This window comes from Felis catus, chromosome A2 (assembly GCF_018350175.1).
Source record: "Felis catus isolate Fca126 chromosome A2, F.catus_Fca126_mat1.0, whole genome shotgun sequence".
NCBI classification, from domain to species: Eukaryota; Metazoa; Chordata; class Mammalia; order Carnivora; family Felidae; genus Felis; species Felis catus.
In genome coordinates this window covers 16,828,905-16,969,999 of record NC_058369.1, presented here as the reverse complement: position 1 = coordinate 16,969,999, position 141,095 = coordinate 16,828,905, and the positions used below count along the sequence as shown (strand labels likewise).

Genomic DNA, 141,095 nt, shown 5'->3' with positions numbered 1-141,095 from the left:
GGCATGGTCTCACTGAGATCCTCGTGTGGCCTCCTGATTTAGTTGCTCCTTAGTCTTTATGTATCTCTCTTTTTTTTTTTTCAAAACATTTTGATTTATTTTTGAGAGAGAGAGAGAGACAGAGCATGAGCAGGGGAGGGGCAGAGAGAGAGGGAGACACAGAATCCAAAGCAGGCTCCAGGCTCCGAGCTGTCAGCACAGAGCCCGAAGGCGGGGCTCAAACCCATAAGCTGTGAGATCATGACCTGAGCGGAAGTCAGATGCTCAACCAACTGAGCCACCCAGGCGCCCCCCAGTCCTTGTGTATCTTGAGGTTTTTGGGCTCTGGACCCATTGACATGTTGCCCTGGAAGTAGATGCTTCCTAAAGAGCATAGGAAAACTGTGGGGCCACTGCAGTTTACATATGAAAATGGATTAGAAGAAGAAAACAGCCAAATGAAAAAAAAGACTCATTTATCAGGTGATTCTCCGTGAGCCCCTACTGAGCCAGGCCAGAATAGAGGGTACACCTTTGGCACTCTTAGTTGTGATCGTTTACAGCTTTGAAAGTTGTTTTCTTTTCCAGATGATATTATTGTCAGGATTGAAAGAGCAAGAGAATCTATAGATAAAATATTAGAACTAATTATGTTCATTAAGGTAGCTAGAGTTTCTTTGTGTTCCACTTATAATTTCTTGGATATAAGACCAGTTTTTTAAAAAGTGAGTTGTTAAAAAAAAAGTTGTATTTCTGTACAAACAGAAAAGTATTACTTTTTAAAAACCACAGTTTATTTACAATAGAACAAAACAAGGGACCTATTGATACACATAACTGAAGAAGTACATTTCAGGATCAATGAAATAGGTATAATTATTATATATGAAAAAAAGTGCAGCTTAGAATCAAATTGGGGATGTCTGGTTGCAACGCCTCTTGGGTCTATAGACCCAATAAAGTCAGAGCTTTATTTTCTAGAGGTACAAAGTATATGAGACTGATTATACATAGAGACTTTATTAAAAATCTGTTTATTTTGCTTTCTAGCTAATTGTAAAGTCTGCTTTGTGGCACTGATCCAGTCCTTCAGTCACTACAATATCGTGGGACAGAAGTTGGTAAATATTGTAGACCTCTGTGGTGCAGAGTATGTGGGTCATGCAGGTGTGAGTGGGACCAAGGCTGGGCTCCCCTGGTTGGGTTGTAGAGAACTTAGCAAGGGAGGGACTGAGGAAATCATGGAGTTCTGAAACCCTTATCTGGAAAGCTAAGGCAGCATCTCTACCTGTTTTACTCATTTAGAATTTATAGAACCAAATCAGTTGTTAATTAATCAAACCTAGCTCTACTGACTCTGGACCAGTTAAGATTTTCTCCTTCTCACTGTGGGCTTTAATCTTAGTTCTGCTGGGTTGGAGACCCACAGCTTGGTCTACCACCAAGTTGAGTGCCTCCTACTGTTTCTCCCTAAGTCTATGGCTTAGTACTCAAAGGTGGAGAGAGGTGCTTTTGTGACCTGCTCCTTACCTCATCTCGGCCTGCCTTTCATGTAGGCAGGCAAGAATAAGATGGCCAAGAGTCTGGCGAACCTTCTGGCCTAGTCTAGGCCATCACCTGTGACCTGTGACCAGGTGGGCTTACTAGTTTTTGTTTGTTAGTTTTGGTTTTATTTATTTATTATTATTTAAAAATTAAAAAAAAATTTTTTTAATGTTTATTTTTGAGAGAGACAGAGACAGAATGCAAGTGGGTTGGGGCAGAAAGAGAGGGAGACACAGAATCTGAAGCAGGCTCCAGGCTCTGAGCTGTCAGCACAGAGCCTGACGCAGGGCTCGAACTCACAAGCTGTGAGATCATGACCTGAGCCGAAGTTGGATGCTCAACTGACTGAGCCACCCAGGCACCCCTATTATTATGAAAAAAAAATTTTTTTTATTTAATTAATTTATATTTGAGAGAGAGAGAGAGAGAGAGCATGGGGAGGGGGGGTCAGAGAGAGAGGGACAGAGAGAGAATCCCAAGCAGGCTCTGCACGTCAGCACAGAGCCCAATGTAGGGCTTGAACCCACAGACTGTGAGATCATGACCTGAGCTGAAACCAACAGTTGGACGCTTAACTGACTGAGCCACCCAGGTGCCCCTTGTTTTGTTTTTAATAGGCTAGCCTCAGAGAGGGAAAGAACCAGACCACCCATTAGCAGTGACTACTGAAATGCCAGTCTTCCTATTGGGCCATTACACTGCCTGATGTCACTCTGATGGGGAGAAACAAATGAGAGAATGGGAGGAGGGTAGACTCTTTCCCATCCTTTGCAGAGAAGGAAGACCTCCTGTGGTAGAGGTCAGAGCATGAGCTCAGGGAGAGCAGTCATGTCAAGAACACATGTGCATTCCAGGTCTGTGAAGCATGTCTCTATGGCCCTAGCATCAGTGTCTCTGGGTGAGAAAGCTGTGTATTCTCATGTCCAGATTGGCTACTTCTTCTGTTGCCTTTGAATCATCAGCACAGCAAGAATGACAGACATGGTACCGGGCACGTGAAGTCCATGAATGTGAGCCTCCATACTCTTGGCGTATTATTGAACTGCCATTAGTAGAATTGTCATGAGCAAGAGCAAAGGTGAACAGGAGTCTTTCTCTCTGCCAGGGGTGGCTGTGGAGCTCATGGTGCTGCATAGCGGAGGACACTGGGGTATAAATGAGCAATTGAGACCTGGTCTAGGGGCATGAGGAATCTAAAGAGTTCCACGTGACCTATTTCTGCACAGAGAGAGCAGTGAGTTGCAGATTTAGATTGTGTCTGTCCTTGGGTGTTTGTTGAAATGCAGATTCTTGGGCCTTGCCTGCAAAGCTTCTGATTCTGGAGGTTTGGAATGGTGCTCAGGGATCTGCATTTTAACTGGGTGTTTCCTAAGAAAAAGATTCTTAATTGGGTAGTTTATAAAGAGCCATATTAAGAAGTTCTGGTCTAGAGGTGCCTGGTGGCTCAGTCGGTTAAGTGTCAGAGTCTTGGTTTCATCTCAGGTCATGATCTCATGATGTGTGAGGTTGAGCCCCACACCAGGCCTGCGCTGACAGCGTGGAGCCTGCTTGGGATTCTCTCTCTCTCCATCTCTTTCTGCCCCTCCCCTGTTCGTGCTCTCTCTCAAAATAAATAAGTAAACTTTAAAAATTTTCTAGAAAATAAGTTTTAAAAAAGCTCTGGTCTAGAAGAGGGCTAGACAGAGTGTAGCCACTGCCATTTGTTTATGAATCGTGTGCGGCTGCTCTTCCTCCACAGAGTATTGCAGCGTAGATTGTCTCGCCCTTTGCTAAAAAAGTTTGCTGAGCTCTGAACTAGTGCATCAAGAGCTCGTATTGTCCTAACTCTCATGGGAGTGCTTCCTCAGAGGTAGAGGGAAGAGAAGGAGAACTTGCTGGTAATGCAGTCTTCCTGTATTCTAGGCAGCCTGGCAACTCCAGTCTCTGAGGTTATTTGAAAGCCTCAGAGCAACTCTGAGGTCCTGTGCCACTGATGCGTAAACAAGAGGGTTTGTGAAACTCAAAGCCAAAATCTGTCCCTGTCTCCTTCACCAGCATTTTTCAGACCTTGGTCATTCTCCCACCATTTTATTGTCATTATTATTGTTTCTAAATATACTTAATTTTATAAATATGTGCATTTGTAATACTACTGCAAATTAGAACCAAGTATTGAGTAATCACAAAAATGAGCATATAAACAAAAATGTCAGTTTTTTAAAAAGTGATAAATGTAGAGGCTCACCTCAAAACCGTGGGGATCGTGGGTTGGGACCACGCAGTGGAAAGAAGGCGTGGGCCCCATACAAAGGTGTACAGGTACACATTTGCAGGGCTTAGAATGTGTCCTGTACCTTTTTGTGAGCTGGAATCCAGCCTCTGTGAGGGGTTCCTCTGCAAGGCACAGTAATTCACTCTCCTCTGTGTTGTGTTTAGGGTGTCAGCCTGACTGTGGCGCGGGAGTGCGGGCAGCTTGTGTTCCTAGAAGGTCTTAAGTCTTCGGTGGATGTTTTCTTCCGGGCTCAGGCTGAGCCACACCCCTTGCAGTTCCTCAGGTCAGTCAGCCTGCAGCCCAGCCCAGAAGTGCATGCCTGGTAGGTGGACCCAGACCAGCTTTGCTGGGTGATTCCTCCCGTGCATGGGTGGGGGGACAGAGCTGGCTTTCAGAGGTAGCCATTTCCCTGGTGTTACAGCATTATTGGAAAGCTCTTGGCTCTTACCATGGGCTAGAGGGTATATGGCTGACCCCAAAGCTACAGAAAGCATTATTTGCTGGGAGTATGACAGAACGGTATGTTTTTCTAACCTTGCTCAGAGCCCTAGCACACACCTTTATTCTGTTTTGGGGTTGATACAGGGATTGGCACACTATGGACCATGGCTAGCTACCTGTTTCTGTAAATAAAGTTTTATTGGAATATCTGCATTCATTTGTTTGCATATTGTCCCTGGCTGTTCTCTCCCATAGCACAGTTGAGTAGTTGAGACAGAGATCATTTGACCCACAAGCCTGAAATATTACTGTTGGCCTTTTAAGAAAAGTCTGGTGACCCCGGTTTGCTATTCTGAGATTGGTTTTCCTGCTTTTTGTCTTTTATGAGTGTCAGCCACAAACATAGCTCTGTGCAGACTCCCCACCTGTTCTTCCTTCACCACAGAGGAGTCCGTATGGGAACTCTCCCTGCTGCCCCCTCTATCAGATGCCACCTTTTGCAGTGGCTGGAAGGCAGTGTGGAGTCAGAAGGCCCTGTGCCCTGACCCTGTGTGTGTGATCTCTCACATAGCTTTTAGCATCTCTGAACCTGGGTGCCTTCGTCTGAATGATGGGCCTGGTGACACCTGACCCCAGGTTGTGGGAAGTTGTTGTCCTTGCTGTTAGTGGGCCGCAGACCTGGAGCGTGAGCAGGTGCTTGGGCCCTGTGCTCTGCTGCTTTTTGAGCCTCTCTTGCTGGGAAGTGACTGCCAAGGTAGTCATTGGAGAGATGGAGGTAGCTGGGCCAGGTTCTTTAGAAATAGGTGGAATCCGGTAGGTACACAAACTGCCCTTAGACCTTGGTTCTCACCACCAGGTCACCTGAATGGCTGTTTAGCTTTTTGCACCCATTATGACCTCCTGGGAAGATATCTTCTGCCTGCCCAATCCCAATTAATCTTCTAATACCTTAAGCTCTTGGGTTGAGGGGCTGGCTGTATGGTGTCTCTCAAGGACCCAGGAGGCTGTTTATTTTTGTGTACCCCAGTTTCTAGCACAGTGCTTTGTACCTACTAGGCCTCAAGGAATATTTGAAGTACAGCTTGCTTGTGTATGCACACATGCCTTTTCTTTCCAACCAGATCATGAACCCCTTAGTGCCAAGGACTATGATCCAGTTCTCTGCCTCCCCCAGCCCTTTCCTGTGGTGCTGCTTGGTCCCAGATAAACATTTGTAGACAGAGTGAACTCTCTGGTGACTCTCGCTTGATGTTCCAGGGAGGCCAATGCTGAGAACCTGCAGCCACTGTACGAGTTTGTGCGGGAGGCTCTGAAGCCCGTGGATGATGGAGAGGCTGCGTGGAGGTGCCCAGTGCTGCTGGTGGACGACCTCAGTGTGCTGCTGAGCCTGGGCATGGGTGCGGTGGCTGTATTGGACTTCATCCACTACTGCAGGGCCACCGTGTGCTGGGAACGAAAGGTACCGACCCGCCTGCTCTCCGTGCTCCTGCCTGTGATTCCCATAGGCCCAGACAGGCCCATACCTCCCTTGCTTGCAGTGATCTTTTTTGTTTATTTGGGGGTTTGGCTTTACGCTGGTAGGCCCAGAAATCTTTTGGTCTGCCATCCTTCCCTCCCCTACTTGCCACTGCTAAAAAAATAAAGCCCTCAAAATTAAAAGATTGACCAGTACTGTCTCAAATGGGACCAGTCGTGTGTGGTACCACAGCAGTCCCAACTCTGCCACCCATTGCCTGTGTCCTGGGACAAGTCATTATCGCTCTGGGTGTGTTTTGAAGATCAGTTGAGATATAAACTGCATTAAAAATTGTGAGATGCAGTACAAGTACAGGATGTAACTTTTACTGTCAAATTATGAGGCAAAAATGGGGATTTTACCATAATAGTTAAATAATGATAGTAGACCCACCTATAAAATAGGAATGGCTGTGGTGCCCACCTCGCAGGAACCAAGCTGCAAGAGTTAAGTGACATGAAGCTTACAACACTCCCATGCAGCATCTGGCCCCCCGTGGCAGCTCTTCAGCGTGCGATGGTGCCCCTGGGAGGGACCTGCGGCCCTTAGCACGGTGTGGTCAGGCCAAGGGTGCTGGGCGATTGGGATGAGCCAATGGAGTCAACCAGGGTGCATATACCCAGCACTGCACGCCGAGCACCTCCCAGGTGCAAGAGCTTACCTGGCAGCTGTGTTTAGGGGAGCTCCTGGGACTGTGTGGCTACAGGCACGGGGTGGGAACCAGGTGATGGGGAAAGAATGGGAGGAGGAGAGAGTGGAAGGGGCGTGGAGGGCACGGCTCGGTGACAGTGAAGCGGCCACAGCTCCTGCAGCTTAGCCTGCTCTACTAAGTGCAAGTGCCCACTACCTCCCTCGTTTGGTTAAAAAAACCTCTTTTAGCTGAAAAAGCGAAACTTGGGAATAGTTTAAAAAAGAAAAAATAGGGCGCCTGGGTGGTTCAGTTGGTTGGGCGGCCGACTTCGGCTCGGGTCATGATCTCACAGTTCTTGGGTTTGAGCCCCGCATCAGGCGCTGTGCTGACAGCTCAGAGCCTGGAGCCTGCTTCAGATTCTGTGTCTCCCTGTCTCTCTGCCCCTCTCCTGCTTGCACTCTGTCTCTCTCTGTCTCTCTAAAGTGAATAAAAATGTTAAAAAGATTTTTTTAAAAATAAGTAAGTAGCATAAAGAGTACTTTAATAAAAAGTAATGATCTCTTTCCTAACGTGTATTCTGGAGAGTGTGTTCAATTATGAACATGTTTTATGTGTATGTGTTTCTGCATTTTTCTTCACATTACTGGTAGCCTGCCTTTTTTCTCATTTCATAATGCATGGTGTCTTTTGATGTCCATTGCCCAAAACCAAAATAGACAGATCTGCTTCATCCTTTTTAACTGGACGGTATCCCTTTGAAAGGACTTACTCTTCAAGGTATCCCCTTCAGTGGGTCAGCCTTCCCCTCTGGTTCTGGTTGGGTAACTCCTACTTGCTCTTCTGACTCGGCTCAGGTGTGCACACCACGTCACCCTCCCCTCCGGGCCAGACATGATGCCTCTTCCCTGGGCTCCCCTAGCCCCCCTTGCTCCCCTTTCTCCTGGCTTTGTGTCCTGTGTTGTTAGTATCTTTCTGTCTCCAGGGTCCATACCGGTCCCCTCTTATCCCCACTGTGGTGTCTGACACGTGCTGTGCACTCAGGATCTGCTGACTAGATGAATTGGTGCCTCGCAGAAAGGTGGCACTTTTTGCTAACATTGAGGACCACAGACTGAGCTGAGCTTGGTTTAAGAGGGATTGAGCTGGTAGTATAGGTTGGATGTGCTGGTGAGACTGTCCAGCAGGTGATTGGAATTAGGACCCTAGAGCGCAACAAGGGTCCTTCCATGGAGGGGGTGGTTGCAGCGGCAGCCAGAGGCTGCTCTGGGCGAGGACATGCAGGGGAGTGGAGGCACTGAAAGCCCGGTACTCCCTGGTGACCCTGCCCAGAGGAACGGTTTTCATCTTCCATCTCTGTTGCAGGGAAACATAGTAGCCCTGGTGCACGACAGTGGAGACACCGAGGACGAGGAGAACAACATCCTTTTGAACGGCCTTAGCCACCAGAGCCACCTGATCCTGCGGGCTGAGGGGCTGGCCACTGGCTTCTGCAGGGACGTGCATGGGCAGGTGCGCAGGGGCTCGCTAGGCCTGAGCCTAGACTGTGTGTGGGATAGTGTCAGGCCCTGGGGGTTGTCTGGTTGGGGTGTTTCTTCGGACGGACGGAAAACCTCAGAAGTTGTGAGAACCCAAATTAGAGTCTGTTCCAGATGGTGCTAGCCTCATGTACCTGTTCAGGTGTTCCATGGTGGTCCTGTTTGTGACCAAAGTGCAGCTCCTAAAAAGGAGACCAGATTGCCTTCTGGAACAGAATGCAGGGGCCCTGCTATCAAATAGCAGAATGCCTCTGCAGGACCACAGCAGGCTTTGTATACTCAGGTCAGTGCTGCTGCTTTTATTTTTTAATTTTATTTTAATTTATTTTTTTTAAGTTTGTTTATATTGAGAGAGAGTGTCTATGCAGGTGAGGGGCAGAGAGAGAGAGGGAGAGAGAGCAAATTCCCAAGTAGGCTCCTCACTGTCAGCATGGAGCCCAATGTGGGGCTCAAAATCACGAGCCACGAATCATGACCTGAGCCGAAGTCAGACACTTAACCAACTGAGCCACCCAGGCACCCCAGTGCTGCTCCTTTTAAAATACAAATGTGGTTGGGGCGCCTGAGTGGCGCAGTCGGTTAAGTGTCCGACTTCAGCCAGGTCACGATCTCGCGGTCCGTGAGTTCGAGCCCCGTGTCAGGCTCTGGGCTGATGGCTCGGAGCCTGGAGGCTGTTTCCGATTCTGTGTCTCCCTCTCTCTCTGCCCCTCCCCCGTTCATGCTCTGTCTCTCTCTGTCCCAAAAATAAATAAAAAGCATTGAAAAAAAAATACAAATGTGGAGGCACCTGGGTGGCTCAGTCAGTTAAACTTCCGACATCAGTTCAGGTCATGATCTCTCAGTTCGTGAGTTCGAGCCCCGTGTCAGGCTCTGTGCTGACAGCTCAGAGCCTCCAGCCTGCTTCAGATTCTGCCCCTCCCCTGCTCACACTCTGTCTTTCTCTAAAAAATAAATAAACATTAAAAATTTTAAAAAGTAATAATAATAAATAAAATACAAATGTGGGGGGACCATGCCCATGGCTGGGGTTGTTGCTGCCCCACTCTTGCCTCTGACCGAAATATTTGAGAACTCAGGCAGAAGCTGAGAGCCCTGCCTTAGAGGAAGGTCAGGTTCTACCCCTCCCAAGGGGCTACCATGCTTCTGTGCCTTCTGGAACTTTTTTTTTTTTTAATGTGTATTTATTTCGAGAGAGAGAAAAGTGCAAGTAGGGGAGGGGCAGAGACAGAGGGAGAGAGAGAATCCCAAATAGGCTCTGTGCTATCAGTGCAGACCCCAGTGTGGGGCTGGATCCCAAGAACTGCAAGATCATAACCTGAGCCGAAACCCAGAGTTATACGCTTAACTGAATGAGCCACCCATGTGCCCCTGGAACTTCTCTTTTGGAATCATCCCCCAAAGCTGTCATGGCTTCCAGGTTAACTTGATGTTGACCACTCTTGGCACATTAGAGGTGGGTGGGAGTTTTGGCCCAGAGTCATTCAGGGGTAGCTATAGAAAATAAAACAAAGGAGCAAGCTCAGAAATGCTGTGTTGGTCGTGTTCATGTGCATGGCATGAGGAGAGGGTCCTGCCAGGAAGCTTGTGTCCTGGCTCTAAGGCCAGTCCCCCTGAGCATTCTAGCGTGTCTGGCATTGAGATATCATCAGAATAAGAATAAATGTCTAGCCTTCCTGAGCCTCTGAATTGGATGTACTGATTTTAATGAGTCGATTTTCCCAATTATTGTAGCCAACAGATATAAAACCATGCCTAGGGAAAAGAGCAAAAGAGAACACATAAAAATACTTTAAGGGTTTGTATCTGGGGGGCTTTTTTTCTTTTTCTTTCTATTTCACACTTTCTGTAGTGAGCAAATATCACTACTGTAATGAAGGGGAAACCTTTAGTTTTAGTTAGCTGGTCATAAGCTTTGTTTTAGAAGCCAGCCCCTGGCTGCATGGCACATGACTGTGATCTCAACTTAGGGGCCTTAGTTGCAGGTTACAGAGGAGGCAGGTAAGGTTCATAATGGAGCAGGTAACTTGGGGGCTGCTTCTCTCTCATCCTGCTTCTTGTCACTGTAGCTGAGGATCCTCTGGAGGACGCCATCACAGCCCACAACCCAGCGGGATCAGAGCCTCACTTACCAGTACAAGATACAGGACAAGAGCGTGTCCTTTTTTGCCAAAGGAATGTCTCCTGCTGTTCTGTGACCTGATGGAGGGGCAAATGTAGCTACCTTGGACTGTTTTCAGATGTGAAAGATGAAACAACGTGTGGGAATGGATCTGCACACCTTTGAAGTGGTATTTCAGCCTGGATTGCCACCACTGTGACCCGATGCCGTGGAATGGCTCTGTGACAGTATGCCTTTGTTGCCCGGGGCCCTATTCCAGAAACACATAAGGAATTGCAACCCGGCCTCTGCTGAGAGAGATGCCACATATTGAAACCAGGTGAAAGTCATCCCAGGAGCCTTTCATTAAATACACTTTAGCCTCAACTGCCCATTTTTGGCTTTTGAGCCTTTCAGAGCCAGAGAAGGTATAACTGTGCCAGCCAGGGGACAGTCCTGGGTGGCAGGCATACGAGGTGACAACTTGGGTAATTATGGCTGTGGTAAGGTGTGTCCTACATCATGACTTCCTCACGATGGATTGTCTCATTTAATTTTCACCTTCATCCAGCAAAGGTATTTTTCCTTCAGTCCAGTAAGAAAACCGGCTTAATGAGGTTTGGAAACACGCTCACGGTTGTAGAGCAGGCTGTAGATAGTGGAGCCTAACTCTGAAGTCCACACTTGCTGACTGACCCTCAAGGAAACCAGGGGCAGGCTCCCTAGCCGGTTCACAGCCTCCTGGTTGTGTGGTCCCTGTCCCAGGTGTCATGAAACTGCGGCCTTGGTCACATGAGGCTTCATGGCCTTGGTGACAGGGGTAAGGAGTGTTCTTGCCACCAGGTGGGATAGGGCCTTGGCAAGTTGCTGCCTCCCTTACCTGTAAAGACTGAAGAGGTGAGCACTTGACCCAGCGTCCCATAGATGCCAACTTACCACACTCTGCCCGTTGGTCAAGATCACCTCAGTAGACACTGGGGTGTTCCCTTAAACTGGGTACATTTTGTTGTACCACAATGAATTATTTTTAAAATTAAAAGTAAATAAAATGAAAAAAATAACATTGCAGGGACTAAGGAAATTTCATACCTGTTGTTTAATTGTAACTTTTTCACATTTTGTAGTCTTCATAAGAGGAAACAATTTATGACTCCTCCCCTCAAATCATAAAAAAAAAAAACTTAAAAAACTAAAAAAAACAGGAACGCCTGGGTGGCTCAGTCAGTTAAGCCAAGTCAGTTAAGCTGCGACTGCAGCTCGGTCATAATCTCATGGTTTGGGAGTTCAAGCCCTGCAACAAGGCTCCTTGCTGACAGTGCAGTGCCTGCTTGGGATTCTCTCTTTCCCTCTCTCTCTCTGCTCCTTCCCCACTTGCACTTTCTCTCTCTCTCTCTCTCTCTCTCTCTCAAAATAAATAAATAAACAAACAAACAAAAAATAAAGCAGGGAAGGGGCCTAGGAAAGTGAGGGATAATGAAATTTTAGTTTTTTCCTTGTAGAGGAATTTCTGAATTAAAGCCTGGATTGGCCCTCACGTGGTATCAAGATTGTTCTTTGGAATGATGGAGCCAGTTAACAGTGACCTCTACGTTTTCCTCCACCAATGTTGGATTTAACGTAATTTTTACTAACTTAATAGTTGTGTAAAGTTTGTAAAAATGAATATCTCTTTAATGGCTAGGATATAATTTTCTTTGTATTTTCCCATGTGTTGAGAATGTATTCCTCACTTTTAATGACTTATCAATTAGAATATGGTGTCAACTTTGTTTTCTCAGTTCTTTGTAATATTTTGGAAAGGATTTTATCATTGTGTTCATGTATATTTTTTTCTATATTTGGGTTTTTTTTTTTAATTTTTTTTTTAACGTTTATTTATTTTTGAGACAGAGAGAGACAGAGCATGAACGGGGGAGGGGCAGAGAGAGAGGGAGGCACAGAATTGGAAGCAGGCTCCAGGCTCCGAGCCATCAGCCCAGAGCCCGATGTGGGGCTTGAACTCGCGGACCGCAAGATCGTGACCTGAGCTGAAGTCGGACACTTAACCGACTGAGCCACCCAGGCGCCCCAATATATTTGGGTTTTTAAAAATACTTTATCTTGGGGCACCTGGGTGGCTCAGTTGGCTAAGCATCCGACTTCTGCTCAGGTCATGATCTCTCGGTTTGTGAGTTTGAGCTCCGCATCAGGCTCTGTGCTGACAGCTGAGAGTCTGGAGCCTGCTTCGGATTCTTTGTCTCCCTCTCTCTGCCCCTCTTCTATTCTCTCTCTCTTTCTCTCTCTCTGTCTCTGTCTCTCTCTCTCTCTCCCATTTCAAAAATAAACGTTAAAAAAAAGTTTTGGGGCGCCTGAGTGGCTCAGTCGGTTAGGCGTCCGACTTCAGCTCAGGTCATGATCTCACGGTTCGTGAGTTTGGGCTCTGGGCTGACAGCTCGGAGCCTGGAGCCCACTTCGGATTCTGTGTCTCCCTCTGTCTGCCCCTCCACTGCTTGCACTCTGTCTCTTGCATTGTCTCAAAAATAAATAAACATTAAAAAAATTTAAAAAGTTTTGTTTTCTATGCAGATATGCATTAATTCATGAAGTATTTGTGGAGTTCCTGTTTTATATGAGGGACTCGAGATAAAGACGGTCCTCAAGTCACCTGCTGTGCTGTGATGGGGGCTAGGGAACAGGCATTGAAATAAATAACGTGCAGCTGTGGAAAAGATGATGCGGGCCACAGAAGCAACTCAAGTAGTGAGTGGGGACAGATTGGTGGTCACAGGAAGGAGTAATTATTTCCCATCACGTTTTTGTTTTTGTTTTGTTGTTAAGGGAGCAGAAAACTGGGGAAGAATTTATGGAGGCAGTACTATTTGAACAAGACGTTGGAATGTTCCTATTTTGTCACTGATGTTACCTTTGTTCTTCAGGATTCAGGAATATATTTTTCTTCCTGAATGGAATGAAGGTGCTGTTCTTTGTTGTTGTTTCTGGTTTAAAATAATTTAAGAAAATTAACTTCTTTAGAATTTGCTACAGTACTGGAATTTGTCTACCTGCTGATAACTAAATAGCCCGACAGTATTTATAGTATTTACTGAAAAGTAGTGATCCTCTCTATGTAGTTTGGCTTTATTTATACGTAAAGTTCTTAAAACTGAGCTTTTCTGAAATTTATCCTTTTTTAATTTTTTTATTTAAAAATTTTTTAATGTTTATTTATTTTTGAGAGAGAGAGAGAGTGAGTTGGGGAGGGGCAACGATAGAGGGAGACACAGAATCCGAAGCAGGTTCCAGTCTCTGAGCCCAGCGTGGGGCTCAAACCCATGAACCGTGAGATCGTGACCCAAGAGAAATTCTGATGCTTAACTGACTGAGCCACCCAGGCACGCCCCGAAATTTATCTTGTTTTTTAATGTTTGCTTATTTTTGAGAGAGAGTGCATGTGCATGCACAGGCACGCACGTGAAGGGGGGGAGGGGCAAAGAGGATCTGAAGTATAGAGCCTGATGTGGGGCTCATATTCACGGACTGTGAAATCATGACCTGAGCCAAGTTGGCGCTTAACCAACTGAGCCACCCAGATGCCCCTGAAATTTGTCTTTAATTGATACTGAAAGTTTAGTATATGTCTGCTCTCAAGAGCCTTTATTAAAAGGATATCGTGCCCTCTTGTTTATCCAGATGAATTTTACCAGCACTTCATTCAAGCTCTAGACAGTATTCTTCAGTGACTTTTTCTCTTGTTTTTAAAATTGTCGTCGTGTAATTTTATTTTAAAAAAATAGTGAGGAAATTAATACCCTCTTATTAATTTTTTTTTTATTACTCGACAAGAAATGATCCCATTTTGTGGATATTTCTTTGGTGTCTTTGACATAGGGATGTAGTTGACTTCTTAACATTTATAACTTATCCTACAGTTTTTCTCAACTATTCTAATAATTTTCTGATTGAGATTCCCGAATTTTTTGATGTTTTTTTCTTGTTCTCCTTTTTTCAGATATTAACATCTGCAAATAATGCCACCCTTGCTTATTTTTTCTTTAAATAGGGAAAAAATTTTTTGTTGAAGTTGACATACAATATTAGTTTCAGGTGTACAACATAGTGATTTGACAGTTACATACATAATGAAATACCAGGATACAAGTATTGGTAATTAGCGTCTGTCACCATGCAAAGTTATTAATTATATTATTGACTATATTCCCTATGCCATACTTTGCATCCCTGTGACTTATTTATTTTATAACTGGAAGTTTGTATCTCTTAATCTTCTTCATCTGTTTGGCCCATTCTCCTACCCCCGTCCCGTCTGACAACCATCAGTTCTGTGTATTTATAAATCTTTGGTGCTGTTGTTTTTAAGTTCCACATATAAGTGAAATCATATGGTATTTGTCTTTCTCTGCCTGACTTATTTCACTTAGTGTAATACCCTTTGTCCATCGTGTTGTCACCAATGGCAACAGTTCATTCTTTTTTATAGCTGAGTAATCCATTGTGTGTGTGAGAGAGAAGGAAAGTGAGAGAGTGTAAGACATCTTTATCCATCTGTCAGTGGACACTTGAGTTGCTTTTAGATCTTGGCTGTTGTAAATAATGCTGCTGTAAACATAGGGGTGCCTTACCTTTTTGAATTAGTGTTTTTCTTTTCTTTGGGTGAGTACTCACATATAGAATTACAGGGTCATATAGAATTTCTATTTTTAATTTTTTGAGGCATCTCCATACTGTTTTCTACAGTGGCTGCACCAATTTATATTCCCACCTACAGTGCATGGGGTTTCCTTTTTCTCCACATCCTCTCCAGCACTGGTTTTTTCTTGTGTTTTTGATTCTAGTCATTCTGACCAGCGTGAACTGATAGCTCATTGTAGTTTTGATTTGCATTTCCCTGATGATTAATGATGTTGGGCATCTTTTCATGTGTCTATTGGCCATGTGGATATCTTCTTTGAAAAATGCCTATTCGGGCACCTGGGTGGCTCAATCAGTTAAGCATCCAGCTCTTGACTTTGGCTCAGGTCACGATCTCACAGTTAGTGGGTTCAAGCCCCATGTCAGGCTCTGCACTGAGAGTGTGGAGCCTGCTTGGGATTCTCTCTCCCCATCCCCCCACTCGTGTGTGCGCGCTCTCTCTCTCTCTCTCTCTCAAAATAAATACACTTAGAAAAAAATACTTGTTCATGTCTTCTGCCCATTTTTTAATTGGACCTTTTTTTTTTGGTACAGAATTATATGAATTTTTTATGTATTTTATTTTTTTAAATTATTTTTTTAAGTTTTTTAAAGTTTTTATTTATTTTTGAGAGAGAGTGAGGGCACATGCACAAGTGGGGAGAGGCCGAGAGAGAGGGGGACAGAGGATCTGAGCAGGCTCTGTGTGCACAGAGAGCCCGATGTGGGACTTGAACTCTTGAACCATGAGATCATGACCTGAACCAAAAGCAGATGCTTAACTGACTGAGTTACCCAGGTGCCCCAATTTGATTTTTTTTTAAGTGGGCTTCATGCCCAGCTTGGAGCCCAACACTGGACTTGAACTCCTGACCCTGAGATTAAGACCTGAGCTGAGAGCAAGAGTCAGATACTTGGCTGACTGAGCCACCCAGACGCTCCTTTTTATGTATTTTAGATATTAACCCCTTATCATATATATCATTTGCAAATCTCTTCTCCCATTCAATCAGTTGCTTTTTAATTTTGTTAATGGCTTTCTTTGCTGTGCAAAAGTTTTTTTTAGTTCAACGTTGCTCCAATATTTGGGAAATTTGTTAAGAGTGGTGTGAGGTGGGGCACCTCAGTGGTTCAGTCAGTTAAGTGTCTGACTCTTGATCTCAGCTCAGATCACGATCTCATGGTTTGTGAGTTCAAGCCCCTTGTCAGGCTCTGCACTGTTTAGCACAGAGATCTCTATCTGTGTCCCCCAAAGCTTGGGATTCTGTCTCTCCCTCTCTCTGCCCCTCCCCCACTCGAGCTCACTCAGTCAGTTAAGTGTCCGACTGTTGGTTTGGGCTCAGGTCATGATCTCACCATCCTGAGATGAAGCCCTGCATCAGGCTCAGAGGGGAGCTTGGAGCCTGCTTGGGATTCTGTCTCTCTCCCTCTCTCTGCCCTTCCCCCATTTGTGGTCTCTCTCTGTCTCTTTCTCTCAAAATAAATAAATAAACTTAAAAAACAAGTTTGTCATTATCATTGGCACTATCATGGCCTTTGTTGTGACCACTACCATATTGCCTATAAGGTTCTGCTTGAAGGTATGCACAAAGACAACTTCTCTAGTGCAGGGAATTAACATCTTATATTCCTGGCTTCTGATAACATGGCAGGAACTTGCTAGGTAATGAAGGCACTGAATGAGTATCAACACAACTTGGAGATTTTAAATATTTTTAATGACTGTATCATGGTTACAGATACCATGAATGTATCAGAAATAGAATGGCTACTGTTTATTGGAGTCTTGGTATTTTACATGGGTTCACATTGATTCAATGTTTTTGCAGGCCACAGAGGTTGGTATTTTTGTTATTCTTGGTTGCGTCTTAGAACTGGACTTGTGAGTCAAGGTTTCCTGAGGTTAATTTTCCCAGCCATAGAACAGTCACTGCTGCTCCGTGTAAGGACCAGGATTCAAATCCAAGGAGTCTGGGGCACCTGGGTGGCTCAGATGGTTAAGCATCTGACTTTGGCTCAGGTCATGATCTCATGGTTCATGGGTTTGAGTCCTGCATCGGACTCTGTGCTGACAGCTCAGAGCCTGGAGCCTGCTTTGGATTCTGTGTCTCCCTCTCTCTTCTGCCCCTCCCCCACTTGCGCTCTTTCTCTCAAAAATAAATAAACATTAAAAAAATAATAATAACAAATCCAAGGAGTCTGGTCCTGAAACAGTCTTTTCCATTTTATCATGCTGCCGGCTGCTATCACTAATGCTTAATTCATGGTGGGCATGGTCGTGAGTGCAAATGATTGCAGAGACAGACCTGTGTCGTTATAAAACACCCTTCTCTGTGTCCATGACAGGTGGAGGTAGCTAGACAGAGGGCTGAGAACCCAGAGCCCTGGGTCTTAGCCTGTGGCCACCTGGTCAGTTACCAGAGTGACCGTAGGCAAACCTCCTCCCTCCTCTCTTTAGATGTTTTCTTCATTTGTAAAATAGACCAAGCCGCTATTTTTAAGATTGTCATAAGGATTGGCCCAGTGTGGAAGCTCAGGTATGGGGGACTGTTATCACTTCTTGATGATCTCTCTGCTCCACTGAGTTTTTAAAGCTTTTGGATTTATCATTCCCGTGGGGAGCAATCTGAAGTAAAGTTGAGCTTTGAGCTTTGGCTAGTTAGGGCTAAATGAAGATGTTTCGCCTGAATGTGTCATGGGATGCCGGGGTGGCTCAGTTGGTTAAGCGTCTGACTTCAGGTCATGATCTCGTAGTTCGTGGGTTCGAGCCCCACATTAGGGTCTCTGCTGTCAGTGCAGAACCTGCTTTGGCTCCTCTGTCTCCCTCTCTCCTGCTCTCAAAAATAAATAAACATTAAAAAAGAAAAAAGCTGAAGTTGTATCTGCAACTTACCTGGAAATGCGTAACAAATTGAATGGATTGTTGGGTGGATAAAGGAAGAGAAGTTGTATTTCGTGTGTGTGTGTGTGTGTGTGTGTGTGTGTGTGTGTGTGTGTGTTTGATAGGTATAAGATACTAAGCAAAACATTAACAGCTCTAGGGTATATAGTTGTTAACTGTGTGGTCCTTTCAACTTTTCTCTGTTTTCATAATAAAATGTTGGAGGAGCCCAAAAATCATGACCACTGCATTCCACTCCTAGGGAGCAGCTTCACCAGGAGCCCAAGAACCTCAGCTCCCAGCCATGAAGGACTCTCGGCAGTGGGTGCTGCAAGGTACATAGACGCTTAGCTAAGTGCTCGTCCGTTTTGGAGGCTCTTGTTTTTGGAGGCAGTGTCCAGACCTTGCTGAGAGTCAGTCCCCTGCAGACACAGGTTTGGTGGAGTGTTTGGGTGGGGAGGGGTTGGTGAAGAAGGGTGGGGGGGTGACAGCACTTCCCAAAAGACAGTCTCAGTCTCTATAATGGGGGTTGTGAAAAGGCAGGCTCCTCCCCCTCTCTGGAGTGGACTCTGATCCAGTGTGCCTAGGATAGGGCTCAGGAAGACAGATTTAACTTTAAATATTCCCCAGGTGATTCTGCTGTAAGGCAAGTTTGGAACCACATTCTTTGTAGAAACTTGGCAGTAAAAGGAAAGGATTGGGACTGAGTCATGCAGGGTCACAGTAGCTTCACCAAGAAAACTAAAAATAAACTGGATAGACTTTATTTTTGCCAAAAGGAATGAGACAGTGGAGAGAGAGAAGGAACAGCTGAAGGATAAGTGGGATCCCTCTTGCTCAAGGTTTCTGAGGGGCCAGAGGATGGCATTTCAAGGGCCAGATGTGTAGAGAGTGATGTGAGAATGGATGAGGGATGTAGGTAAGGCTCTCCACGCTGCTGCCCATTGTGGCCTCTAATTTATTTGTTTTTAAATTGCTTTTTATCATTTATTTTTGAGAGCATGAGGGGGGAGGGGCAGAGAGAGAGAGAGGGACAGATGATCTGAAGCCAGCTCTGCAGTGATAGCAGTGAGCCCATGTGGGGCTTGTATTCACGAAGTGTGAGATCATGCCCTGAGCCAAAGTCAGGTGCTCAACCAACTGAGCTACCCAGGTGCCCTCCTCTCTCTCTAATTTAAAAACAAGCAAGACGTGTGTTTCCCTATCCCTTTCCCCCTGGTCTCGGCCACTCATGGAAACAGTACCAGTAAGGGACCTTCACGTTATAAAAAAAAAACACATAAAAATAAAACCAAAAACAAATTCTTCATAGAATAAAAATTCCCATCTAAAGCCAGAAACTAATCCTGAATACAGGGCAAAATCTTTAAGGTCACTTTGGGCCTAGGCCACTTGTCCTCACTATTGTTTAATTTCCCTGTGACAATAGTGTGGTGGGGCAGGGAGGGAGGCAAGCCTTAGGCGGCCTTGGAGAGGCGGTCCAGAGTCCAGTGGAAATGAATGGGCGTGAGAGAGGAGTATGACTCTTTGAAGAAGGCTTAGGAGGGGCTGGGGGCTGGAGTCCCATCTTGCATTGTCCCATCCGCTCCTGAGGGCTGGATCAGGATCCGCCCCGGGGTGGGTGCGGCTGAGCTGAGCGTGCCTAGGGCAGCAGGGTGGGGGCGGGGCCGACCCCTGGCACTCGAGGGCGAAGGGGGTGCGATCCAGGTCCCTGCGCGTGGGCCCCGGGCAGTCGCAGCACGCAGCATCCCGGGATGGTCAGCGCTGGGCTGTGTCCCCAGCGCGGGCGAAGGCCCCTCCTGTTCCGCTTGTGTGAGACCCAGTAAGGAGCCCTACGTAAGGGCTTTCGGGACGCTCAGATGAATGCTCAGCTCAGCACCCGGCACATAGTAAAAAACTCAGTAGACGCAGATGTGCGGTTCCAACAAAGACACATAGTATGTGTAAAATGAATGGTTAAATGCCCCTCGGCGGATAGAAAAGCCCAGCACCCTAAACCCGCCCGCCACTCAATCATATCTGCCCACCACACATCAGCAGCACCCAGAGCCTTCCTTCTCTGTGGATGACTTTTCACAGAAATGAGATCGTACTGTACAGCTCATTTTGAACCATCTTTCAAGAACAGGTTTCAACATCAGTAAATATTCATAAAACTTATCCTTTAAAAAGGCTGTAGGGAAATCTGTTTTATGGACAGAAGTTATTCCAGCCATATGTATTTGTTGTGCATCTGCATGGTTGTTTTTAATTTATCGCTGTTTCAAACGGGGCCATAGGCATCTCGTGCACGTTCTTGATAAATTCTCTGGAAGGTGCTGTCTGTCAAAAGCCCTGGTGCAGTCCTCAGGGCCCTGCCCCATCTTCACGCCCCGCCCCGCTCCGCCCCGCCCAGCCCAGGACCGCCACTTCTCCCTCCCTCTGTGTGTTGTGGCGGGCGTCCGCCAGGGGGCAAGCGGGAGCCGCGGGCGGGGCTCGACTACGCATGTGCGCGCCTCTGGAGCACGTGCGGAGGGCGGTGAGGGCGGGAGGGGAAAGGTAGGAGGTGAGAGGTGAAGGGGCGGAGAGCTGCGCGGGCGCCCGGCGGCCGGCATAGAGAGGGCGGGCACCACGCACCGGACCACGGGCCGGGAGCGCGCACGCCGCGCCCCGCCCCCGCCGCCGCCGCCGCCACCGCCGCCTGGGAGCTGCTGCCGCCACAGGTACCGCCGCGCGTGTCCCCACGGCGCCTGTCCACGGGCTCGGGCTCGGGCCTCCGGCCGCGCGGTCCCGGGAAGTCGGGGGTGGGGACCGCCGGGGGCACTGGCGCGCGGGCGTGGGCGCTGTCCAGCAGCCGTGCGGGCCGGGAGACCGCAGCCCGGAGAGGGGGGCCGGGCCGCCGCGTCCCCACCCCCACCCGGGCCGCGCCCCCGCCCGCGCGCCCGTGCCCCCACCCAGCCCCTGGTCCCGCGTGACCACTGCCGGGGGAGGGGGTCTCGCCGTTGCGGCCGGCCCCTGGCCCGCGGTCCCGGGAAGCCGCCGCTTCTAGAACCTGCTTTGGGGCTGTCTGGGTTTTCTAGAGTGCGGGGGAGAGCATGCTGTCCACTCCTGTCTCTTTTGGGCTCTCTGGTTTTGAGGCAACACGTAGCTTCTTTGCTGGGTTTTGCTTGGCTTCTAGTTTTATGTTTTGCCGAAGCCCAAACTTTGCTCAATCACGTTGCCTGTGTTTACCGTGTTGCTTCGTGTTTATTATTACCTTAGTATATCGTACAGGATTATAATGTCACGGTTGCAGGGAGCCTGGACCGTTTGAATCGCAGAAAGTTGTACAGGTGGAAATGCTGTTGGCCGGAGGGGGCGGCGGGTCCCTGTGGGGGTTCTGGGAGGAGTTCTCCTCGGTCTGGCTTCTGGCTGTCCCACCTCTTGTGGTGACAATCAGACCTGCGTGATTACACTCTTTGGGGATTTTGTGATAATATTTGTGAAAAAGACCTACGAAAGGTTTACTTAATGATGTTAGATTTGTGTTTCTTTTATCCGACCAGACCTTTTGCGGAGTTTGGTTATATGGTGGCTTATTGGTGTGCTGCTGTCTCGGGATATCGTGCTAAGATTGAAGGCTAGGGTCAAGGATGTCTGGTTAGTGCCGAACACACCCTAGTGTTCCTGAATGCTGCTTAAATGATGAACTATTTCTTTTCCTTTTTTTACAGTGCCACATTTTAAGATAAAAATTTTTTGGAGTATGGTTGACTTGCAATGTTACATTATTTTCAGATGTACAACAGTGATTGAACTTCCTATGTTTTGCTCACCACAAGAGTAGTTGCCATCTGATCTGTATATTGTTTTTGAACATTTATTCATTTTCGAGACAGTGAGAGAGAGAGAGAGAGAGAGAGAGAGAGAGAGAGAGAGAGAACGTGGGGGGGGGGAGGGGGAGAGGGAGGGAGACACAGAATCTAAAACAGGCTCCAGGCTCTGAGCTGTCAGCACAGAGCCCAACGTAGGGCTCGAACTCACCAACTGCCAGATCATGACCTGAGCTGAAGTCAGATGCTTAACTGCCACCCAGGTGCCCCTGACCTGTATATTTCTAAGTGAATGTTAATATAGTTTTGGTTTTAAGGTGTTTTTACACATTTGGAGCATTCGCACTAAGCACATGATGTAAAAAACAAAATATAAATGTATCTTAATATTCTTTTGGTCATAGATTGAAAGCATTACTTCTCATTTATTATGAACTAATTGGGTGTTTGAGAGCTCTTTTTCTCTGTCTCTCTCTGTCTCTCTCTTTTTTTGCTGTTGTGCAAAAGCAGCATGTCTCCTGAGGTCCCCATGTGCTTTATAATCATTGGTATCCCCCCCCCCCCCCCCACCGTCCCAGCAATCTAGACTAGTTTACGGTTGTGGGGTGGATAAAAAGTCTACTCCTAGCGGGCAGAAAGAATATGAGTTGCCTGGGGTCATTATGAGTTGCCTGAGCAAGTAAACTGTCCAGTTGGGAAGCAAACCATGCCTGTGGGGTTCAGTACTCGTGCATTTATTAATGTTTGACGGCAGACTTTAGAGATGCTTACTCTCTTAGTATCTAGCCATGCACATGGATGTGTCTTAAGGACCGTGGAATGACACTTAGGTTTCTGTGATGTTTGTTTAACCTCACCATTGGTAGTCATTTGCTGTCGCCAGGGTTAGTTATATTGGCTCTGACGGGTACTTTGTATACGGTTTATGTCATCACTTCCATTTGAGCAGATGAGAAGGTTGCCTCTCGTAGAGAAAGTGGATTTCCAGGGTCACCCAGCTTGTAAGTGGTGGATCAGGCCTTCAGATCTGCCAGACCCTGCTACTTGAGCTACTTCCACTGTAACTTAACTTGCTCCCTTCCTGAGTTGGCTGATGAAACAAAGTCCAGGTGACGTGTTTTTTTCCCCCCCTGCCTGAAGTAGTAATTTTGAGTGAAATATTTATTGAACATGTGTACTGTCTAGATACTGTGTTAGGTGCTCTAATAATAGCTTATCTCACTTAATCATCGTAGTAACCGGGGGAGATGATACTGTTATCACCCCCTTTAATGATGAGTTTTACAGATGTTATCTGCCTGGCCCCGGGTCACCTGCTGAGTTAGAGGCAGAGCCCAGGCTCTGCAAACCTAGGCTTGCTTGACGACAGTCTGTACTTTTATGTTCTTCTTGCGCCTGCTGGCTTCACAGTCTCCTCCGTTGCCTGTTGGCAGGTGAGAGGTAGCAGAAGAAGGTGATGGGGTGAAGGGTAGAAGCCAGCATCACAGACCCAAGTGTCAGATGTGGAACTCAGCAGGAAGTAGACTGCAGTTCGGTCCTGCATTTGACAGCTTCCTCTTGAGTGGTCAGGGGCACTGCCAGAGAACGCTTGCAGGGTTGCTGGCCCATACATGAGTTTTGCAGTGGAGTCCAAAGATGGGGAGTGCATGCATCAAAGGTGCACATAGGTCTCAGGAAAAAAAAAATCAAAACTGACTTTCGTGTTTATTTTAGCTTTACTTAATTTTTATTAGGTTATTTTATGATGTACACTATATAGTAGTATATACATATAACATGTACTAATATATATATATTGGGATGTTTACTCAAATTCTTGTTGGGGTTTCATAATCAAAAACATTTGGAAACCTCTGATTTGATATTTAGCATTTGTATCAAATATGTAAGGTGTTGTGCTAATCATTTGTTCCTGAGTTGGAAGTTTAATGAAGTTCAGTGTGATTCCACATAAAGAGGGAGAATGGTATTTCATATTAATAACCAATTATAAATTATTTTAAAAGTTGCAGTTACAATTTTGTGAAAGAGGATATGGTTATTTTAATGGTCTTTGTCTCAAATATAGCAGCAGTTTTAAGTTTGAAGCTATAGTAACTGAGATAGCCCTTTAGAAATTAAAATTTTGTTGAATCTCTTCTATTTTAAACCTGTTAATGTCAGAAGTGAGACACTAAAACAATCAGTTAACGTAAATGTGGCAGTTGTAATAGTCGTAGCTGTTAAGCAACTTCAGAGTATTTGCAAATTTTAGATGATAGTTAGATATATTGAAATTCCAGATACGTTGATTCCTTACCACTTTTTACAAACTAGATTTGATTTTCTTCAGGTCACTCCTCTGCAGTGATTGGTGCATTATATTAAAACAAGAAATTCCAGAATTCTAATTTAAAAAATATATGTAAGTTACTTCCATCTTATTTCACAGTTGAATAGATTAGTGCATGTTTAGGAGTTCAGTTTAAAATAACAGAAAGGGGTTTGAGCAAAAACTGTATTTCTTTGGCTAGACAAGCTTTTTATTTATTTATTTTTAATCCAGGTGGGACATGATTCATACCAGCAGTTCTTACTTTAGTGTGAATCAGAGTCACCTGGAGGGCTGGTTTTAACCTCACTTCACTACAGTCCCTGACTCTGTAGTTTAGAGTTAGGCCTTGGAATTTGAATTTCAAACAAGTTACCAGGTGCTGCTGCTGGTCTAGGGAACTATACTTTGAGAGCTATGGCTCCATACAGTGCACCTAAAACCAGAGCATGATGCCAGTATTTACGTGTTTCACATTGAATCCCATCAGCGTTAGTCGTATACTATAGTTTTGCCAAGTACATAACTGGCTCTTGTTCTTAGCCAGTTTTCTCATTATTTTTAGATGATGTCATAATTCTCAATTCTCAGTTGAGACTTTCATTCTCATTATATTGCTATTTTTATTTTTTACTGCAATCCTATATTTCTAAATTTGTTGCAGGGTTAGAGATGTTTAAAAAATACAAGTTGTCTGTTGAAGAACAGTTAATAGGCAGGTGTGCATGTGCACAGGGTTTTTTTTTTCTATAATTCCAGTGGCAGGCTTTATTCTTGCTCATTTTCTTGTTCTCGCGTGTTCTTTCTCTATAATGAGATCATACTGTCTTGTATCCATTTTTTGTTATTGCGTAAACATGATTTTATGTAAAACACCATTCTACAGCATTTATTTAAAAAAAAATTTTTTTTAACGTTTTATTTTTGAGACAGGGAGAGACAGAGCATGAACAGGGGAGGGTCAGAGAGAGGGAGACACAGAATCCGAAACAGGCTCCAGGCTCTGAGCTGTCAGCACAGAGCCTGACGCGGGGCTCAAACTCACGGACCGTGAGATCATGACCTGAGCCAAAGTCGGCCGCTCAACCGACTGAGCCACCCAGGCGCCCCTATTCTACAGCATTTAAAACATTTTTTTAATGTTTATTTTTGAGAGAGAGTGCGTGCATGAGCAGGGGAGGGGCAGAGAGCAAGGGAGACACACAATCCGAAGCAGGCTCCAGGCTCCGAGCTGTCAGCACAGAGCCCAACGTGGGGCTCCAACTATAGAGTGCGAGATCATGACCTGAGCTTAGGTCACACACTTAACTGACTGAGCCACCCAGGGACCCACATTTTTGTTTTTTTAAACTTAAAATTTCATTTATTTTTATGTTTCCCAGTAACTTTCAACTTTGAGCAGCTTGCTGTGTTTGGCTGTGGGTTGGGATTGCACCTTTCAGAAGACTGCACTATCACTCAAAGTCTCCAATCATGGTCCTCTTCAACAATCTTTAGTAGCTCCCTGCTCTCATGATCTTCCCCAAAATGATGTACCCAACTCTTCTCTCTACCAGCTCATGTAGATGCCGCCTCATCTCCATGGGGTGATTAGGTGCTTTCTTTCAGTCCTGACCTCTGGTTGGATGTGGACGTTCATTCTGATTTGTCATCCCTTCACCAGTAACTGTTGGAAACATCAAGACCTGCCTTTAGCAAACAACAGAGAATGTTGCATCTCATATTCCTGTCAGGGAGGATAATCTTGAATTTTTCACTTCCCAAATGCCATCCCAAGCACAACTGTGAGAAAACATTCGTGAGACTGTGCTGGAAGGTGTTTCAATGCACATGTTCTGGGCAGTGTTTTGTCTTTGAGTGAAGCCAGATCATTAGGAGGCAACATAATTTTGGCCCCTCCTCCAATTGTTTTTTAGTAAACTGACTTTGCATGGTCCCAGCAGCTTGCATGGAGATCTGTGTGAGAAGTCCCTAAGAAAATCTCTGAGGCCTACTGGAATTTCCTTGAGGTTTAATGCTTGGAATGACTGTGCCTCTTCGAAGCCACTGTTTTGATTTTGTCTAAAGTATAGTGTGAACTAAGTCAGTAATGGTTCCCTCTTTGCATTGGCTATTTGGGAGTTCAGAGTCTGATTTGTACTCAGAGTTCTATGGTTTGTATTTTCTATATTAAGGTTACTTTTGGCTTATGATGTTCTTTTTAATGTCTAGTTATTTTGCTCTTTTAGATTATACCATAACATATATAACACATTTGGGGCACCTGGGTGGCTCAATCAGTTGAGTGTCCACATTTGGCTCAGGTCGTGATCTCACAGTTTGTGAGTTCTAGCCCCGCGTCGGGCTCTGTGCTGACGGCTGGGAGCCTGGAGCCTGCTTCGGATTCTGTGTCTCTCTCTCTCTCCCTGCCTTTCCCTTGCTCATGCTCTGTCTCTGTCTGTCTCTTGAAAATAAACGTTAAAAAAAAGTCTCCCTGCATAAAAAAAAAAAAATATATATATATATATACATATATATATAGACACAGATACATGTACATATATATAAAACACATTTCATCCCTATTCTAAACATTACTGTAACTATATTGTAACCAAATCTCTGTTCCCCTCCTATTTCCTTTCCTTCTAATACACTTAATCCCTCCTAGCCCTGTCTTCCTCCCCCCCACCCCCTCCTGTGTGCTCCTTCTTTTTTTGTTGTTTAATTTTTTTTATTGTGGTAAATATATATAAAACTTGTCATCTTAATCATTTTAAGTGTACAGTTCAGTGGTTTAAATAAATTCATAATGTGGGGCGCCTGGGTGGCGCAGTCGGTTAAGCGTCCGACTTCAGCCAGGTCACGATCTCGCAGTCCGTGAGTTCGAGCCCCGCGTCAGGCTCTGGGCTGATGGCTCAGAGCCTGGAGCCTGTTTCCGATTCTGTGTCTCCCTCTCTCTCTGCCCCTCCCTCGTTCATGATCTCTCTCTGTCCCAAAAATAAATAAACGTTGAAAAAAAAATTAAAAAAAATAAATAAATTCATAATGTGCAACCATTAATACCGTTCATCTCCCATTTCTCTTTATCTTGGAAAACCAAGACTCTATACCATTGAACAGCTTCCCATTCCCTTCTTCCCTAGGCCCCTGGCAACCACCATTCTACTTTCTGATTTTGTCTACTCTAAGTACATCATATAAATGGAATCATACAGTATTTGTCTTTTTGTGACTGGCCTATTTCATTTATCATGATGTCCTCGTGATTCATCCATGTTGTAGCATGTGTTAAAATGGAATTTATATATCACATTTTATTTACCCATATATCCAGTGATGGATATTTGGGTTGTTTGTACCTTTTGTATATTGTGAATAATGCTGTTATGGATATGGGTGTACAAATATTCAAGTTCCTGTTTTCTGTTTTGGGTATATACATAAATGGAATTGCTGGATCATATAGTAATTCTTTGATTAATTTTTTAAGGAACCATCATACAGTTTTCCACAGTGGCTGTACCATTTTACATTATCACTAGTGATGAACAAGGTTTCCAGTTTCTCCACATCCTTGCCAGCACTTGTTATTTTCTGGGGTTTTGTTTTGTTTTGATGGTAGTGGATGTGAGATGATATCTCATTGTAGTCTTGATTTGCATTTCCCTAATGGTTAGTGATGTTGAGCATCTTTTTATGTGCTTATTAGCCATTGGTGTATCTTCTGTAGAGAAATGTTTATTCAAGTCCTTTGCCCAGTTTTACATCAGATTGTTTGTTTTTTTGTTGTTTTAGGAGTTCTCTGTGTACGCTGGATAGTAATCCCTTACCAGGTACTTGATTTGTAAATATTTTCTCCCATTCTTTGTGCTGCCTTTTCACTCTGTTGCTGGTGTATTTTGGTGCACACAATTTTAACATTGTTAAGAAGTCCAATCTGTTTTTTTTCTTTTGCCTGTGTCCTTAGTGTCATATCCAAGAAATCATTGCCAAGTCCAATGTTGTGAAGCTTTTGCCATTTTTTTTTTGAGTTATCTTACACCCAACATGGGGCTTGAACTCATGACTCTAAGGTTAACTGAGCCAGCCAGGTGCCCCTTGCCCTAGGTTTTCTTATAAGAATTTTATAAGGATGCCTGGGTGGCTCAGTTGGTTGAGTGTCCAACTCTTGATTTTGGCTCAGGTCATGATCTCATGGTTGTGGGATTGTGTGCGTGGGTTTCTCTCTCTCTCTCTCTCTCTCTCTCTCTCTCTAAATAATAAATAAAGCATAAAGAAAAGAATTTTATAGTTTTAGGCCTTAAGCTTAAGTCTTTTAACCTTTTTTTTTTTAAGTTTATTTTTTTTAGTAATCTCTACCCAATGTGGAGCTCAAACTCCCAACCCCCAGATCAAGAGTTGCATGCTCTTCCAACTAAGCCAGCCAGTTGGAAGGTCTTTGAACCTTGCGTATTCATTCTTGCTAAATTTTGTAAGGGGATAAATTCTAAAAAGGTTTCGCACATTACAAAGACTTCCTTGTTTATTAATGTTTATTATGGTAAAATTCAAATATATACAAAAGCAGAGAGCAGTGAGCTTTTGTGTGCCTATTTTCAGTTATATCTGTTATTGACTAATTAACTCAGGGCATTCTTGCTTCATCTGTATCTTTCACTCTTCCTCTTTTTATATTTTCATTTTTTCTTTCTAAATTGTTTTATTTTTAACTTTTTAATTTTAATTTTTTTTACATTTAAAAAAATGTTTATTTTTTTTTTACTTTGAGAGAGAGCATACATGCGTGCAAGCAAGGGAGCAGAGAGAGAATCCCAAGCCGGCTCCACACTCAGCACGGAACCCAACATGGGGCTTGATCTCATAACCATGAGATCATGACCTGAGTCAAAAATCAAGAGTTGGATGCTTAACCAACTGAACCACCCAGGCACCCCCTTTCTAAATTATTTGATGAGTTTTTTTTATTGTGATAAAATATACATAACATAAAATTTATCATTTTAACCATTACATTTTTTTTAATGTTTATTTTTGAGAGAGAGAGACAGACTGTGAACAGGGAAGGGGCAGAGAGAGAGAGGGAGAGACAGAATCCGAAGCAAGCTCCAGGCTCTGAGCTGTCACCACAGAGCCTGACATGGGGCTTGAACTCGTGAACCACGAGATCGTGACCTGAGCCAAAGTTGGACACTTAACAGACTGAGCCACCCAGGCACCCCTAACCATTTTTTTTTGTTTAATACATGGAATGCTTCATAAATTTGTGTGTCATCCTTGCACAAGGGCTATGCTGATCTTCTCTGTCATTCCAGTATTACCATATGTTACTGCTGAGGCACGATTTTAACTATTTTTAAGTGTACCTTTCAGTGGCACCAGATATATTTACAGTATTGTACAACCATCACCACTGTCCATTTCCAGAACTTTTTCATCATTCCAAACACAAACTCTGTACTCATTAAACAACTTCCCTTTCTTCCCTCCTCCTACCCCTGGCAACCACTATTCTCCTTTCTGTTTCTATGAATTTGCCTATTCTAAGTTCCTCGTATAAGTGGAATCATACTGTGTTTGTCCTTTTGTATGTGGCTTATTTCACTTAACATAGTGAACATTGTTCATGTTGTATCATGTGTCAGAATTTCATTTTCTTTTCATTCCTTTTGTAATATTTTCCAAATATTCACTTGTATGTATATCCACATTTTATTTATCTCTTTATCTGTCGGCAGACATTTGGGCTGTTTCTCCCTTTGCCTATTGTGAATAATGCTACTATAAACGTGACTGTACAGATATCTGTTCAAATCCCTACTTTCAGTTCTTTGGATATATACCCAGGGGAGGAATTGCTGGAACATATGGTAATTCTGTATTTAACTTTTTGAGGAACTGCTAGGTTGTTTTCCACAGTGGCTGCCCCGTTTTACTTTGTACCAGTAACTTACAAGGGTTCCCAGTTGCTCCACATCCTTGGCAACGTTACTTTCCATTTTTATTTGTTTTTATTTATTATTTTTAAAGATGTTTAAATGTTGACTTATTTTTGAGAGAGAGAGAGAGAGAGAGAGAGAGAGACAGAGGGAGAGGGCATGCGTGCAGAGCAGGGGCAGATAGACAGGGGGAGAAAGAATCCCAAGCAAGCTCTGCACTGTCAGCACAGAGCCTGACATGGGACTTGAACCCATGAACCACCAGATCATGACCTGAGCCGAGATCAGGAGTCGGACATTTAACTGACTGAGCCACCCAGGTGCCCCTGTTTTTATTTTTTAATAATAGCTATGCTTGTGGATGTGAAGTGATATCTCATTATGGTTTTTGTTTTTAATTTTTTTTTTCTCATTTTTTGGAGACAGAGACAGAGTGCGAGTGGGGGAGGGGCAGAGAGAGGAAGACACAGAATCTGAAGTAGGCTCCAGGCTCCGAGCTAGCAACACAGAGCCCGACGCGGGGCTTGAACCCACGAACTGCGAGATCATGACCTGAGCTGAAGTCGGACACTTAAGTGACTGAGCCACTCAGGCACCCCACTGTCATTATGGTTTTAATGTCATTATGGTTTGCATTCCCTAATGATTAGTGGTGTTGGGCATCTTTTCATGTGCCTCTTGGCCATTAGTATATCTTCTCTAGAGAAATGTCTATTCAAGTCCTTTTCCCATTTTTTTAAAAAAAATTTTTTTTTTCAACGTTTATTTATTTTGGGGACAGAGAGAGACAGAGCATGAACGGGGGAGGGGCAGAGAGAGAGGGAGACACAGAATCGGAAACAGGCTCCAGGCTCTGAGCCATCAGCCCAGAGCCCGACGCGGGGCTCGAACTCACGGACCGCGAGATCGTGACCTGGCTGAAGTCGGACGCTTAACCGACTGCGCCACCCAGGCGCCCCCCTTTTCCCATTTTTGAATAGGCTTTTTTGGTTTTTTGTTGCCAAGTCATAAAAGTTTTTTTATGTGTTCTAGATATTAAGTCCCTATCAGGTATGATTACTTTTTCCCACTCTGTGGGTTGTCTTTTCACTCAATAGCTTCCTTTGATGCACAAAAATTCAGTTTTTGAGGTCCAATTTTTTTTTCTGCCTGTGCTTTTGGTGTCATATTCAAGAAATTCTTGTCAAATCCAGTATTCTGAAGCTTTTACTCTACTTTCTTTTAAGAGTTTTATAGTTTTAGCTCTTTGTTTAGGTCTTTGATGAATTTTGAATTTTTATATGTGATGTAATGGTCCCATCTAACTATTTTGCATAGTGGCTGTCCAGTTTTCCCAGCACCAGTTTTTGAAAATGGCTGTGTCAAGGAGAAGAGCTCCAGGTGAACTTCATCTCAAGCTCTCTCTCACAGTGCTTTTGCAGATTTATGTTGGGAATGAAACCATTTTCTGTGTAGCGTTTATATTAAAAGCTTTTGTGACAGTAATGAAAAAGAGTCTCTTCACACTCTCACTTTAGGGTAAGCTATCAAGAACCGTGGTGCCCTCCATCAGGCCACACTTCTGTCAGGAAACCAGGCAAGGGGCCTCTGTCCTGTGTGGATATGGCTGTGCTTGCCCACGGTTAGCTGGGAGCAGGCGGCTGGTCCTCGCCATGCTCCTGCCAGCACCTGCTGGGACTGAGACCGAGGGCACCCTCCCCCTCAGCCAGAAGTCTTATGAAATGACTGGGCTGTCCCATTGGGTTCCTGGGTTGCTTCTAGGTTTAAAACAAATTCTTTGCCCACATTCTTAGCAGGGGTCAGTTCAGTCCCTTTGTTAGTCCTTCCTGACCAGGTCAGAAGGGAATAAGAATGTGGTAGCTGGCACTGTGGAAGAAAATCTGTAATATATTTGTTGTTGTCCAGTTGTGAAGAGAGTCGGCGTCATGTACGTGGTTACTTGTGATGACCATCACAACCAGTTAATATAATTTGGTCTTCCCTTCAATCTGGGTATTGCTGTGCCATCCTAACAGTTACTCTAAATGTGGCAGTAATCATCCTCTTGAATATATATTTTCAGGCTTCAAGTTCTCTGAAATCAGCTTTCATTCATGAAGTGAAACTCCTCTCTCTGTTCATTTACTTTTAACTTGGTCTGCTGAGAATTCTCTGGATTGTTTGGCTAATTTTGATGCTTTCAGAAGCAGAATTTCCTGTCCTTATCATTGGGCTGCCTTGCAAAACAACTTTCCGAAAAATCTTCTTTCCCCCAAGGATGAATTGTTTGCACCAGTGGACTAGTTTAGCACAGTGAACAGACTTGCAGTGACTTTCCGCTCGGCACCAAATGAGATGCTGGGTACTCTAGGGAACACAAAGGCGATTCAGCTGTGACCTTCTTCCCAAAGGGACCATAATCAATCAGAGGAGGCTCAGAGAGTCAGAACGAACACAGGCATGGGGGAAATACACAGTGACAGAAATTCAGGGAAGACTGCTGCTTCCACAGGGAAGCATTGTTCATTATTTTTAATTTTAGCTTTTCAGTGCAGTAATACATTCACATGGCACAAAATTCAAAAGGAACAACAGAGTATACACAGGGAAGTTTCCCTTCCATCTTGCACTGGCCACCGCATCCTCTCCCTAGAGGCAGCCAGTGTTACCAGTTCTCCAGTATCTGTGCAGGGGTGTTCTTTGCATAATACAGGCAGATACACAGAGAGCTCTTTGCTTTTACATGAAAGTAGCCCACTATATCCCTTGCTTTTTTCTCTCTCTGTTTGTGATAGTTCATTATCGATACATAAGAACTTTCTCATTGTCTTTCACAACTGGATAATTTTCCATTGTCAGGATATACCTTTATTTAGCCAGAGCTCTGTTGATGGACATATAAGGTGTTGTCAATTTTGCAAGTGCAGAAACACTTCTGTAGGCATCATTTGATGCATGTCCAAGTGCATCTGTCTGGTCACTTAGCAGAGGCAGGATTGCTGGGTTGATGAGTATGTGCTTTTGCAATTTTGATAGCTCTTTGCAGATAAACCTCCATAGAGGCTGTGTCCAGTATGCTTCCGGCACTGTGATAGCACACAGTTTGATCTTTGCCAGTTTGATAGGTGAAAAAATTATTCCTCTGTATATTTTTTCTTCCAAGCTTAGTTCAACCTATAGAAAAGTTAAGAGTAGTAGAGTGAACACTCCTATCAGGTGTAGTTTTAATTTGTATCTCTCCTGTTGCTATAAGGTTGAAGGACTGTTTTCCATTTTCTTTTCTGTGAATAAGTTGTTCATATCCTTTGCCCATATTTCTATTGGGCTTTGGTGTATTATTTTTTAAAATTTATTTATTTATTTATTTATTTAGAGAGAGAGAGAGAGAGAGAGAGAGAACATGAGTGGGGGAAGGGCAGAGAGAGAGGGAGAGAGAATCCCGAGCAGGCTTCATACTGTCAGTGTGGAGCCTGATGTGGGGCTTGAACTCACAAACCGTGAGATGGTGACCTGAGCCAAAACTGAGTCAGACACTTAACTGACTGAACCACCCAGGCACCCTGGGCTTTGGTGTTTTTAAAATTGATTTTGTAAAAATTTTTTGTATATGAAGGAACGTAGCACCTTGCTAATGATGTAACTTGCAGTTATATTTTTCCAGCTTGTTATTTATCTTTTTATTTAGAATGATTTTGTCGTGAAAAAAATTTTAATTTAAATTCACGTTAGTTAACATACAGTGTAGTCTTGGCTTCAGGAGTAGAACCCAGCAATTCGTCTCTTACATATGACATCTAGTGCTCATCCTGAAAAGTGCCCTTCTTAATGCCCATCACCCATTTAACCCATCCCACAACCCACCTCTCCTCCAGCAACTCTCTTCTCTGTATTGAAGAGTCTTTTATGGTTTGCCGCCTCCTCTATTTTGATCTTATTTTTTTTCTTCCCTTCCCCTATGTTATCTGTCGAGTTTCTCAAATTCCACATATGAGTGAAATCATATGATATCTGTCTTTCTCTGACTGACTTATTTCACATGGCATGAATACCCTCTAGTTCTTAATTAGGTCATACTCATTGAACTTTTAAGGCTTCTTGGTTCTCTATCATACCTAGAAAGATCTTCCCTACTAGAAGAGTATGAAAAATTATCCTGTGGTTCCTTAAAGTACTTTTAGAATTTCATTATTTACCTTTAAATCTCTTATCCATTTGGAATTTATTTTGGTGAAAAGTGTGGGTCCAACTTAATTTTTTCCCAAATGGCCACCCATTTGTTGCAATGCCTTGTATTAAACAGGTCATCTTTCTTGCACTTGTTCAAATATCCTTTACTATATGTGATATACTTTGCCACATGTCATATACATTTGGGTGTATTTCTGGACTTTCAATTCTGTACGTCAATTTGTGTATTTATGTTTCAGTACACGTTTTAATTATTCTAGCTTTAGAGCATGTTTTGATATTTGGCAAAGTGAATTCTCATTCATTACCTTTAATTTTCAGAATTTTCTTGGCTGTGTTTTACTTATATGAACTTTAAGGTAGATTTGCCTGTTTCAAAAAAATCCTTTTTGTTTTTATTGGTACTGTGTTACATTTTTAGGTTAATGTAGGAAGAATGACATTTAGGTGATGAGTCTTTCCCACTGAGAAGATTGTATGCCTTTCTCTTTGCTCAAGCCTTCTTCTGTGTCCCTCAGAGTTTGAGAGATTTCTTGGCATTTCTTGTTAAGTTTATTCTCAGGTCTTTTTCTTTGTTTTTGGTGGTATTGAAGCATTTTATCTTCTACCTTCTTGTTGATGGTGTATGTGAAGGCATTATTTTCTATATATTAATTTTCACCACCTTACCTGATTACAAAACTATAAAGGTTTTTAGTTGATTCTCTAGGTATATAATAATATCATCTGCAAATAATGGTCATTTTACTTTTTCTTTTACATTTACATTCCTGTGTTTTCTTTCAATCACCTAATTGTGACAGCTCGTACCTCTACAACAGTAGTAAAAGGGATAGGCTTGTTTGGCCTTTGACTTTGATGGAAATTATTCTAATGTGTTCTCATTGGACTTGATTTTAGCTTTGGGGTTGAAAAGGATATAAATATGTAGCTGAAGTTTGTATCTTTGTGTGTGTGTGTGTGTGTGTGTGTGTGTGTGTGTGTACAATGTAAATGACAGGATTTCTTTCTTATGGCTGGATAATATTCCATTGTATATATGTACCACATCATCTTTATCCACTTCTCTGTTCACATTTAGGTTGTTTCCATATCTTGACTCTTGTGAATACTGTTGTACTGAACATGGAGATGCAGATAGCTCTTTAAGATAATGATTTTGTTTCCTTTGGATATACCCAGAAGTAGGATTGCTAGATTATAAGATTGTTGTTGTTGTTGTTGTTTTTTAATTTTTGTGGAACTTTCATACTGTTTTGCTTAATGACTATACCAGTTTACATTTCCACCAACAGTGTACAAGGATTCCCTTTTCTCCACATCTTTCCCAACATGTTATCTATTGTCTTTTTAAATAAAAGCCATCCTAACAGGTGTGAGGTTATAACTTGTGGTTTTGATTTGCATTTCCCTGATGATTAGGGATGTTGAGCACCTGTCCATGTACCTGTTGGCCATTTGTATGTTTTTTTAAAATCTGTTAGCAAATTATTAGAGCTACAGTTACTAATAGTTTTGTCTTTTAACTTAAAACAATTTTTTTAATGTTTATTTTTGAGAGAGAGACAGAGTGCAGATGGGGGAGGGGCAGAAAGAGAGGGAGACAGAATCTGAAGCAGGCTGTCAGCACAGAGCCTGACACGAGGCTCGAACTCAAGAGCTGTGAGATCATGACCTGAGCTGAAGTTGGAAGACTAACCGACCGAGCCACCCAGGCGCCCCTTAACTTTTATATTAGAGTTAAGTGATTAGCAAACCACCATATTCTGAATTTGATGGTATACTTGCCTTTACCCAGGGTATGTTTTCCTTTTCCTGGTTAGTATCCTTTCATATTGGCTGAAGAACTGCTTTGAGCATTGCTTGTAAGTGAGGTCTAATGGTGATGAATTCTCTGAACTTTTGTTTATCCATGAAAATCTTTATCTCTCCTTCATTGCTTTTTTTTTTTTTAATTTTTAAATTTTTATTTACTTTTGTGATAGAGACAGAGTGAGAGTTGGGGAGGGGCAGAGAGAGGGAGGCACAGAATCTGAAGCAGGCTCCAGCCTCTGAGCTGTCAGCACAGAACTGGATGTAGGACTCGAATTCACGGACAGTGAGATCCGTGACGTGAGCTGAAGTCAGACACTTAACCGACTGAGCCACCCAGGTACCCCTTTCCTTCATTTCTGAAAGACACCTTTGTTGGATATTCTTGGTTGGCAGTTTTTCCTTACGATACTTTGTGGTTTTTTGTTTGTTTGTCCTAAATCTTTATCTGAATCACCCAGTACTCATCACAAGTGCACTTCTTAATCCCCATTACTTATTTCACTCTTCTCCTCATCCCTCCTCTCTATAGTTAAGAGTCTGTTTCTTTGTTTGTCTCTTTTTCCCTTTTGCTAGTTTGTTTTGTTTCTTAAATTCCACATATGAGTGAAATCATATGGTTCTCTGACTTATTTCACTTAGCATTATACTCTCTGGCTCTGTCCATGTTATTGCAAATGGTAAGATTTCATTCTTTTTTTTTTTTTAATGGCTGAATATTCCATTGTGTATATATACCACATCTTTATGTGTTCATCTCTCGATGGGCACTTAGCTACTTCCATATCTTGGCTATTCTAAATAATGCTGCTGTAAACATAGGGGTGCACATATCTCTTTGAATTCGTGTTTTTGTATTTGTTGAGTAAATACACAGTAGCGCAATTGCTGGATTGTAGGGTAGTTCTATTTTTAATTTTTTGAGGAACCTCCATACTCTTTTCCACAGTGGCTGCACCAGCTTGCATTCCCACCAACACTGCAAGAGGGTTTCTTTTTCTCCATATCCTTGCCAAAATCTGTTGTTTCTTGTGTTTTTGATTTTAGCCATTCTGACAGGTGTGAGATGATACCTCATTGTAGTTTTGATTTGCATTTCCCTGATAAGTGACAATGAGCATTTTTTTTATGTTGGCCTGTTGGTCTGTTGGCCATCTGAATGTCGTCTTTGGAGAAGTGTCGCTTCATGTCTTCTGCCCATTTTTAAATTGGGTTAGTTTTTTGGGTGTTGGGTTTTATAAGTTCTTAATATATTTTGGATACTAACCCTTTAGCAGATAGGTCATTTGCAAATGTCTTCTCCCATCCTGTAGGTTGCCTTTTAGTTTTGTTGATTGTTTCCTTTGCTATGCAGAAGCTTTTTATTTTGATGTTGTTCCAATAGTTTAGTTTTGCTTTTGCTTCCCTTGCCCCAGGGGACATATCTTAAAAAAAAAAAAAAAAAAAGCTGCTAAAGCTGATATCAGTTTAATTACTGCCTGTGGTCTTTTGTAGGATTAAAAAAAAATTAATGTTCATTTATTTTTGAGACAGCATGAGTGGGAGAGGGGCAGAAAGAGAGGGAGGCACAGAATCTGAAGCAGGCTCCAGGCTCTGAGCTGTCAGCCCAGAGCCTGATGTGGGACTGGAACTCACAGACTGCAAGATCATGACCTGAGCCAAAGTCAGATGCTTAACCAACTGAGCCACCCAGGCACCCCTCTTTTGTATGATTTTTATGGTTTCAGACCTCACATGTAGGTTTTTAATCCATTTTGAATTTATTTTTGTGTGTGGTGGAAGAAAATGGTCCAGTTTCATTCTTCCACATGTTGCTATCCAGTTTTCCCAACACCATTTGTTGAAGAGACTTTTTTCCCATTGCATATTCTTTCCTGCTTTGTCAAAGATTAATTGACAATATACTTACGGGTTTATTTCTAGATTTTTTATTTTGTTCCATTGATCTATGTGCTTGTTTTTGTGCCAGTACTTTGTGATTACTACAGCTTTGTAATGTAACTTTAAGTCTGGAATTATGATGCCTCCAGCTTTGCTTTTCTTTTTCAAGATTGCTTTGGCTATTCAGGGTCTTTTGTGGTTCCATACAAATTTTAGGATTGTTTGTTCCAGTTTTGTGAAAATTTCTGTTGGTATTTTGATAGAGAGTACATTAAATGTGTAGATTGCTTTGGGTAGTATAGACATTTTAACAATATTTGTTCTTCCAGTCTATGAGCATGGAATTTTTTTTTCATTTCTTTGTGTCATTTTTGATTTCCTTCATCGGTGGTTACAGTTTTCAGAGTGATAGGTTTTTCACCTCTTTGATTAGGTTTATTCCTAGGTATCTTCTTATTTGGGGTGCAGTTGTAAATGGGATTATTTTTTAAATTTAATTTATTTTTTAAACTACATCCAAATTAGTTAGCATATAGTGCAACAATGATTTCAGGAGTAGATTTCTTAATGCCCCTTACCCATTTAGCCCATCCCCCCTCCCACAACCCCTCCAGTAACCCTCTGTTTGTTCTCCATATTTAAGAGTCTCTTATGTTTTTGTCCCCCTCCCTGTTATTATATTATTTTTTGCTTCCCTTCCCTTATGTTTATCTGTTTTGTATCTTAAAGTCCTCATGAGTGAAGTCATATGATATTTGTCTTTCTCTGATTCACTTAGCATAATACCCTCTAGTTCCACCCACATAGTTGTAAATGCCAAGATTTCATTCTTTTTGATTGCTAAGCAATACTCCATTGTATATATATACCACATCTTCTTTATGCACTTATCCATCAGTGGGCATTTGGGCTCTTTCCATACTTTGGCTATTGTTGATAGTGCTGCTATAAACATGGGGGTGCATGTGCCCCTTTGAAATAGCACACTTGTATCCCTTGTATAAATGCCTAGTAGTGCAATTGCTGGGTCATAGGGTAGTTCTATTTTTAGTTTTTTGAGGAGCCTCCATACTGTTTTCTAGGGTGGCTGCACCAGTTTGCATTCCCACCAGCAGTGCAAAAGAGATCCTTTCTCTCCACATCCTTGCCAACATCTGTTGTTGCCTGAGTTGTTAATGTTAGCCATTCTGACAGGTGTGAGGCGGTATCTCATTGTGCTTTTGATTTGTATTTCCCTGATGATGAGTGATGTGGAGCATTTTTTCATGTGTCAGTTGGCCATCTGGATGTCTTCTTTGGAGAAGTGTCTATTCATGTCTTTTGCCCATTTCTTCATTCTGTTTTTTGGGTGTTGAGTTGGTAAGTTCTTTATAGATTTTGGATACTAACCCTTTATCTGATATGTCCTTTGCAAATATCTTCTCCCATTCTGTCGGTTGCCTTTTAGTTTTGCTGATTGTTTCCTAAGCTGTGCAGAAGCTTTTTATTTTGATGAGGTCCCAATAGTTCATTTTTGCTTTTGTTTCCCTTGCCTCTGGAGACGTGTTGAATAAGAAGTTGCTGTGGCCAAGGTCAAAGAGGTTTTTGCCTGCTTTCTCCTCGAGGATTTTGATGGCTTCCTGTCTTACATTTAGGTCTTTCATCCATTTTGAGTTTATTTTTCTCATGGTGTAAGAAAGTGGTCCAAGTTCATTTTTCTGCATGTCACTGTCGAGTTTTCCCAGCACCATTTGCTGAAGAGACTGTCTTTATTCCATTGGATATGCTTTCCTGCTTTGTCAGAGATTAGTTGGCCATATATTTGTGGGTCCATCTCTGGGTTCTCTAGTCTGTTCCATTGATCTGAGTGTCTGGTTGTGTGCCAGTGCCATACTGTCTTGATGATTATAGCTTTGTAATACAGTTTGAAGTCTGATAAATGGGATTTTCTTAATTTCTTTTTCTGCTACTTCATTACTGATGTATAGAAATGCAACGGATTTCTGTATATTGAATTTGTATTCTGCAGCTCTACTGAATTCATTTATGAGTTCTAGCAGTTCTGGGGTGGAGTCTTTTGGGTTTTCTACATATAGTATCATGTTATCTGCAACTAGTAAAAGTTTGACTTCTTCCTTGCTGATTTGGATGCTTTTTATTTCTTTTTGCTGTCTGATTGCTGTGACTAGGAATTTCAGTACTATGTTTAATAAAAATAGTGAGAGTGGACATCCTTGTGTTGTTCCTGACCTTAGGGGAAAGGCTGTCAGTTTTTCCCCATTGAGAATGATATTAGCTGTGAGTTTTTCACACATAGCCTCATAAAAACAACATGTTTTTATGTTGAGGTATGTTCCCTCTAAACCTACTTTGTTGAGGGATTTTATCTTGAATGGATGTTGTACCTTGTCAGATGCTTTTCCTGCATCGATTGAAGTGATCATATGGTTCTTATTTCTTTCTGTTATTGATGTGATATATTACATTGATTGATTTGGGAATATTGGACCACCCTTGCAACTCAGGAATAAATTCCACTTGATCGTGGTGAATGATTTTTTTTCTTTTAAGTTTGTTTATTTATTTTGAGAGAGAGTGCGAGTTGGGAAGGAGCAGAGAGAGGTAGGGAGAGAGAATCCCAAGTAGACTCCATGCTGCCAGTGCAGAGCCTGGTGTGGGGTTTGGACTCATGAAACCACAAGATCGTGACCTGAGCCGAAATCAAGAGTTGGACACTTAACCAACTGAGCCACCCAGATGCCCTTGAATGATTTTTTAAATGTATTTTTGGATTTGGTTTGCTATTATTTTGTTGAGGATTTTTGCATCAGTGTTCGTCAGGGATATTGGCCTGTAGTTCTACTTTTTTTTTGTGGTGTCTTTATCTGGTTTTGATATCAGGGTAATGCTGGCCTCGTGGAATAAGTTTGCAAGTTTTTCTTCCCTCTTCTGTTTTTTGGAATAGTTTGAGAAGAATAGGTATTAACTCTTCTTTCAGTGTTTGGTAGAATTCACCTGTGAGGCAATCTGGGCCTCGATTTTTTTTTTTTTTTATGAATTTTTGGATTACTATTCAATTTCTTTGCTGGTAATTAGTTCAAATATTCTTTTTCTTCCCGTTTCAGTTTTGGTAGGTTCTATGTTTCTAATAATTTACCCATTTTTTCTAGCTTGTCTGATTTGTTGTTATGTAATTTTTCATAATATTCTCTTTTCTGTGGTATTGGTTATTCTCCTGTCTCATTTGTGATTTTATGTATTTGGGTCCTTTTTTCCCCCTTGATAAGTCTGGCTAGAAGTTTATCAGTTTTATTGATTTTTTTTTTCACCCCCTAGAGAACCAGTTCCTGGTTTCATTGATCTATTGTTTTTTAAATTTCTGTATCCTTTATTCCTCTTTTTTTTAATTAAAAAAGTTTTTTTTAATGTTTGTTTATTTTTGAGAGAGAAACAGAGTGTGAGCGGGGAAGGGGCAGAAAGAGAGGGCGACACAGAATCCGAAGCAGGCTATAAGCTCTGAGCTGTAACACAGAGCCCAATGCAGGGCTCAAACTCATGAACTGCAAGATCATGACCTGAGCTAAAGTTGGCCACTTAACCAACTAAGCCATCCAGGCACCCCTGTATCATTTATTTCTGCTCTAATCTTTATAATTTCCTTTCTTCTGCTGGTTTTAGGTTTTGTTGTTCTTTTTCTAGCTCCATTAGCTGTAAAGTTAGGTTATTTATTTGAGATTTTTCTTGCTTCCTGAGGTAGACCTGTATTACTGTAAACTTCCCTCTTACAACAGCTCTTGATACATCCCAAAGGTTTTGAACCATTGTGTTTTCATTTTCATTTGTTTCCATGTACTTTTAATCTTTACTTTTTTATTTTTTGAGAGTGAGAGCATGGGCAGGGGAGCGGCAGAGAGGGGGGACAGAGGATCTTAAAGTAGGCTCTGTACTGACAACAGTGAGCCTGACATGGGACTCAAACTCACCAACTGTGAGATCATGACCTGAGCCAAAGTTGGACCCTCAGCGGAGCCACCCAGGTGCCTCTCCATGTACTTTATAATTTCTTCTTTTGTTTTCTGGTTGACTCATTGATTTTTTTTAAAGATTTTTTTAATTTTTAGATAATCTCTATATTGAACATGGGGCTCAAACTTACAACCCAGAGATCAAGAGTCGCATGCTCCATTGGCTGAGCCAGCCAGGCACCCCTCATTCATTGTTTAGTTGCATTTTTTTTTTTTTTAAAGTAGACTTCATGCCCAGCATGGAGTCCAGTGGGGGGCATGAACTCATGATCCTGAATTTAAGACCTGAACTGAGATCAAGTGTCGGTTGCTTAACTGACTGAGCCACCCAGGCACCCCTAGTTGCATGTTATTTAAACTCTATATATTTGTGGTCTTTCCAGATTTTTTCTTGTGGTTGACTTCTTGTTTCATAGTGTTGTGATCAGAAAAGATGCATGGTATAACTTCCGTATTTTTGAATCTGTTGAGGCTTGTTTTGTGGCCTAATATGTGATCTTCTCTGGAGAATGTTCCATATGCACTTGAAAAGAATGTGTAGTCTGCTGCTTTAGGATGGAATGTTCTGAATAGATATGTTAGATCTACCTGGCCCAGTGTGTCATTCAAAGCCATTGTTTGCTTGTTGATTTTTTGTTTAGATGATCTGTCCATTATGTAAGAGGGGTGCTAAAGTCTCCTACTATTACTATATTATTATTGGTTTGTTCTTTTATGTTTGTTAACTGTTTCACGTATTTGGATGTTGCCATGTTGGGTGTATAAGTATTTATAATTGTTATATTTTCTTGTTGGATTTTCCTCTTTATCGTTATGTAGTTCTCTTGTCTCTTGTTACAGTCTTTGTTTTTATGTCTATTTTGTCTGAAGTAAGTATTGCTACTCCGGCTTTCTTTTGACAGCCGTTGCGTGACAGATGTTTCTCCATCTCCTCACTTTCCAGTCTGCAGGTGTCTTTAGGTCTAAAATGAGTCTCTTTTAGGCAGCATATAGATGGGTCTTTTTTTTTTTTTAATCTGTTCTGTCACCATGTCTTTTTAGTAGAGTGTTTAGTCCATTTGCATTTAAAGTAATTATTGATAGACACATATTTTTGCCATTTTATTACTTGTTTTGTGGTTGTTTGTGAAGATTTTCCCCGATCCTTTCTGTCTTTCATGGGGATCTTCTTTATGCTGGTTTTCTTTAGTGCTATATTTGGATTTCTTTCTTTATATTCTTTACATATTTATTAGTGGTTTTTGATTTGTGGTTACCATTAAGTTTCTATTAATATATTCTGCATGTAGCAGCTTATATTAAGTTGATGGTTGTTTAAATTTGAGTCCATTCTTTACTTTTCCCCATGTCTTAGGTGTAAGATGTCATATTTTACATCATTTTGTGTTCCTTGACTGATTTTTTCCAGAAATACTATTTATTTTTTAAAGTTTATTTATTTTAAGAGAGAGAACATGCACACAAACGGGAGGGGCAGAGAGGGAGAGAGAAGCCCAAGCAGGCTCTGCACTGTCAACATGAAGCCTGACGCAGGCCTTGAACTCACAAACTGCAAGATCAAGAGCTGAAACCAAGAGTTGAATGCTTAACTGACTGAGCTACCCAGACATGCTCAGCAATATTTATTTACAAATTTCTTTCATGTTTATTTTTGAGAGTGAGAGAGAGAGAGTGAGAGTGAGTGGGGGAGGAGCAGAGAGAGAAGGAGACACAGAATCTGAAGCAGGCTCCAGTTCTGAGCTGTCAGCGCAGAGCCCAATGTGGGGCTTGAACCCATGAACTGCAAGGTCATGACTTGAGCCAAAGTCAGAAGCACAACTGACTGAGCCACCCAGGTGCCCCTGGAAATATTTATTTATTTATTTATTAAAAAAATTTTTTTATATGTTTTTATTTATTTTTCAGACAGAGAGAGACAGAGCATGAGCAGGGGAGGGGCAGAGAGAGAGGGCGACACAGAATCCGAAGCAGGCTCCAGGCTCTGGGCTGTCAGCACAGACCCTGACGCAGGGCTCAAACTCACAGACTGTGAGATCATGACCTGAGCTGAGATCAGATGCTTAACCAACTGAGCCACCCAGGCACCCCTGGAAATACTTATTTTTAATGCTTTTGTGTTTCCTATCTTCATACTGTCGTTTTTCATCTTTCCTTTCACTCAGAAAAGTCCCCTTTAAGTAGGTTCCACTCTGGGCATGGAGCCCAACATGGAGCTTGAACTCACAACCCTGAGATCAAGACCTGAGCTAGGATCAAGAGTCAGAACTCAACCAACTGAGCCATCCAGGTGCCTCCTCCAAAAGTCCCCCTTAGTATTTCTTGCAGGGCTGGTTAATGGTCATGAACTCCTTTAGTTTTTGTTTGTCTGGGAAATTCTTTCTCTCTCATATTCTGAATGATAGCCTTGCTGGACAGAGTATTCTTGGCTGAGGGTTTTTACCAATTAGCACTTTGAATATTGATTCATGCCACTCCTTTCTGGCTTAGAAAGTTTCTGCTGAAAAATTCACTGATAGCCTTATGGTATTTCCTTTGTATGTAACTGTCTTCTTTTGTATTGTTGCTTTTAATACTTCTTTTTTTAATTTTTTTTTTTTAACGTTTATTTATTTTTGAGACAGGAAGAGACAGAGCATGAACGGGGGAGGGTCAGAGAGAGAGGGAGACACAGAATCTGAAACAGGCTCCAGGCTCTGAGCTGTCAGCACAGAGCCTGACGCAGGGCTCAAACTCACGGACCACAAGATCATGACCTGAGCCGGAGTCGGATGCTTAACCGACTGAACCACCCGGACACCCCAGCTTTTAATACTTTTTTATTTACCACTATATTTTGCCATTTTAATTACAATTAAATTTTAATAAATTTAAATACAAATTAAATGTCTTGGGGTGGATCTGCTTTTCTGATTTTGTTGGGGGTTCTGTGCTTCCTGGATCTGGATGTTTGTTTCCTTGCCCAGTTTAGGGAAGTTTTCAGCTATTATTTCTTCATATAGATTCTTTGCCCCTTTCTCTTTCTTCTTCTTGTGGTACTTCTATAATACTGTTATGTTTGAGGGAGTCACAGTTCCCTAAGTCTATTCTCATTTTGCATAATTCTTTTCTCTTTTGTTCAGCTTGATTACTTTCCATTGCTCTGTCTTCTAGGTCATGAATTCATTTCTCTGCTTCTTCCAGCCTGCTGTTCATTCTATCAGGTGTGTTTCTCATTTTGCTTATTGAGCCTTTTAATCTTTGCTGTGTTATTCCTTATCTCTATGTTAATGGTTTCACTGATGTCCTCCATTTTTTTCAAGTCCAGTGAGTATCTTTATGATTATTACTGTAGATTACTGTAGGGTTGTTTTTTTTGTTTTTTGTTTTTTTTTGTTTTGTTTTTTTTTACTGTAGGTGTTTTTTTTTTTTAATATTTTTAAAAGATGTTTTTGTTTATTTTTGAGAGAAGAAGAGAGAGAATGCAAGTGGGGAAGGGGCAGAGAAGAGAGGCAGAGACAGAATCTGAAGCAGGCTCCAGGCTCTGAGTTGTCAGTACAGAGCCTAATGTAGGGCTCAAACCCATAAACTGCAAGATCATGACCTGAGCTGAAGTTAGATGCTTAACCAACTGTGCCACCCAGGTGCACCCCCTGCCATTATTTTTTTAAATAAGCTTTTTATCCCTTTCTCCTTCTGTTTTCCTTCTAGGATACCAACAGGGCTCAGATAGTTTCTCTTGATGGTGTCTTATAATTCACATGGGCTTTCTTTTCTCTCTCTCTCTCTCTCTCTCTCTCTCTCTCTCTCTCTCTCTCTCTCTGCTCTACTCTGACTGGATAATTTCAAGTGACCTATAAATTCACAGATTCTTTCTTCTGCTTTGATCACATCTGCTGATGGTATTCTTTACTGCATGTTTCATTTCATTCATTGCATTCTTCACTTCCAGGATTTCTGTTTGGATCTTTTTTTTATAATTTCTGTCTCTCTGTTAAGCTTCTGGTTTTGTCTGTGCATTGTTTCCTGATTTCACTGAATTGTCTTTCTGTGTTTCCCTGTAGCTTACTAAGCTGAATTCTTTATTAGGCAGATTGCAAATCTCTATTTCTTTGGGGTCAGTTACTGGGAAACTGTTCTTGGGTGTCTTGTGTTGCTGTCTTCGCATTTGAAGAAGCAGTCACCTTCTCCAGTCTTTACTGACTGGCCTTGGGAGAGAAATACTTTCTTCTGTCAGTCTGCTGGGGATTCTGAGGCTTTCCCAGTGCATGATATTCCAAATGCTTTTTAAATGGTTGTCAAGTTCTAGAATCAACCTATACAAAATGTACTAGAGATTTTTGTAACAGTTTAAGAAGTAAATATAAACGTTTACAACATATGAAGAGATAAGCATCACAATAGCTAAAAGCAGAAATATGTTCCAGTAAGGGCACCTGGGTGGCTCAGTCAGTTAAGTGTCTGACTTTGGCTCAGGTCATGATCTCATGGTTCATGGGTTTGAGCCCCGTGTCAAGCTCTGTGCTGACAACTCAGAACCTAGAGCCTACTTTGGATTCTGTCTCCCTGCCCCACCCCACCCCCACCTCCCCGCTTGCACTCTGTTTCTCTCAAAAATAAATAAACATTAAAAATATATGTGTGTTCCAGTACTATTTGTATAAATGTATATGTACTAGTTTTGTAACTGAAAAGCAATCACTGTTGGGGCACCTGGGTGGCTCGGTCGGTTAGGTGTCCGACTTTGGCTCAGGTCATGATCTCACAGTTTGTGAATTCAAACCCCGCATCGAGCTCTGTGCTGACATCTCAGAGCCTGGAGCCTGCTTCAGATTCTGTGTCTCATTCTCTCTCTGCCCCTCCCCTGTTCGTGTGTGCGCTCTCTCTCTTTCTCTCTCTCTCTCTCAAAAATCAATAAACGTTACAAAAAGAAAATAAAAAAAAAAAAAAGAAAAGCAGTCACAATTGTGGCTGGTAATGGGGAACTTTTGGGTAATACTCCTTGATGTGAGTGGCATTTAGGTTAAATGACTGTGTTTACTTTCATGGAGCTGTATGCTTATAATTTGTATACTTTTCTGTAATATTTATGCTAAATTTAAAAAGTTTAAGATCAAAAGGCAGTACTCATCATAAAAAATGTAAAAGTACAGAAAGTTGACTTAAAATGTCTCTTCACATACTCATATCACATGAAGACCAGCAACCAGTACTAACATTTTCTTCCATTCTTCTGATGTGTATTTTTTGCCTATAACCTTTATTTCATTATTTCAGATTGTAAAAAGATTCTGTGAGATTGTAAAAAGATTCATGTAAAAAGAATACATGCCCTGTATAGAAAACTTGTTAAACACAGTAAGACACTACATACTTCTCACAATGGAATATGATTGACAGAAAGATGCCAACAAGTATAGTGTAACCATTAAGTTTCTTTAATGGCAAAGAATATAGGAATTTATGAAGATATTTACATTAAAAAATGAAAGGGTTCAGGGGTGCCTGGGTAGCTCAGTCAGTTAAGGGTCTGACTCTTGATCTCAGCTCAGGTCTTGATCTTAGGGTAGTGCGTTCAAGCCCTATGTTGGGCTCTACGCTGGGTGTAGAGCCTACTTAAAAAAAAAAAAAAAAAAAAAAGGTTTCTGATTCTGGTCAAGATGTAATAAGCACATTCTATCCTTTCTCTCTGATTGAATACAATTAAAATCTCTGGACAGATTGCATGCATCAGTTGAGTATCCTGGAAGATAATGGTAGCAGGTGGTTTGGGGAAGGAAACTTTTTGTTTTTTGTTTCTAAAGAATACCTTTCAGTCTTGGGGCACTTGAGTGGCTCAGTTGGTTAAGCATCTGACTTAAGCTCAGGTTCAGGTTGTGATCTCACCATTTATGGGTTTGAGCCCCGCATCCGGCTCTCTGCTGTCAGTGCAGAGCCTGCTTGGGATCCTCTGTCCTCCTCTCTCTATGCCCCTCTCCCGTGTGCACGCTCTCTCCCTCTGTCAAAAAATAAATAAACACTTAGCATACCTTCCAGCCTGGACTCAAAGGTAGAGGAAAATCTGGAACTGGGTGCATACAGAATAAGGTCCAAGAGAATCCCTCTCTTTCTAGTCTCAAGAGCAGGAAAGGGGATTCCTATGGGTCAGAGAGTAGAGATGGATGAAGATCTTGTTGGTTGTTGTTGTTCACATGCCCCCCTCCCCCATTTTCTCCTGCCCTGGCCCCCATGAAAGTCTATAGCAGTGGAGGCAGCAGTGACATTGGCAGCCAGATGGGAAAGGAGTCCATTTATTTTTAGGGATTATGGTCCCAAGAGCATGGTGACATTCACTGGTTTTGTTTTCTCTATCCTCTCACCACTTTACCCTAGGGGCAATCACAGTAGTGGGAGGTACTCAGCAGAGAAGCTAAAGCCTTTCCTTTTTAGCCAGAAGACCAGGAAAGGGGCCCCTGAGAGCTGAAAAGTGTTAGGAAGATTGCAGAGAGGAAGGAACTCAACAAAGCGAACCCATAGTATTGTGTATGAACTCCTGGGCTCTCCTTTGAAATAGCATGCATGCATCTGACCCCTGAACAGCATACCAAGAGCTTTGAGGATTCAGCGGTGAAGTGTGCTGGCCACTGCATGGTATACCTGGGACAGATCACAGTAGTATCACAGGGGCTGTGAAAACTAAACTGACATCACAACATAGCCCACAAAAGATGGATAGGAACTTGTGGGTTGGACCTAATCAATGTAGTTACTGTTCAAACAAACAAAAATCCACTGTTTTCCATTGCACCTAAACAAGATCCAGAGTAACATAGCATAATATCCAGAAATTCAAAATTGTCCCGTATATGAAGAGTTGGGAAAATCTTACTGTCTCCTAAGGGGAAGGGACAGTCAACAGATGGTAACTATGACATGTTATAGATGTGGGGATTATCAAAGAATTTAAGGCAAAAATTATAATTAAAATATAATTAAAACTTCAAGAAGTAGGGGTGAACACCCTGGAAACAAATGGGAAATTAGACATTTAAATTTATTTATTTATTTTTATTTTTTTTATTTTTTTATTTTTTATTTTTTTCAACGTTTATTTTTGGGACAGAGAGAGACAGAGCATGAACGGGGGAGGGGCAGAGAGAGAGGGAGACACAGAATCGGAAACAGGCTCCAGGCTCTGAGCCATCAGCCCAGAGCCCGACGCGGGGCTGGAACTCACGGACCGCGAGATCGTGACCTGGCTGAAGTCGGACGCTTAACCGACTGCGCCACCCAGGCGCCCCTAGACATTTAAATTTAAAATTGTAAGGGCGCCTGGGTGGCTCAGTTGGTTAAGCGTCTGACTTCAGCTCAGGTCATGATCTCGCAGTCCATGGGTTTGAGCCCCGCGTCGGGCTCTGTGCTGACGGCTCAGAGCCTGGAGCCTGTTTCAGATTCTTTGTCTCCCTCTTTCTCTGATCCTCCCCTGTTCATGCTCGCTCGCTCTCTCTGTCTCAAAAATAAATAAACGTTAAAAAAAAATTAAAAATAAAATTGTAAAATTTATAACTAAAACTAAATTAAATATTCCTTAAAGGGACTCAGTAACAGGGTGGAGAGAAAAGAAGAGTGAGTTAACTTGAAGATAGAACAGTGAAAATTATCTGGTCTGACCCGATAGGAATTATTAAACTGAAGAGAAGTGAACAGAGCTTCAGGGAATTATGGGACGATAACAAAAGGTTTAGCTTTTCATGTTATTGAAGTCCCAAAAGGAGAGGAGATGGAGTAGTACAGAAAACTGTTTGAAGAAATTATGGAAAGGAAGAAATAAATGCAACCCTATTTGCAGATGACATGATAATCCACGTAGAAAATCCCAAGGAATCTACAAAAAGGACTCTCGATCAAACAGTTTTGAATGGGAGGAATCAGAATACCCATTTCAAAACTTTTTTATAGTTTCGGTAATCATGAGTAGTATTGGTAGAGGGATAGACACATAGATCACTGGACCTAGGAAACCTAGAAATACACCCACACAAGTACAGCCAACTGCTTTTTGAATGTTTGTGACTCCCCCAAATTTACATTTTAAAATCCTAACCCCGGTGTGATGATACTAGGAAGGTGGGGGACTTTGGGAGGTGATTAGGTTATACGGTGAAGCCCTCAAGAATGGAATCAGTGCTGGGGCGCCTGGGTGGCTCTGTCGGGTAAGCATCTGACTTCAACTCAGGTCATGATCTCGCGGTTTGTGGTTTCGAGCTCTGCGTCCAACTCTGTGCTGACAGCTTAGAGCCTGGAGCCTGCTTCGGATTTTGTGTCTCCCTCTCTCTCTGCCTCCCTCCTGCTCCCACTCTATCTCCCTCTCAAAAATAAATAAATAAACGTTTAAAATTAAAAAAAAAAAAAAAAAGGGATCAGTGTCCTCATAAAAGAGACCCCAGAGAGCTCTTACCTCTTACTCTCTGTCATGTAGGGACACAGAAGATAGCCATCTGTGAACCAGGAAGTGGGCCTTCCCCAGAAATGTAGTCTGCTAGTGCCTTGATCTTCGATTTCCCAGCCTCTGGAGCTGTGAGAAATAAATATATATATGTTGTTTAAGCCACCCAGTGCATGATATTTTTGTTGTAGTAGTTCGAACAGACTAAAATGTGTCAGGACAGTTCAGTGGAGGAAGGGTAGTCTTTTCAACAGTTGCTGTGGGAACAATTGGATATCTATGGGGTGGTCGGGAGAGAACAACCTAGGCCTAAGCTTCACAGCATATAAAAAAAGTAACTCAAATGGATCATAGATTTAAATGTAAAACTATAAAAAATGCTAGAAGAAAACATCAGAGAAAATTTTCAGAAGCACAGCAGGGTAAAGAATTCTTATACATGGCAAATAAAGCATGATCCATAAAAGAAGAAAAATGGATAAATTAGACTTCATCTAAATTAGAAACTTTGGCTATGTCAAAAAGTTTGTAGAAAGAATAAAAAAGGAGACAAGCTACAGAGTGGGAGAAAATATTTCCAAAGAGCATATCAGACAAAGACTCCTATTGAAAGAATATAAGGAAACCTCAATAACAACTCCTAAAAACCCAGTTATCAAAGAAGAAAGCATAAGAGAAATGAGAAAATAGTTTGAGGTGAATGAAAACAAAATCACAAATATGAAAACTTACAGGATGCAGCTAAAGTAGTTTTTGGAGGGAAATTTATAGCTGTCAATGCTTATATTAAGAAAAGAGGAAGAGGGGCACCTGGGTGGCTTAGTTGGTGGCTCAGGTCATGATCTCACAGTTCATGAGTTCGAGCCCCACATTAGGCTTTGCACTGACAGCTCAGAGCCTGGAGCCTGCTTCAGATTCTGTGTCTCCCCCTCTCTCTCTGTCCCTCCTCCATCTGCGCTCTCTCACCCTCAAAAGCAAATAAGAAGAGGAAGATATCAAGTCAATAACCTCAACTATTAAGGAGGTAACTATTCTTCAACTTTAAGAAACTAGAACTAGAAGAGTGAAATAAACCCAAGGCAAACAGAAGGAAGAAAATTATGAAACTAGAGTGGAAACAAATGAATAGAGAATAGGAAAACAACAGAGTAAGTAAAACCAAAAGTTGATTCTTTTAAAAGATCAACAAACTTGGCAAGCCTTTAGCTAGAATTACCAAGCAAATAAGATTCAGATTACTAGAATTATTAATGAAAGTGGGGACAATACCACCCACCTTCCAGAAATAAAAATGATTGCAAGGATATACTGTGAATAGTAAATACTATGCCAGTAAATTAGTTAGAATGGGCAGATCCTGAAACAAACTAAGAAAACTGACTTAAAGAAGAAATAGATGGGAATGCAAGCTGGTGCAGCCACTCTGGAAAACAGTATGGAGGTTCCTCAAAAAACTAAAAATAGAACTACCCTACAACCCAGCAATTGCACTACTAGGCATTTATCCAAGGGATACAGGTATGCTGTTTCCAAGGGACACACACACCCCCATGTTTATAGCAGCACTATCAACAATAGCCAAAGTATGGAAAGAGCCCAAATGTCCATCAATGGATACAGAAGATGTGGTGTATTACTCGGCAATCAAAAAGAATGAAATCTTGCCATTTGCAACTATGTGGATGGAACTGGAGGGTATTATGCTAAGTGAAATTAGTCAGAGAAAGACAAAAATCATATGACTTTACTCATATGAGGACTTTAAGAGACAAAACAAATGAACATAAGGGAAGGGAAACAAAAATAATATAAAAACAGGGAGGGGGACAAAACAGAAAAGATTCATGGAGAACAAAGGGTTATGGGAGGGGTTGTGGGAGGGGAGATGGGCTAAATGGGTAAGGGGCACTAAGGAATCGACTCCTGAAATCATTGTTGCAATATATGCTAATTTGGATGTAAATTTAAAAAAATAAAAAATAAAATGAAATCACAAAAAAAAGAAGAAATAGAAAATCTGAATAGCAGGAAACAAGGAAAGAGTTTGAGTTAATAATTTTAAAATGTCCCACTAAAAACAAAACAAAAAACTTGCCACTAATAAAAGCCCAGTATCTGATGGCTTTACTAGTGAATTCTGCCAGATGTTTAAAGATTTATCATGAACTCTTCCAAAAAATAAGAAGGGAGCACTTCCAAATCATCCTGTGAGGCCAGCATTACCCTAATACCAAATGCTGGACAAAGATGTCATAAAAAAAGAAAACTGCAGGGCAGTATCCCTCATGAATACAGATACAGTAGCCCTCAACAAAATATTAGCAAACCTGGTCTACTAACATTTAGAAGTAATGCAAAGTTGGTTCAAAATATGAAGAAAACTCAGTCTTTATAAACCTTATTAGGATAAATAAACACAAGATTATCTCAAAAGACACAAAAAACAATACCCTTTAATGATTTTTTTAAAAATGTCTCGAACTAGGAATAGAGGCCTGATAAAGGCATTTATGAAAAACTTCCATGTAATGTCATATTTAATGGTGAAAGACTGAATGTTCTCTTCCTGAGCTCAGGAATAAGATGAGGATTCATTCTCACCAGTGCAATTCAACATTGTACTAGAAGGTCTAGCCAAGACAGTTTTAGAAGAAAAACACATAAAAAACATCGAAATTAGAAAAGAAATTAAACTAACTGTATTTGCAAATGACATGATCTTGCATATATAACATCCTGAGGCATATACACACAGACACGTGGCACACATGTGTGTTCAGTGTCACTGGTCATTAGGAAAGGATAACTTAGGACCCAATTAGCTATCAGTACACACCTGTTGGCACAGCTAAAAAAAAAATAGTGGAAATACTGAATGATGGTGGATGAAAAGAAATCGTTTCATATGTTGCTGGGGGGAATGTAAAGTGGTACAGGCACCCTGGGAAATATTTTGGCAGTTTCTTAGAAAATGTAAACATAACCATAGTACCCTAGGTGTTTCACTTCTAGGCGTTTATTCCAGAGAAATGGGATAGTCCGTAAACCTTTGTGGTAAGAACAAGTGTGACAGTTCCAGTGTAGCCAAAGATTGGGGGAGATGGTGAGTATTTTCAACAAACAGTCCTGGAAAGCTGTGGGACAGAGCCTGTAACCTGTGTAGTTTTTTACATCTTTTTTCTCTATTCCTCCACCTTCCTTTGGCACATTTATTTTTCTTGGTCGATTCTTTTTTTTTTTTTAATCTTTTTTTAACATTTTTTTATTTTTGAGAGAGGAGTGGGAGAGGGGCAGGGAGAGGGAGACAAAGAATCCGAAGCAGATTCCAGGCTCTGAGCTGTCAGCACAGAACCCGACGCAGGGCTTGAACCCACGAACTGCAAGATCATGACCTGAGCCACTGTCAGGAGCTTAACTGACTGAGCCACCCAGGTGTCCTTTTCTTGGTTGATTCTTAATGTGTGAGTTGGTTGAAGAGAATTTTAAATGTTGAGTGGTGAATATAGGCGCAAAAAGACCATCATCTTAAAAAAAATTGTGTCTTACGTTAACATATCGTGTATGTGTGGATTTTTCTGAAACTTTCACATGTATTTTCATAATTTGGCACTGGTTCAGAACTGTGGGCACCTCAAGCGAGCTCACAGCAAAGTGGGATGCGCCTGCCTCCCCAGTCTGTCCTCATGGACTCATTCCATTCCTAGTGCCCTTTATTTTCTGAGCCAGAGTGACTGACTTGATCTATGCTTGTTCCTCTGTAAAATTCCTGAGGGCTGTTCTGACTGGTTCTAGGAGTTTTTTCCTTCGTGTGCACAGCTCTGTAATTTAGGTGTCTAATAACAAACTCCTTTGTTTTTGCTTATAGTGGGGTCTCCCACAAAGGCAGGCAGCAGGGTTGTTTACATTTTTATGTAATGTGGTCCACTCAGGCCTCCTGGCCTCCATCCTTTGTGCATGTTGTGTCTCTCTCTTTAAATTCAAGGAGAGCCATACGTTTTGATCTGAAGAAACCTATGAGTATGGGGCAATGTAAGAAAAACAGGTTTTTGGATCAGGTTGGGTAAATTTTGCTTTGGAGTAGCTTTGCATTAAAACGTGTACAGTGGAGTAGAGATGAATAATGTCTCCTCTTGGTAGGTTCAGGTAGGTTGGCTGTGTCATGAACTAGAATTTTTTTTTTTTTTGCTTTGTTTTCCAGGTGCTGTGAAAATTAACTATTAGTATAACTACTAAAGGTCAGTGGGAGGTGAAATTAACTAAGATCATATCAGAAAGAGTTGCATTTGCTGCAAACCGGAAGTGAATTGGATAGTTTTTTCTCTTGTCTATAGTTCCGCTTGTAAGAGCTGGACTGCAGGGGTGCGACCTGACCCCTCCTGTATTGCCGATGTGCGTGCAGAGGAGGCCAAGAAGGAGATTGGAATTACAAAATCAGAATTCCCTGGAGGGCTTGGTTTTGCGACACTTCAGGGAAGTGACGAGAGATTTGTCAGAGGACAGAGGTTGGAAAAGCTAGTTTATGGCCTTCGGTCTTCAGGGATCCTCTTGATAGTGTCTCTCCACAGGTGTGCGTCTCATCAAGGTTTGTTTCCCCACCCCCACCCCAGGGGCAGGATGGAAGGCCGGTGGCGCAGGAGCAGTAACAAATGCTTCCCAGAATCCTTGTTTATGCTGGGTGGTGAGCACTGTTGTGGGTCGCCTGCTGTGGGTGCACTGCTAGAGACTTCTTTGACCTGTCACGCTCCAGGTGAGCCTTGTGAATTGTTGAGCTATTGTGAACACCTCTGCTACTTGGGCCAGCAGCTGCTACCTGCTGGCTCCTCTACCCATTTCCTATTGAATTGACCCACAGAGGATTCTTTGTATTTCCTTAGAGGGTTGCTGGACTGGAAAATTGCATATGCACTGAAGGCTTGTGTTTCCAGGAAGGTGGAAAGATTGGCAGCCATTTGTCTTCTTGTGAATTGGCTGTCGTGTGACTCCTTTTGCTTCTCGTTTCTGGTCTTGACACTGCTGAAGAGTCGCCTCTTTGGCCTAGGTTTCCATCAGTGAGCCTGATCAAGGCAAGACACAAGTCCCAGCAGGTTCCCTGTAGCACAGACCAAAGAAAACAGCAACGGGGAACAGGAGAAGTAGGTTTATTCTAGGGTAACATTGGAGAGCTCAGTCAGGAAGGGAATTCTAGATCCCTGGCTTCTGCTGGAGTTTTCTGTTCTGCATTTACTGGTTTAAGGTTTTCTGGTTGGAAGCAACAGAACTTAATTTTGACTCGTACAAGCAGAAAGGATTTATTGGAAGGATACGGGATGGCTCACAGACTGGAAAGAAAAGCTGTGGAGCCTCATCTTCAGAAAGTGCTGGTGTCAGAGGAGCCGTGATCTTAGGAGCGGGAACCTCTTGGGGTTGAATAAGCACCACCACATCCAGTTCCTGCTGCTGTCTGTTCAGAAGTCAAAGTCCAGGGACAACGGCCCAGCCGGCCTGGTGTGGGTCAGGGAGTGGCACCTTGACTGCCAGTCTGTCCAGGCCCAAGCCTGTGGAGGGAGGTGGTTCCCTTGTGCCAGAAAGAGGACAGCTGCTGGGCAGGCAGCACCAGGATCGTGTCCCGGGAACAAGTGCCCCACCAAGAGCCACAGCTTCCACCTAATGATGCAGCCACAGTGAATTTGTTTTCTATCAGGAGCCTGGGTTTTTTGGTGTTTTTATGTTAAAGGCTGACTCCACTGAACATTCTTTTTTTTTTTTTTTTTTGAGAGAGCGAGTGCACAAGCGGGGAGGGGTAGAGAGAGAGGGAGAAAGGGAGAAAGAGAATCCCAAGCAGGCTCTGCACATTCAGCGCAGAGCCTGATGCGGGGCTCAAACAAACCATGAGATCATGACCTGAGGCAAAACCAAGAGTGGGACGCTTAACTGACTGAGCCACCAAGGTGCCCCTCCACTGAACATTCTTTACCAGTGGAACGCTGTGCAAGAATATGTTTTCTGAGGGGTCACCTCTGCGTGAAGTGTTCCCCCAAGGATTTCTGTCGATCTGCCTGTGCCTAGAGAAAGGTGGGGAGGGTGTCCAGAACACCCCTCTGTCAGAGGGCAGCTGAAGGTGATATCTGTTACTCAGCTGTGCTTTCTTGTGCCACCTGTGAGAACAATGCCCTGTCTGGGAAGTGGTCTTTTTTTTTTTTTTTTTTTTTTTTTTTTCAAGAGAGAGGGGGCACACGTGTGTGTGCGCATGTGAACAGGGGAGGGGTAGAGGGAGAGAGAATCCCAAATGGGCTCTACTCTTAACTCGGGGGCTTGATCCCACAACCCTGGGATCATGACCTTAGCCGAAATCAAGAGTCGGACACTCAACTTGACTGAGCCACCCACCCAGGAGCCCCTGGGGAGTGGTCTTTTAGAAATTCCTTCTACGGAAGAGGGTTGAGAGTTTGTCATCAGAACTAGAGGGGCAGTCTTTTGGCCTCTTTAGTTAGACTGATTTAGAAACTGCCCACAGTCACTAAGAGCTGACCAGGGGTGTGTGTGTGTGTGTGTGTGTGTGTGTGTGTGTGTGTGTGTGTGTGTGTGTGCGCTCACGCGCACGTGTGTGTTGGGATTGATGTCTCCAGATTTTGCATGTGGGCATCCTGAAACATGTCTCCACCCACGTCACAGCTGCCTCCCCCAGCAGCCCTAGTGTGCAGAACCAGTACTAGCTGTTAATGTTGACTTTTCTCCCTTGCCAGGTATCTGCACATGGTGTCCATTGTCAGCGCTGTCCAGCGTGCACCAGGCTGATCCATGGTCACTTTCCGGGATGGCAGCAAGGTGACTTCAGCTGAGGATGACCCTGACTGAAAGGCTGCGTGAGAAGATATCTCAGGCCTTCTACAACCATGGGCTGCTCTGTGCATCCTACCCCATCCCTATCATCCTCTTCACGGGGCTCTGCATCTTAGCCTGCTGGTATGTTTCTGAGTTGTCCTGGATATGTTGGGCCAGTGTGTTGGGACAGTAGGTTTCCTAATTCTGACTGCTCGGTAGCCCTTGGACTGTGTATACTTTTTATACACTGACCGGCGGCTGGTTGAAGCTGCTGGGTGGAGAGCTCTAGTCCTGGGGTATTTAGCCACTAGACTGAAACAGACCATTCTGGCCCTGACGTAGGGATTCTCCAGATTTGTTCAAAATTATTTCAGAATAATGTTTAAATGCTTTTAAGAAACCACAAGATGATTGAAAGGCATGATTTTTTAATTTTCCTTCTCAACAGTGACAGTTTCATTTTGGTACATTTTGGTACCTGGTTGAGAGCGGGAGCAGTTGAGTGTGTTGCAAAACCAAGTCCATTTGAACAATTTCTTGGACACCCTCGTTCAGGCTCACCCAGAGACTTGGTTCTGTGCTCTCCAGTCATTTTCTTGTGGCCACGAGGAGCCTCTTTCTGATCTCTTGCTGATTCTCAGGGCCAGCTGTGGTCACCAAGGACTGTTGTGGTAGCTGCCTTCCATCCACATCTGTCTTTCTATCACAGGGCCTCACAGAAGCTGAAGGCTGTGGCTTATAAAAGGATAGGCTCGGTGTAAGAAGATACCTGATGGCCTTTTTGGCTCCAAAACACTGACACCCATGAAAAGAGCCAACTGTATGATCCTTGCCTCTGGAAAGAATTCTGGTTTCCATATTCATTGTACATCTGACATTTATTAGATGTAGTCATTGCTGTGCTGGAAGGAGGGTGGCTCAGGACTGAGCTCACTGTTCAGTTTGTTAATGATCCCAAGCTCTTTTCTAATTAGGACTAAGAAAGATGAGCATCTTTCATTGAGAATTTCCTGCTGGGTGCTTCATAATAATAACCTTGGGAAGCGGTCCAGTTATATTTCCATTTAACCAAAGTGAGGTCGAGGATTGAAGACTTGCATGGTGTGCACAGTTAATAAGCAGGGACGCTGGGATTTAAATCTAGGCCTAGGGATTCTGGTGCCAGCACTATGGCACTCTGTCACCCTGACTGTCCTCGCTGTGGATGTGTATTTATACTGACGTTTAAATTTTGTTACATTGTGTTGTACAGGATACTTATGGCTACATCCTATAGGAGATAAATTAGTAGAACGTAGCTCTTGTTTTTTCCTCTAGGTTAGTTATTTCTTTCAGAATCTCTTTCAAGATCATACTTTTCAAAAATCGTCTCTCTCCTTCAAAATCATACTTTCCCAGGCTTGGCCTGTGTGATAAGTCCATGGCTCTTAAACCTGAGCTAGCAACAGAGTCACCTGGACGGCATGCTAAACACAGATTGCTGAGCACCACCCTAGAGTTTCCATTCATCAGGTCTGGGATGAGCCCAAGAATTTACATCTCTAACAAGTTCCCAGGCCTGGGGACCGTGTGCTGAGAACCACTAGACTGTGTCTTTCTTGAAAATTTCTCTGAAGTTCTATCACCTTTCAGTGAAAAGAGTTTTCTCTCTTATTCTGATTCTTGGAGCAGCAGTGTGTGGGGACACTCATGGTTATTATCACTGATGTTGCCTTCTGTTGAGGGTGGTAGAACTTAGCTTCCCCTCCACTAAGTTCTCAGCTCCTCGATGGCCTCTTTACACATGCCTCAGCACATGGGAACATGGTAAGAAATACTTGATGGATGAGTACATTGGATTAAACTTGTCTGCTCGGTGAGCAGTTTGTGTTGAGGAGGTGGTAGTTGTGATTCCCCTTCCACAAACACACCTCTGGCTACGGGAAACGGAAAGTATGTTTCCTCTTTGCTGTTCATCTTCTGGGTATTGGGTGTAGCCAGCTGAGACCAGGCAGCTTCCTGGACAGGGAATGTAGGATATGTGTAGCAGCTGCTTGGGTGCAGTTGGGCCTTATCTTTGAATGAATAATTTGATATTACACAAATGTTTCAGAACAGACAGTCCTTGGATTTATGATATGAGGGCCTCTGGTATGAAAACCTTAGGAGACAGCTGACATGTCAAGTTTGGAGAACTCCCTCTTGACTCGTGGTGAATTAGAATAGGATGGAAGTTGGGGAAGAGGCAGATGTGATGAAAACAATATTTAACAACCAGTACAGCCCAGATGCAGCCAAGCCTGCCTTATATTTCACAGGTGCTTCTGGCTGAACATCAGTCTAGAGGAAGAGGTGGGTGGTGAGGCTCAGGGTAGGACTAGGCTGATGGGAAGGAAAGGAAGACTGATCTTCATTGACCTCCGGCTTTGTAGGTCCTTTGATGCTTTTCCTTTCACACACACACTGTTCCATTTGGTGCCTGACATCCTTGGAGGGGGTGGTTGTGTCCTAGATTTTTTTTTAAGGGTGATTAAACTAGTATGGAGAGCTGGTAAGTGGTAAATATTATGACTGGCAGGTCCCTGTGGAAAGCCCTGTACTTTCTCTACTTCACCCAGGTGATAGGAACGTTTTGAAGAATACTATTTGGTGCTGATAGCTTTCATTGCAAGATGTTTGCTCTCTGAACAAGAAGCCTGAGAGAGATGGTCTCAGTTGCAGTGGGCCAGGATTAGGGCCTGGCAGGATCTGCCTAGACAGAGAACAGTCTTTTTGAGGCAGTAGCCCTATATAACAGAAGTTGGGGAGAGAGCACAAAGTTGGGTTTTCTCAATAAAGATGCCTTAAAAAAACAAAAGATGGCCATAATAAATGCCAAGCACTATGCCAGACCAGTGATGCACACATCATTCCTCTCAGAAGTACACAGTTGTGGGTCCAAGACATTGGATATTGTGCCCAGCAGATGTGACCTGGCCTTGGGGCAAAGGGAGACAATGTCAGGGAGGCTTCTTTGGAGGAGAGCCTCTGAGCTGAACCCTGCGGGAAGAGTAAGTGGTGTCTTCGTCTTCATCATTTAAGGTCATCAGTCAGCTCGTTCAGCAAATGGGCAGGGAAGGGAGTATCCTGGCAAGCTCCAAGAACCTGCTACCTCCTCTGGTCCCGCCCTCTGACGGCACCACAGTTTCCTCATGTCTTTGCAGTCCAAAGTTTTTCTTTGAAGAGAAAAATCAGCCTTGTACTCTCCCATTCTTAGTGCTGTGTACTTACTTTCTCAAACCAACATCTTTGTCGAGTTATCTCAAAAGAGTTTTTTAACAACTTTTCTTAAAATCTGATTGGCTTAGGAAACATTTTCCAAGGCTAGATGAAGTCTGTTAGCCTCCAAAAATGATAAAGTTTGTATCAGAGAATCCACGGGTTGTGGGTCTTTTGGGGCAGGAGATGAGATGTTGTGGACTCAGGGCACAAGCCTCCGTGTCCTCTTCTGACCCGGGAACCTTCCCTCTGCAGAGCAGCTTCCTGCTTCTGTTCAGAGCCTCGGGTTGCCTGCAGAAAACAGAGTGTGAGTAATAGCATTTAGTAGTTTCATTAGATACCTAGATTCTGTTTAGTTGTTCATCTTGTATTGTTCCTGGAATGAGACCCTTGTGCAGCTTGAACTCAAAGGGCCCCTGCACTTGATGTCCTTGTTCAGATCTGTCAGCCACCTGAGCTGTAGACCCCATTCTTCAGCACTGGACCACCCTGGGAACAGTGAATGCTTTTTCCTCCAGGAAAATCTGATGAAACTTGCAGCACGTAGACCCTGGCAAGAGGTGTCTTCACATTTCCTAGAGGTTAGGCCATCAGGACCTGAGGGTGTGGCCCAGCAGCAGCCCAGCAAGGCAGAGGGCGCCGTTGCTCCCATTGCGCCCTGGGATGTGGTGGGTGCACTGTTGGGTGAAGAGAGAGTGCTCGAGCGCCAGGCTAGCGGACTGCCTGTGTGCAGAACAGAGGTCAACGTGAGGGTCATTGGGTCACTTGTTGATCCTACAGCCTGCTGCTCATGGCTAGAGATGGTGATTTTCATTTGGAGAGCAAGTTAAATCATAGTGAGGCCATTCTAAACCTCATGAAGAACGGTAATCTTGCAAACTATGTGGGTATTCCAGAGCAGGCTTGGCCCCTTTCCTCGTCCATTTTCTCTGGCAGAATGCAGTACCTTTGAGCTGAGGCTGCACATCTCCGTTGCATGGTCTCTGTCCACCTCTCCCCCCATCTCCCCACATCTCAAGTTTCCCCAGATCACCATGAGTCCTTGGGAAGTGTGCATACAGGGGCCTGTATTAAAGGTTCCTTCTTTCTACGCCCATGTGGTCACCGTAGACACATTTATATTCTCTTTGTGATCAAGAAAGAAATCTAAGTAACTGAAGCCTTATGTGCAATTGTGCTTTGGAGAGCCAGCTGGGTAGCTGAGAATGAGTCCCAGAGCACCCCTCATCTCTGCCCTGAAGCCTGCACTTGAGAGCCCAAGGGACCAGCTCCTGCAGCTGCTCCAGGATGCTGACCTGTTCAGCATGCCAGAGCCAAAGCCTCCCCCCAGCAGAAGTTAACTCCTGGCCTCACAAACAAGCTCTGGAAAAGTTCTGAAATGCCTGTGGGAGATCAAAGACTCCTTTACCACCCCAAATTTCCTCAAGCAGGAAAGGGCAGGAGATCTTAGAAGTACCACCTTCTAGTCTTTTGCTACCCCACCTCTAGCCCTGTACTGTTCTCCCCTGAGAGGCGAAGAGAGAAAACATCTCCCACCCTGATGCCTCCAGATAAGTGCCTTGTGCAACATCTCTGAGTGTCATTTCTGAGGCTGATGTTTCCATCTGTCTTCGGCATCTCCTGAACCTCCATCCTAGATGACTGGGAGTGAGGAGGAGTTGAGACTAGAGCCAGTAGCATCCGTGTAATTGTGGGATGCAGGGCAACAGGACAGTGCACGGAAGCTTGGTCAAGAAGCAGGGGAAAGGACCATTAAAGGTCCTAAATATACTTGCATGGGAGTGGTTGAAAGGTCCCCCCTCCCCATCCAAAAGCCCACCCTGGCCCAGGGGATGGCCGTCGCCTCACCCTGCCCCAAGACACAACGGGATGTATACATCTGACCCCAAGCCCTCTTGTTTTTATATTCAGGCCCCTGCCAGGGTGGCAACAAAAGGGATATATGGACAAGAAGGGCAGGGCCAGGTCCTGGGATGTGAGAGGGCAGAGGAGCTGGTGGTCAAGAACCTGTCCCAGGGAGGAGGGACCATGGGTGAGCCTACAGTCTGTACCTTCAGCACATGCTGTGTTGTGATGGACTTCACTTCAAAAGCCAGTTTAAAGATAAATTTATTAAGAATTTCCATACCAATGAAGACATCCAGATGGTAAACAAACACATGAAAAGATGTTCAACATCGCTCATCATCAGGGAAATAAAAATCAAAACCACAATGAGATACCACCTCATACTGGTCAGAGTGGCTAAAATTAACAACTCTGGAAACAACAGATGTTGACCAGGATGTGGAGACAGGAGAACCCTCTTGCACTGTTGGTGGGAATGCAAACTGGTACAGCCACTCTGGAAAACAGGAGATTTCTCGAAAAATTAAAAATAGAATTACCCTGTGACCCAGCAATTGCACTACTAGGAATTTATCTGAAGCATACAAAAATGCTGATTTGAAGGGCACATGCACCCCAATGTTTATAGCAGCACTATCAACAATAGCCAAATTATGTATATACAATGGAATACTACTCAGAGATGAAAAAGAATGAAATCTTGCCATTTGCAACAACGTGGATGGAACTGGAGGGTAGTATGCTAAGCGAAATAAGAGAAAGATATCACATGATTTTACTCATATGTGGAATTTGAGAAATTTAACAGGATCATAGGGGAAGGTAAGGAAAAATAAGATAAAAACAGAGGAAGGCAAACCATAAGAGACTCTTAAATACAGAGAACAAAGTGAGGGTTGATGGGCATGGAGGGTGGGGAAAATGGGTGATGGGCATTAAGGAGGGCACTTGTTGGGATGAGCACTGGGTGTTACATGTAAGAGATGAATCACTGGATTCTACTCCTGAAGCCAAGACTACACTGTATGTTAACTAACTTGAGAATAAAATAAATAAGTAAGTAAATAAATGAGAATTTCCATAGAGCTACTGCAGAGCATTAAACCCCAAGCACCGAGACCTTCTGAGTGCGGAGTCCTGTGCAGCCATATGGGTTATGAAGCCAGCCTCGCGCGTGGAACATCTGGTAGATAAATAATCCTGAACATTTCCTGAACATCTTTTATGTGACTGATATTGGGGATGCAGAAATTAAAATGGCATGGACCCTCCCTGTACATTTCTTATATTAATCATGCAGATGAGAAGTCTCTAGGATCAGTGTTTGCAAGCTGCCATGGAGAACAGAAGACATGTGCCTACCTGCCTGGGATTGGAGGAATACAAAGGCTGTGTTGCCCTGAAGGACAAGCAGGGATTTGGCTGGCCTTGGGGAGAGCAAGGGGAGCCATTTCGTTTTGGGCTCCCCTGAGACAAGGATTTGAGTACATACATGTAGCTAATGTGTAAAATGAAGTGAGCACTGGTAGGAAGGTGGAAAAGTGAAATAGGAAGGAGCATCATCCAGCAACTTACCACCACAGGAAGCTGTGTAATCTCACTGGGGAACGCTGAGAAATGGTGCAGGACGTCCACCTCAGAGCTCGTTACCTGGGTGTGGGGGCAGCCAGACCGTGCCAGGGTCAGCAGACTCTTTCCCTGCAGGGCCAGTTGGTAAGGCCACATACGGTCTCTGTCACGTAGTTTTGTTTTGTTTTTTTAGTAACCCTGTAAATGTGTAAAAACCATTCTTAGCTCACAGGTCACACAGAAACAGGCCAGGGGCTGTAGTTTCCCAACCCCTGATCTACACAACATCAGCCACTGGTTGAGGGCTGCCTCCAGCCAGCATCAGTTCCCACCGCCTAGTCAGAGAGGCCTCCAGCGGCAACAGAACAGTCTCAAGCGAGAGAGATGCGGATGCTAACAGTTGGAAGTTGAGCCAGCATGCCCAGAAGTAAGACTAGAAGGGAGAAGGGGAGGGCAGCAGCCTCTGGGGATGTGTTGGGCGGCCAGATGTGGGGAGCAGGCCATACAGGTGTGGTAGCAGGTGGTGTGTGGGCTGGGTGGGGGGGAGATTGGAGATTTTAGTTCCATATTTGATTAAGAGATAAGTGATTTCAGGGGTAGAAGCGGAGAGTCTAGCTGGGCTAGTGCATTCATTGCTCTAGGTGAGAGGTGATTGTTGCTTAGTCTAAGCTGAAGGTCTGGAGGTGGTGAGATGTGGTGGTGTCTGGATGTATTTTGAAGGTGGAGCCTTCAGGATTGTCTGAAGACCAGATGTGGAATATGAGAAAAAGAGGATCAAGATCAAAGTGCTTGGCCTGAGCAGCTGGATGGGTGGAGCTGAGACAGGAAAGGCAGGGGAGGTTTTGGAGACCTGGTTCATTTCCTTTGCCCCTGTAAGATCAGGCCAAGCCAAGATATAATCTGGTCTTAGAAACGAGTTTTGCGGAAGCAACATGGGGGTGGTTGTAGAAATCTCCAGACAGTTTCTTTCTTTAAATGTCTAGTCTGTTTTCCAACCTTGGAAAAGTGAGTGTTTTTACTTTTGAAAATTGCCTGACGGTTTTCTTCCAAGTTTTCCTTTTGGCTAGAATTTGGTAGCTGTGGATGATGATTATTCCCTTGCATTTTGCAATTTTGTAGACTCTTTTTCTTGCGTGTTTTTCTTTTGCCTATGTTAAAAGGAATGTGTGGATGTTTCAGTTTTTTAACAAGACAGAAATGCAATACACGGTATTAGAGTGTGACGTTAAGAGCACAGACTCTGATGCCTGTGCTGACATCCTGGTTTTGTCACCTTCTGGTGAGGATATAGCTTCTGCATGTCACACTGGGTTGTGCTGAGGCTTAAATGAGCAGATAGATGGAAGGCACTTGGATTGGTGCCGGACACATAGTTGGTGCTCAGTGAGAGGAACCATGGCTAGTATAGAGACAGAGACAGGAAGGTCCGCTGCCAATGGTAAGAACCATGTTGGGGTGAGTGTAGGGTCCTTTGGTAGCTCACAGAAGGAGGGGCCCCAACCCAGATTTGGGGAAAGATTTCCTACAGCAGGTGGTACTGCAAGTGAGGCCGCCAAGGTGAGTTATCTAGGAGAAGAATAGGCAAGTGTGCTCCAGCAGGGGCAGAGCCTCAGAAGCAAGAGAGCAGTTGTGTGACTCCGAGGCAAGGTTGGGGAATGGCTGGGAGCCTTTTGAAGAACTTCAAGGCCTGTAGACTTCATCCTGAGAAAGCTGGATGCTCTGGAGTGTGCTGCCCTTCTTTTTCTTCCTGCTGCCATGTTTAGACTCCTGGAATTCACAGATATTTTTTAATTCACAGTTTGAGAAGCAGGCTGCCTTTGGTTCAGTCAGTGTGTTTTGGGCAGCTGTGGTATGGAAAGTGAATGTAGATGTAGAGTGTACTGCCTGCTTTCATCTTGTAGTGAAGCTAAAGCTCCATCATTCTTAGCTCTGGGTCCCGAGACTCCTCTCCACATTCAGAGCCCAGAGGTTAGTCTGTGTTGTGCAGGGCTTTCCAAAGCAGAACCTTAGCTGAATCTCCAGAGACAGCCTTTGACGCCTGTCTCCAAACAGCTGAACCTCGGTTTTTGGAAGCATCGAGAGAGGAGCCAGTGTTCATGTACAAGGGAGTCTCCATGTGATTGACAGCTGATTTCTCCTCAGAAACCATGGAGGCCAGAAGGCAATGAGAAAACGTTTTAAATTTTGAATGAAAAAAATCAAGTATCCTATATTCTACAAAACTAGTCTTCAGTAATGAAGGAGAAATAGAGATATCCATATAAACAAAAGCTGAGCGGGCCTGCACTACAGGAAACACTAAAGCAAGTCCTTCAGGCTGAAGTGAAGGGATACTAGACAATAATTTGAAACCATAAATAAAAGTAACACTAGTAAATATAACCAGACTTTTATATTTTTGGTTTGGTTTGTAACGTCTGTCTTTTATGATTTATAAGGCAGGGGCACTGAATAGTAATTTTAGATCTGTAGTGATGGGCATACAATGTATAAATCGTAATCTGTGGCAATAACAATATAGAAGGGAAGAAACAGATATATAGCAAAGTGTTTAGATACTATGGAAACTAACCTTCTCAGGCTGGATAATTTTCAGCTGTCTTATTTTCAAGGTCACTGATCTTTCTCCTGCCTGCTCACATCTGCAGAACCCCTCTTTAACAATGCTATTCGATGTGGGTTGTTAATAATAATTGTAATCCCTATGGTAACCAAACAGTAATTTGAAAATACAGAAAATGAAAGAAGAAGGGAGTCAAAGTGGCACATAAAAAAATTAGCCAAATACAAAAAAGGGCAGCAATTGGAGGAATTGAGGAACGGAAGTCATACAAGACATAAAATGGCACAAGTAAACCCTTCCTTATTAGTAATCACATCAAATGGGAGTGGATTTAACTCTTCTATTAAGAGAGACATTGGGGTTGCTTGGGTGGTTTGGTTAAGTGTCTGGCTCTTGATTTCAGCTCAGGTCATGAACTTATGGTTGGTGTGATCGAGCCTCGCACTGGGTTCTGCGCTGACAGTGCTGACTGCAGAGCCTCTTTGGGATTCCGCTCCTTCTCTCTCTCTGCCCCTCCCCCACTGGCACGCTTGTACATGCGCTCTCTTTCAAAAAATAAACATTAGGGGCGCCTGGGTGGTGCAGTCGGTTAAGCGTCCGACTTCAGCCAGGTCACGATCTCGCGGTCCGTGAGTTCGAGCCCTGCGTCAGGCTCTGGGCTGATGGCTCGGAGCCTGGAGCCTGTTTCCGATTCTGTGTCTCCCTCTCTGTCTGCCCCTCCCCCCGTTCATGTTCTGTCTCTCTCTGTCCCAAAAATAAACGTTGAAAAAAAAAATTTAAATTCAAAAAATAAACATTAAAAAAAATAAGAGGGGCGCCTGGGTGGCTCAGTCGGTTAAGCGTCTGACTTCAGCCCAGGTCATGATCTCACGGTCCGTGAGTTCGAGCCCCGCATCAGGCTCTGGGCTGATGGCTCAGAGCCTGGAGCCTGTTTCCGATTCTGTGTCTCCCTCTCTCTCTGCCCCTCCCCCGTTCATGCTCTCTCTTTCTCTCAAAAGTAAATAAACATAAAAATTTTAAAAAAAATTAGAGAGACATTGGCAGATTAAATTTACAAAGAATCTGTATACTGTCAACAAGACACTTCAGATACATAGTACACTTGAGATATAAGAACACAAAGAAGTTGAAAGTAAGGATGGAAAAATATATTCCATGCCAAACAGTAACAGAGAGAGAGACCTAGAGTGGCTCTATGATTGTCAGACAACATCTAAAAGGTAACAAAATAAAGGGACATTACATATTGATAAGTGCTTTAGTACAGCAAGAGTGCATCACAGTTATAAGCATTCACACACCTAATAACAAGGCTACAAAATAAGTGAAGCAAAAACGGACAGAATTGAAATGAGAAATTGAGAAATCCACAGTTATAGTTGGATATTTCAGTTCTGTGCTGTCAGTACTAGATACAAGAAGAGACAGCAAGATAAGGAAACGGAGGACTTGAGCAACAGTGTCAACCAGCCAGACCTAACAGACATGCAGAGAACACCCAGCAACAGCAGAAGACATGTTCTCAAGTGCTCGCGGAGCAGTCTCCAGGATAGACCATCTGTTAGGCCACAGGCAAGTCTTGATGAATTAAAGAAGACTGAAATCAGATAGAATATCTTTTCCAATCACAGGGGAATGAAACTAAACATACTAGAAGGAAAACTGGAAAATTCACAAGTAGGTGGAAGTTAAACAGGATATTCTAAAACAACCAATGAGTCAAGAAGTCAGAAGGGAAATTCAGAAAATACCTTGAGGTGAGGACAAAAACAAAGACCCGAAATACCAAATCTTTTTTTTTTTTTTAATTTTTATTGTTAACGTTTATTTATTTTTGAGACAGAGAGCATGAACGGGGGAGGGTCAGAGAGAGAGGGAGACACAGAATCCGAAGCAGGCTCCAGGCTCCGAGCCGTCAGCCCAGAGCCCGACGCGGGGCTCGAACTCACGGACCGCGAAATCGTGACCTGAGTTGAAGTCGGACGCTTAACCGACTGAGCCACCCATGCGCCCACGAAATACCAGATCTAATGGGATGCTGTGATAGTCGTACTACGAGGGAAATGTGTAGCTGTGAGGACGACTCAGTACTCCTGTCTAGAATATATAAAGAACTAAAAATCAATGAGGAAAAGACAGCCAACCCAATTAAACAGAAGAGGGACTTCACAAGAGGTTATGTCTGAATGGCCAGCAAGCATATGAAAGAATTTTCCACATTGCTGCACATGGAAACCACAGGGAGATACCACTACGTTCTCTTCCACGTGGTTACATTTAATTGGCCTGACAGTGTCAAGAGGTGGCAAGGATTTGGAGCAGTTGGAACTCTTGTCACACTGCTGGTGGGAACATACGTTTGTACAACTACTTTGGAGAATTGGTATTCTCTACAAAGCCACACACATACACTATAAAATAACACTTCCTTCTGGGAACACACCCAACAGAAATGAGTGCTGATGGCCACCAAAAGCCATCTATGAAAATGACCGTAATAACTCCATTCTTCATAACTGAAACCGGAAACAGCCGCAGGTTCCTCGACAGTGGAATGGATAAATGCAGGGTAGTGTATAATTTAGCGGAATAGCACATACCTACGGGAAAGAATGATCTGATATGTATGGATGAATCTAGCAGATAAAATTTAGGTGAAAGCAGCCAGTCACAAAAGAGAACACCCGTAGCATGGGTGATTTTATGTATAAGTCATTACAAAGGCAAAACGAGTTTATGGTGATGGAAGTTCTGAAAGTAGTTTGGGGTGCTCTTCGCTGGGCAAGGGCACAAAGCTGCCTTCTGAGGTCCTGGAAATGTTCTATAGCTTGATCTAGGCAGCGGTTACCCAGGTGTGTGCCAATGTAAAAGTTCATTGCACCAGATAGTTAAGGTTTGTACATATATTGTATCAAAGTTGTAAATTACAATTAAAAACAAAAGTTTTGTTAAAAAGTGAGACATGACACAAAATGAAAACGTACATGGGTTTGCCAGCTTTTTGTTGTAAGGCCAGGGCTTTTCCTGTGTGAGTGGTGGGTCTAGTGTAAAATCTAGTGTAAAATACACTCTCAGTGTGTTATATACAATTTTTGTGGTCTTTTTAAATTGGAGCAGTTGCCCAGCAATGTACATCAGGATCCTTCTGGATTTTTATTTTTATTTTTATTTATTTATTTAATGTTTATTTATTCTTGAGAGAGACAGAGACAGAGTGTGAGTGGGGGAGGGTCAGAGAGAGAAGGAGACACAGAATCCGAAGCAGGCTTCAGGCTCTGAGCTGTCAGCACAGAGCCTTGACACGGGGCTCAAACTCACAAACTGGCAGATCATGACCTGAGCTGAAGTCGGACGCCTAACCGACTGAGCCACCCAGGCGCCCCTCCTTCTGGATTTTTATACATTCCCCCCCCCTCCCCGGTTTCTTATTGTTGTCTTACTTTTAATTTGACAAGGTTTTTTTTTTTTTTAGCATCTTTATTATGTCTCTAAAAATATTCATCCAGTCTGTTTTATCAATTGGACTTCCTTGTAAGCTTTCTGTGGCTAAAAATAAGCTTGAAAGTTTTTTTTTTAATGTTTATTTTTGAGAGAGAGAGAGACAGTTGCGAGCAGGGGAGGGGCAGAGAGAGAGGGAGACACAGAATCCGAAGCAGGCTCCAAGCTGTCAGCACAGAGCCCAACGTGGTGCTCAAACCCATGAACTGTAAGATCATGACCTGAGCCGAAGTTGGATGCCTAACTGAGCCATCCACGCATCCTGGTTTTTTTTGGAAAAGTTCTTTTTTCTTTTTTTTTTTTTTTAAGTTTGAGAGAGAAAATGGGCACATGTGTGCAAGTGGGGAGGGGCAGAGAGAGGAGAGAGAGAATGAATCCCAAGCAGGCTCCATCCTGTCAGCTCTGAGCCCAACATGTGGCTCGATCTCACAAACCATAAGATCATGACCTGAGCTGAAACCAAGAGTCGGACACTTAACTGGCTGAGACATCCAGGTGCTCTGAGCTTGAAAAATTCTGATATTCTGATCTGGGTGTCTTCTGAGTGTCTTTCTAGTTCCGAAGTTTTATGACTCCGATATTGTGCACACACATGCAGTCCCAGCAGGGAGAATGCAGTGCGGCTGTGCTGGCCCCTGTGTCACTCATTTCGGCGCAGATTGTGCTCCTGCCGTGTCCTAACCCTTCTCTCCTTCTTGTTCGTCCCAGCTGCCCACTGCTGAAACTGCCCCTACCAGGGACAGGACCGGTGGAGTTCACCACTCCTGTGAAGGACTACTCGCCCCCACCCGTGGCCTCTGACCACAAACCAGGGGAGCCCAGTGAGCGGCCAGAGTGGGTAGGTGCTCATTGTGTGTCTGGGGAGAGCCCCGAGGGTTGGGTGGAAATTGGCCAATGCAGGGGTTCTGGGAGTGAGAGTGAGGGTGGCCAGCTTCGGATTGGTGGGTACATGTACTTGAACAGCTTTTACAAAGGCACCACAAATATTTCATTACACAGTTAATGAATAACCTTTTTTGAAAGGAAACGCCACGTGACACAAAAATGTGACTGTCCTCAACAGCCAGGTGGGATCTGTGGTGGTTGTAGCTATGGCCAGATGGGTCTGGAGTCCTACCTGGACTGCTCACATACCATGCCCGGGCCCAAGCAGTGCTCTGGCAAGCAGGCCATCTCCTCCTTGTCCCAAGTGGTCACGAGAGCCATGGAGCATCCTTAGAGAATTTTCTGTGATCAGGGTCTCATATATCAGTGTGCACCTCATGTTTTCAGATGTCACGTCTGATTTTCTCCTCACAATGAAGTTTGGTAAAAAGTGTTGAGTTTTTGTGTTTTGGGTTTTTTAAATCTCTTTTATAGTTAGGAAAGGGGGCCCAGGGTGATGAAGTGCCTCAGTTACCTAGTTATAGATGGGGTCAGCACTGGATCAGAACTCCAGGACTCCTGACCCCAGGTCCCTGCTTGTTCTGGGCCATAGTATTCTCAGTTGATTGCCTCTGAGCTGAGCACTGATGTAGCCGAGGACGTAACGGTTGCTCTAGCTGAGGGTCTCAGGTAGAGGACTTAACCCGCTGTGACGCTGGACTCGTTATCTGGAAATCTTACAAGCTCGATTCGCCCATCTCGAAGGCTTTTACCTGCCAGGTAGTAGATGAAGTGTCCTTCCTTCATACATTGTGCTTTGGTCCCATGGATTTGTGCTGGACTGAGTGTATTGTTGAGGAGGAAAACCAAAGCCTGGGGAACAGAGCTCTTCCTTTTCCGCCCTGTCTCTGACAATGATGATACATTCCTCTCTATCCTTTATAGGTAATATAGCAGTCAGGCAACTTGTTGTAAACTTGCCCCTACTGTTGCTGAAATAGAGACAGAGCTGGTAAGATAGGTGTGTGTTAAGCCATATATTAATCTGGCTTAATGGGACTCTGTCCATGAAGGTCAGAGGGAGCATGGTGTGGTGCTGGCAGAAACTGGTTCTGTAACTTCATGTACCAGCTTGACCATTGGCTCACTATGGGACCTTCTTGGTTCAGACCTTTTACCTTCATTAATCTCTTGAAGCAGTTGTACCACATTATGGAACTGATGGTTTGTGGTCACAACAGGGGAGTCTGTATTTGTGGATGTTTCATGACTAGAAGAGTTCGGTTGGCCTGATAATACATGGTAGGTATTTAATGGTACGGCTGTTGTGGAGGTGACTTGTTTGTGACCTCTTTGAACTTCCTTAATGCCCTTCATTGGTCTGGGATGATGATAGTAAGTAGGTGTACAAATAACTTCAGGGCTCAGCAGTCAGAAGATGGGCTGTTTTCTCTCTCTTTGGAGCCCCCACCCCTTGAAGGATTGAGAAGGACCCAGGCCTCAGTGCAGTCACCTAGTGTTTTGCAGGTCAGGGGTCAGTTCTCTTACCTCCACTGACCATTCATGATAAAAATTCAGGCCAGCAATATAGGAGCAGTAAGGACTGATTTAGTTATAAGGAACAGAAAACTCAGCTCAAACCAGAGTAATCAAAAGGAATTTTTAGAGTCCTAGAACTCAAGAACACTATGGTTTGGGCCTCAAAAGGAGTTCACCTCTCGGTTCTTTTGGCTCCACTCTTGATCTGCTTAAAAGCTCCAGCAGCTTGAGCCTTATGTTCTTGCAATATCTAATCCAGTGCAGGATGAGAAGGTGCCAGGTTGTATCTAAGTGAGGTAGCTTGCCTGTCCCCAACCCAAATCCTGTGATGAAGGTGGTGCTTTGTTGACTGGCTTCATCAGCTAGTTGTCACCATCACTAGGCTTAGAACAAGAGAGGACCATTTCCAAAGGAAAATCAGGAGGCTCGGGCACTGGGCACAACAATGCAAGCACCTGCTGCCTACTAAGGAACCAGAACATCCTTCATTCCTCCATTCATTCCTGTATTCAGCATATGTTTACATTCTGCAGTGTACCCAGCAGGATGATCTAGGGGACACGTAGAGCCTCACAGCTTCTGGGGAGATCTGTCTGGTTAGAAAGAGAAGACAAAGATGTCAGTTCAAAATAAATATATGTCAAAGGGACACAGGAGCCAACTGAAAGAGTTCCCAATGGCCAGTGCTAGAAAACAAAAGATATTTTGCAAGAAAATAAAGTAGTATTGGATTATAACCCAGAGTATAAAATATCTTGAGTTCATGTGATTAAGTAAATGGGGGAAAATAGATAAATCCAGGCAAAAATTCTAAATAATTTATGTAAATACTCTCCCTCAAGGGATTAGAATATAACTTCTCTTCCTTAAGCATGGACTGTGCGTAGTGACTTCCTTCCAAAGAATACTATATGAAGAGAGGGAGCAAAGAATCACTTTACAGTGGAGAACCAGACAGTTACCTCCCCAGCAAGGAGGTCAGGGTCAATGTCAGCAGTGATAGATCAGGCTGATAGTACATACCCTTGATGCGTGACAGGTGAGGCACTCTACCTCTGGTCTTTCTCCCAGAAACCCATAACCCCAGCCTAATTATGGGAAGTTGGATGAATCCCACTTGAGGGACTTTTTATACAGTACCTGACCACTACTCCTTAAAATTGTCAAGGTTATCAAAAAGAAATTCTGAGAAACTGTCACTAAGGAAAACTAAGGAAACCAAATTTTCTTAGTTTTTACCTAATATCCTTTTTCTATCCCAAGATTCCATTTAGGGCACCACATTAAATTTAGTGGTTACTTTCCCTGTGGCCTCCCTTGGCTACAACAGTTTTGCAGACGTCCCTTATCTTTGATGACCTTGACAGTTTGGAGTGGCAGCCAGGTATTTTGTAGAGTGTTCCTCCAGTGGGATTTGTCTGTTTTTTTCTAGATTAGACTGGGGTATGGGTTTGGGGAAGACCGCGGAGGAGAAATGCCATTCTTTCCACATCCGTCAGCCTCTTAAGTTATTTTTTACATTCCCAAACATTAAAGTTCAGTCTTCAGGCCACAAAACTCTTGGCACAAAATTTTTAAAAAGCTTTCTAATGGATGTATAGAGTAATCTCCCTATGGTTTTAATTTCCGTTTCCCAGATGACTAATGTCGTGTTTATTGTATTTGCATATCTTTCTTTGGTGTTTTTAGGTGTTGCCCATTTTGAATGAAGTTGTTTGGATTTCTTTTTACTGAATTGTAAAAGTCTTTCCATATGCTGGAGGTAGCTTTCTGTACAGTCGTCTTTCTCCCCTTTAGCTGTGGTGGCCCCATAGTGTGATGACAGCTGCAGTGTGCATTTTTGCTTTTGTGTGTCCTGCAGAGGGGACTCTGATCCACCCTGCCAGGTCCTGGTGCTCTTAGGCCCATCCTCTGTTGGAATCACTAACCAGTAGCCTTGTTGGGTTCAGAGGGACACTTCTTTCTGAAAGAGGGATGTTTCTACCAACGGAAGGGAAGAGCAAAGCAGAAATGGTAGAGACTTTCCATTTTGCACACGCGTGTGACCTTGGGCAAGTTACTTAATACTTTTGTTCCCTCATTTCTGCATTCAGAAAATGGGGATGATAATCATACCTACGTTAGACGTTGTCAGAGGATTACATGAAGGCATGCAAAGGCTTAGTGCAGTGCCTGGCCCATCACTTGCACTTGACACATGTTTGTGGCTAGCACTGTTGTCATTGTCCTTGATCAGATCTGGCCAAAGTTCTGGAGGGTGACCAAAGTTCACATGCTTGGACTGCCCTTTGGGGCGCACCAGGCCTGCACTCCTTATCCTTTAGCCTGAGCTCAGATGCCACTGTCTCCAGGAAGCCTTCCCCAGCTCTCTTGCAGATTCGTGACCTGTCTCCCCTCTGTGCTCTGTTTCCACCCACTAGAGATCATTTTCTATTCAAACGTATATAGTCCAACATTTTAACATAGTAGATGCTCAAGAAAGTCTTCTTGTTGAATAGAGAAACAGCACGGCTTATTTAGCAGACCAAGAGTGTAAAGTGAGGCATTTTTCTTGGAGCATGGTAGTTGATAAGGTGGGACCAAGTTGAACCCCAGGTTGTGGGGTTTCAACTTTAATTGGGCAGTGGGAAGCCAGTCCCCCAGAAGCATCAGCTTGAGGAAAGTGGCGATAAGAAGATCAGATGTATTGAACTTGGAGAAACTTAGAGACAGAGGTGACCATGCTTAGGGAAAGGGTCGGGGTGTGCAAGGGATGGAGACATAGATCCTCAGGAGATGCCAAATCCAATTATAATAGTTTTAAGCCATGATAATGTGACTACATATAAGTGACCTGTTTTTGGCCACTTTGCCAGATGGTTATGTGTGTTGTTTTGTTTGGTCTTCGCAGTGATGAGGTGAGGTCTGGGACTCCATCCCTGTTCCCTAGTAAGAGACTGGGGCTTAGAGAATGTAGACACCATTGTCCAAGGTGCACAGCCAGGGCTGACACTGGAAGTTGAACCCAGGTGGGTCCCCTGAGACCGCCGTTCCCACCACACCACACCCGCTTACCTGCCCAGGTCTGGAGGACAGATCAGCAGCCACGTTTTCCAGAAGAGCTGAGTTAACAGGAGTCCTCTGTCATGTTCTGAAGAGAGCTTCTGGGTGTGTCAGTGTGAAGGTAAACTCCCTGGAGTTTGCTCTGTCTGCATGTAAAGGAAGGACTGTGTTTTAAACAAAACAAGCCTGAGGTCTCTTGCACTGGCCTGGCTCTCCCAGACCAGGTCATCATGAAACCTGAACTTCACACTAAGCCCTACCTGGCAGGCCGCAGAGCTGGTTAGGCTACCAGGGGCAGCATTGCAATGTTTGTGGTGGCTGGCTGAGCCTGGACACAGGAATTCCAAGGAGCCCTGGTCAGGGGCCTCATACTGTCAGTGCTGGTGGCCAGAGACCCCAGGGATCCCTAGGACCTCAGCTCCCCTCCTACACTGCTCATGTTGGGCCTTCCCATCTGTTTCCTGCAGGAACTCTCATGGTTTCCAACCACCCAGGCATGCTGGCTGTTGAGAAACAACAGGATTGAGAATTGGGCAGCCCTGGCTTTAATCCTGGCTCGACTGTCTGTCAGCTGTGTCCTTGGACACATCCTGTTGTCTCTCTGGGCCTTGGTTTTCTTATCTGGGTCCCATAGCTCCGGGTCTCCCAAGGCTGAACTCAAGGTGGCAGCCAAGGCTGCACTCTTCTCCGAGCCCGGTGTGGGGACACCTGACTTGCAGGCTCTCTCAGCACCCACCTGGCAACAGGCTCCTTGCAGGCTGTTGAGCTGAGGGTCTTCATTCCTCACCGGGTGTTGGCCGAGGGCCCCTTTAATTCCTTGTTTCGTGGACCTTCCAGAGCAGCTGACACATGGCTGACTTCATCAGAGTGGTGGTTCCAAAAGAGGGGGGCAGAGGAAGAATCACAGTCCTTTTTCCTTCCAATTTTTATTTGTGTGTGTGGCAAAATACAACATAAAATTTATCATCTAAACCCTTTTTAAGTGTATAGTGCACTGGTATTAAATACATTCATGTTGTGCAACCATCCATCTCTATAACTTTTCGTCTTGTAAAACAGAAACTTTGTACCCATTAATACCCCTGCCACCTGCCATTCTTTCTGTCTGTATAAATTTCACGACTTTAGGTACCTCATATAAGTAGAATTGTACAGTACTGACTGGCTAATTTCACCCAGCATAACGTCCTCAAGAATCATAGTCTTGTGTAACCAAGTCTCAGAAGTGACATGTCATTACTTTTGTTGTAGTCTGTTTGCCAGAAGCAGGTCGCTGGGTGTAGCCCTGTCTCCAGGGGGATCGCCTGTGGGCAGGAGCACCAGGAGGTGGGGGTTACTGGAGCCGTGTTAGAAGACTACCTGCCACAGCCTCCATCTAGTGAGGAGTCCGCCCTCTTTGCCCACAGGCATCTGGATCCACGGGCCCTTATGCTTCCTCCGTCGCTCACTTTGGATACCATGTGTTGTGTCTGTTTCCATGTCTGTTTCTCCCTTGAATGTCCAGTAGTGGTTATGATAGGGCCTAGTGCAGTGAGTGGTGGGCCCTGCCCACATCCCGGCTACCCTTTTATTTTAGTGCCTGCCTGCCTGCTTTCCAGCCACCAGTTTCTGCATCTCATACGTCAGAGCATCTCTGGTGAAGGCCTGAGGTGCTGGAGGATTCATGCCCCCTGGGAGCAGCACTCAAGCAGTAGCTGCAGGGGTTGGTATGTAATACCTCAGCTCTCTGATCTTTCAGATGGGATGACTCAGCTAAACCCCATTACCGACAGAGGTCACTTGTCCAGTAACACCCTTTGTTGGCTGCTTTCCCTCCCTTGTTCCTGCCTTTACTCCCCTTCCTGTATTTTCTGTACCTTCCAAATAAACCACCCAGCTTAGGGTCTGCTACTGGGGATCCCAAACTGAGGTAGTGAATGACAAGAGTCAGGCGCATGCCTGTTGAATAAACCACTGTAAGAGAATTTTGATGCCCATAAGAGGGGGTTGCGGGCACATATGTTGGGTGACGAATTTGCTACGATCGTGATAAATGAGGGGACTCAAGATCTTGGAAGAGTTGGAAAAAAAACTTGGAATAGCTGCTTGAGAAGTTCATTTGGAAGTCAGGGAGGGTGTATCAAGAGGCTGCCAGCAGAAGGAGGCCAAGGCCGGGAAGCAGGGATGTGCAGTAAGAATCACTGGTGCATGGTTCTTGTTTGTTGAGGCTGGCCGCCTGAGGCGTGCAAACAAAGGAGCTGTGGATTTACCCAGCGCTGGTGGAAGGACAAAGGAGAGAGAGGTCTGGGGTGAAGGAGTTACATGTTCCTGTGAAAATCTGATGAAAGCCTGGGTCCTCTCACCTAAAACTGATGATGGTAGTAGTAATATGTACACTTCCAGGCAGAAACTTAAAAATATTTGGGAAGCAGTGTGCTCCTAGAACTCCTAGAGCCATCCCTAGAGCCCAGGGAGAGGGCTCTAGTTTCTGAGATGTTCATTAGTACTTCATTGAAATGGTGGTCCGAATGGTCCTGGCTGGGGAGAAGGTGCCTGGGTGGGAAGGAGGCTGGAGAAGAAGCGGAGGGCCCAGGAGCTAGAAGGAGTTTTGCACCCAGAAGCGAAGGGCTCAGTTGCACAGGCTCGGTGGGCCTGAGGGTGGAGGTGGAAGTGGAAGGCAGAAGGGGTGGTATGTGCAGTCACAGCCTCGTGCCCAGTGGGAACAAACCCAGGTCTGGAGGCTTCCTGGTGTCATGCTGTTCCTGGATGATACGCTGTGTCCTTCACAGGGCTTGAGGATGGTTGCCCTGGGGATGGCTCTCCTCGTAGAGCTGTTTGTCTCCAGACAGCTCCTCCCCATTCAGGCCTGTGTGAGGACTTGAGTCGATGAGCTGCTATTCAGGTCAGAGCCTGCGGCAGCGAGCTCCATCCAGGTTCCTCTGTGCCTTTAGGCAGCTTCTAGCAGCCTGAGTCCGGTGCAAATGACAAAGCAGGTGCAGCCTTCTGTCCCCAGAGCCTTTGTAAGACGTGGCTTCATAAATGTAAACTTCACAAAGGCGTAGGTGGTTGCCTTGAGTTGTTCCTTTGTGTCCAGGGGCCCAGGAGGCCTTAACTTGCCATTCGTGTTCAGCATCCTGACCTTCGCCCGTGCGATAACCTGTAGTCAGGCATCATCGAGGGGCTAAGTGGCCTTTCATCTACTCCCCCACCCTGTGGAGTCCCTGATGGCGGCACAGGTGTGGGGATCGCCCTCTCAGCTCCCTCCAGCCGGCACCACAGTACGTCACGGCCGTGGACGGTGTTCCCTGCCTCCAGTTGGATGACAGTGTAACTCCAGGGCAGCCTTCCAGAGCACTGCGTTCATCTGGTCACCATCTCAGAGACACTCAGGGGCTTTTCTTTGGCAACTGGTTAGAATCCAGGCAGCTCAGTCAGGCGTCATCATAGCCACCCCTCATTTTAGCTGTGATTTGTGTTACTACCTGACAGGACTCCTTAGTGCTATCTAGACCGTCTGTGCTCTCAGTGTCCCTGGCACCCCTGAGGCCCTCACCGTCCCTCTCCTGCCAGTCCTTGCCCACCTCATGGCTCCACCCACCTTCTCCCTTGGCTGTAATCCTGCCACGGCTAATCCAGTACCTCATTATGGGGGTGCTCCATGACCGCTCCATCACTGGGAGTTCCTGGCTTGCCTGAGACATGTCTGAACACTTTGGTTACTTAGGTGCTTGTTGTTAGCTCTTTTAGGGCAGATGGCAGGTTCTAGTGAAAAAGTGTGTGATGTCCATTGAGGAGACATGGGTTTGAGACCTTGCAGCACCCTGCGGGAGTTATGAAGCCCCAGCTAGTCACCTTGCGTCTCAGAGGACTATTGTGGGGGGTTGATGAAATGATGTGCCACACTGTCTATTGCTAACATTTCCATTAATACCTGTCTGTGCACGTGCTGTTTGTATACACACGTGTGTCTGTGTGGTGTGAGATGTGTGTGCATCTTGATGCTGCAGGGTGAATGTCAGTCACCCCCCTTTCACAGTGAGGAAACTGAAATCCAGAGAAGTCAAAAATGTTTCCAGGGCCATACACTTAGAGAGCTGGGATTTAAAGTTGGGTCTTTCGGTCTTTAAAAACCACTGACCTGCAAATGGCAGGATCAGTAAGACAGGCTGCACCCTCTTGGGAGCTGATGGTCTACTGTGAATTCGGCAGACGTTTTCCATAGAGGGCTAGATGATGAATGTTTGAGGCTTTGTGGGTTACACGGTCTCTGTTGTGAACACTCACCTCTGCCATTATTGTGGGAAAGCAGTCGTGGACAGGACGGAATGGAGTGGACCTGGTTGTGTTCCAGTAAAACTTGATTTAGAAAAGCAGGCGCTGGGCTTGATTTAGCCTGTAGCCATAGTCTGCCGACCCCTGATCTATGGGGAAGTGTGTAGGAATGTGGTTCATAAATTGCAAAGAACCCCTTGGAGACATCTTCACTTTTGAAGGCCCATCTTTGGGCCCCACAGTGCTTTACCCATAGTAGATGCTCAGTAAATCCTTATTGAGTGTGGGCCCGTTTCTCCCTCATGTGCCGAGCTGACATTTTCACCCCTGCCCTGTTTCTTCTGCAGTACGTGGGTGCCCCGGTGGCTTATATCCAGCAGATATTTGTGAAGTCTTCAGTGTCTCCCTGGCACAAGAACCTCCTGGCAGTAGATGTGTTTCGTTCACCTCTGTCCCGAGCATTCCAGCTGGTGGAAGAGATCCGGAACCACGTGCTGAGAGACAGGTATCCCTGTCAGTGCCCCCAGCCTCCCTGAATCTGTTCCCTACTGAAGGTGGAGGGTGTACGGTCCTCGGTGTGATTCCACTGTGCCAGCCAGTGCTGCAGAAATTGCACAAGTGAGAATGGTGGGTGAGCCACTTTCACATTGTGGCCCCACTACCCCTCGACCTACACGGATGGCACACATAGTTTCATCCGCAGGTCTCAGACAGAGTAGGTGTCCACGGGGCTGACCCTGTGATGAGCTGATGGGGAACTGCCTGCCTCGCGCCTCAGATGGCTTATTGCCCAACGGTTATGAGATGTGGATATGGTGGTGGTAGCCGAGCTGAGGAGAAGCACACTTCCCCTGGGGATCGCTTCTGAAGCCCCAGCCCGGGTGGCGCTCCCCAGCCTGTGCTGGCTTCACAGGCTGCTTCACCCGCTCCGCTGGGTTTTAGTTAGCTGAGGGCTTTGACATGCATTCTGGTGAATGAAATGAAGCCCCTAATTTTCACCCTCGCCTCTTTGCCCACTGAATTGGCTGAGGTGTCTTCATCGGTGGGAGGTTGTGCATATTCCCAGAACTTACTTAGAGAGGCTTGGGCCCCAAATGTACTTTGGAGGTCAGTCAACCACATGGTTTGGTTGTTGGCCACCTAAAAGAACTTTCTCCTGCTGCCCTAATCCTTAGGCTCTTAGAGATACCAGGCATCTGGGAACCTGATGACAGAGGGTCCCTCTGTAAGTGCAGTGGGTCTGCCCTGTGCTCGCAGACACGACAGATGCCTTGTCCTATGTCCTGCACAGTTCCGGGACCAGGGGCCTGGAGGAGGTATGCCTGCAGGTGACCGACCTACTGCCTGGCCTCAGGAAGCTCCGGAACTTACTTCCTGAGCATGGGTGCCTGCTGCTATCCCCTGGGAACTTTTGGCAGAATGATCGGGAACGCTTCCATGCTGATCCTGACATCATCGGGACCATCCACCAGCATGAGCCCAAAACCCTACAGACCTCAGCCACGCTCAAAGGTACCCCAGGGCAGATTCCCTAGGGGCCCGCAAGGGTGCCTGTTGGTCACTCTGTCCTTTTTGATGGGTGCTCTGGCAGATCAGGGGTTACCCTATGTTTTTTAGGGTGTGGGGAGGGGTCCTTGGCGGCTCCACGGCAGCTGCCTTTTTCTGTCAGTACCTCCTGGTTTCCATCTGCAGACTTGCTGTTTGGTGTTCCTGGGAAGTACAGCGGGGTGAGCCTCTACACCAGGAAGAGGATGGTCTCCTACACCATTACCCTGGTCTTCCAGCGCTACCATGCCAAGTAAGGCTGTCGGCTCGGGGCTCCTGGCTGGGAATGGTATGAAGCTTTGAGTAGTCCCTGTTCTGGTCTAGGGTGTCCAGAATGCCCCCCTGGGAACTTAGAGTTTTCAGGCCTCCTGTTGAAATGTTTCTCTCTCTTAGATTGAGGGATGCTGTCTTTTCACATTTGAGCGGGGTGACCTGACTCCTGGTTAAGAATAGGGACTAAGGCAGGGCTGGCAAATTTAGTGTCTTGATGCCTCCACTGGGCTTTCTTGAGCCTGTGGCAGGGGTCCCCAGCTGGAGACTACTGAGCCTCATGTGGCCTCAGGCCTCCCCAGCAAAGTGCTGTAGGCAGCTCCCTAGCAAGGGAAGAGAGTGCTTGAGATGCCTCCGGTTGGCTGTCCTGGTGGGCGTTTGGCATTGATAGGTTGGGAAAGGGACGTTGAGGAAGGAGCAGGGCAGGGTGGGGTGGGGGGCTCCTGAGACAACTTGAGAATTCTTCCAAGACCCCTTAGAGACTGCAAGGAAGTTCGGACACCACAGAAAAGCCCCCTCCAACATGGGGAGGAGGGAAGCCCTGATGGGCCTTCCTTTCAGGGATTGCCTTTGCCCCTGGCCCAAGAGGGCCGGTCCATCTATCCCACCTGCTCCATGACCAGGTTCCTGGGCAGCCTGCGGGCCCGTCTGATGCTCCTGCACCCTAGCCCCAACTGCACCCTTCGGGCGGAGAGCCTGGTCCACGTGCACTTCAAGGAGGAGATTGGCATCGCGGAACTCATCCCGCTTGTGACCACCTACATCATCTTGTTTGCTTACATCTACTTCTCTACACGTAGGTCCAGAGCACAGAGGCTAGGGGCTTCCTCCAAGCTAAACGGGCATTCCAGACCGCCTGCCTCCCTGCCTCTGGAGGTGGCTTGGGGAGAGATGTCAGACACGCCCAGGGCTTCATCCCCCAGCAGAGTCTCAGGGGCTCGGGTGGGTCCATGGCTTTTCTGGCTTCTCAGGAAAAGATCTTTCCTGGGTTAGGGTTCCCAAAAGACACACTCCTCCTCTGAGACTGGGAAGTATGAAGTATACGTGGTCATCCTTTTCTTAGGTTAAACCAGGGGCCGTCCCTTCCTCAGCTGTCAGGGCACACTCTACTCCTAGGAGCTCTGCACAGAAGGGCCCTATGAGTCTGGTTCTGGGAGAGATGCAGCCCTGATGTGCCCTCTCTGCCCTCCAGGCAAGATCGACATGGTCAAGTCCAAGTGGGGGCTGGCTCTGGCTGCCGTGGTCACAGTGCTCAGCTCGCTGCTCATGTCTGTGGGGCTCTGCACACTCTTCGGCCTGACACCCACCCTCAACGGCGGGTAGGTCCCCACTAGGCTCCGCTGAGCTTCAGGGAGTACCCTCAGGCTGGAGAGCCCCTGGGCTTGCCGTTACCCTATATCTTCACGTTGTTATTTTGACATTTAAGAGGTACACTTTTTACCTTTGAGTTATTGGGCTTATATTCATATACGTGTATATGTAGTATATCTATATATACATATATATAGGCATGTGTGTGTACATACATGTGTGTATATGTGGAACGTGTATTCGTGTATGTGTATATAAGTGTGTATGCATATGTATACCCTTGTATTGCATGTGTGTGTGTGTGTATAGGTGTCTGTGTGTTCACATATTACATATACTCCTGCATTCTACTCCTTGATGGCTTAAGGCACACACGGGTTTTCCCTTTTTTTTTTTTTTTTTTACTATTAAAACATTTAAGTGACTAATAGAATAGGTCATTTCAGAGTAAGTTTTTAAAAGACCATAAGCACAGGGGCACCCAGGCGGCTCAGACAGTTGAGTGAGCGACTCTTGATTTTGGCTCAGGTCGTGATCTCATGGTTTGAACCCTGCATAAGCTCTGCACTGTCAGTGTGGGGCCTGTTTGGGATTCTCTGTCTCCCTCTCTCTCGGTTGTTCCCCTGCTTGCACTAGCATGCACTCTCTGTCTCTCTGTCTCTCTCTATCAAAAATAGATGGATAAACGTCATTTAAAAAAAAAAAAGACACAAGCACACTTGAATTTGCCGCCTTTCCAATGATATTTGCTTTCTTTTGTCCTTTATCTCCCAGTCGGCTGGAAGCCCTGTCTCCTAGGCCCCGCCCACCTGTCTGTTAGTGGTCACTGACTGGCTGTCCCCTCCCTGGCTTGTCAGGCCAGTTGCAGGAGCAGCAATGTTGTGTTCTCTGCTACTTCCCTTACTCGTGGAACACTTGCTTCCTTTCCTGAACCTGATGCTGACACCCCTCCCCCGTGGCTGGCTGCTGTGCCAGAGCCTCCTCAGAGCCCTCATTTCCACTGCCCCACAGCAGAGGTCCCGTGAGGCACACACCTCAGCTGGTGCGCCCTGTTCATCTCCAGTGGTGTGAGCCTGTGGTCCCAGAGAGCTTAGTAGTTTTCTTTAGGACCAGTTCTCCAAACAGTCTCTCCAGGGCCGAGCAGGGCTTGGAGCTCCTCTCATTCCGCTTCCACTTAGTCCCGATGGCTTGGCCTGCGGTGCTGCCGAGGGGTCCCGGCCACGGTCCTTTCCTCTGGCCAGCAGAGCCCTGTGTGGAAGAAGGCTGCTCCGACTGCTGGGGGCCCCTCTGGCCCTCCTTCCGCTGTGCTGCATAGTCAGAGGCAGGGATGCTTGCCGGCCTGAAAGCCGAGAACTGGGTAGGCAGAGGCCCTATTGTAGCACAGCGGGGGAGTCTAGGGTTTCTGCTCTGTGCTTCTGGAAGTCACTCAGCTGCCTCTCACTACAGGCTTCAAACCCCACAGCCTTCCTGGGGCCCAAACCTGTTGAGAACCAGCCTGTGTTGGGGGCCCTCCTCAGCACTGTCCTCACCCTCTCCCTCTCTGTCCTCAGAGAGATTTTCCCCTACCTTGTGGTGGTTATTGGGTTAGAGAACGTGTTGGTGCTCACCAAGTCCGTGGTCTCGACCCCAGTGGACCTCGAGGTGAAGCTGCGCATTGCCCAAGGTAACACGGCCGGCTGTGGGGGTGCGCCAGGGCGGGCGGGCGGGCGGGCGGTCTGTGCTGGGCTTCCTCCTGCGGGGGAGATGGGGAGCCCCAGACGTCACCCTTGCTCTGCCCTCTAGTGTAATCTGGTGTGGGCCACCAGGCCTTGGCAGCTTGTTAGCGTGTGCCCTGAGGAACCAAAGAGTCGCTGGACTTTACCGTGTCCTGGTTCACATGTCAGTAAGAACACAAACTGGACTCTGCTGCGGGACTCGTGTGTTCAGTGGCCCTTTGTCCAGACTGGTACCTGGTGCTTGCTCTCCCTGCCACACTCCACCACACTAGGTCCAGGCTTCTGTGGCTGCTCACTTCAGAGACGCTGTCTCCACAACTGCCAGAAAAGGCCCCGTGGACTCAGTGCCAGGAGCTGGGGATCGGGGTTCTGAGGAAAGTGGGCAGGGAGCCTAGGCCTGAAAGTCTGAAGTGTTGCACTTCCTCCTCCGGACCCCAGGGCTGTGGGAACAAGGCCAAGGGTAGACTGTTTATTCATTCGAGGAACCTTCGTGAACTCCTGTGAGAGGCCAGGCCCTGCACTAGATGGGGAGCTCTGAGGATGTGAGGGGACGTGGCGCCTTTCCCACCAGGGGCTCGCTGTGGGGGAAGGGCTGGAGGAAGAACAGCTGGCACTTCCATTGCTCGGGCCTCTGCCACGTGTGGGCAGGCACACTCACACCATGCCCGTGCTGACCGGACAGGACAATCCGTGGAGGCCGGCTGTGCCAGAGTGGATGGCACTGCTCACCTTGGCACCCTGCCTCTCCCTGCCTCTGTGCCCCCCTCGGCCCCTTCTTCATGGCGACTGTGCAGTGACGGCAGCACCTGGAGCCTGGGCCCCGGCAGCGTCCCGAGCCAGGGGCGCCGTGGTGGAGTCGCCGCCTCAGAAGGCTGGGCGCCCTCCCCGTGCCTCTCCCGTCTGAGGAGCACAAGGTTGTGCGCAGACATGTGCTGGCCCCAAGGCCCTGTTGTTGTCCTCTGCAGGCCTAAGCAGCGAGAGCTGGTCCATCATGAAGAACATGGCCACAGAGCTGGGCATCATCCTCATTGGCTACTTCACCCTGGTGCCCGCCATCCAGGTAAGGCCCCAGGGCCCGCCACTCGGGTGAGCGCAGAAGCAGTTGACCAGTTCCCCAGCTGTGCAGCTCTGTGCAGGGTGCACCCTTCTCAACACAGGCACCCTCACCTGGGAGATGGGACCTCTCTGCTGCCGGGATGGTGGTTCTGTGCACAGTGCTCCTGGCAGCCCTGGTTCAGAGGTTCTCAGCCCAGTTCCAGTCACACCTGTTTCTCTTTTCTCAGGCAGAAACATCGTGGGTCCCTGAATCTGTGCCCTCCTCTTTCCTAGGCTTAGCCCCGACCCCCATATGTGGCCTCCAGACACATGGCTACCACCCATTGCTCAGAGTGGCTCCTGCTCTTGGCCAAGTGCCTCACTCAGCTGTGGGGCTGTGAGCAGGTGGAGGAGGACCTCCACTGGGCCAGAACCCGGACTCGATGACTGTTGCTTGAGGGGTTGACGGAAGGGAGTGATGTCCTCCCTGTCCTTCCCCAATGCTGGTGGGCCTACTGAGTTGTGGGGGTGAGCAGAGAACAGAGGGCTGCAGACTTTTACCCAGAGGGCATCTGCAGGACATACTGCCGTCTTGTGACATAGGAGCGGACTTGGCCACTGTGCCACCATGGGCTAGATCCCTCCTCTGCCCCCCCGATTCGAATGGCAGCTGTGGTGAAGGGCAGGGGAAGAAGGCTGAAATGTGAGCAGAGTTTGGGGAGCAGAGAGACTACCTTTATTCAGTTTCAGGGCAGAAATTAATTCCCTCCTGTCCTCTCGCCCACTTTGGTCCCTTGCAGTCACTGGCCAGGAAGCTTTCTGAGAGTCCTGATGATGGGTCAGCCTGGGCTCCAGGCAGGTGTTGGTCATAGCATTTGAGCAGGGCCAGGGGGTTAGTGGGGGAGGGCTTTTTGGGGGGCAGGCTGGTGGGGCTCAGAGCTTTCAAGATTGGATCAGGCCCTCTTCTCTCGGGGGATGGAAGATGTAGGGAAAGCTCATCCCCTTCAGCCTTCTGTGCATAAAGGTGCATGGGGTCTCTGCTGCCCCCTGGTGGGGTGGTGGGAGCAGCTGGCACTGTCCCTCCTTGGCCACTCCCAGACTCAGAACTTACCAGCATCTCTTTTTTGCTGTGCTCTGCCTGCCACTGCCTTGCAGATTCTGAGGTGCCTGCAAGCAGGGAGCTGCTTCTCGGGTGCTAGGCCATGATGTCATCGTGTGCCCTCATCTCTGATTCCAGGAGTTCTGTCTCTTTGCTGTCGTGGGCCTGGTGTCAGACTTCTTCCTTCAGATGCTGTTTTTCACCACTGTCCTGTCCATTGACATTCGCCGAATGGAGGTAGGAGTGGGCTGTGCCTTGCCCCACCAGCCTCCCCCCTGGCCCTCGCCATGCTCAGGGCTTGGGGTGAGAGCAGTGCGGGCTTTGGTCAGGGGCAGTCCCCCGCCTCCCGTGCAGCCTTGAGCCCTGACTACCGTGCCCCCAACAGCTAGCAGACCTGAACAAGCGGTTGCCCTCTGAGGCCTGCCTGCCCCCAGCAAAGCCAGTGGGGCGGCCGGCACGCTTTGAGCGTCAGCTGGCTGTGCGGCCGTCCACACCCCACACCATCACGCTGCAACCGTCGTCCTTCCGAAACCTGCGGCTCCCGAAGAGGCTGCGTGTCATCTACTTCCTGGCCCGCACTCGCCTGGCACAGCGCCTTATCATGGTACCTGCCACCCCTGCCCTGCCCTTCGAGGGCCAGCACTCAGTTCCCTCCAGACTCTTGCACTTTGCCTTGGAGGTGGGGGTGCTCCTTAGGCCATCATGGCCCCATGAAGCCTGACTTTGGGAGGCTGCCCACCGTACCTTCCTGGCCAGACCCTGGTGGCTTCTGAGGTGAAGCCTATCTCTGGGAGAAGCAGCCCCGGGGGCATCAGGTAGAAGAGTCGTCATCTCCCGAGAGGGACCCAGGACAGGAGCCTGGTAGACAGGGCGGAACCACCATGGTTGGAACTACCATGGTTCCCTGAGCAGGGTTTCCCTGCTACATAGTGCGCAGGCATCAGAAAATTCTGGCCCAGATAATTCACTGGCTGGACTGGGGAGCAGCAGAGGAGCAGGGCTGGCCGTTGGCCAGCCGTGGTGCCCCCATGGAGCTACAGTGAGAGGGAGCAGGACTGAGGTCCTCTGAGGATGGGCGCACCCATAAGTGTCTCTGGAACAGGTCAGCCAGCCCGTCCTTCTTGCTGTGCTGACCGTGGGAATGGTGGCCACTTTTTGATATGGGGGTTGGGGAAGGAAGTTCTGAGGATGCTCTTTGTATTTCTAGGCCAGGAAACCCAAACTGTGACCATGGAAAGGGAACTAGGTCCCTTTAATGGCAGTTGGCCCAGGTGGTAGTGAAAGGACATGACCAGGCAGAAGGGAAGAGGATTGGGGCCTGTGTCCTCTCCCCATCCCCAGACGTGAGGTCCCTGTGCTGCTGCTTCCTGGCACGACGGCCACCGCTGCCGGGGTTCGGGGCCACCCAGAGGCCACACTAAGCACCCACTGCCCCCTGTAGGCTGGCACGGTTGTCTGGATCGGCATCCTGGTGTACACGGACCCGGCAGGGCTGCGTACCTACCTTGCCGCGCAGGTGACAGAACAGAGCCCGCTGGGCGAGGGCGCCCTGACTCCCATGCCCGTGCCTAGCGGCGTGCTGCCTGCCAGCCACCCGGACCCTGCCTTCTCCATCTTCCCCGCTGATGCCCCTAAGTTGTCCGAGAACCAGACGTTGCTGGGAGAGCCACCCGAGCCTGGGGGTCCAGCAGAGGGCGCCCAGGACAGCCCAGTGCCAGAGGTAACCTGGGGGCCTGAGGATGAGGAACTTTGGAGGAAACTCTCCTTCCGCCACTGGCCTACGCTCTTCAGCTACTACAACATCACCCTGGCCAAGAGGTGAGCTGGGCTGTGCCAGGTGCCACCTCCCCACTCGGTGTCAGCTCACCCGCTCCAGAGGGGGAGACCCACCGGTTTGAATTCTGCGTTTCCTTTCAGGAAAACAGCATAGGGTTGTGAGGTAGGAACTAGGGCTCAAGTCAGCAGCATTGCGCTGTGCTCCAGGGAGTCCCAGGCCGCTGCCAGCCCCTGGGCTGGAATGAGATCGACTCGCGCGGGCCTTCGCCCGCTCTGTGCCACGATGGGTGGTGGGGGCGGCCGGCATTCGGTGGCGGCAGTATTGGTACTGCTGCCTGTACCAGAGCAGGGTTGGGTGCCCTGAGCTGGGCCGGGAGGGACAGGACTCTGTACCGCCCCCACCCACCCAAGACCGTCCCCAGAGGGTGGGCTTGGAGTCCGGCAGGTTGAGCCAGTCCGCCTGGCAAGCGGGGAAGGCCCTTCTGAAGGCACCCCGCCGACCGCGCCCCCCTCCCCCCCCCTCCCCCAGGTACATCAGCCTGCTGCCCGTCATCCCGGTCACGCTGCGCCTCAACCCCAGGGAGGCCCTGGAGGGGCGGCACCCTCAGGACGGCCGCAGCGCTTGGCCCCCGCGGCGGCCCGGGCTGGGTGGGCCCTGGGAGGCCGGTCCCAGGGCGCCGGGGACGGCGCAGGCCCACGGCGACGTCACCCTGTACAAGTAAGGCCCGTGGGGGGGGGGGGTGGTCGGCGGGGGCCGGCGGCGCGCCTAACCACGTTCCCGCCCGCGCAGGGTGGCAGCGCTCGGCCTGGCGGCCGGCATGGTGCTCGTGCTGTTGCTGCTCTGCCTCTACCGCGTGCTCTGCCCGCGCAACTACGGGCAGCCCGGCAGCGGGCCCGGCCGGCGGCGGCGCGGGGAGCTGCCCTGCGACGACTACGGCTACGCGCCGCCGGAGACGGAGATCGTGCCGCTGGTGCTGCGCGGGCACCTCATGGTGAGCATTGCCGGCCGGGGGGGCGGGGGCGGGGGCGGGGCCAGGTTCTGCCCATGCCCACGTGCCCCGTCCCCGCAGGACATCGAGTGTCTGGCCAGCGACGGCATGCTGCTGGTGAGCTGCTGCCTGGCGGGCCACGTCTGTGTGTGGGACGCGCAGACCGGGGACTGCCTCACGCGCATCCCACGCCCGGGGTAGGTGCCCGGCCCCACCCGTGCCCCACCCTCCTCCCACACTCCCTGCCCGTCACCCCCTTCCGTCCTCACTCCGTCATCCCGGCCCCCCCTCCACCCCCCGACAGGCAGCGCCGCGACAGTGGCGTTGGCAGCGCGTTCGAGGCTCAGGAGAGCTGGGAACGGCTGTCCGACAGCGGGAAGGGGGGCCCGGAGGAGCCGGGGGACAGCCCTCCCCTGCGGCACCGCCCCCGGGGCCCTCCGCCGCCCGCCCTCTTCGGGGACCAGCCAGACCTCACCTGCCTGATCGACACCAACTTCTCGGCGCAGCCTAGGCTCTTGGAACCCGCGCAGCCCGAACCCCGGCACCGGGCCGGCTGCAGCCGTGCTCGTGACGGCCCGGGCTATGACTTCAGCCGCCTGGTGCAGCGCGTGTACCAGGAGGATGGCTTGGCACCGGGGCCCGCGCCAGCCCTGCGCCCGCCCTCCCCTGGGCCCGGGCCGCCCCTGACCCCTGAGGAGGACGGGGTCTGTCCTCCCGAGAAGGGCTCCCCGTCCCTGGCCTGGGCTCCCAGCGCAGATGGCTCCATCTGGAGCTTGGAGCTGCAGGGCAGCCTTATCGTGGTGGGGCGGAGCAGCGGCCGCCTGGAGGTGGGCAGGGACCCCGGGAGTGGGCAGAGGGCAGTCCCCACGCGGCTTTGAGGGCCTCCCCGGCCCACAGGTGCTCACCGCCTCTGGGCCTGCAGGTGTGGGACGCCATCGAGGGCACGCTGCGCTGCAGCAGTGAGGAGGTGTCCTCGGGTATCACTGCCCTCGTCTTCCTAGACAAGAGGTGAGAGCACTGGGCTGCTTGCCCTGTCCCTAGATGTTCCCTTCCTCGTCCCTTCCCGGTACTCAGCCCCACATCTGTGAACAGGGGGTAAACCACACAGTGGGAGGTGACCACTAAAGCCCTCAGAATAGGCCCTTGACCACTGTGACAGCATGCAAGAGGGAAACCACAGAGTTTTCTTTCCCCCGTTAGCCTATCACTGCTGACCTGATCCGGTCTTGGCTGCATTTTCAGTGGCAGAAAAATGCTTTTCCAGCAGAATTTTTGTGTGAAAACTTCCCTTCCTGGTTGGTGCTGGACACCTCCCTCGCCTCCTTCCCTGGCATGCCTGTTGGCTGTGGGTGCTTCCTGGACTCCACCTGCTCACACTGCCTGCGGGCCCGGCCACCAGAGCTTTTGCTCCCTGTTCTGGGCTGATAAACCCAGGTCTCGCTGCGACCAGATGCCTCCTCAGCACTTCACCTGTCCGTCCGTGCTGGCCCTGCCCTCCGGGGTCCCTGATACCTAAGCTAGAGCTGGAGCCTTTTTCTTCTCGGGGCCAGGGTACCCATTGCCCTTAGCGCTCAGGTTCTGGTGGCCGCTGTTGTTATTTTTGCCCCATTAGGCTGTGCTTGCAAAGGCCATGGCTGATACCCTCCCCTCCAGCCTGGCCAAGTTCTTTGGGTCCCTTCACACTTGTAAATTCTTCCCCTCTGTTTGTTTCATCAGGTTTAGGGAAGGCCCCCAGGTCTCGGCCGAGCCCTCTGACACGATACTTTTGCAGGCTTTGGCTCAGGCCCTTCAAAGTCAGGGCTTGTAGGCCTTTTGCTGGAGTAAGATTTTGGGTTTTTTTTTTTTTTTTTTTTTAAGAGACCCAGAGCTCGAGCAGGGGAGGGGCAGAGAGAGAGAGAGACAGAATCTGGAGGAGGCTCCAGACTCTGAGCTGTCAGCATGGGGCTCAGACGCTCAACCAAGTGAGCCACCCCTATTTTGTTTTTTAAAAATTTTTAATATTTATTTTTGAGAAACAGCAAATAGGGGAGGGGCAGAGGGAGAGGCTGACAGAGAACCCGATGAAGGAGCTCCAACCCACAAACCAGGAGATCATGCATGACCTGAGCCAAAGTCATGCTCAACCAACTGAGCAAGATTTTTTTTTTTTTAATGTTTTTATTTTTGAGACAGAGCATGAGCAGGGGAGGGGCAGAGAGATGGGGAGACAGAATCTGAAGCGGGCTCCAGGCTCTGAGCTGTCAGCACAGAGCTCGATGCGGGGCTTGAACTCATTAGCTGTGAGATCGTGACCTGAGCTGAAGTCGGACGCTCAACCAACTAAGATTTTAAACTCCACTCACTTTGAGGTTTTGGGGCCACTGGGCAAATGCCCCCACCTCTGCTTAGGAATTCCTGGGCTGTGAAGAAAATCTTTTCTTTGTGAAAAAGGACGTAGAGTGGGTGGTACTTGGACTGAAGCTGCTTTAAGAGGGGACGCCCAACAGTACCTCCTGTGGCTCCAACACACAGCCTCTCCTTGGGGCTGATTTCCCCTCCTCAGAAGCCCCTCCGTGAGCTCCAGGCCGCGGAGGGGAACCCCACCCAGCACGTGCTTGTTTTTTTAACTTCCAGTCTCACATGATGTTCTCCAGGTACCACCTCACACACTATCCCTCGTGACTACCCTGTAAGGTGGGCAGTTGTCCCCATTTCACAGATGAAGAGACTGAGCCACAGAACAGAATTGTAACCTGGGTCCCTCGGCTTCAGCATGTTCCCCAGCCCCTGCACTTGCCTCTTGGCCACGGTCCCTACGTCTGGTGGAGTTGACCTGGCGGGTGCCCACAGTGCTCGGCCCCGGGCCTGGGCGTTCTGAGGGAGAGCCATCAGCAGCCACTCTTTTCCAGGATCGTGGCTGCCCGGCTCAACGGTTCCCTCGATTTCTTCTCCTTGGAGACCGGCACTGCCCTCAGCCCCCTGCAGTTCCGAGGTCAGAGGGCCCAGGCTGGGTGGCTGAGTGCGTGCACCTGGCGGGCGGAGTGTGGTGGCTGCCTGCACGGTGTCTTCTCGGAGATCCCTGACTGGGCCTGTCGTCCCCAGGGCGGAGCAGTTCCCCCGCATCCCCTGTGTACAGCAGCAGTGACACGGTAACGTGTCGCCTGACCCACACCGTGCCCTGTGCACACCAGAAACCCATCACGGCCCTGAAGGCGGCAGCTGGGCGCCTCGTGACTGGGAGTCAAGACCACACGCTGAGAGTGAGTCGGCTCCATCTCTTGGGTGCCGGGTGGCCTGCCACAGGTGATGGGGGTCAGCCAGGGAGGGGATGCAGGAGGGACTTCCTGGCCCACATGTAATTGGGAAAACGCCAGAGGTCAGAACCTGATGCCCGTCCCTGCCCCAGGTGTTCCGTCTGGAGGACTCGTGTTGCCTCTTCACCCTGCAGGGCCACTCGGGGGCCATCACAACTGTGTACATTGATCAGGTGAGGGGGCCGTGTGTGGGGTGCAGGGATACCAAGCCACGGGTTTTGTTTCTGACTCTCAGCAGCTGGCCCTCAGAACCTTCTGGGAAGCAGTGAGGATCCCTACTCCCAGGGCACCGGGACACCCTTGGGTCCAAAGGTGTTCCACCGGTGACCCGGCTCCCTTGGGCCTATTCCTTTAGACCATGGTGCTGGCCAGTGGAGGACAAGATGGGGCCATCTGCCTGTGGGATGTACTGACTGGCAGCCGGGTCAGCCACATGTTCGCTCACCGTGGGGATGTCACCTCCCTCACCTGCACCACCTCCTGCGTCATCAGTAGTGGTCTGGATGACCTCATCAGCATCTGGGACCGTAGCACAGGCATCAAGCTCTATTCCATTCAGCAGGTGGGCACATTGGGGGCCACAGGACTGTTAGTGTCTCGAATCCCTCGCTACAATACCAAGTTATCCTGTCTTTGCCTCTAGGACCTGGGCTGTGGAGCAAGCTTGGGTGTCATCTCTGACAACTTGCTGGTGACTGGCGGCCAGGGCTGTGTCTCCTTTTGGGACCTAAACTACGGGGACCTGTTACAGACTGTCTACCTGGGGAAGAACAGTGAGGCCCAGCCCACCCGCCAGATCCTGGTGCTGGACAATGCCGCCATCGTCTGCAACTTTGGCAGCGAGCTCAGCCTGGTATATGTACCCTCTGTGCTGGAGAAGCTGGACTGAGGCGGGGTGGGGGGGCAGGAGCTGCGGTGCAGAGCTGAGTCTTCTGGAAGCTGCCTCTAGAACTGTTCTGCCTCGTTGACTGTAATATTAAAGGTTTTTTTGGTTTTTTTTTTTTTAAATCCCATCTGTCACGGGCCTTTCAAACCACTTGCATCTTCCCCTCAAGCTGCTCCATCACTTCTGCGTGCCCTCCGTGTGCCTGAACCCCGCCCGGCACTTAGTCACATGCCTCTGAGAGCTGCTCCAGGCAGGAGCTGTACACGACTGTAGAGGGCTGGTTACAGGGTGGAGCAGTGCTGCAGGCCTTCTTTCTTAACCTTTCTGAGGTGTGGACACCAGGGGAGACCCCACTGTCGTCCTCCTACCTGTCCACGTCCAAGCTTGCTAAGAAGTTCCGGCTCCCTCCCTAAGGCAGCAGCGGGCAGACACTGGCCACAGAACGGGTTGGTTGATTACTTTAATAGCAAAGAGCTGAAAAATGTCAGGTCCCACAAAGGAGAACTTGACCCAAGGGCCGCGATACGTCTCAACCCCACAGGGGTGCGGGCTGGGCCAGGTAGGGCTGAAGGCAGTGGGAATGGGAGTGAGAGGCCAGGCCCACCTGAGAGGCCCTGCTAGGCATGGGCAGACCGGCGTGGGAGAGGATGTGGCGGAAAAACCGGGTAGGCAAAGCCTGTTCAGGTCTTGTTGAGCGTCCAGAGCGGATCCAGAAGGCTAAGGGGGTCATCGGTGGGCCTGGCAGCCCGCAGACCCTGCCCATTATGGGCCTGCAGAAAGTTCTGCTTGCTCATCCGCTGCTTTCCTCGCAAGGAGCTGTCCAGGGAGAAGGCCTCCGGGGTTAGGGAGGCCAACAGCTCCAGGGAGGAAGAGGGGGGCCCCAGGCTGGGAGGCGCAGGTGCTGGCTGTTCCTCCTCAGGCTGGGGGACCTCGGGCAGCGGTGAAGAGAGAGGGGGTGGGGAGGAGGAGGGGAGCTGGGCCGACTCCGGGAGGCTGGCTGGCGGCAGGCCTGGGGGCTCTACAGGGGCAGGGAGGCCGGCAGCCGGAGAATCCAGGCCCCCAGCAGGCCGAATGCTGAGCTTGGCGATGGTGGCCTGGATGGAGCTGATGGGCACGTCTCCACCGAGAACCAGGTCCTGGGAGTCCTGAGGAAGGTGATTCTGTGGAGACAGAGGCACATGAAAACGAGTCCACGGGGCTGTGGCCGGCCCAGCCTCCCCCAGGGGCGCCTTCCTCACCTTCTGACTGCTGCCTGTGCCGGCCGGAGCCCTGCCCGGAGGGGGCACACCGTGGCGCTGCAGCACTTGCTCCACGTGTCTCACCACCGCCTCGTGGCAGAACCTGAGGTGCAGCTGCAGCGGTGCCCCCGGCCCGGTCAGCTAGGCGGGGCCTCGTCACCCCCGGGGCAGGCCCCCCGCCCCGTCCAGCGCCCACCGGCCGAGCCCCTTACTTTCTCCTGCAGCATGTGTTTCCTCTGCTGCCGCATGCGCCGCACCAGCCGGGGCAGCTCGGGGATCCCGTTTCCGGCCTCTACCTCCTGCACAGCCGCGTAGAGCAGCGCAAAGGCCCCGGTCCGGCCCACCCCGGAGCTGCGGCGGGAAGGGGGCGTGAGGCCGGGGCCGGAGGACCCCCGCGGGCAAGTGCCCGCTCCCCGCTCCGTGCCTTACCTGCAGTGCACGATGACCGGCGTGTGCAGGGGCCGCTGATGCAGGTAGTGCGCGTGCACCTCCTGGATGAAGCGCAGCAAGTTGCTGGGGCTGTCGGGCAGGCCTCTGCGGGGGTGGGGGCAGGACCCGTGAGCCGGAGGGGGACCCCATCCGACGCCCCGACCGTCCCCACCCCGGGGCAGCAGACGCACAACTCGGGCCACGTGGGGAAGTGGAGGTGCACGAGCGAGCGCTTGAGGCTCTGGTCGCGGAACTGCAGGCTCAGCACGCGCTCCACGTGGGTCTCGGTGGCGCGGACGCTGCTCAGCGCCAGGCTCAGGGCACCGTGCACCATGGGCTGGCCCCTCTCAGTGGGGAAATAGCGTGCCACCTTTTGCTGACAGAAAACAGATGAGGCAGTTAGGGCTCTTTGCAGGGTCCTTCTTGGGCACCCCCCGCCCCCTCTTACCTTCTCCGGCACCCCTCCCTCCCCCCTTACCTTCTCCATCTCAGCCTCAGACACCAGCATGACGATGACCGACACCTTCTGCTCGTGCACCATGAGCCAGAAGTCAGCGGCTGTGCCGGGCAGTGGTGCCTGGGTGGCCACCAAGGGCGGGCAGTACGGCGAGAGCCCCTCCACGCGGCTGGCGTTGATGTAGTCATCCTTGCCCGAACGCAGCACCACGCGGTTACTGTCGTAGGGCATGACGTCCTGGTGCCGGTTCTTCAGCGAGTAGCAGCGCGCGATGGCGATGGACCGGCCCCGGGCGTCCTGTTCCTGTGCTTCCTGCAGCTCTCGCCACACGGCGTCCAGAGCCCCTGCGTCGCCCAGCTGGCCCCTGAAGGCCTCCAGCTCCTGCTGCAACTGCTGCAGCCTCTCGGGGCGCTCGTAGGGGTCCCGCTCAATCAGCCGCAGGGCCTGTGGCCGGCGGCCCTCAGCCGCGTCCACCTTCGTAGGCTGCAGCAGGGGCTGCCCGCCCCCGGGGGGCTGTGCGCCCCCGTGCTGACTCTCAGGGCTGGAGGAGAGCAGGTCCGCGGTCGCGGTGCCCCGGCGCGCGCACGGGGGCGGCTCTGCTGCGGGGGGCTGAGGAGGTACCGGGCCAGGCCCCGGTGATGGGGCCGGAGAAGGCACCAGGTGGGGGTTGGGCGGGGGCTGGCCAGCAGGTGAGGGACCTCGAATGGAGAGAGGGGCTGCCTGGGGGCCCAGAGGCCGGGAGGAAGGGGCAGGACCATATGCCAAGGTGGGATGGGGAGACTGAGGTGGCCCAGGGCTGGGGAAGGGCAGAGCCCCTGAATGGGGCGGCAGAGGGTCCTGAGAGGGGCCTGGGTAGAGCTGTGTGTGCAGGGGCGGCGTTGGCTGTCCCAGGACACCAGGCTGAGGGGTGAAGGGATAGGGAGGCTGGGGGGGCTGGGAGGGCTGGAGGGGTACCCGCCCTGGAGCCTGGGGTGGGAAGAGGTTCGGATGCTGGAGTGGAAGGGGCTGCTGCGGGGGCTGGGGCCCAAATGCTACTCCTGTGGGATGAGGCTGAGGCTGGGGCTGGGGCTGGGGCTGGGGCTGGGGCTGGGGCCCCACCCTCGGGGCTGGAAAACCTGGGGGAATCCCAGGAGGAAAGTGGTGCTGGGCAGGGGGAGCTGTGAGGGGTTGCTTGGTCCCCAGAGGGTAGGTGTAGGGTGCAGGAAGCAGTTGTGGCTGCGGTGGGGACACCGGGAAGCAGGGCTGGGGAGGAGCAGGGCTAGGGTTTGGCCGTGGTGCCGTGTGGCTGGAGATGGGAGCCTGGATGCTATCTACCGTGGTGGTGGCTGGCCGAACCCCCATGGCCAACTCAGGGCCCGAAAACTGGGGAGGTGGGGCTGAGGGTAGACCTGCCACCGGTGGGGGTGGCCCTACCCCCGCATAGGGGCCGCTCACCACGCCGTGCTGTGGGGAGGATCGGGGCACGAGGCCCAGCTCTGGTGTGTAGGCAGGGGCCGGGTAGAGGGCAGGTCCGGGGGCCATGGCCATTGCAGGGTGTCCTGGGGCCTGGGGGACCCTGGGTGGCAATACCTGGGTGTGGCCCGAGTAGGTACCAGGAGGTAAGGGTCCTGAGAGATAGTGGGGTCCCGGGCCTGCAACACTGGGGAAGGGGCCGGGAGGAAAGTGGAGAGGGGCGGCGGCTCCCAAGTAGGTGTCGGGTGGCCGTGGGCCGGCCACCATGTCTGGAGGCAGGCTGCGCAGCTCTTCAGGCAGGTCTGCTGTCTCTACCGCCTCTCCTTCCTCCCTCCGGGGCAGCAGCGGCTTCGGGGCGGTGGGCCGTGGGGGTGGCTTCTTCTTCAGCTCCCTGCAGAACGAGGTGAGGAAGTCATGGAGCCAGACCCCTGTCGGCCTAGCCTGGGGTGTGGGGCCGCACCCACCTGTCCAGGAGCTGCTGGCGGGCAGCCTCTCGGGCCTGGCAGGTGGACTGGGCCCGTTCCAAGAGGGCAGCCACCTTGCTCTCCAGGTCGGCATAGAAGTCCTTGCCCTCCTGGGACTTTTTCATCAGGTCCTCATAGGCCTCACAGGAGGCCACCAGGGTCTGCAGTGTGGACTTCCACCTGGGGGGCAGAAGGGCCAGCACGAGGTGAGCAGCTTAGGCCGCGCTCTGGGCGGGAGGCCGGGCAAGAAAAAGCAGGGGGCCGGACACTGACTTTTGGTCCAGGTCACTAAGCACCCGCCGCACGGCCGCGTACTGCACGTTGGCCTCTGTCAGCGCCCGCAGGACGTTGTCCTGGGCCGCCAGGTTCTGCTCCAGGTACACCCTCAGCTGGTCATACTTCTTCAGCTGCTCCTCGAACAGCTTCTGCGGGAAGGAGGCGGAGGACAGACACTCAGGGCCTCGCCGCTTACAGGCGGAGCCCAGAGACACTCCCCCTGCTCACCCACCCACCTTTATCTCCGAGTGGTCCGTGGTCACCAGTGACGCGGTGATGTCATCCTTCTGGATAAGCTCACGCAGCTGCTGCTCCAGGGACACGCGCTGGTCCCGCATCTCCTGCACCTTGGCCAGGATGCGCTTCAGATTCTGCAGCACGGCCTTGTCCTCTGGGAGCAGCAGCGGTCGTGAGACTGGAGCCTCCAGCCCTGCCTCCCTTGCCCCGGGGAGGGGAGGGACTCACCTGGGGTGAGGGCTGGCGTGGGCAGGGCAGCCCGGACCTGGTCCAGCGGCCCGCTGAGCAGGCGCAGGTTACCGACGTGCAGATTCATGGCGCGGTGCAGCTCGCTGTTGGTGAAGGAGGCCTTCTCGTGGACCTCCATGTACTTGGCCCAGTCTCGCCTCACCTCGGCCAGCTCTGCCTTGGAGCCGGCCCCTCCCGCCAGGCTGGCCCCGGCCTGGCCCAGGGTCTCCTGCAACTTCTGCTCAAGCAGCTCATCCTCCTCCAGCAGCTCCCTGATGTCCTTCAGGGAGGCCTCCACATCCGTGAACACACCTGACAGCACTAGGGGGTGTCGGGGGAGGGGGGGCGCAGTTCCTGAGGTAGGCACACCAGGCACCCGTTTGTGTCCATCCCCAGGGAGACAGAACCACCCACTCAGTCAAGGGCCCGTGTGTGACCCAGTGCTCGCCGAGCAGGGCACACAGGGTACAGGGATCCACGGAGGGATGGAGGTGGGCGCTCGTGCCTAGTGCTCAGAAGTCTAACCTCTGTCCTCGGGGAACAGAGGACACGGAGGCGGCCCCTACAGGTGACCTCCACCACCCACTTGTTTCTCCCCACTTGCTCACCCTGCATGGACTGGACAAGGTTCCTGACGGTGTCGGGCCGGACACTGAGAGCGGCACACTTTTCCATAAGCTGGGGCGGGATGTGGCTGTACGCATCAAGGTTGTCCACGGTCTCCGGATCCAACTGCATCGAATCCATGAACTGGCTGTGAGGGCAAGAGGACCAGGTGGGTGTTGACCTAACTTCTCACTCCTCTCCCGAGAGCGAGCCCCACCACTGAAACTGGGTCTGAGGTCCTAGCAAAGGGCAAGTTCGCATCCTGACTCTACCACTGGAGGTCTTGACCTGGCCCCGCAGAACAGACCCAGGGCACTGGTGAAGAAAATGCGACAGAGGGACACTGTCCTCCCAAGACATATGACTTTCACCCTCTAAATCCAGCACCCGAGACCACGGGCAGGAAAAGCAGTGCTAGGAAACCTGGGGCAAGAGGACATTCGTTATTCCTTTCCCTGCTGCAGGCAGCACTGGGGACCCCACAGACATCTGCTGTGTCACCTCCAGCCCCACACTCACTCCAGGACTTCATTCTTGTCCTCAATCTTGGCCATCATCTCCCGAAGCAGCTTGGCCTTCTCCTCACTGCAGAAGTGACAGAGCAGTTGTTGGAAACCTATGTCCTGAGACATCCCAACCCCACGTGTGCTAAGAACGGGGCCGGCCCCTCCCGCCCACCTGTACAGTGACGACGCTTCGTGGGCAGCCATGGGTACCAGTTTGGCAAAGATGTCAGGGCCCGTGACGGCCGGGTCTGTGGGGTTCACTGGTAAGGGCTTTACCAAGGGGGCACCTGGGAGGGAGAGGAACAACTGGAGACCAAGTCCACACAAGCGGAGTCTGCCTCTGTTCTGTCCTCCCGTCTTCACCCCCTACCCCAAGCCTCAGCCTCGGCTCAGCTCCAGACCTTTCACGGGCTGCAGGGTGTCCAGTACTGGGACAGCCTCGTGGTAGATGAAGTCATTGTCCTTTTTGGCAGAATTGTACCTGGGGTCAGAAGGGGAAGTGGGGAGTCCAGCAATCAGCAGGGATCCAGGACCTAGCCTCCCAGGGGGCCCACTATTCTCAGGTACATGATGCAGGCAAAGGGCCAAGACCCTTCCCGACAAATAGGAACCAGGGCCACCACCAGCCCCACAGACTCACTTTCCCCCAATGACATCCATAGTGAAGCGAAGCGCATCTTGCACAGTGTCAGGCTGGCCCTGTAGGACAGGGAAGGTGGAGGGGCGGGGAGTGGGGAGGACACTCAGCACCAAGTCAAGCTGGCATCAGGACAACCCTCAGCCCCACCATGTACTCTCAGGGCTCTGAGGGGCAGCCACGCTCTTCCTCAGCTTTACCTTGGCTAACTTGATGGCTTCATTAAGCTTGTCCAGGGCACTCTGGAAGTATGCGACCTGTACGGGGCAGCAGGCAGAGCCCGGTCCATCCTTCCCTCCTGCTGCCACCCCATTAAGCCCTGCCTGGCCATCGGGTGACCCATTAGAAGACCAGAAGCTGAGGAAGCAGCCAGGCACCAGCCAAGCCATCAGCTTAGTGTCACCCCCTGCCCCACCTCCTCAGGCCTCTTGGGATCAGGGTGAAAACAGATGGGACAACATAAAAGAAACACCAGGCCTACAGCCAGCGGTGGCCAAGGATGTGGGCGTGAGGGACGGCCAGGACAACCTCTCCTACTCCGTAAGGGAAGTTTCCCCTCTAGCACCTCCTAGGCTGGACTTAGTCCTAACCCCCTGCCGTGGCTCACTCACCCGCTCCCCGAACTTCTGCTGCTCCTCAGCCTGCTTCCCCATGTGCAGCTGGCGAGAGAGAAGAGACGCCACCACTTACTTCCCAGCTGTGGCAGCACCCCCGCTGGCTCATCCCCCCCCCCCACCCCCCCCAGTGGTCACAGTGCTCGCACATGAGCCACAGCTGCAAAGTAGTAGATCTTCATCTGTACGAGCTTCTTCCAGTCCTTCTGGATCCGGCCCAGCAGCGAGGCGGTGTCAGGGTTCTCCAAGGCCCGGCATGCCTCCTTGTAGTAATCCACCACCTGGGAGCCAGGATGGGGCCGTGAGTGGGGGTCAGGAGTGAACTAAAGGCCTGCTCTCAGTCCCTTGAGGGCCACCACCCACCCCCGTCCCTACCTGTGCACTGATGCGGGCCACCAGAAAGCTCTTCCTGTTGTCCAACATTGACTTCTCCAGAAGGCACTCCTGAGCCTGGCCCTGGACCAACAAATGCAGGTGCGTTCGCTTGTTTACCCGGAGATCGTACCCTTCCCATCAGGGGGACCACAGAGGGATTCCCCTCCCCTGTCCTCGCTCCTCCAACCTCCCCTACTCCAAGAAGCGCTGCCCTGCTCTGACCCACCGGGGCTCAAAAGCTCAAAGCCAAGGCCCCACCGCCATCTGCACAAGGCCTGGTCTAGGAGCCGGCACCAGCCGTCCCCATCCCCGGATTCAACCGGGCCCCAACAAGGGCACCTCCTCACCAGCATGAGGTTGACATTGAGAGTGAGGATCTGGCGACTCATGTCAACGCTGTAGGCATGAGGGAAGTGCTCACGCAGGTAGGCAAAGGCGCCTGCCGCGCACTGGAAGTGAGTGCAGGAGACCTTCATGCCCTGGGAGGGGAAGAGGCGGAGGATGGCCAGAGGCAGAGCCAGATAGCTGCCCGTGTCCACTCCCACAGGACAGGACGCAAACTCTGGAGGTGAAGGACACTCAGCACCCCTCCTGGGTTATGTCCTCTGTCCCACCCGCTGCCCCTTCCCTCCTCACCTCCTCAGACACTCGCTTGTCCATGGCCCCCAACATGGAGTGCAGTGCCCCTGGGGAGTCAGAGAACATGGTGTCAGGACTGGCCCAGGGCTGCTCCCCAGGCTGCCCACACCTTTGTCAAGTGTAAGGCAGAGGGGGCAGTGTTGTCACTCACAGTCAGGAAAACCGGGATCTGAAAACTGGGGCTGCTGGCCCAAGGACACACTCAGAAGTCCAGCCTAGCCCCTCAGTCTGCTGCTCTACACCAGGCAGAGGTGTGGGTGTTGGAAGGAGGAGCTCCCATCCATAGCCCCTAGCCTACAGGTCCAGTCTTGAAGCCCCAGGGGTGCCTACACAGGACTCTGGGGCTCTCCAGGCGCCTCCCCTGAGCCACACTAAGGCCAAGTCATCAGGGCTAGCTGAGACCAACCAGAAGCCAAGGCAGTGCCGTCCAGTCTATGAAGACAGGTCGCTACTCCTGGCCAGAGCACTCAGCAGCAACACCATGTGGCAGCCAGCCCAATGGAGCTTCTCCCCAGCAGGTGGCTGCCCACGGCCCAGAAAAGAGGTGCTGGCAGAGCTATGGGGGAGGCAGTGAAGGGGTCAGAATCCGGGGACCTTCTGTCCATGAGCACACTGCCTTTGTGACTTTCTGCTGAGCTGAGATCCTGGGTTGGCGGGCCTGGGAGGTAGGGACATGGAGAAGGGGTTAGGCAGCTCACCGAGGTTGTAGAGAATGCAGGCCTGCTCATACTTGATGTCCTCATGGGCCACAGACTTGCCAGAGAAGATCTCGGTCCTGCAGACAGGCCACCCCCATCATCTTAAGGGAAGGAGCTGGCCGGGACCTTGAGGCCAGGTGATGGGACCAGCTACCCCACTGCGGGTCAGAGGGAGGCCTGGGGAGACCACACCAAGCAACTCCCCATCCTCGGCAGCAAGGAAGGGGGCGGGGAGGAGAGTAAAGGGAAGGGACACCCCCACCATCCAAACACCCTGGGCTGCCCAGGCACCCTCCAGGCTCCCCCCAGCCCTGCCTGCCAGCTCTTACCAGGTGACAGGAACAGCGGCCTCTTGGCCCGAGCCCATGGGGACCCGACTCTGCAGGTAGTGGAGCTGGCCTAGGTACTTGCGGAGGACACTGCAGCCCTCAAAGTCCCGTGGGACACGGACCGCATTCTGGGGGGCAGATGGGAGAAGCAGGCCTGCCATCATTTGGGGTAGAGTACAGGCAGGTCTGTCTGCCCACAGATGCCCAAGAAACATACATCTGAGCTAGGAGACTGCACACTCCAAGGGATGCAAAGAAAGCCCACAGCTATACCTGTAGTTGTTCAACACCCATCCCACCAGCCAGGGCTGGCTGGCTAGCTCAGTCTCACCTTTCTGGAAGGCAGTTTTAAAACATACATTAAAAATGTTAATGTACGATGTGTCTGGGTGGCTCAGTTAAGCATCTGACTTCAACTCGGGTCATGATCCCAGGGTTTGTGAGTTCCAGCCTCACATCAGGCTGTCTGCTGTCAGCTCAGAGCCTGCTTCAGATCCTCTGTGCCCTGCCACCCCTAGCCTCTCTCTGCCCCTCCCTGCTGCTCTCAAAAAAAATAAATACTAGGAAAAAAACGTTAAAGTACTTAATGCTGACCCACAGTTCTATATCTAAAACCTACAGTAAAAGATACCCAGTAAAGCAAATGCTTGGATGAACACACAGGGTATTTATCACAGTATTAACATGGCCAAATACTGGATGCCACCAAAATTTCCATTAAAGAGGACTGTTTAAATAAATTATGTCAAACCTACCCACAAAATACTCTACAGCCACAAAGGCTGAAGACAAGAGTCTCTATTATGTTTAGATGTTTATGACATATTTATCGTTGGGGGAAAAAAAAAGTAACAGATGAGCAGTAGGATTTCATTTATGTAAAATTACATAGATACTGAGAGCCAACTAGGTGTATACACAAAGACAAAAGATTCTAGAAGGTTATACACCAAAATGTTACGTGATTACCACTGGGTCTAAGTAATTTATCCTATTCTCTATATACATAGGGATATGTATTTAATACTCTATTTTTTATATTGAATGCTTTTACTCTTTATAAAAAACAAAACTTTTCTCATTTTGGGGACACAAAACAAAGCAGACAAAACCTGTGCTCACAGAGAAGAGTAGACAACATACTCTCCAAGAAGCAAGTGCCCAACACAAAAAAGGGCTGGGCCGGAGGCACCGTGCACGCCCTCGCCCCCCAGCTGGGTGAACCAGCCCCCCCCCCACCCCCGGACTCCAGGGGACAGCTAGCCAGCACCACCTGCTAGAAGAAACCCTCCAGGACACCACCCTGTGGAGCTGGGCTCCAAGGCCCCTGCCTCAGAAGGGAGAGCTGGGGCCCGTCCCACTCAGCAGCTCTCCCCTGGGCCCCGTCGTCCTCTCGGAGCAGGAATGTAAGCTCCCTTGTGGAGCAGCCTCCAGAGGGCGCAGAGCAAGGCGAAGGCTCACGGCCATGCTGGTAAGGTGTGACCAGGGCGTCTGGAATCTAGTCACCACCCCCTCCCCATCAGAACCTCTGCTGTCATCAAATACCATGGGGACTTAACCTTTCCCTTCAGGCTGACGCCATTTTTCAAAGCGGGAGCCACATCTTAAGCTGCCACCTCTTTGAAACAACAAATCTGATGTGCTAGCTACACATTTTTTAAAATACTCGATAAAGCACACATAAAAAGGTTAAAATAGAGAAGATTTGTCTTTGTACTTCCTAACACCATCTCTGGGAGACAATGGAAGCAACCTTCCCTCCAAGCCACACAACTCCACTGGCACTTTTAATCCAGCCAAGAAACGCGGCCCTCCGTGTCCCACCTGCCATGTTCTCTGTCACCTACACACGGAGGAGCCAAGCAGAACAGGAGTCAGAAAGGAAGCTCTGAAGCCGCAGCACTCCCACCACCCTCATGAGCCCCTCACCACGCCTGCCAGCTTTATGCCCTGTAGTCACAGAACTGAGAATTTTGGAGTTACAATTGGAAGGTCTTCTTAGAGGACGACTCTTCCGGCCCCTGCTTTTCAGGTGAGGAAACTGGGGCCGGATCGCACAAAGAGGGTTGCCCATAGCTTCCCAACTTATATCCACCCTCCATTTGAACTACAAATCACAGAGTCATGGTAAAAGCTTAACTTCACTTATGCTGACTTTGCTTTGCATGTCTCTCTGCTTTGACACATTTTCTGTAATTCACTAGACCAGTGTTAAAAAATTGCTGTAATAATTTAGTTATTTTTAATTTTTTTTTAACATGGAATTTATTGTCAAATTCATTTCCATACAACATCCAGTGCTCATCCCAACAGGTGCCCTCCTCAGTACCCCTCACCTACCCTCCCCTCCTAATTTAAACCCTTATTTTCACTTCATGTACTGCTGAACTTGGGAGGTTTTTTGGTCTGGATTATACACAAAAGTTTGTTTGCTGAAGAAACACGAATCCAGACCAATTCTCACACTTTCTGGATAAAAAAAAATCAAGTCCCGGCTAGAGGAAGTAGCTATCCTAGTCTCTGTCCTCCCAGGGCCTGGGAAGAGCCTTGGGTCCTGGGCCGGTGCTCTCCAGCCCACTGCTCTGTGCAGGCCGCCTGCCCCACGCCTGAAAGAATGTGCCGCAGAAGAGGTTTTGGAGACCAGGAGGAGTGCTGCTCCCAGGGCGTGGCATGTGCACACAATGGTGGCAGTCCTGGGGGTTAAGATTCTCTCACTAGTTTGCAAACTGTCCAAGTAAAACCTTTTTAAAAAATTTATGAGGAATATTCTGGGAAGTGGAAGAGCAGGAAGCAGCAGAAACCTGTGCCCACCAAGACAACAATGGCACTGGCGGAATCTGTCTGAGGTGACTATTTTGGAGCTCTGGAGTCTACTGAAGGCTTGTAGCTCACAGAGGAAGGCTTAGGTGGTAAATTTTGGTGAATTTTAGGTCTTGGCACAGTAGTAGCTACCCAGCCCCCAGCCCTGCACGTGTTTCTGGAGCAGCCTGCACAGTCTGTGGGAGCCAGAGTAGGCAGCAAGGACTCTGTCCTCCAGATACGGGGGATCTGGGCTCTGATCACGGACTGCTGCTTCCGATCTCAGAGGAGCAAAGGGGAAGGTGGACAAACACCTCCCTCCACTGCTGCACCTTCCCTCAGGTGGAAGTGACTTCAAAGGGGATTTAAAGCTCCAGTGCTGGGGGACCTGGGTGGCTCAGTCGGTTGAGTGTCCGACTCTTGATTTTGGCTCAGGTCGTGATCTCACGGTCTGTGAGTCTGAGCCCCATGTCAGGCTCTATGCTAGCAGCACAGAGCCTGCTTGGGATTCTCTCTCTCCCTCTCTCTCTCTCTCTGCCCCTCCCCTGCTCACACTCTCTCTCAAAATAAACAAACATTTTTAATAAATAAAGAAACAGTACTCCTCCTTCCACTCACCCCTCCATTTGTCTTTTTTCCCTTCTGTGAGCCAGACTGACATGTGGGAACCAGACTGACATTCGAAAGCAACCATATACACAGGGGAAATGAGAAAGTCACCATGCACATCCAGGGAAAGGCACAGGCTTAGAAGACTTGAGAAGACCTTAAGTTCAGAAACCTCAGCTAATTCTTTTTCTTTTTTTCTTTTTGATATTTATTTTTGAGAGAGAGAGAGAGAGACAGACAGACAGACAGACAGACACACAGACACAGAGTGCAAACCAGGGTGGAGGGGGTGGGGGGAGGTTTGCAGACAGAGAGGGAGACACAGAATCCGAAGCAGGCTTGAGGATCTGAGCTGTCAGCACAGAGCCTAACGCAGAACCTGAACTCATGAACCATGAGGTCATGAGGTCATGAGCTGAAGGTGAATGCTTAAGTGACTGAGCCACCCAGGCACCCCTAAACCTCAGCTAATTCTTGACACACAGGCTACAACAAAAAACAAAAAAACAAAAAGCCCAGCAAACCCCGAGGAAGGGAGAGATTCTGATTTCCAGAGTCACCGCATCATTAGATTCAAATGTCCAGTTTTCAACAAAAAAGCACAAGGCATACAAAAAAACAGGCAAGTGTGGCCCATTCAAATGGAAAAACAAAACAAAAAAACAGAAATTGTCCCTGAAGGGGCACCCGGATGGCTCAGTTGGTTGAGTGTCCAATTCTTGATTTCAACTCAAGTCATGATCTCACTGCTTCATGAGTTTGAGCCCCCCATCGGGGCTCTGTACTGACAGCACAGAGCCTGCTTGAGATTCTCCCTCTTTCTCTGCCCCTCCCCTGCTTGCACTTTCTCAAAATACATTAACTTAAAAAAAAAAAAAAATTGCTCCTGAAGAAGACTTGGTGGTAGATGTACTAGACAAATACTTTATTTTTTTTTTTAATTTTTTTTTTCAACGTTTATTTATTTTTGGGACAGAGAGAGACAGAGCATGAACGGGGGAGGGGCAGAGAGAGAGAGAGACACAGAATCGGAAACAGGCTCCAGGCTCCGAGCCATCAGCCCAGAGCCTGACGCGGGGCTCGAACTCACGGACCGCGAGATCGTGACCTGGCTGAAGTCGGACGCTTAACCGACTGCGCCACCCAGGTGCCCCATATACTTTAAAACAACTATCTTAAAGATGCTCAAAGAACTGGGGCACCTGGGTGGCTCAGCTGGTTAAGCATCCGACTTCAGCTCAGATCATGATTTCATGCTTTGTGAGTTTGAGCCCCACACTGAGCTCTGTGCTGAAAGCACACAGCCTGCTTCGGATCCTCTGTCTCCCTCTCTCTCTCTCTCTCTGTCCCTCTCCAGTTTGTGTGCTTACTCTCTCAAAAATAAACATTAATAAAAATAGAAATAAATTTTAAAAAGAAGATGCTCAAAGAACTAAAGGAAGATGTAGAGAAGGCCAAGAAAACAATGTAAGGAAAGATGCAAACATCAACAAAGAGAAAATGTAAAAAGACCAAAAAAAAAAAAATCTGAAGCTGAAAAGTGCTATAACTACACTGAAAAATTCACCACTAGACTGAAAAGCAGATTTGCACAGGCAGACAAAAGAATCAGTGGACTTGACAATAGGACAACTGAAATTACCAAGTCTAAGGAACAGAAAGAAAAAATACTGAATAAAAGTGAACACAGTCTAAGGGACCTGTGAAGATATCTTCAAGCAGACCAACAAAAGCACTGTAGAAATCCCAGAAAAAGAAGAAAGAAAGGGACAGAGAAAACATTTGAAGAAATAATGGCCTAAAACTCCTTAGGTGAAAGACATGAAACTTAAAAACTCAAAGTAGGATGAACTCAAAAGACCCACACAAGACGCTGTAGCCAACTGTCACAAGCCAAAGACACGGAGAATCTGGAAAGCAGCGAGAGAGAAGCGACTCATCACATACAGGGGATCCTCAAAGAGATTCTCAGATCTCTCGCCAGGAACTCTGGAGACCAGAGGCAGTAGATCCATACATTCAAAGAACTGAAAGAAAAACGCCTGCTAAGGCGCCTGAGTGGCTCAGTCAGTTAAGCATCCAACTTGACCTCAGCTCAGGTCTTGATCTCAGGTCTTGATCTAAGTTCAAGCCCTGCACTGGGCTCCACACTGGACATGGAGCCCTACTTTAAAAAAAGAAAAAGAAAAAGAAAAAAACCCTGCAAACAAAAATCCTATATCCAGCAAAACTGTCCTTCAAAACTGAGGAGACATTAGGACATTCCCAGATAAACAAAAGCTGAACAAATTCACTACCACCGGATCTACCCGCAAGAACTGCTAAAACAAAAGGACACTTGATAGTAACCTGAAGCCACATGAAGAAATAAAGATCACAGTAAATGTACATACATGGGCAATTATAAAAGCTAAAATTATTTTAACAAAGATGTGACTCCACTTTTTGTTTTCTACATAAGAGACTAATATATTTCAAAAACAGGAAAAAATTCAATTTATACACAGTAGTTTACCTCTTTAGTATATATAAACATAGCAATTGGGGCACCAGGGTGGCTTAGTCAGTTGAGCGTCTGACTTTCTTTTGGCTCAGGTCATGATCCCAGGGTCACGGGATCAAGTAGCACATTTGGCTCCACACTGGCTGTGGGGCCTGAGTAAGATTCTCTTTCTCTCTGCACCCTCCTACTGGCACATGCTCATGTGCTCATGTGCTCTCTCTCTAAAATAAAACAAGAAAAAAAAAAAAAAAACCACCAATTATCCCTGCTTTGGGAGAAAGATACAACCTCCTACACTTTGAAATTGTAAGTAAAATTTTTATTTCAACTTTTTGTTATTCAGATAGGAAAAGTTGTTTTTAACTTCTTTGAAACAGAGTAGCGAGATATTTCACCTTTTGGACAAATTTCCTAAGAACAGTGTCACCTTCTACAAAAGTCAGTTAAGTTCCTCTATTTCAACATAATAAAGGCCATATGTGAAAAACTCTTAACTAACATCATATCAAACTGGTAAAAGCCTGAAAGCTCTTCCTCTATGACTAGGAATAAGACAGGCTTCCCACTTGTACAACTTCTATTTAACATCATACTGGATTGCCAGAGCAATCAGGCAAGAAAAAGAAATAAGAGGCATCTAAATTAAAAAGGAGGAAGCAAAAATTATCTCTGTATACAGACATGATTTTATATATAGAAAGCCCTAAAGAGTTCATAAAAAGCCTGTTAGAAATAAATTCAGCAAAATTGCAGAATAAAAAAATCAGTACACAAAATTCATTTGTTTGTATATAATCACAATGGACAATTAGAAAATGAGAAATTTTAAAAAAATTCCATTTACGATAGCATCAAAAAGAATTACACAGAAGTAAACTTAACCAAGAACGCAAAGGGTACAAAATTTTGCCAAAAACTTTAAAATTAAAGACATAAATAAATGGATAGCTATCCATATTCATGTATTAAAAAAATTTAATACTAAGGTGGCAAACCTCCCCCAAAATGATCTACTTTTTTGGATTTTTGATCTTTAGGGATTCAGTGAAATCCTTATCAGAATCCCAATGACATTTTTTACAGAAGGAGAAAAATCCATACTAAAATTCATATGGAATCTCAAGGGACTCCAAAGAGCCAAAACAATCTTGAAAAAGAAGAACAAAGCTAAAGATTTCACAATTAATTAAAAAAAAATTTTTTTAATGTTTTATTACATTGTGTGTGTGGGCGCACCAGTGGGGGAGGGGCAAAGAGAAAGGGGGACAGAAGATCTGAAGTGGGCTTCCAGGCTGACAGCAGAGAGCCAAATGCGGGGCTTGAACTCATAAACCATGACATCAGAACCTGAGCCAAAGTCGGACAATCAACCAACTGAGAGTCACCCCGGGGGGGGGGGGGGGGGGGGGCCCTCACAACTGCTAATTTTGAAAATTACAAAGCTACAATAATTGAAACAATGTGATACTGGCATAAAGAGACATATACACCAATGAAAGAGAGGAAAGAACCCAGAAATAAACCCTTGCATATATGATGTTATGAGCTGAACTGTACTGCCCCCAATTGATATGTTGAAGTCCCACCCCCCTCATTATCTCAGAATGTGACTGTATTTAGAGATAAAGCCTTAAAAGAGGTAAAGTAAACTGAAATTATACAAATGGGCACTAGTCCAATAGGACTGTTGTCCTTATAGGAAGAGATTAGGACACAGACATGCACAGAAGGACAACTATGTGAAGATACAGCGAGAAAATGGCCATCCACAAGCTCAAGAGAGAGGCCTCAGAAGAAATCAACCCTATCAACACCTTGATCTCAGACTTCCAGCATCTAGAACTGTGAGAAACTAAATTTCTGTTATTTAAGCCACAGTCTGTGGTACTTTATTATGGCAGCCATAGTAAACTGATACATGGGGTCACATGATTTTTGACAAGGGTGCCAAGACCATTCAACGGGGGACAGCCTTTTGAGCAAACGGTGCTGGGAAAACTATAATCCACATGCAAAAGGATGAAGTTGGACCCTTACCTTATATCATTTACAAAAATAAACTCAAAATGGATCGAAGACCTAAATTTAAGAGCTGAAGCTATAAAACTCTTAGAAGAAACAAAGGAGAAGAAACAAAGGAAGGACATCTTTGTGACATTGGATCTGGCAATGATTTCTTGAGTAGAACTCCAAAAGCACAGGAAACAAAAGAAAAAACAGATAAACAGGACTACATCAAAATGTAAAACTTCTGACTATCAAAGGACACAATCAACAGAGTGAAAAGGCAACCCATGGAATAGGAGAAAATACTGGCAAGTCATGTATCTGATAAGGAGTTAATACCCAGAACATATAAAGAACTACAACATAACAACAGAAACTCTGTTCAAAAATGGGCAAAGGACCTGAATAGACATTTCTCCAAAGCAGATACACAATACATGAAAAGATACTAAACAACACTGATCATTAGGGAAATGCAAAATCAAAACTACAATGAGATACCATCTCACATTCCTCAAGATGACTACTATAAAAAAGATGGAAAATAATGCATGCTGGCAAGGATGTGGAGAAACTGGAACCCTTGTACACTGTTGGTGGAAATATAAAGGTGCAGCTGCCGTGGAAAACAGTATGGAGGTTCCTCTAAAAATTACAAATAGAATTACCATATGAACCAGTAATTCCATTTCTGGATATATACTCAAAGAATTGAAGGCAGGGGCTCAAACAGGTATTTGTACATGAGCATTACACATACAACCCATTCACACCCACGGTGGCATTATTCACAATAGGCTAAAGGTGGAGGCAACCCATGTGTCCATCAATGGATAAATGAATAAACAAAATGTGGTATGTACATACAATGAAACATTACTCAGCCTGAAAAAAAGGAAATTCTGAAACACACTAAAACAGAGGAACCTTGAGGATATTTTGCCAAGTGAAATAAGCCAGTTATAAAAAGATAAATACTATGTAAGTCCACTTATGTCAAGTAGTAAAGTAGTCAAATTCACAGAGACAGAAAGTGGAACAGTAGTTACCAGGGTGTGGGAAGCAGAAATGGGGATTTGTTGTTTAATGGGTGCAAGGTGTCAGTTTTACAAGATGAAAAGAGTTCTGGTTGCATGACAATGTAAACGTACTTAACAACGCTATACACTTAAAAATGGTTACGATGCACACACAAAAAATGCTTAAGATGTGGGACTCATCAAAATAAAAAGCTTCTGCACAGCAAAGGAAACAATCAGCAAAAGTAAAAGGCACCTGACGGAATGGGAAAAGATATTTGCAAACGACATATGAACTAAAGGGTTAGTATCCAAAATCTGTAAAGAACTTATCAAACTCAACATCTAAGTAACAAATAATTCAGTGAAGAAATGGGCAAAACACATGAATAGACACTTCTCTAAAGAAGACATCCAGATGGCCAACTGACACATGAAAAGATGCTCAACATCACTCATCATCAGGGAAATACAAATCAAAACCACAATGAGATACCACCTCACGCGTATCAAAATGGCTAACATTAACAACTCAGGCAACAACAGATGTTGGCGAGGATGCAGAGAAAGAGGATCTCTTTTGCACTGCTGGTGGGAATGCAAACTGGTGCAGTCACTCTGGAACAATGTATGGAGGTTCCTCAAAAAATTAAAAATAGAACTACCCTATGGCCCAGCAATTGCACTAGGTAGTTATCCAAGGGATACAGGTGTGCTGTTTTGAAAGGACACATGCACCCCCATGTTTATAGCAGCACTATCAACAATAGCCAAAGTATGGAAAGAGCCAAATGTCCATCAATGGATAAAGAAGATGTGGTGCATATATATACAATGGAGTATTACTTGACAATGAAAAAGAATGAAATCTTGCCATTCGCAACTACATGGATGGACTAGAGAGTATTACGCTAAACGAAATTAGAGAAAGACAAATATCATATGACTTCACTCATATGAGGACTTTATGATACAAAACAGATGAACATAAGGGAAGGGAAGCAAAAATAATATAAAAACAGGAAGGAGGACAAAAACATAAGACTCTTAAATATGGAGAACAAACAGAGGGTTGCTGGAGGGGTTGTGGGAGGGGGGATGGGCTAAATGGGTAAGAGGCATTAAAGAATCTGCTCCTGAAATCATATGCTAACTAACTTGGATGTAAATTTAAAAAATAAATAAAAGTAGTTTAAAGTTCAGTTAAAAAAAAAAAAAGGCAGTTGAGTAAATCTAATTTAATATTTTAGATCTCTCTAAGAAAACATGGCAGGTTTAATCCCTAAGGATTGCAGATAGCTAGGTAAAATAATAATGATAGCTAATACTCACTGAGTGCTTACTGAATACCAGACATTGGACCGATACTGGATTATCTCACTTAATGCACACAATGATAAAATGAAGTAAGGATCATCAGGAAACCCATTTTTTGGACAAAGAAACTGAGGCTAAAGGAGTTCTGAGAAATTTTGGAAAAGGAAAGTCTACACAGACAGGAAGCAGACTGGTGGCTGTCTGGACTGGGAATAGGAACAGGGAATGACCACAAATGGGCAAGAAGTTTCTTTTGGGGATATCACAAATGTTCTAAAATTAGACTGTGATGAAAGCTGCATAACTCCATAAATTTACTAAAATTCATTGAACTGTACACTTAAATTGAGTAAATCTTATGGTATACAAACGATACCTCAATAAAGCTGTAAAAAACAATGTTTAAGATGTTAAATTTTACATTACCTGTATTTTACCACAATGAAAAAAATTTTTTAATATTTTTTAAAAGTCAGGTAAGTTCCTTGTAATAAGGTTTCTAACAAATTACAAATAATATATTTTTATATATTATCTTCCTAATCATTTTATGCTCTGTTGTTAAGATGCGTTTCCCCCTGGGATTTTTTTTTTTTAATTTTTTTTTCAACGTTTATTTATTTTTGGGACAGAGAGAGACAGAGCATGAACGGGGGAGGGGCAGAGAGAGAGGGAGACACAGAATCGGAAACAGGCTCCAGGCTCTGAGCCATCAGCCCAGAGCCTGACGCGGGGTTCGAACTCACGGACCGCGAGATGGTGACTTGGCTGAAGTCGGACGCTTAACCGACTGCGCCACCCAGGCGCCCCTCCCCCTGGGATTTTTGTTAGAAGTCTGAAGGTCTGAAGTCTGTACTGGCTTGACTGAGCTCGGGTCTCAGAGATGTACATACGTGCTGTAGAAATCATTAGCTGTTAGTATTTTCTGGTCTATCACCGGCCACATATCTAAGCAGTCATCCTTGCAATAAACCAATAGTACTCGTGACTTTTTAGTACACAAGTGACCTGTTAACTTTGGATGTATTTTCAATTAGACTACTAACATTTTTTTTTTTTTAATTTACATCCAAATTAGTTAGCATATAGTGCAACAATGATTTCAGGAGTAGATTCCTTAGTGCCCCTTACCCATTTAGCCCATTTTCCCCCCTCCCACAACCCCTCCAGTAACCCTCAGTTTGTTCTCCGTATTTATGAGTCTCTTCTGTTTTGTCCCCCTCCCTGTTTTTATATTATTTTGGTTTCCCTTCCCTTATGTTCATCTGTTGTGTCCCTTAAAGTCCTCATATGAGTGAAGTCATATGATTTTTGTCTTTCTCTGACCAATTTCACTCAGCATAATACCCTCCAGTTCCATCCACGTAGTTGCAAATGGCAAGATTTCATTCTTCTTGATTGCTGAGTAATACTCCATTGTATATACATACCACATCTTCTTTATCGGTTCATCCATCGATGGACATTTGGGCTCTTTTCATACTTTGGCTATTGTTGATAGTGCTGCTATAAACATGGGGGTGAAGGTGTCCCTTCGAAACAGCACACCTATATCCCTTGGATAAATGCCTCGTAGTGCAATTGCTGGGTCACAGGGTGGTTCTATTTTTAGTTTTTGAGGACCCTCCATACTGTTTTCCAGAGTGGCTGCACCAGCTTGCATTCCCATAGACTACCAACATTCTCTATATCAGCTATTCAGAAATTAGTACTAGCAAGGACTGGTAAAACTTTAACCAAATCGAAAAATGTATGGATAGGATCTGCAATGGAGGGGCACCTGGCTGGCTCAGTCTGAGGAGAGTACAATTCTCGATCTCAGGGTCTTGAGTCTGAGTACACATTGGATGTAAAGATTACTTACAAATATATAAATAAATAAACTTAAATTGCTCAGTTGCTTTTCTCTACACCAACTCTTAACAGGTGAAAAATATATATAATAGAAGGGGGAAGGACACTCAATAGAAACAACAACCAAAAAAAAAAATCTGGAAATAAACTCAACAAGACATATGAAAAACCTACATGAAGGAAATTTTACTGAGAAGCCTGGGGAGGAAAAAAAAAAAAAAAAAAGATGTATACACACACACACACACACACACGTGTGTGTGTGTGTGTGTGTGTGTGTGTGTAATATATATGAATAAATGCAGAGAAGAGCAACCTCATAAAGATATTAATTCTATCTCATCAACCTGTAAGGTGTATGAGCTCACAAAATTCCCAGCACTATTCTGCAGAACTTGACAAAAAGATTCTAAGTTCACTGAGAAATACTCATTTGAGAATAGCCTTGGAAAACTTGAAAAAGAAAAGTTATCACCAGGAATTAGTCTTAGCAGATAGAAAAACTACAATAGATACAATACTTAAAATACTGTGGACCTGTCACAGGCAGATACATGGTGGAAGAGAACAGGAAATTCTGAAAAGACCTAAAGTACATATAAGAATTCAGTATAAGAGTGTTTCCAACAAGTAGAAAACATATAGAGAAAAAGTTAAAGTACAAGCTTCCCCTTACCTATCATATACTTAAATATATGTCATATAAAGACTTAAGTAAAAATCAACCAGTACACGTACTAGCAGAACATATGTAACTGCTCACAATTTTACATAGGTGACAAAGCTTTTCTGGGTGCATAGCAAAGCCAGGTAAAAGGAAGGATGGGATGGACCTTACACATTTATATATAAAATCTGAAGTGTGCATTAAAAACATAATAAACAAAAACAATGAACTGAAAAAAATCTGTATCATAGAAGATAAAGGAGCAATATCATTAATGTGTGAATAAGTCTTATAAAGTAGTAAGAAGAAAGGTAAAGGCACACATCAGAGATATTGCAGGTTCAGATCCAGACCAAAACAATAGAGTGGGTCAAAATGAATTTTTTGGTTTCCCAGTGCATATAAAAGTTATGTTTACACTACACTGTAGTCTACTAAGTGTGCAGTAGCATTAGATCTTTAAAAAGTTCATACCTTAATTTAAAAGCACTTTATTGGGGCGCCTGGGTGGCTCAGTCAGTGAAGCATTCGACTTCAGCTCAGGTCACGATCTCACAGTTCGTGAGTTCAAGCCCCACATTGGGCTCTGTGCTGACAGCTCAGAGCCTGGAGCCTGCTTCAGATTCTGTGTCTCCCTCTCTCTCTGCCCCACCCCTGTTCATAGTGTGTCTCACTCTGCCTCTCAAAAAATGAATAAATGTTAAAAAAAAAAAATTTTTTTTAAAGCACTTTATTGCTAAAATAATGCTAACCATCATCTAAGCTTTCAGTGAGTTGTAATCTTTTTGCTGGTGGGTGGTCCTGCCTCCACACTGATGGCTGCTGACTTGATCAGGGTGGTGGTCACCGATGGCTGGGCGGCTGTGGCAATTTCTTAACCAAGACAACAATGAAGTTTGCCGCACTGACTGGTTCTTCCTTTCAAGAACGATTTCTCTGTAGCGTGTAATGCTACTCGAGAACATTTGACCCACAATAGGACTTCTTTCAAAACTGGAGTCAATCTTCTCAAGTCTCGCTGCTGTTTTATCAACTAAGCGTACATGATACTCTAAATCCTTTGTTGTCATTTCAACAATCTTCACAGCATCTTCACCAGTATATTCCAGCTCAAGAAACTTTTTTTCGCTCACCCATTAGAAGCAACTCCTCATCCATTCAAGCTTGATCACGAGATCACAGCACTTCAGTCCCATCTTCAGGCTCCACTTCCAGTTCTCTTGCTGTTTTCACCACACCTGTGGTTACTTCCTCCACTAAAGTCTTGAACCCCTCAAAGTCATCTGTGAGGGCTGGAATCCACTTCTTCCAAACTCCCATGAATGTTGACATTTTGACTTCTTCCCATGAATCATGACTGTTCTTAATGGCATCTAGGATGGTGAACCCTTTCCAGAAGGTTTTCAATTTACTCCGCCCAGATCCATTAGAGGAATCACTATCTATGCAGCTATAGCCTTAGAAATATCTTTCTTAAAGGGGCGCCTGGGTGGCTCAGTCGGTTGAGTGTCCGACTTTGGCTCAGGTCATAAGCTCACAGTTGGTGGGTCTGAGCCCTGCATTGGGCTCTGTGCTGACAGCTCAGAGCCAGGAGCCTGCTTCAGCTTCTGTGTCTCCCTCTCTCTCTACCCCTCCCCTGCTCATGCTTGTCTCTCTCTCTCTCAAAAATAAAAAAAAAAAAAACATTTAAAAAATTAAAAAATAAAAACAGGAGGGGCACCTGGGTAGCTCAGTCGGTTAAGCATCCAACTTCAGCTCAGGTCATGATCTCACGGTTCATGGGTTTGAGCCCCACATCAGGCTCTATGCGGACAGCTCAGAGCCTGGAGCCTGCTTCGGATTCTGTGTCTCCCTCTCTCTCTGCCCTTCCCCTGCTCATGTTCTCTTTCAAAAATAAGTAAACACTTAAAAAAAAAAAAAGAAAGAAATGGATTTCTTAAAGAATAAGCTTGAAAGCCACAATTACTCCTTGATCCATAGGCTGCAGAACAGATGTTGTGTTAGCACGAATACAACATTTATCTTGTACATTTCCATCAGTGCTCTTGGGTGACCATGTGCATTGTCAATGAGCAGTAATATCTTGAAAGGAATTTTTTTTTTTTTTTTTTGAGCAGTAGGTCTCAACAGGAGCCTTAAAATACAGTAAACTACATTGTAAATACATGTGCTGCCATCCAGGCTTTGTTGTTCCATTTATACAGCACGGGCAGTGTATGTTTAGCATAATTCTTAAAGGCCCTAGGATTTTCAGAATGGTAAATGAGCACTGGCTTCAACTTACAGTCACCAGCTGCATTAGCCTGTAACAAGAGAGTCAGCCTGTTCTTTGAGGTCAGACATTGACTTCTCCTCTCTAGCTGTCAAAGTCCTAGATGGCATCTTCTTCCATCAGAAGGCTGTTATGTCTCCATTGAAAATCCGTTGTTTAGTGTGGCTGCCTTCACGAATTATCTTAACCAAACTTTCTGGATCACTTGTTGCAGATGCTACATCAGCACTTGCTGCTTCACCTTATATTTTTATGTTAGGGACATGGCTTCTTTCTTTAAACCTCATGAACCAGCCTGTGTTAGTTTCAAACTTTACTTCTTCACCTCTCTCAGCCTTCACAGAATTGAAGAGAGTAAGGACTTTGCTCTGGACTAGGCTTTGGCTGAAGGGAATGTTGTGGCTGGTTTGATCTTCTATCCAGACCACTCAAACTTTCTCCACATCAGCAATGGCTGATGTGGTTCTGTTATTAATCACGTGTTCACTGGAGGAGCACTTTTAATTTGCTTCAAGAACTTGTCTTTTCCATTCACCACTTGGCTACCTGGCTAACTGGAGCAAGGGGCCTACCTTTCAACTTTTCAGTCCGTCTTGGCTTTCAACGTGCCTTCCTCCCTAGGCTTAATCATTTCTAGCTTTTGATTTAAAATGAGAGACATGTGGCTCTTCCTTTCACTTGAAAACTTAGATGTTATTTTAAGGTTATTAATTGGCCTAATATCAATATTGTTGTGTCGCAAGGAACAGGGAGACCCAAGGAAAGAAAGACAGGGGAACAGCCAGTTAGTAGAGCAATAAGAACACACCCAGCATTTACTAAGTTCAGTCTCCATATGAGTTTGTAGTACGCAAAACAATTACAATAGTAACATCAAAAATCACTGATCACAGATCAGTGGGGTGCCTGGCTGACTCAGTTGGTGGAGCATGGGACTCTTGATCTTGGGGTGGTGGGTTCTAGCCCCCCATGTTGGGTTATCGAGATTCTTAAAAACAAAATCTTAAAAAAAAACACAATAAAGCAAAGCACAGTGCAAGGCATGCCTAGGGGCGCCTGGGTGGCTCAGTTGGTTGGGCTTCCAATTCTTGGTTTCGGCTCAGATCGTGATCTCTTGGTTTGTGGGTTCAAGCCCTGCATCCGGCTCTGCACTGTCAATGCATAGCCTGCTTGGGATTCTGTCTCTCTCACTCTCTCTCTGTCCCTCCCCCATTCTCACTCTGTGTCTCTCTCAAAATAAATACATAAGCGTTTAAAAAAAAAAAGTCTTAAAGAGAAAACAAAACAAGGTATGCCTATATAGAATAGAAAAATAGGGGCACCTGGATGGCTCAGTAGGTTAAGTGGCCGACTTCAGCTCAGGTCATGATCTCACACTTCATGAGTTTGAGCCCCATGTCAGGCTCTGTGCTGACAGCTCGGAGCCTGGAGCCTGCTTCGGATTCTGTGTCTCCCTCTCTCTCTGCCCCTCCCCTGCTCGCACACTCTCTCTCTCTCTCAAAAATAAATAAATATTAAAAAATTTTTTAAATAAAAAAAAAATAGAAAAATGGCAAAGGACATTGACAATTTCTAAAAGAAGGTATACAACAAACACACTGACAACTGTGAAACCTTACTATTAATGAAATAACTGAAAATTAAAATTAAATACCCTTTTCAACTCCCAGACCGCCAGAACTGAAAAGTAACAGCAGGAGTAGGCATGTATATCATCAGAGTTAGGGGTGCACATGAAAACAAGTACATCCCATCTGCCCACTAATTCCTACAGAAACAATCCCATATGTGCCCAAGAATGCAGACAGGGATTATATTCACAATGCCGAAAACTGAAATAACCTAATGTTCTCTGAGACTAGACTAATTAAATTCTAGTGCAATGTGATGATTACAGGACGTTAAAAATACTACTGTTCTACTTTCATCAATACAGAAACAAATCTACAATACATGAAGTGAAAAAAACAGACTACATAAGCAGTTTGGGTGGTGTATGATCCTACTGTGGTTTTATACAGTATACACAGTTGACACTTAAAACAGTGAGGGGGGTACTGGGTAGGGGCACTGACTCCCATGCAGTCAAAAATCCACTATAATTTCTGACTTTCCAAAAACTTAACTACTAATAGCCTACTGTTGACCACAGCCTCACTGATAATAGTCAATTAACACACATTTTGTACGTTATATGTATTATACACTGTACTCTTACAATGAAACTAGAGAAAAGGAAGTGTTAAAGAAATCACAAGGAAGGGGCATCTAGGTGACTTAGTTGGTTGAGTACTGGACTCTTGGTTTCGGCTCAGGTCATGATCTCACAGTTCGGGAGTTCGAACCCCAAGCCAGGCTCTGAGCTGACAGCATGGAGACTGCTTGTGATCCCTTCTCTCCCTTACTCTCTGCCAGTCCCTTGCACGCAAGCATGCGCTCTCTCAAAATAAATAAACTTTAAAAAAATCATAAGGAAAATACATTTATAGTACTGTACTGTAAAAAAAATGCATATAAGTGGACCCACACAGTTCAAACCCATGTTGTTAAAAGGTCAATCATATCATATATGTATATATATATATATATATATACACACGCACATATACATATTTATATAATTTAACATATATATTTATATAATTATATATAGTATATAAACATACATACACATTTAAATATAAGTATATAAATTATATATAAATATGTATAAATTATAAAATATATATGCAAAACTTTCTGAGAAGGATTTTTAAGCTTATCTTTTACTTTTTACATTTTCAAACTTTTCTATCATTAATTTTGCTGCTTTTACAGAGGAAAAAATACTAAATTAGAAGAAGAACACAGTTCCAGGTGGTTTCTTTACCTCCCTATCAAACCAATCCTGTTCATATGTGCATAAAAATACTATCCTCCTACCTGTCTGAGCAACTCCAGTTTCTTCAGTTCCTCATTATAGGCTTCTGGGTTCTCCCCATAATTCTTCAGGACAAACTAGAGAGAGACACATAGAGACACACACACAGACAGAGAGAGAGAGAGAGAGAGAGAGAGAGAGAGAGAGAGAGAGAGAGATGTAAGCCAGGAATACAAAACACTCCCCGGCTCCCACTCCTGCCCAGAGTCCTTGGAAGTCACAAGTCAGGGCTCAGGATTGGGTCCAGACCCACAAGCATGAGCTTACCTCCTGGTCCTCCGGGAACTCTACCTCAGTAACACGGCAGCACTAAAAGCTGACCATGAGAGCCTCCACCTTTGAGCAAAATGGCAAGTAAGACTGGATGACCCTGTGTGAACACCCTGGCTGGTCTCTGTCATGCTACTGCCCTCTTTGTAAAGTCCAGGACTCTGGCAGGTCAGGAATTGGGGAACTTAGCTGGCTGAAATAGGATCCTACTGAGCATCCCAAAACAGGCCACAAATTCAAGCCTCCTTCAAGGACTGGACCCTGCTGTGTTCTGAGATCACAACCATAATCCCAACCCAACAACCAACACAGACAAGAGATACCAAGTAAGAGTGGGAGTGCAAAGGCTTCTTCACCAGCCAGCCCTTCTCGCTAGGAAAAAGCACCACAGAATAAAGGATTTACATGAGGACAGGCCCACAGGTGTGTGATGGGAATGATCCAGACAGGAGACGGGAAAGTCACTGCCCGCATCAGAGAGGGGACTGGCACGCCCGCCCACAACAGCACTCTTCACCTCAGGAGCTGACTCTCTAGGACAATAAGCACACTCATCGGTCTGGAGGCAGAGCCTGGGCCAAAAGGCCCCTTGTTTACCTAAGATCAACAGGCTAAGGCAGCTGAACTACTGCCATTGCAGTTCCCGCTGCCTGAGTTAGCAATCTGGGTGGGGGGAGGGGGGCAGATGTATCCATTCCACAAACACTGAGCACTGATGCCCACCTCACAGGTTCCCTGAGGTTCAAAGACTGAAAAGAGGTGGCCTCTCTGTCCAGCAGCACACTCGCACGATGTCTGTGGCCCACTCACCTGTTGTGAGGTCCCTTCCCAGGACCTATGCCTCATGGCTAGGGAATTGGCCACATGGAAACCTGGAAGGCTGTGGAACAGCTCCTATCTGCCCTGGCAGGGAAAGGGAGAGGTGGGACAGACAGAAGGGAGGCTACTGCTGAATTTGTTTCAGCATCACCCAGTCACGTTCCCAAAACCTCTGACCCTGACCACTCTTCCGTTGGCTTTACCTGCTGAAAGTCCCATGTGGCCATGAGCTCTCCTTTCTATCCTCTTGCAACCCCTTCAAAGCTATCGCTTACTTAGAGGCCAGAATGATCTTTCTAGCACAACTCCAATGTCACTCCTAACTTCAGAGCCTTCTGAAACACACACGCACCTGAGGAAAAAAATAAACCAAAATATGCTTTTCTTAGGATAGTGAGATTATGAGAAATGAGTTGCAATCTAAAGAGAAAAAATTGTAATCTAAAAAGAATGTGCAACAGTAGCTCCCCAAAGCCTCCAAGTCCAAATCTAATCTCCTAGGCACAGAGTTCAGGGCTCTTCACAACCTGCTCCCAACAGCCTTCAAAGACTGTCCTCTAGCATGTTCCAGGGACACCCAGCCAACAGTCCTATGGAATTGCTCTCAGGTCTCAGTACCTGTCCCCATGTTGTCACCTCTTCTCCATTAAGACTCAGATGAAATGTCACTTCCTTGAACTTCAGCTGCTGCTCTCTCTACATTCCAAACATGCCTGCACCAGACTGTGCCTTGTGGCAGGGTCATGCCAGTGACACCCCTCCAATCCACACCAATCAATGAGTGCGTCAGGAACAGCAGGGGCCTCATTAGTATGTGTTAGATCCTCAGCAAATGGCTGCCTTTACAGGAAATGCAGAGGAGGGATGAACAAATTGAAAATACTAAAAGGAGACACTCCGAAAAATTCAGAAGATGGGACATTCTGCCCAACAGGGCCTTCTGTAAGTCCTTTGACAATATGATAAAAGCCATGAAAGAAATCTTCCTAGAAATACTCAACTATGCACAAATGCAAAAATGTGCAAACAATGTTAGGAGTTCGCAGACACTCTTAAGCCCGTTTATGGGCTCCTGGTTTGCAATCCTCGCTTGGATCTAGCCAAACCTCTTCTTCTCAACCAGCCCTCCAAACACCATAAATATAAAGTGTGGCCTGGGCTGTAAGGTAGAACTTGACTAAAATGGGAATGTATTCCTTGATTAATTCCCTTTTGGTAAGAGGTTTTAGAGTAACAGTACACACAGCCTGGAGGCCCCATGGGATAGAGGGATCCTGGAGTCTTAGAAACAAGGCTTCTCCTGGCGTCGCTAAAAACACCTGTCCTTGCTGTTCACACATGGTGAAGGAGAGAGAAAGGCTGCTCCCAACCCCAGCAAACTGTCCTTAAGAGGTCACCTTCTACCTGTCTCATTCCTCCTCTAAGATCAGCAGCAGCAAAAACTGACTGAGCTCCTGCCACAGACCAGGCTCTGTGGTGAGCACCTAAAAAGTTCCTCAAACCCTGTAACAACCCAAAGCAGTAGATACTATTATCATCACCATTTTACAGATGAGGAAATAAACAAACTGAGGCAAAGAGGTCAGGGCATCTGCCGAGTTCACAGCACTAATAACTGATGGAACAGTAACTAAAACCCAAACATGTGGGTTTCAGAGCCCAGGTTCTTAATCGCACATTAGACCAATTCATTCCCTCTATTTTTAATACAGTTCTCATAAATAAATCTAGAGAAAGAGTTAGAGAAAATGAATCTCTAGCCACATAGTGAATCTCATAGCCACAATAGAGCAACCAGGTTATTTTTTAAACTCTGATGGAGTCCTCTATGACTGCAGATCACTCCCCCACCAAAGAGAGGAAAAAGGCTGGCTGAAGGTTCTAGAGCAAAAAACAGAGACCATCTTGCAGTCTGTGTTCTACAGAGCTCAGAACAAAGTCTGGTGAGGATGTGAAGCTCCCGACAATCTGAGATGGAAGGCCTAGCAGCAGGTCACTGCCACCATAGAAGGCAATGACAGGACCCCAATGCACCCACACAACCAACAGGTAGTTAGGGTCAACAGGACCCAGAGAACCTCCAGAGCCCGGCCAGACTTTGAAGAAGTTGGGGATCCTTTTCTGAGGAAACAATAAGACCTATGGACATGTCTATGTTAATTGAGAGCATGTCTAAGGATCAGAGCCACTGGGGGGGGGGGGGGGGGGGGTGGAGAAGAGAGGAAGGAGTTACAAGTGCAAACAATAAGAATACAAAGGCCATTTCCAGAGAAATATCAATATAGTATGCGAAGACCTCTCATAGGGACCCACATGCATTAATTCTTGTTCTCACAGGCTTAAGAGGTATATTATTTCCATGTTATAGGTGAGAAAAATGAGGACCAGATTAGTTATATAATCGTTTGTAGCAGCTGAAGGTCACCTAGCAATTAAGTGGAAGGGATGGGACCTAAACCAAGGTCGGTCTGATTCCAATGTCTAGGCTATTTCCATGATACTACTCTGCTCTTTTACTGAGCAACAAATGGCACAGAATTTTGTAGGCAGATAAGATCACATTCATCACAGATGAGAAACATTCATCCTAGGTCCTGCCATTCTTTTGCAGATTGGAAAAATAGAAACTAGAGATCAGCAATGGCTGTGCTAGAACTCCAAGCCAGGTTTCCTGACTCCTGACCCAGGGATATTCCTTTTGTGTCACTTTCTCTTGTATTAATTAGCATGTTCTCATTCTTCTGGGCATGCTTCCCCCCACCCCCCCACCCCCAGATGCTGGCGGTGTTTAGCTTTTGCTCTTAATTTGATAGAACATCTTGGAATTTCACGGAATTAAAGCAATAATCCAAGAAGAAAAGAAAATAAAAGGCATCACAGGTGTAAACATTACCTTCGTTCACTGTACATATATTTCTCTTTTCTCCACTTGCGGGATTTACTCAAATATGGGGAAATGGGGGATTCCTTGGGCTGGTCCATGGAAATACACACAAAACTAAGTCCCACATATAGGATTATTAATAAATACAATACGATATATGTTTTGCTACTGAATTTCACATGAGATTAATTTTATTCAGAGAAAGGAGTTGGATTGCCCCTTGGTGTCAGCAAACCTAAAACCAAATAACAAGCCAACAGTACTGAGGATGAGAACAGAGTTTCATCCTCGCCTAGTCTAACCTCTGTCTCTACACTCAAGGAATCTCTCCCACATCTCTTCTAAACAACACCAGCAAGGACAACTCAAGTTACATCTCCTGGCAGGTGCCAGAACTAGACTAGGTCATTCATCCAACACTTATGAAGCATTCTCCACACATAAGTATTTATTACTTCCCGAGGAAAGGAAAGAATCTCAAGTGAAATGGATACAGGCTTTTGGTGTAGGAGATTAAAATCAGAGAAGAATGAACTGGACAGTGCACGTCATCTGTTCCTGGAGCCATTCTGCTGTAAAACACAGTGGGCAGACAGGCTCGGTAACTCCAGATCTGTGATAAAAGACAGGTCATCACCACAGGTAATTGGCAATGTCCCATGCTCCTCACTGTTGAGAAGGCAGGGCCCCCTTTTAGGCCTCTGGCCATTTGATTTCCTTTTCTATGTAGCAAGTGTTTCAAAGGAGTCAGCTATCCCATGAGAAATCGCAGCGGGGAGGATTCCACAAACCTGAAAAGGAGGCTTTACCTACACGTGAATAAGATCAACAGTAAGAAGAGGTAATAAGAGTGTGCACTCTGTAGTGCAGGTCAACTGAGTGTTAACAGCGGTAGGCCTGGTCTGAATTTAGGAGTGTGGTATAACAGCCAGGCAGCTAAAGGGGCCCTGAGGAGGTTATGGTTCAACCTGAGTGATGAACAGAAGAAAGGAATTCCAGTAAGGACCAGAGCAAGAACAATGACCAGATGTGGAAGGAAAAGAGACTGAAAGTTCCTATAGGAGAGGCCTGGGGGAATGAATTAGAGAAGGAGGCTGAAGCCAAGTGGTGGCAGGCCTTGAAGAGTAGGCAGATTCTCTGGAGGAACCTGGTGGAAAAGTGGAGATTCAGAAATCAATCCAGCTAAGGGTGGGGAAGAGAGAGGCCAAGAAGTCCCTGAGTTGGCAGGGTGGCTACTACATGATACGTCTGCCCTTGAGGATAGATAACCATGTGGACCCTAGAAGGTAAGCTCCATGAAGGCAGGAATTTTTATCATAACATATAGCCCTGAATTCCCAGGGCTGGCACATATAGTCACTCAATAACTATTTGTTCAATGAATGAATCAGAGATGGATGTTAACACCTAAGTCCAAGTGAGCTTGACTTAACCTCTAATGCAGTTGATTAAAGGCAGGTATTTGAGACAAGAGGAAACAACTTCAAACACCAACACCTGTCACCAAAATCACTCAGTGATGAAAAGTATCGGTCAGCCTTCATCAGTTGCCAATGAGTCAGCACTCTGGGCTCCAAAGCACAGGAAACAAAGTGAAAAGACAGCAGCATTTTCCCACTAAAAAATTATGTGGGTCCAGGTATCCCAACCTAAAGCTTGGCACTGCAGCTCAAAACCAGCTTGCTGTTCTCTTGGCTCTTATTTCACATTATTCCATAATTGAAGGCATGTCCATCAGGAGCGAAAACTAATACTAACCACTATGAAAGGTCTTTTCAACAGCCCAGGCCTCACAAAGAAACAAGCCCTTTAGCTATCTAGAAAATTCCTATTCATCTTTCAAAACCCACCAAGCCTTCTCTGATGGCCCCTCCTTAGGCTGGTACTTCTGTATAGTGCACATACACTTCCACTAATATTACCATTTAATTTTAAGTTTCCTCTACTAAACTGAATTCTTTAAAAAAGAAAGAAAAAAAGAAAGAAAGAACAGTCTCTTATTCATCTGTATTACCAAGGCTCAGCATAGTGCTCAACAGGTTGACCTCAACAGAACCATTTTTACCCTAGTATTCTACATTAAATTCTACCTCTCAGCTCCAAGTCATTGGTGAAGGTTCCCACAGCTGAGAGAAAGGGTAGAAGAAGACAAGGGTGCGAGTGGCAGAGGCAGAGTAGGGGCTCAAGGGCTGAGGAGAGGAGTCCAGGTCAGGAAGAGTTCCCAGGCTGCAGTGGCTTCTGCAGTCTTCTCTGCAGGAAGAGATCCAGGGTACTCCGAGGGAGCTGGCCCTTCTCGAGCCCAGCCTACCCACAGGCTGCTATTCCTTTTCAGTGGGTTCACGCAATACAAGCCCCAATCTTAACCTATCAAATAAACTGGTGGTATCTTCCCCAATCCCAAAGAGGAAACAAAAAGAGGTGATGTCTGCAAAACGAAGTTTCTTCTGCATCTGATACCACCTCAGGCTAAATGGTAATGAGCAACTACTCCAGCGAAGTCATTACTCACATAAAACCTTGTTGGTTAGGCAAGAGTGATCAGAATATCAAAGGATAAGTTAAAAACAAAACGTCTCCTAGGATTTTCTGGGCTAGGATTTTATCCACTGGATTTCCATAAATGTATGGTCACCATGTCTAAATTCCCTTTCGACTGTCATTCAATCATTTGAGAAATGTTTTCCTGAATGCCAACTATGTAGAGGGGGCCCTGCTAGGCTCCGAGCAGCATGCAGATGCCTCCCAGGTCACTTAGAATTGAATAGAGGAATTAAAACATAGCACACATACTAACACCAGGAAAAGAATGGAAAGAGGGATTCAGAGAAGGGAAAGATTAATCCAGATGAACGGATTCAAGAAGCCTTTTGGAAGAGACAGAACTTAAACTGGACCTTGAAAGATGGACAGAATATACAGACATTAAAGAAGGATCCCATTCCCATCCCACAAGGCAAAGATGAGAGTTCTTCTGGGTGGGAGAAAATCCACAACCAAAGGCAGAGAAGAGCAAATATACAGAGACTGTTAAGGGAACAGCAAATGGCTGAATGTGAACAGAATCTGTAACAAATACATAGATCAAGCACACACTGGACCCTCAAAAAATACTGAAAGAACTGGGGTTGGTCAGGCAGACCTCTAAATGGGTTGGGACTGAACTAGAAAACAAAGGAGTTTTGTTGTTTTAGAAAAAGTCATCTAATTGTGCTTGTATGAAAGAGCAGATAGAAGACCAAAGTCTGAGGAAAAGGTAACAAAACTCTTAACTTTTAGATTAATCTAATTTCCTGTCTTTACAAATGAGGAAACAGACACCCAAAGAGATTTAATGACAGAATCAAAGGAATACGAACTGTGAGTGTCTGAACTAAGGCAGGGGCAGTATAAAGAGGAGGGAGATAGTTTACTGGGGTAACTACTTCCAAACCTACTGTCTTTCTTCTATCCCTCTTCTTCAGCACCCTGCTGGGTGGTGCACTGCCTAGATTACCTGGGACTTACTTTGGTAGCTGCTCTACTGAAAACACAAGGATGCCAACCCGCAACAACCTGGCTCCTTTTCTCTTCTGCTCTGACCCACTGCAACTAGGTGGCCCTCCCCACGGGAGATGTCTCAGAGGGCACCCGATGCTCATTCAACACACCTGGCCCCTCTCTGTACCAGCCCCACCTGATCTCGCCAGAGGTCTCTTCCTCCATCACCACCAAACCTGCCTGTTTTCCCCGTCCAACTGACGGTTCAACACAACGACTGCAAACGTTTCTTCAGGAGCTACAACTGTTATCCCCTTCGAGCAGTTAAGAAAAGCAATAACCCTCCCCCAAAATGACAAGGACCTGTATCTTTCGGCCCAAGGGGGCTCCTGAATATGCTTCTTATTCTCAAGAGACCGGAGAGAATCGCACTAAGTGTCAGAGAGACCCCAAACGCAGAGGTCAGGCATTCCTCTGGTTCCCATCTTGAAACACACATGCTGAGCCATCACCGGCGTCCATCCCAGTCCGCTCCTGGACTGATAGCGCACGGAGGGCACAGTTCAAACTAGACGGCCAGGGCCGCCCACCGCTCCCCCGCGGGGCGGTCCCAGCGTGGAGGAGGGGCGGAGCAGAACTAGGTCCGGAGCGTCACACCGAGGAAGTCTGGTGCCTCGGTGGGAACCGTGGATGGCCCGGGGCAGAAGTAGGGAAGCGGGTTTTAAAAAGGCTGCGGATGCTGGCCCCGAGCGGGCGAGGAGGGGAGAGGAATGTCTGCGGAGGGCGGGGGGGCGGGGGGGGGAGGAACCAGGCTGAGAAAAGCCAGGGGAAGGCCCCTCCTGGCCTCATCCGACCCTGCGACCAGGGCCTAGGGAGATGATGGACGCGCAGGGGGCGTCACGCGCTGGCAGACGGAGCTACGCCGGAGAGGTAGGAGGGTGGGGGGGGATGCACTTACCTTCTTTACCGCCGGCTGGAAGAGGAAGTCACCGGCCTCCTTCAGGTCCAGCCAGATCATGGGCATGCGGGGCACAGCCTCCATGGCGGCTTGAGCCCGCCGGCCACCCGGCCGCTCCCCTAGCTGCCCCAGCTGCTGCCTCAGCCTCGCGCCCCGCCCCTCCACGCCGGAAGTCACTCGTCACGCGGGGCCGAAAATTGCACGCAGGGCCTGTTGGGAAATGCAGTCCTCCCCCGCGCAGCCTTCAGCGCTAAGCACAGCTGCCGTTGCGCATGCTCACTCCTCCGCGGGGAGGGCGTGGAAAGTGAATCTCCAGCCCCCTTCGAAAGGGTGTCTGGGAATGATAGTCTTCCTCCATTTAGCTGCGGAGCTGGGGCAGGGTGGTTTTCTCCTCCCTCCCTAGCCAGGACCTCGGGTCCTGGCCTTGGCCTTGGCGCTCCTGTGTCGGAGCAAGTGCATTGGAGCCCATAAGCTTATAGTCCCAAGTAGAGTCGGGGACATAGAAGACAGGGGCAGGCGTTCTATAAAGATAACGTGGCAAGGGGAGCCTGGCTGGCTCAGATGGTGGAGACTGCCACTCTTGATCTCTGCGTTGTAAGTTCGAGCCCCAGGTAGGACGCAGAGATAACTTAAAAATAAAATCTTATGGGTGCCTGGGTGGCTTAGTCGGTTAAGCGACCAACCTTTGATTTCGGCTCAAGTCATGATCTCAACAGTTTGTGACATTAAGCCCCACTTGGGGCTCTGCGCAGGGAGTTAGTGTTTAATGGGCATAGAGTTTCAGTATGGGATGATGAAATAGTTCTAGAGATGGATGGTGGTAATAGTTGCAAAACAATGTGAATGCACTTAATGCCAAATTGTACGATTAAAATACAAACTTTATGTTAGGTATATTCTACTACAATAAAAATTTTTTGAAAAGAAAATGCAGGACCTTGCAATTATTTTTTTAAGGGAAGGGAAAAATTGACCAGTACCGTAAAAGAGCTTATTTCTGGAAGACCATCTTGAGGTCGCCTGGCCATAGGTGAAGGCATTGAAGATAATGCCCATGCCCTGAAAAATCCCAACCATGAGGAAGAGGAGAAAGTTGCCCCAACACAATTTATAGTAAATGAAATGCAGGAACATAAAGTAGCCCATCTTGGGGTCCTCTGATGGTGTGGTAGTGGCCAGCCATAAGGGAATCATTAGACCTTGACACAGCAGCTGGGACCAGAGGAGGCTATGGCGGTGGGAGACATAGCATAGCATCGCTGAGCAAGGAAAGAAGCAAGATAGGACATGGGACTATGAAGCAGGCAGCTACAGGAAGCAATTTGGCCACAGGACAGACAGTTTAGGCCCCAAACACGAGACAGCAAAGGGTCAGGATTAAGCAGTTGGAAGTCAGTATGGACTGGAACAGTCAGAAAGGGACAGGACAGGTTGGGAGTAGGAAGCCTCCTCCTAAGACAGGGAGGACCTAGAGAGGCAGGCATTCCAGGTGGGTGGAACTGCAGCTACAAAAGAGATCTCTGACTAGGCTCCAGGATTCAAAGGAGCCAGGCAGATGGGTCCCTACCTAATCAGTTTCCTAGAGCAGCACCTTTGGCCTTACTGTCCTACTGTCCTTCCTTCCCCTAGCTTCACTCTCCTCTTTTCTTTTTTTCAACTTTTTTTTTTATCTTTATTTTTGAGAGAGACAGAGCATGAGTGGGGGAGGGGAGAGAGAGAGAGAGAGAGAGAGAGAGAGAGAGAGAGAGAGAATCTGAAGCAGGGTCCAGGCTCTGAGCTGCCAGCACAGAGCCTGACACAGGGCTCGAACTCATGAACTGCGAGATCATGACCTGAGCTGAAGTCAGATGCTTAACTGACTGAGCCACCCAGGTGCCCCTCACTCTCCTTCTCTTTAGAATGGGACCACCTTGTCCCCACATGGTGCTTCTGGGGTTGAACTACAATTACAGATATGATCACAGACTGAGTGGCTTTAACAGCAGAATTTAATTTTTTCACAATTCTGGAGTCCACAAGTCTGAGATGAAGGCGTTAGCAGGGTTGGTATCTTCTGAGGCCTCACTCTGGTTTGTAGATGAATGTCCTCTACCTGTGTCTTCGCATGGTCTTCCCTCTGTGCATATCTGTGTCCTAATCTCTTAGGACACCAGTCATACTGGATTAGGGCCCACCCTCATGACCCCATGTTAAATTAATAACCTCTTTCTCCAAATACTGTTACATTCTGGGTCCTGGGGGTTAGTACTTCAACATATGCATTTGGGGGAGACACAATTCAGCCTATAACACAGGGTCAGTGATGTAAAGGGCAATTGGTGTGAGATGTATCAAAAACCAAGAGGTTCTGTGAGAGGGCCTTGAATGTTAAGGCAATGGGTAGGGATAGGCCATTGGAGGCGAGACAGCAGAAAGGATGTGCCTGGGGTAAGAAGTGCCCTCCCAATGTACATATTTCCTCACAGGAATGGACAGAGTTGGGAGTCCGGGGAAGCCTAAGACTCCATAGGACTGAGGAAGAGGAGAACCCATCACAAGGGGGCAGCAAACACCCCATTCAGCCAGATCGGTTCACCCCTTTCTCAACACAATCCCATCACACTCAGCAGGGCTGGAAGGTCCTCAGAGACACAGACATCCACCCCCCATTTTATGGAAATGGAAATTGAGGCCTGGATTGGTGAATGGATCGCTCAAGTCTCCCAGCAAGCGAATTGTAGAGTCCAGGCTGGGCCTGGGTATCGTCCCTCCCAGCTCAGTTATTCAACAAATATTTACTCAACACCCCCTGTGCCCTGTGCCCTGTGCCCTGCGCACTGTTCTAGGTGCTGTTGAATAAAACAGGTAAAGATCGAGGCGCGTGGGTGTCTCAGTCAGTTGAGCCACTGATTCTTGATCTCGGCTCAGGTCATGATTTCGTGGTTTGTGAGTTCGAGCCCCACATCAGGCTCTGTTGGTGGGAGCACAGAGCCTGCTTGGGTTTCTGACTCTCCCTCTCTCTGCCCCTCCCCAGCTCGCTTGCTCTCCCTCTCTCTCTCAAAAATAAATAAACTTAAAAAAAATTTTTTTTAAATAAAACAAGCAAAGATCTCTGCCGTAATGAGCTCACAATCTAGTGAGGGGTCACAGACATTAACAGAATAAAGAATATACGGTATGTTTGATGGCAAGAAGAGCTATGGTAAGACAAAACATATAAAGCAGCAGAGAAGAGGATGGGAGTATGAGGAAGGGACATTTGCAATTTTGTATCTATACGGGGTGGGGTGGGGAGAAAGATTCACTCAGAAGGTACCATTTGAGCAGAGATCTGAGGAAGTAAAGGAGCAAGCCAGGGACATAGCTAGGGGAAGAGAGTCCTAGAAAGAGAGAAGAAAAGAAAATGCAAAGACCCTGAGCCAAGATTGTGCCTGGAGAACATTAAGGAGGCCAGAGTGCTGAGTCCAGGGCGTGTAGAAAACAGCAAGAGATGGGGTCAGAGAGGGTGGAGGTGGGGTCGGGGGTTGCATGTGGTATACGGTCCCTAAAACCATGGTGTGGACTTGGGCTCTTCCTTGGGTGGTCTGGGGAACCACGGGAGGGTTTGGCACAGAGGAGAGATGGTCGTACATAGGTTTACAGGTTACACTGGCTGCAATATTGATGGACTGGGGAGGAGGGTGGTGACTCGGAGGAAAGGCCCATACCAAGAATTCTGGACTCCCAGGATTCTGTTCTGGGTGCTACAGAGAGGAGGTGGGGGCAGAACTGCTGCCTCAGGGTCTTCACAGAGAGGACCCGGGCACACACAGGAAACGTGGGGTGGACTTGAGGAAAGAATATACCACAGGGAAGAATGGGGTGGGATTTGGTGTGTGTTTAGGCCACATCGCCTCCACAGAACAGGGTAGAGGGTGGGTAGAGTGTGAATCTCAGGGGTGGGGAATGGACAGAGAGCCTAATGGGGTAGGTGAGGAGAGAAGTCTTCCTAGAAGAAGAGAGGTTATCCTCACACTCTGTGCAACTCCTGTCAAACTCCCAATGTCTGTGTGTGTGTGTGTGTGTGTAAGTTGACAAGATGTGTCTCAAATTTATATGGAAAAGCAAAGGTCTAAGAAGAAAGTATACAGTCTTAAGAGAAACAAAATGAGAAGATCTGTTCTACCAGATGTCTAATCCTGTTAGAAAGATGAGTAATTGGAACAGGGTGGGTATTTCATCAGGAACATAACATTAGACCATTGGAACAGTGTAGAAAACCCAGTAACAGACCAAAGCCTTCCATGTCCATCTTTTATTACTTTTTAAAAATTTATTCATTTTCGGAGAGAGACAAAGAGAGAGAATCCCAAGCAGGCTCCATGCTGTCAGCACAGAGCCTGATGTGGGGCTTGATCCCACTAACCATGAGATCATGACCTGAGCTGAAATCAAGTGTTGGCCGCTTAACCAACTGAGCCACCCAGGGCCCCCTGAACCCTTCCAAGTCCATCTAATGGACTCCAGAGTTAGCACCGCAGGCCAGAGAGGAAAGGGGAGGGGGGGCGATACTGACAAAATGATGCAGGTCAACTAGTCACCCACGTGGAAACAATTAAATTGGAGTCTGTTAAGAGGTGAATTGTATCCCCCATGAAGATATGTTGAAATCCTAACCCCCGGGTATCTGTGACTGACTGTAGTTAGAAATCAGGTCTTTGCAGACATAATCAAATTAAGATGACATCATATTGGATTAAGGTGGGCCCTAATCCAGCAACTGGTGTCCTTAACATACTTTGTCCTTAACATACCTACATACTTTGGTTGTGGCAAACCCCTCAATCACGTTAGCCAATTCCTTAAAATCAGTCCGTCTATCTACATGTCTATTAACTATCTATCTGTCTTCTTTTGGTTTTGTTTTCTCTGGAAAACCCTGGAGTCTACCTCACATCATGTTTCCAGTAGTGCATGAAGTCAGGAGAATGGTCATCTTTGGGAGTGGGGGAAGAGAAGTGATTGGAAGTAGGGGGCACACGAGGAGCTCGTGGGATTCTGTTGAATGTTCTGTCTCTCGAATGATCAGGGTGCTGGTTACAGGAATTTGTTTCCTTACTTCTGTAAGAGGTAAATAAACCAGGCTGTACACGTCTCTACTGAGCATTTTTTGTATTCGTGTTACAGTTCAAAAGTTAACATAAATTAATTCCAGGTAGAGGCACCCGGGTGGCCCAGTCGGTTAAACTTGATTTAAGCTCAGGTCATGATCTCACTGTTTGGTTTGTGAGATTGAGCCCCGAGTTGGGCTCTGCGCTGACAGTAAGGAGCCTGCTAGGGGTTCTCTCTCTCCCTCTTTCTCTGCCCCTCTCCTGCTCGCACATGCATGCACTCTCTCTGTGTCACTCTTTCTCTCTCAAAAATAAATAAACTTTAGGGAAAAAAGTAGTTAATTTTAGGGATATTAAGGACTGAAATGAGAAAGGCAAATACCTCTAACTTTTAAAAGTAGATATAGGAGAATATCTTTATAAGTCAAACAGGGAAAGATTTCTTAAGGTATAGAAAATACCAGCCATGAAGGAAGGTCAATAAATTCAACTTCATCTGAGTTAAGAAATTCTGTTGAGCAAGACATCATAAAACACAGGAGCCAGCTTAAGAGGCTTCGTCCACCAAATCTGGGACAATTTGAGAATCAAAATATAAGGATATTAAAGGATTATACCCCATCAAATAAAAGAATACATGAACTTATACAGGTATAAGTAAATAACAGGACAAACAGCCGAAAGCCAACTGCTAGATTTATTAGGAAGGAAGAAATTAGAAAACCACTCTTCAGCAACCATCATATTAATAATTCAGGCAAAACCATCAATGGACATAAAACTAGTGAACTTAAGAAATAAAGGAACACAGCAATTATATAGTCCCATAGTATCTCCCCACGATATACTTATTAATTACAAAGGGAAAAATAGTAACTTTCAAATGAAGAAACTTGATAGACTCCACTTTAACTAAGTGATGGAATTTAGTATCACCAGCAATGGGATAAATCGACATCATGTGCTTCTAGGTATTAGGCATTGAGGACAAAGCCTCAAAAATGCATTGCATGGGGCGCCTGGGTGGCGCAGTCGGTTAAGCATCCGACTTCAGCCAGGTCACGATCTCGCGGTCCGTGAGTTCGAGCCCCGCGTCGGGCTCTGGGCTGATGGCTCGGAGCCTGGAGCCTGTTTCTGATTCTGTGTCTCCTTCTCTCTCTGCCCCTACCCCGTTCATGCTCTGTCTCTCTCTGTCCCAAAAATAAATAAAAACGTTGAAAAAAAAAATTAAAAAAAAAAATGCATTGCATTACTCTAATCTTGAATCAAAGTTAGACAAACCTACATTAAGGGTTTGATGACATGACTGGTTTATAATCTTCAAAAATGTCAGTGTTATGAAACACAAAGAAATGCTGTTTCAAACTGAAGGACACTAGAGAGACATAACAATGGAATGAAACACATGATATGGGATTTTCTTTTGCACCAAAGGACATCACTAGGAAAACTGCTGAAATCGGAATAGGGTCTGTAGATTAGATAACGGTAGTGTACTAGTGTTAATTTATTAAATTTGAGACTTGTTCAATGTTATATTTACGTATAAGGGAATGCTCTTATTCTTAGAAAATATACACCGAAGTATTTAGGTGGGAAAAGGCATCATTCTGCCCCTGTCCCTTACTCTCAAGTGTCTGGGAGGAAGGGGCAGGGAGAGAAGAGAAAAAAGTGTGTGTGTGTGTGTGTGTGTGTGTGTGTGTGTGTATGTATTATATATATAATATTATAGAAAGAGAGGAAGAGGATGCAAATATGATAAAATATTAACATTTGGGGAATCTGGGTAAAGAGTATGAAGAAATTCTTTACACTACTTCTGCAACTTTTCTATGTAAGTCTGAAATTATGTAAATATATAAAATTAAAAACAGGACACCATAAAGAAAATGGAAGGACAATACAAAACTGGGAGAAGGTATCTGTCAGACATAACCAACAAAGGATTACCATCTAGAATATGTAAAAAACTTGGAGTGTCTGGCTGGCTCAGTCAGTAGAGCACATGTGACTCTTGATCTCGGGGTTGTGAGTTCGATCCTCACGTTGAGCATGGAGCCTACTTAAAAAAATAAAATAAAATAATAGAATAGAATAGAATACATAAAGAACTCTCACGAGTTCCCAAGAAAGACAAACAGCCTGATAGGAAAATAGGCACACAACTTGGAAGGGAACTTACAAGAACAGCCCGACACAAATGGAAAGATGTCTAGCCTCATCAGTACCCAGGGAAATGCAAACCCGAACCATGATGAAAGTCCATTTTATACTAATCAGATGAATGAGTAAACATCAGTCAAAAATAAGCAGTAGCACAGCTAAACATGGCAGAACTCTGAGACATCCTGGCCTTTGCAGTGACAGCCTGGAGGTTGGGCAGCACCCCCTGAGGGGGGAGAGGGATGCCAAACCTGCTGGGCCAGGGCTGGGGTCAACACATGGGATTCTCAGATGCCAAGGTCTTCCTAGCCGAGGTCTCAGTGTCTGTGGGTAGTAGAGCCAAATTGCTGTTTCTGGAACAAGTGTGTGTCCCCATGGGCCCAATACGGCCACAGCTGCTTTCTCCACCCCATTTGACACGTGCAGGCCACTGGGCGAGGGCTGTGTTCCTGGAATCTGTGCCCCCTCTCTTGGCCACCCCATTAGAGCGAGCGGGAAGCTAAGGCCTGAGAAGGGGAGGGGCTTGGCCAAGGGTTCACTGGGCTTTTCTCATAATTCTTTGGCCCGTGTGAAAATTTCTTGCTCCAAACATCTTCTCGAGGAGGTGAAGAAGTTGTGGGGACATTCAGAAGGAATTGCAGGTCTCAGCTGCCTGTGGTGCTGGCTGAAGAAAAAACTGGCACAGACCACTCACGTGAATAGGATCTCGCCTCCCGAAGGTGGATGACTTTTCTGGGGAGTGTCCACTTCCTGCTCGCTCCACCCTCCAGAGTCCCCCAGAACCTCACCCACCCCCTGGCTCAACCTCAGGCCCCCGGGCCGAGTCACCTGCTCTGTGGGTCTCGGAGAAACCTCCTGCTGGGCAGACGCCTGGAATCCTGTCTTCACCCTGTGCAGCTCGGCTCCCAGCAGGCTGGACCACCCCGCAGCCCTCATGCTGAAGACGCAGTAGTTGGGATCCCAGCACCTCCACTTACCAGCTCTGTGCCTGGGTCCAGTTCTTAATTTCCCAGTGCCCGAGTTTCCTCATCTGCAAAATCGGGTCCTGGTCAGAGCCCAGTCTCAGCTGCATCTCTAGGCCATCACTGCCCCCCAAACCACCACTGCCCTAAAAGCCACCTCAGGTGACCGAGGTCACCCAGGGTCCTCTAGGTAAGTGGAGCTGGAATTGGTACAGAGCCACTCACATGGCTTCCAGAACTAGGGAGCCCACCCCAAAATATCTTTCTGAGGTGGCAACTTTCAGTGACTGTCCCTATTTGAACTGGCTGCTCAATGGGGTCTCTGGTTTCTCCAGCAATCAAGACTCCCAGGTGTCTCTTACTGGACGATATCCTGGCCAGCGTGCAGTTTCCTCCATCTTTGCCTGCAGGGCAAATATGCGTATTTGTGTAGGTGAAGGCTTGCTATTAGGATGATGCCAGGGACCCCTCAACAGTCCTCTCCCATGAGTCAGCCTTGCCTGACACATTGTCCTGGCTACCCTGATGTGCACTGCCTGAGCATGCACCGGCTGCACGTTATTAGCATGCCTCCGTCTGCAGGGGGCACTCTAGGTCCATGGATCTGTGGCTGGACTCCAAACACCAGAATGACCTCAGGCTGTGGAGTCCACACTTCAGAAATCTTTCTGAGGCTATATTTTAAACTTGGTGTCTCTTATCGGATAGGATAAAACTTAAAATTAGGCGGATGCCAGTTACTCCAATTAGCCTGTTCCTGTGACCAGGCCTCTTCCCCACAGCTGACCTGTTCCAGGTCCCTGGTTTCCCTGGCCTTTGCAGTCCCCTTGTGCACAGCCTGCACTATGTCAGCTGGCCTTTGGCTGCTGGGTCCTTTCAGGCCACTGGGACTCTAGCCAGCCTCCAACTCCTGGATAGCCTCCAGAATAGAGGGAGCCCACCCCCAAAAAAATCTTTCAGAGGCTCCATTTAAAAAAAAAGTCTATTTTTTTTCAACGTTTTTTTGTTTTTTTGTTTTTATTTTTGGGACAGAGAGACAGAGCATGAACGGGGGAGGGGCAGAGAGAGAGGGAGACACAGAATCGGAAACAGGTTCCAGGCTCTGAGCCATCAGCCCAGAGCCCGACGCGGGGCTCGAACTCACGGACCGCGAGATCGTGACCTGGCTGAAGTCGGACGCTTAACCGACTGCGCCACCCAGGCGCCCCTCTATTTCTTTATTTTTGAGAGAGAGACTCAGAGAGTTGAACTCACAAACCTCGAGATCGTGACCTGAGCTAAAACCAAGAGTCAGAGGCTTAACCACTGAACCACCCAGATGCCCCATCGGAGGCTCCATTTTAAACTGGGGACTGTCAGTCCCCATTTGGACTGGTTGCCTGATCTGTAGCATAGGAAAGGAGAGGCCCCTTTCAGGAAGTCACCAGCCCTACATGTTTTACCGGCAGGCCCTTGGGCAGACTGGCCAGGGTAGCACCTAAAAGGGATTGCAAGTGGCAGTGGATCAGAGAAAGGACAATGGCGGGGGCCTGGAGGACTCTACGGCTAGAGGTAGGCTTGGCAGCAGTGGCCTGTGTGGCCCAGTACCAACCGAGCTATGAGGAGACTGTCACCCAAGCTTTCTGGTTCTTCAGCAGGGGCAATGAGGTCAGCCCCTCTTCAGCCTTCTGGAAGCCATCCTGCCGCCTAGTTCGGTAAGTGTCTGAGGGCCCAGGCTGGGGAAGCAGGTACCATCTGCCTTAGAACAGGAAAGAATGCCTGTCAACAGGCACAGAGTGTTTGGTTAACATTAGCTATTGCTGTTATTATGATAATGTTTCTTCCATGGTAACGTAAGACAGAGATTGTAATCTCAAGGCCTGACAGCTGGCTAGCTGGTAAATTTGGGGGTTTGCCCAAGGATGAAATGTGGGTCTAGGGATTCAGCCTATACTCAGGCCCTGGGCATAAAGGAATATGCAGAGCTGTTTTTCAAAGGACAGATGAGAATTGAACTGGTCTCTTTAGAGCCTCACACGGGGTGGGGGTGGGGGTGGCGGACTTCCGGTGTCCGGTGCCAGTCCTATTGCCCCTCTCCCGGCAGCTGAAGATACAAGGCAGGTATTCTTATGTCATAGAAGTGGAAACTGAGGGGCAAAGCCAGGAAGTGACCCCTCAAGGTCATATGCAGCTATGCAGTGGCATCCTGTAGCTAGTTCCCGAAAGCCCCCCACACACTAGATCTCCGTGGAGGCCACTTAGGAGGCCCCTTTAAGAGGTTTTGGTGGGAAGTGCAGACACCTTGGCTGAGCCCCTTCCGACGACGTGTAACTGTGCTTTTGTTCTGTCATCTGAAAAGGGAAATCTGATCACCAGTTTCCTCCTGCTTCTTTGGAATCCCAACACCACCACCCACTTCAACTTCAGGAGAAAAGAGAAGGTGTGCCTTCAGGGAGGGTGGGGTGATTTCCCAGCCCCAGGGAGTGGAAGAGAGTCCTGTCCACTCTCCCACCTCAAGGGCGCCCGCTGTGTGTCTGCCTCCACCCACCTCAACCTGGCCATGTGAGGTTGGACTTTTTAAAAACCTGTTTTTCCCTTATTGCTTTTTCTTCTTATAAATGATTATCAATCATGCTTTAAAAAATTACTAAATATGGGGCGCCTGGGTGGCGCAGTCGGTTAAGCGTCCGACTTCAGCCAGGTCACGATCTCGCGGTCTGTGAGTTCGAGCCCCGCGTCGGGCTCTGGGTTGATGGCTCAAAGCCTGGAGTCTGTTTCCGATTCTGTGTCTCCCTCTCTCTCTGCCCCTCCCCCGTTCATGCTCTGTCTCTCTCTGTCCCAAAAATAAATAAACGTTAAAAAAAAATAATAATAAATAAATAAATAAATAATTACTAAATATAAAAAAGAGAACAAATCAGGACCAAAATCCGCCCAGAGATCATCGTTTTTATAGAATTAGGAAAATGACGTTTTATTATAGCGAATGAACAAAATGTGGAGACGCAAAATAAAATTTTAAATCTCCTGCAACCCCACTACCCAGGGACCGACATTAACCGTTAGTGTATCGTCCTCTGTATCTTTTCTATTGTACACACTTCTATTTTCCATAAATATGGCCTCCTCCGGGCATGCTAATTTATGGAGGCCTTTTCCCATTTAATCACTTACTGAACGTCCTTTATTTAGTGCACGCCTCCACTGTGGGCCCGGCTCGGGGTCATCCTCTGTCTGCATCCCTGGTTCAAGGAGGGTTCGAGTAGGGCCGCGGAGAGTCGTGCAGCACGCGGGCTCCCACGGGGATCCCGTCCGTGTGCTCGCTCCCGCAGCAGGGACCAACCAGCCTCCTCGCCCTCTTGCTGCCCGCGCCTCCGCGGAGGGAGCAGAGATGGGCCCCGCCTCCTCCACGCCTCTCCACCCGTCCCGCCCCCTTCTACTCCCCTCCCCGCCTCCTCCCCCAGTCGCTCCCACTCCCCATCTCCCCTGCCTCCTCCCTCAGTCCTTCCCACCGCCCCCCCATCTCCCCTCCAACTTCCCTACCTCCCTCCATTCCCCCCTACTCTTCCCACGCCTCCACCCACCCCTCTTCCTCCTCCAACCTCCCCGTGATTAGTTCCCATCGCTGGTGGCTTTCTGCCAGGTCACTGTCAGACCACTGAGGGGCCACCACTGGGGCCATTGACTTCAGCACAGTGGGGCCTCAGTTTCCTCATCTGGGAAATGAAAAGACTCATCAAAGTCTTCTCAAGGCAAGTTGTCTTGAGAAGGTGAGGGGAGGAGATGACTGCCCAAGGTTTGGGAGGTGGTGAGGTGGGGAGACACTGGTGGTCCTGGCTTCCCAGTTCTCAGGACAATGCCTGTGCTCTGGCCCTGAGCTCTGGACCCAAGACTCCTTGGAAACTGACCCTCCTTTGCATCCCACGTTTGGGAAAATGGGAACCAGAGGTGGGGCCTCCTGGCCACTGAGTGGAACAGCCAGAGGAGAAACAAGTCTCACAGCCCAGGCCTGGCCAGGCCCTTTGGGTTCCAAGGGGAAGGGCTGACTGGGGACCTCCTTCCAGTCCTATCACCTACCTTGCTGCTAGTGCCTCAGTTTCTTCACCCCTGCCTTGGGAGACATGGGTCATAGGCAGGGCAGGAAAGGGGGTCAGTGAGGATGATGGGACTGACTATCCAGCATCACCTCTCCAGCTCCCTGTACCTGCCTCCCCAGGCATTCTGCTGGGTCCTCTGGGGCAGCCACTCCAGGAGCTGAGAGCTCCAAGCTGCCACCTGTGCTACACGTACCAGGAAGCCAAGTATGACACCGTGGCCAACATCCTGCAGAATTTCTAGGGCTGGAGAAGGGAAGAGGGGCCCTGCAACCCACCTTGACCTCTTCTCACCCATCCACTTTCC

At 46.9% G+C, this 141,095-nt stretch overlaps 3 protein-coding genes, 2 long non-coding RNA genes and 1 other non-coding gene across 15 annotated transcripts in view; 3 read left to right on the top strand and 3 right to left on the bottom strand.

Annotated features, from left to right (window-relative positions):
• ELP6 (elongator acetyltransferase complex subunit 6) overlaps positions 1 to 11,803 on the top strand; it is a 14,560-nt gene extending 2,757 nt beyond the window's left edge. For 2 of the 5 annotated variants that reach the window (XM_019820922.2, XM_019820928.3), the window contains exons 3-6: positions 3,940 to 4,097; positions 5,474 to 5,675; positions 7,726 to 7,872; positions 9,965 to 11,803. In XM_019820922.2, coding sequence (XP_019676481.1) covers positions 3,940 to 4,097; positions 5,474 to 5,675; positions 7,726 to 7,872; positions 9,965 to 10,093 — 636 coding nt within the window. In that variant the 3' untranslated portion in view covers positions 10,094 to 11,803. Of the gene's footprint in view, positions 1 to 1,029; positions 1,101 to 3,939; positions 4,098 to 5,473; positions 5,676 to 7,725; positions 7,873 to 9,964 lie in introns of all 5 variants that reach the window. The other 3 variants (XM_019820917.3, XM_003982151.5, XM_045049524.1) reach the window with 3 other exon arrangements.
• Positions 11,804 to 20,093: 8,290 nt separating this feature from the next.
• On the top strand, positions 20,094 to 93,083 carry SCAP (SREBF chaperone). Of its 2 annotated transcripts, none has more exons than XM_023248298.2 (23): positions 20,094 to 20,247; positions 56,553 to 56,772; positions 70,055 to 70,184; positions 79,390 to 79,547; positions 80,334 to 80,554; positions 80,735 to 80,840; positions 81,481 to 81,653; positions 82,050 to 82,176; positions 83,719 to 83,831; positions 84,849 to 84,943; positions 86,156 to 86,254; positions 86,403 to 86,621; positions 87,459 to 87,835; positions 88,323 to 88,511; positions 88,584 to 88,785; positions 88,864 to 88,979; positions 89,087 to 89,609; positions 89,705 to 89,790; positions 91,671 to 91,753; positions 91,864 to 92,021; positions 92,168 to 92,248; positions 92,431 to 92,637; positions 92,719 to 93,083. In XM_023248298.2, the coding sequence occupies exons 2-23, from the start codon at positions 56,651 to 56,653 to the stop codon at positions 92,962 to 92,964; spliced, it is 3,831 nt and encodes a 1,276-aa protein (XP_023104066.1). In that variant the 5' UTR covers positions 20,094 to 20,247; positions 56,553 to 56,650; the 3' UTR covers positions 92,965 to 93,083. The 2 variants fall into 2 exon arrangements, with proteins under 2 accessions (XP_023104066.1, XP_044905430.1); XM_045049495.1 differs by lacking the exon at positions 20,094 to 20,247 and adding an exon at positions 54,556 to 54,577.
• Positions 28,867 to 28,968, bottom strand: LOC111559600. The gene has a single exon (XR_002740729.1). It is a non-coding gene; the product is annotated as a U6 spliceosomal RNA (small nuclear RNA).
• LOC123382999 lies at positions 70,178 to 75,317 on the bottom strand. The gene is made up of 3 exons (XR_006592151.1): positions 75,052 to 75,317; positions 74,804 to 74,937; positions 70,178 to 72,342 (listed from the first exon to the last, which is right to left on the bottom strand). It is a non-coding gene; the product is annotated as an uncharacterized LOC123382999 (long non-coding RNA).
• Positions 93,084 to 93,408: 325 nt separating the features above from the next.
• PTPN23 (protein tyrosine phosphatase non-receptor type 23) lies at positions 93,409 to 128,694 on the bottom strand. Of its 5 annotated transcripts, none has more exons than XM_045049491.1 (25): positions 128,522 to 128,694; positions 120,116 to 120,190; positions 102,147 to 102,274; positions 101,818 to 101,894; positions 101,117 to 101,166; positions 100,828 to 100,959; positions 100,481 to 100,561; positions 100,255 to 100,386; positions 100,103 to 100,150; positions 99,692 to 99,748; positions 99,495 to 99,553; positions 99,256 to 99,335; positions 99,027 to 99,141; positions 98,868 to 98,933; positions 98,351 to 98,496; positions 97,743 to 98,096; positions 97,514 to 97,668; positions 97,275 to 97,426; positions 97,002 to 97,181; positions 95,107 to 96,928; positions 94,820 to 95,004; positions 94,629 to 94,733; positions 94,412 to 94,550; positions 94,200 to 94,313; positions 93,409 to 94,121 (listed from the first exon to the last, which is right to left on the bottom strand). In XM_045049491.1, exons 1-25 carry the CDS (start codon positions 128,603 to 128,605, stop codon positions 93,642 to 93,644), a joined length of 5,016 nt encoding a protein of 1,671 aa, XP_044905426.1. In that variant the 5' UTR covers positions 128,606 to 128,694; the 3' UTR covers positions 93,409 to 93,641. The 5 variants fall into 5 exon arrangements, with proteins under 5 accessions (XP_044905426.1, XP_003982243.5, XP_044905428.1 ...); XM_003982194.6 differs by having other exon boundaries at positions 97,743 to 98,063; positions 128,522 to 128,693; XM_045049493.1 differs by lacking the exon at positions 128,522 to 128,694 and adding an exon at positions 127,927 to 128,079.
• LOC123382996 lies at positions 98,376 to 99,181 on the top strand. Its single transcript, XR_006592148.1, has 2 exons — positions 98,376 to 98,517; positions 98,813 to 99,181. It is a non-coding gene; the product is annotated as an uncharacterized LOC123382996 (long non-coding RNA).
• Positions 128,695 to 141,095: the final 12,401 nt, after the last annotated feature.

Excerpts from the sequence above, each read along its gene's own strand:
- PTPN23 (XM_045049491.1), bottom strand. The coding sequence starts at position 128,605 with ATGGAGGCTGTGCCCCGCATGCCCATGATCTGGCTGGACCTGAAGGAG. Across the intron at positions 99,336-99,494 it reads ATGGATGTCATTGGGGGAAA|GTACAATTCTGCCAAAAAGG; the intron begins GTGAGTCTGTGG and ends TTCTGACCCCAG. Across the intron at positions 97,669-97,742 it reads CACGCCAGCCCTCACCCCAG|AGGACAAGGCCGTGCTGCAG; the intron begins GTGAGTCCCTCC and ends TGCTGCTCCCAG.
- SCAP (XM_023248298.2), top strand. The coding sequence starts at position 56,651 with ATGACCCTGACTGAAAGGCTGCGTGAGAAGATATCTCAGGCCTTCTAC. Across the intron at positions 89,610-89,704 it reads GGAGCAGCGGCCGCCTGGAG|GTGTGGGACGCCATCGAGGG; the intron begins GTGGGCAGGGAC and ends CTGGGCCTGCAG. Across the intron at positions 92,638-92,718 it reads AGCTCTATTCCATTCAGCAG|GACCTGGGCTGTGGAGCAAG; the intron begins GTGGGCACATTG and ends CTTTGCCTCTAG.